At 48.1% G+C, this 129322-nt stretch overlaps 1 protein-coding gene and 1 pseudogene across 4 annotated transcripts; both read left to right on the top strand.

Moving 5' to 3' along the window:
* The first annotated feature begins 35815 nt into the window (after positions 1-35815).
* Positions 35816-104376, top strand: MALL (mal, T cell differentiation protein like). Of its 3 annotated transcripts, XM_081155917.1 has the most exons (8): positions 35816-35898; positions 66107-66236; positions 69818-70062; positions 76636-76749; positions 97073-97248; positions 98408-98575; positions 100878-101000; positions 103695-104376. In XM_081155917.1, the coding sequence occupies exons 3-8, from the start codon at positions 69882-69884 to the stop codon at positions 103755-103757; spliced, it is 825 nt and encodes a 274-aa protein (XP_081012043.1). In that variant the 5' UTR covers positions 35816-35898; positions 66107-66236; positions 69818-69881; the 3' UTR covers positions 103758-104376. The 3 variants fall into 3 exon arrangements, with proteins under 3 accessions (XP_081012043.1, XP_081012045.1, XP_081012044.1); XM_081155919.1 differs by lacking the exons at positions 35816-35898; positions 66107-66236; positions 76636-76749; positions 97073-97248 and having other exon boundaries at positions 69996-70062; XM_081155918.1 differs by lacking the exons at positions 35816-35898; positions 66107-66236; positions 69818-70062; positions 76636-76749; positions 97073-97248 and adding an exon at positions 77605-78228.
* On the top strand, positions 88669-96508 carry LOC308565990 (myb/SANT-like DNA-binding domain-containing protein 3; annotated as a pseudogene). Its single transcript has 4 exons — positions 88669-88866; positions 93725-93803; positions 94059-94748; positions 96498-96508. The product of its transcript is annotated as a myb/SANT-like DNA-binding domain-containing protein 3 (transcript).
* Positions 104377-129322: the final 24946 nt, after the last annotated feature.

Genomic DNA, 129322 nt, shown 5'->3' with positions numbered 1-129322 from the left:
TGTCACCTCTCGCGATTGTGAAAGTGGTGCACAACTCTCTCTTTGGGCCCCTGCTTTCAGTGCTTTTGGGTACATGCCCAGAAGTGGGATTATTGGATCATACGGTAATTGTTTAATTTTTAAGGAGCAGCTACACGTTTTCCACAGCAGCTGCGCTATTTTCCATTCCCACCCCTAAAACTCCTGTTTCTTCTTGACCACCCCTGGGCTGGCTCAGCCTCCACCAGTGTTTAGGAGGGAGAAGGTGACGAGAGGACGTCTTTGCTTCATTCCCAGTCTCAGAGGGGTGCCTCCCATGTCGCCCCATAGACTTCGTTTGCTTTATATTTTTGTAGGTCTTCACCAAGTTAAGGATATTTCTATTCTTTTAAAAATATGCTAAGAAAATTTTAATGTCGTATGTGGATGTTGAATTTCAGATTCTTTATGTCTTGAGATAATGTAACTTTTCCTTTTTAATTAATGTAGTAAGTTTTACCAATGAAATTCTAGTATTAATCAGCTGAATGCCTGGAATGCACTAACTGGACCATGACTTTTCAGTCGTTGTTGGGTCTGGTTGGGTTGTGTTGGTCCAGGTTCTTTGCATCCATGGTTGTGAGTGTTTTCTTTTCCCTTCCCTGGGTAAGAGTGGAATTGTCTGTTTTCCAGACGTTCAGCACCATTCAGACAGCACCACCTGAGTGAGGTGCTTTCTTCACTGAAATGTCTTACTATTGCTCACATTTCTTTTACAGTTAAAGGATTATTTTAATTTTTCTTTCTCCTTGATCTGTTTCACAAAGTTCTGTCTATGTCACCATCCATTATGTCAATGTTTTGAAGTGTGTTGAGAATTGCCCTTAATATCCTCTTACCTGTTTTTCTCTGTAGCATCTGTGGTAATGTTCTTTTTTTTTTCATTCCATTTATTTGTGCCTTTAAAAAAATGAGTCTTATCTTTTCCAACATGTAGTTTTTGTTTGTTGGTCTCTTCTTTATGTGCTTCTCTATCTCATGAATTTCTGTTCTTTTAATTTCCTTGCCTCTGCACCTATGGGTCTTTAATATTAGGTCTCAGTTCCATTTTGAGCCTTATTTTTTTTAAAGACCAGTACTTTAAGTTGCCTTCCAAGTATTGTATCCCATAAGTTGGATGTGAAAAGTTGCATGATGAAATATTCTGATTTCGATTCTAATTTCTCCTTTGACCCATGAGCTGATTATAAGTATTAGATTTTCAAGTGAACGCATTTTTAAATTACCTTATTGGCTTTGTTTCCCAGCTTAACTGCATCGTAGGGAAGGAAATGGGATGGGTCGGACCCCGGCCCTTGGCGTATACTGAGGCCCCAGCTTTACGTCCAGGTATGTCAGCCTCGGCCAGTGCTCCAGGTGAGCTTGAAGGGAGCGTGTCACCAGGTGTGTCAGCCTTGGCCAGTGCTCCAGGTGAGCTTGAAGGGAGCGTGTCACCAGGTGCGTGAGCCTTGGCCAGCGCTCCAGGTGAGCTTGAAGGGAGCGTGTCTTTCTTTCTCAGACATCAGAGGCAGTCAAGTGCATTAGCTCGAGTTCCAGAGTTACACGGCCCACATTGTCTATTTTTTCCTTTGGGGGATCCATTTGCTGTACTAATTAGTGGGTGATCTACTGTAAGTGTGTAAGAGCTGATGGATTGGACAAGTTTTTCCTTTAATCCTGTCTGCCTGGTTTTGTAAGAGGGTAGAGGCAAATTCAGGAGGTACACAGAAATTTAGAATCATACGTCTTCCCAGTGAACGGAGTCATTCATCATCCTGCAGCAAATTCCCTCATTTCTATAATACTTTTGGCCTGAAATCTCCTGACACGCCTTCTTTTGGTTACTACTTGCCTGGTCACCTTTTCCATAATCTGGCCTTTATCTTTCTGTGTTCTTTTTTTTTTTTTTTTTTTACTTTTACTTTTTAATTTTTATTTTTCAGCTACAGCTGACAAACATTATTATACCAGCTTCAGATGTCCCACCCAGTGATTAGACATTACAGAACTTACTAAGTGATCCTCCCCATCCATCATTATTAGAATATTACTGACTATTCCCTGTGCCGACCTTACATCCCCGGGCCTGTTCTGCAGCAGCCTATTTGTGCTTCTTAATCCCGTCACCTTTCCACCCATCCGCCCACCCTACAGCTTCTGCAGAACAGTTTTCCTTGGGTTTCTCAACAGAGCGCACACGGTTTCTTCTCTCCATAATTTTGTCTTCGGAAGGCAAACCTGGTCCCCGTGCAGAACTGCTGACTGAGCTGCTGTTTCCTAGAGGAAGCGTCTCCCGGGAAGCAGCAGCCTCCTCTGCGGACAGCTTGTCTGCCCCTTCATCCCACAGCATCTGCTTTCTTAATCCAGGGACACAGTCCAGACACCCAACATCACTCTGTCCCCAAACCTGTCACCGAGAATCTCAGAGGGAACCAGGACAGCCGCCATCCCAGCAGGGTAGCTGGACAGGGGGCCAGCTAATGGGGAGCTTCAGGAGGGGCCACCCCACACTGTCTGCTCCCCTCGCAGGCCTGCGGCCAGGAGCAGACAGTGTCTGAGCTGCCCCCACCTCCAGTGGCCCCAATTCCTGGTCCCTAAGTAAGACATGAAGCAGAACTCGAGGAGCCAAGGTCGCCAGGGCCCTCGGAGCTCTGGGACGGGAGGCCCCGGGCCCCACCAGAAGCAACACCAGGCGGGGGAACCGAGATGAGGTGTCAGGGCCACCGCAGATCAACTGGCCACCAGGGGCCAAAGGGCTGGTGTGTGGGGGACGGGGGACAGGAAGTGCATCCCAGTCAGGACCCTTTCCCTCATGAGGCAGCTCCCAGAGCAGCCACTGCATTTCTGAACCAAAACTGGAGACACAGGTTTTGACCAAAATCAGATTTTTAAAAAATTTATGAATTTACGTGAGATGTCCTAAAGAGGTTTAAGAAATCATATGTATGTATTTATATGTTAATGAATCCGGTTTATTACAAAAATAAAATTGCGTGAACTCAGAAAAGAGCCCTCCACTCCAGAACTCATTCAACACGTGAGCGCCGTCCCCTCCTCCGTGGCGCTCCCTGGACCTGGGTCTCGGGGCGGGGCCTTCACAGGTGACCTTTCAGGGCTCAGAGGGGCCGGGAGACAGGCAGGTGGACAAGGCAACACTTTATTTCACAAGATACTAAGAGCCAAGGAGCGAACAGACTCAGGTGATGTGACCACGGCTCGACAGGGACTGGATGGCCCTAACAGGTGACCTCAAATGGAGTGGCCCACGCCACAAAGCGTGTGATGGCAGGCGCTATGGGTCAGAACCCCGAGGGGGGCTCATCAGGCTGTGCTGCTCCCCGGAGGCTCCGTGAGACCCCGTTCCCTGCTCATGGGGTGCTGGCAGAATCCGTCCTTATGGGACAGTTCCCTTCTGAGTCCCTGCAAAAGCCCCTCCCAGCTTCCAGGGACCTCCCGAAAACCTTGGCCTCAGTCCCTTCCTCCAGCCTCAAAGCCAGCAACTAGGGTCGAGTTCCTCCCAGGGCACCTCTGGGCCACCCTCCTATCGCTCCCCACTTTCGAGAACACCTGGTACTGAGGGCCGGGCCCTCGGGTGGGGCCGCACCTTCTGTGTGTTCAGTAGAGGGTGAGGGGTTTGTTGGTGCTCAATAAATGTTCATTCACTGATTTTAAAAAACAAAAAAGAACCCAAGGAATACCTGATTACTTGGCCCACCTGGCTGATCTGAAATGGTTGCCAGTTACCTCTATGACCTGTCTTACCATTGTGACCTGTCTTAGTTCTGTGACCTGTTGCCACATGATACCCCACAGGGCTGGTTTGGGGCTTCTGCAGGGTGACTCCCTAGCAGGCTCACAGGAGGGCTCCCCAAGTTCTTATCATATTTAAACTCAGACCTGGCTGTTGAGACAGAGCTGGGGAACTGGGGAAGCCACCACCAAAGGGACAGCAAGTGCCTCCAGGGCAGGAGATCCGGGCTGGCTGGGGTGCAGGAAAGGCAGGCAGGTGAATATAGGGCCCTCGGATGAGTGGAAAACGCTATCGCAACCATGAAGGCTTTTAGGCATGAGAATGACATGAACTGATGTCTATTTTTTAAAGATCACTCTGTGATTTGACATTTGAAATGATATTTGAGGTATGTCTTGAGAGCAAGGGGTGATTTAGACAGATGAAGAGGGTGAGATGTGCTTCAGCTACAGACAGTGGCCACAGCCTGGAGGCAGGACAGATGAACACTGGAGACCTGAGCACACCCCTGAGAGGCCTGTGAGTGATGGGACAGGGCAGGGGAACAGAGGACCCTCCATGGAGGGGCCAGGGCAGTGGGGAAAGGGGACCCTCCATGGAGGGGGATGGGAAGGGGTCAGGGAACTTTCCATGGAGGGACCAGGGCAGGGAGGACAGGGGACCCTCCATGGAGGTGAGAAGGCAGGTGTACAGGGGACCCCATGGATGGTGAATCAATGGGGAGACAGGAAATCCCCCCTTTGAGGGTGCAGGAAAAGGGGGACAGGGCCCCTTCCATGGATGGAACAGGAAAGGGAGGAGAGGGGATCTTCCATGGAGGGTAATGGGCAGGGGAACAAGGAACTCCCTTTTGAGGGGGCAGGGCAGAATGAACAGGGGACCCTCCATGGAGGGGGCAGGACATGGGGAACAGGGGAATGGGCAGGGAACAGGGGATCCTCCATGAAGGTTAGAGGGTACAGGGACAGGGGACCTTTAATGGATGGAGCAGGGAAGGGAGGACAGGGGATCCTCCATGAGGGGGCAGAGGGGACCCTCCATGGAGAGGGCAGGGGGACAAGGGACCCTCTACGGAGGTGAGAGGGCAGGAGAAAGGAGACCTTCCATGGAGGGCAATGGGCAAGGGGAGAGGGAAACCCCCGTGGAGGGGCAGGGGCATGGAACCCCCTTTTGAGGGGACAGGAAAAGGTGGACAAGGGACCCTCCATGGAGGTGAGAGGGCAGGGGGACAGGGTGCATTCCATGGAGGGAGGAGGAAAGGAAGGACAGGGGACCCTCCATGGAGGGGAATCCACAGGGTGACAGGAAACCCCGCTTTGAGGGTTCAAGGAAAGGAAGACAGGGCACCTTCCATGTTGGGAGCAAGACAGAGAGGACAGGGGCTGCTCCATGAGAGGGCCGGGGCGGTGGGGACAGGGGAACCTCCATGGATTGGAATGGGCTGGGGTACAACAAACCCCCCATTGAGGGCACAGGACAGGAGGGGTAGGGGACCCCCCATAGAGGGGAATGGGCAGGAGGACAAGGGACATTCCATGGAGGTGAGAGGGCAGGGGACAGGAGACCTTCCAAGGAGGGAGCAGGGAAGGGATGACGGGGACCCTCCATGAGGGGAGATAGGGGACCCTCCATAGAGAGAGCAGGGCAGGGGGGACAGGTGACCTTCCATGGAGGGGAATGTGCACGGGGACAGGGACAACACCTTTGAGGGGCAGGGTAGGGGATCAGGGGACCCTTCATGGAAGGAAATGGGCAGGGGACAGGGAACCCCTCTTGAGGGGGCTGGTAGGGGTGACAGGGGACCCTCCATGGAGAGGAATGGGAAGGGGGACAGGAAATCAGCTTTGAGGGGCAGGACGGGGATGGGGACACTCCACAGAGGGGAATGGGCTGGGGGACAGGGGACCCCCCTTTGAGGGGCAGGGCAGAAGGTATAGGAGACCCTCCATGGAGGAGGTAGGACCTGGGGAACAGAGGAATGGGCAGGGGACAGGAAACCCCTTTTGAGGTGGCAGAGCAGGGGAACGGGACCCTCCGAGGAGTTGAGAGGGCAGGAGGCCTTCCATGGAGGGAGCAGAGAAGGGAGGAGAGGGGACCCTCCATGGAGGGAGCAGGGCAGTGGGACAAGGAACCCCCTTTGAGGGGCAGGGAAGGGGACACAGGGGACCCTCCATGAGGGGGGACGGGCCTATCCATGGAGGGAGCAGGGCAGGGGCACATGGAACCCCACTTATGAGTGGGCAGGACAGGGGGGACTGGGGACCCTCCATGTATGTGACAGGGAAGGGAGGATAGTGGAACATCCGTGGGGGGGGCACGATGATAGGGGACATTCCATGGACGGGAAGGGCCGGGAGGACCGGGAACCCCCTTGGAGGAGGTAGGGCAGCAGGTATAAGGGACCCTCTGTGGAGGGGGGAGGCAGGTTGGACAGGGGACACACCATGGAGGAAACAGGGCAGGGCAGTGGGGACAGGGGAACCTCCACGGAGGGGAAATGGAGCCCCACTTTGAGGGGGCAGGAAAGAGGGGACAGGTGGTCCTAAATGGATGGGACAGAGCAGGGGGGAAAGGGCACCCTCCATGGAGGCAGCAGGGCAGGGAAGACAAGGGAACCTATATGGTGGGGGGTGGGTAGAGGAGTTAGGGGACCCTCCATGGAGGGGACAGAGCAGGAGGGACAGGGGCGGAGGGGCAGGGTACAAGGGACACAGCCCACTCCATGGAGGGTCCCCTCTCCCCCCATGGAGTGTGCCCTGTTCCCCCATCCCTGCCCCTTCCCAGGGTCTCCTGTCCCCCCTGCCCTGCCTCTCCCATGGTGTCTTGTTCCCCCTGCTGGGCAGGGAAGGGGGGACAGGTGGTCCTCATGGATGGGACAGAGCAGGGGGGAAAGGGCACCCTCCATGGAGGCAGCAGGGCAGGGAAGACAAGGGAACGTATATGGTGGGGGCAGGGTAGGGGAGATAGGGGACCCTCCATGGAGGGGACAGGGGAGGAGGGGCAGGGGAGGAGGGACAGGGTACAAGGGACACGGCCCACTCCATGGAGGGTCCCCTCTCCCCCCATGGAGTGTGCTCTGTTCCCCCAGCCCTGCCCCTTCCCAGGGTCTCCTGTCCCTCTTGCCCTGCCCCCCCACGGTCTCTTGTCCCCCCCTGCCTTCCTACGGAGGGCCCCCTGTCTCCCCTGCTCCGACCATTCTTGGTTCCCTTCTCCCTCTGCCCTGTCCCCTCCATGGAGGGTCTTCTGTTGCCCTGCCCTGTCCCCTCACTCATAGGGACCTGAGAGGCGTGTGCTCCGGTCTCTCCAGTCTTCATCTCTCCCGCCTCCAGGCCATGTGCCCACTCTCTGTACCTGAAGCACATTTCTCACCCTCTTCATCTGTCTAAATCCTGTGCTCTCAAGACACATCTCAAATGTCATTTCAAATGTCTAATCACAGGTTGCCTCCAGTGGGAAAGGGGGTGGGGGGAGAGAAGAGGGTATGGGGGGGATAAGTGGTGATGGAAGGAGACTTGACTTGGGGTGGTGAACACACAGTAACATATACAGATGGTGCGTTATAGAATCGTGCACCTGAAACCTATACAATTTTATTAACCAGTGCCTCTCCATTAAATTCTATAAAAAATAAATGAAAGGTGGGGGCCCCTTTGAGGGTGATGAGATCATGAGGGTGGAGAGAGCCCTCGGGAATACGATTAATACCAGTTAAAAAGAGACCCCATTCCAGACTTAGTGGGGGATCACTTTGTAAGTTACATAGATGTCTAAACACTGTGCTGTGCACCTGAAACTAATATATTGAATGTCCACTCTAATTGAAAAAAATTTTTAATTATTAAAAATTTAAATAAAATAAAAAATCAGAGTGATCTCTAAAAAATATAAATCAGATCATGTCACTGTAGTGCCTAAAAGCCCTAATGGCTCCAGCAGTGGTCAGCTGTCCAGACAGAATCGCCTGTGATGGTGGGCCACTGCTGAGATAGGAATGTCCTGTCTTCTTCCTCCAGTTGCCTCCGTCACTGTTTTGGTGGCATCGGGCACTGGTGCAAGGCAGAACTGTGCTTCCTTGAGGGCGAGCTAAGCATCACTTTGGCTGCTTAGCTCTAGTGTGGGAGCAGGCACACAAAAAAATTGTTTTTAAAGCCTTAATGATTCTAATAGCATTTTCAAACCACCCAAGGGGGCCCAGACTCCTTAAGTCCTATTTGACTTTTTAATTCTACTCTTACAAAGAAAGCCAGGTCTTGGTCTTTTGTGCACTGCCCAAACATGTGTAAGAGGAACCCAGCAGGTAGTAGCTAGACCTGGTATACCTTGGGACATTTACTGAGTGGCTTTGGACCCAGCCACTGACACTGAATTTGAACCTGTATCAAGCTGGTGTAGACCACTTGCCCCTGGGGACTCACTGAGAACCCACCTCATGCAACTTGAGTACCTCCAGAGGCTCTTTCAGTGACTGAGCCTAACAGGCAGCCAGCAGGTGAAGGCAGGCCGAGACAGATCTAGGGGTGCCTTGATCTTTCCTCAGGCCTGGTGCTGGTAAAAGCCAGACTTGATGTGCTGTTTAAACCTTCTTGCGCTCATGCAGGCCCACCAGAGGCAGCACAAACTATGAATTGTTTTGTAGCTTCAAATAGATTGCCCTGGGCCAGTCACAGGAAGCATCTGACACTGGCTGGCACCAGAGTCCCTCCTAGGAGGCCTCAAGACTAACTCACCAAGTGGCCAGCTTCAGATGACATCAGAGCAGGACCCAATTAGCTTCACAAGAGGCATATCCAAAGGGAGATCTCGGCAGGCACCAGATCCTGCTGAGGTGGATTCCGCTCCATGTGGTCACACCTGCATAGCAAATTGAACACTGTGGTCAAGGTTGATCCTCACAGTCAGCCAGCCTGAGTGTTGACTCCATACACAAATGGGCCAATAGCAATCAAGATTCAACTACAACAGGAGGGCTCACCTAACGGAGGGTCATCCCGGGAGCACTCAGCTCAGGTGAAAAAGAAGACTTAGCCACTGGATCCCATAAGGCCACACTACTAAGAATGAGAGTCTAATACATAGAAACAAACACACAGAAGCAGCCAAAATGGGGAGACAAAGAAACATGCCCCAAATTAAAGAATAGGAGATACCTCCAGAAAATAAAAGCTAAATGAAGTGGAGGCAAGCAATCTACCAGATATAGTGTTTAAAAAAATGGTTTTAAGGATGTTAAAGCAACTAGGGAAAGAATGGATGAAATCAGTGAGAACTTAAAGAAACAGATAGTGAGCATGAAAAAGAACATGTAAGCTTTAAAAGAGAACCAGTCCGAAATTAAGAACAGAGTATCTGAAATAGAAGAAATAGCTGGATGAAGAAATAGTAGGATGAAGCACAGGATCGAATCAGTGATTTGAAAGACAAGGTTGCAGAGGGCAATCAGAGCAGCAAAAAGAAAAAAGAACTTTTAAAAATGAGGACAGTTTAAGGAACCTATGTGACGACATGAAGCACAGCATCATCCTCATCGTAGGAGCAGAAGGAGGAGGAAAGAAAGGGCAGGGGATCAAGAACCTATTAAAAGAAACAAGGACTGAAAACTTCCCTTACCTGGTGAAGGAAAAAGACACACAAGTCCAGGAGAATCCCAAATAAGAACAACCCAAAAAGGCCCCCACCAAGACACATCCTAATTAAAATGGCAAAGTTTAAAGACAGAGAATATCAAAAGCAACAAAAGAAAGGCAGTCTGTTACTGACAAGGGAGCTCCCATAAAACTGTCATCTGATTTCTCAACAGAAACATTTTAGGCCAGAAGAGATTAGTATGAAATATTCAAAGTGATGGAAAGAAAGGACGTACAACCACAACCACTCTCTCTACTCAGCAAGGATATCATTTAAATTTGACAGAGAAATAAAGAGCTTCCCAGAGAAGAAAAAGCTAAAGGAGTTTGCTATCACCAAACCAGTATTATAAGAACTGTTAAAGGTCAAGAAGAAGAAGAAAAAAAGAGGAACATAGGGAAAGGAATAGAATGGCAATATGTACGTACCTATCAATAATCACTTTAAATATAAATGGCTTAAATGCTCCAATCAAAAACTTGGTAGCTGAACAGATAAGAAAATAAGACCCATATATAAGCTGTCAATAAAAGACCTACCTCAGAATGAAAGACATACAGACTAAAAGTAAAGGGATGGAAAAAGATATTTCATGCAAATGAGAATGAAAACAAAAAAAGCTGGGGTAGCACTACCTATATCTGACAAAATAAACTTTAAAACAAAGGCTATATTAAAAGACAAAAAAGGACACTACATAATGAAAAGGGAGCAATCCAACAAGAGGATATAACCCTTGTAGACATTTCTTTACCCAACACAGGATCACCTAAATGTATAAGACAAATCTTGATGTTCATAAATGGAGAGATCAACAATAATACAGGCATAGTAGGGGATTTTTAACACCCCATTTACGTCAATGAATAGAACTTCAAGACAGAAAATCAAAAACGAAACAGTGGCCTTAAATGACACACTAGATCAGATTGATTTAATTGGTATCTTCAGAGTATTTCACCCTGAAGCAGCAGAATATACATTCTTTTCAAGTGCATATGGAACATTTTCTAGGATAGACTACTACATGTTCAGATACAAAACAAGTCTCAATAAATTTAAGAAGATTGAAATCATATCAAGAATGTTCTCTGACCAAAATGGTATAAAAATCAATCACAAGAAAAAAATGATATACAGTTGATAAAATATAGAATTCTACACACCTGAAACCTATATAATTTTATTAACCAATGTCACCTCAATACGTTCAATAAAAAAGAAAAACTGAGAAGCAAAAAAATAGTTCTGATATGGATGGTGAATATAGTTGCACAATGTCAATGTATTTACTGCTACTGAATTGTTACTTAAATGTAGGTAAAATGGTAAATCTTATATACATTTTGCCACAATAAAAATTATTAATTATAGGATTAAAAAAAAAAAACAGAAGAAAAAAAATGTAATACACAGAAAGACATAGAGACTAAATAACATGTTACTAAACAATGAATGGATTAACAATGAGATTAAGAGAGGGGAATCAAAGGATATCTTAAAACAAATGAACAAGACAACACAACTCAAAATCTATTGGGACACAGCAAAAGCAGTCCTAAGAGGGAAATTCCTAACATTACAGCCTACCTCAAAAAACAAGAAAAATCTCAAATAAATAATCTAACTTTATATTTAGAAGAACTAGAAAAATAAAAAGCTCAAAGGGAGTAGAAGAAAGGAAATAATGAAGATCAGGGCAGAAATAAATGAAATAGAATCTAAAAAAAAGAAAATACTAGAGATCAATGAAGCCCTGGTTGGTGTGGGTCAGTGGTTAGACCACTGGCCCACAGAGGGAATCTCACATCGATGTTTCTCTCTCCCCCCTCCCCTCTCTCCTTCTCTTCTCCTTCCTCCCGACCTTCCATTCTCTCTAAAAAATCAACAGAAAAAACAGCTCTAGCTTCAAGACAAGGGAAGACTCCCATGCGCATTTTATGAGGCCGGCATTATCCTAATTCAAAAACTAGATGAAGATACTACAAGAAAAAAAATTACAGGCCAAGATCCCTGATGAATATAGATGCTAAAATCCTCAACAAAATATTAGCAAACTGGATCCAGCAATACATTTAAAAGATCATACACCACGATCAAGTGGGATTTATTTGGGGGACGTGAGGTTGGTACAATATCTGCAAATCAATAAATGTAATAAAGCATATGAACAAAAGAAAGAATAAAAATTACAAGATCAAATCAATAGATGCAGAAAAAGCATTTGACAAAATCCAGCACCCATTTATGATAAAAACTCTCAGCAAAGTGGGAAACGGAAGGAACATACTTCAACCTAATAAAGGTCATATAAGACAAACCTACAGCCCATATCATACTCAAAGGACAAAAAGTAAAGTCATTTCCCTTAAGATCAGGAACAAACAAGGATGTCTGCTTTCACCACTCTTAATTCAACATAGTACTGGAAGGAACCACAAAAGTTAGAAAGAAAGAAGAAATAAAAAACACTCTAATTGGAAAGGAAGAAATAAAACTGTCATCATGTGCAGATGACATGATTCTGTACATAGAGAACCTCAAAGATTCCACCAAAAAGCTACTAGAACTGATAAATGAATTCATTACAGTAGCTGATAGAAAATAAGTATCCAGCAATCCATTGCATTTTTATACACTGATAATGAACTATCAAAAGGGAAACTAAGAAAACAATTTCATTTACAACTGCATCAAGAAAAAAAACAACAACCTAAAAATAAATTTAACCAAGGGTTTAAAAGACCTGTACTTGGAAAATTATAAGGCATTGAAGAAAAAAATTGAAGCTCTGACTGGTGTGGCTCAGTGGTTAGAGTATCAGCCCACACACGGAAGGGTCACAGGTTCCATTCCTGGTCAAGGGCAGGTACCTGAGTTGCAGCTTCTGTCCCTGGCTCTGGTCCAGGTATATGTGGGAGACAACCAATGGATATGTCTCTCTTACACTGGTGTTTCTCTCTCTCCTCCTCCTCTTCCCTCCCTCCCTTCCACTCTGTCTAAAAAAGAAATGGAAAAAATATCCTTGGATGAAGATTAACAAAAAAAGAGGAAGGAAGGAAGGAAGCGAGGGAGGGAGGGAGGGAGGGAGGGAGGGAGGGAGGAAGGAAGGAAGGAAGGAAGGAAGGAAGGAAGGAAGGAAGGAAGGAAAATTAATTGAAGATACGAATAAGTGGAAGCACATACCATGTTCATGGACAGGAGGAATTAACATCATTAAAATGTCCATATTACCCAAAACAATCTATAGATTCAATGAAATTGTTATCAAGATATCAATGGCTTATTTCACAGAACTACAAATATTCCAAAAATTTATATGGAACCACAAAAAAAACCCAAATAGCCACAGCAATCTTGAAAAAGAAGAATAAAGTTGGAGGAATCACGCTACCTGATATCAAGCTACACTACAAGGCCATAGTAATAAAAATAGCATGGTACTGGCATAAAAAAAGACATACAGATCATTGGAACAGAGTAAAAAGTCCAGAAATAAACCCACACATTTATGGTCAATATTTGACAAAGGACACAAGAACATACAACAGGTTAAAGATAGTCTATTCAACAAACGGTGTTGGGAAAATTGGACAGATACTGGCAAAAAAATGAAAGTAGACCACCTTCTTACACCATACACAAGAATAAACTCAAAATGGATTAAAGACTTAAATGTCAGATTCAAAACCATAAAAAATCCTTGAAGAAAACATAAGCAGTAGAATCTTGGACATTTCTTGTAGCAATATTTTTTTTCTGATATATTTCCCAGGGCAAGGGAAACAACAACAAAAAATAAACAAATGGGAGTACATCAAACTAAAACTTTTTGCACAGCAAAGGAAACCATCAACAAAATGAAAAGACACCCCACTGAATGAGAGGTCATGTTCACCAATGACACATCTGATAAGGGCTTAATATCCAAAATTTATAAAGAACTTATAAAACTCAACACAAAACAAATGAACAATCCAATTTAAAAATGAGCAAAGGAACTGAAAAGACACTTCTCCAAAGAGGACATACAGATGGCTAATTGACATAAAAAGATGCTCAGCATCACTAATCATTACAGAAATGGAAATTAAAACCACAATGAGATATCACCTCACACCCCTATCAATAGATCAACAAACAAGAAATGTTGGCGAGGGTGTGAAGAAAAGGGAACCCTCGTGCACTGCTGGGGTGGGGGGCGTGCAGACTGGTGCAGCCACCCTGGAGAACAGTATGGAGTTACCACACAAAATGAAAAATGGAGCTGCCTAGTGACCCAGCAATTCCACTTCTGAGAATGTATCTGAAGAAACCTGAAACACTCATTCGAAAGGATATATGCTCCTCTAGGTTCACTGCAGCGTTATTTACAATGGCCAAGGTTTGGGAGCAGCCCAAGTGCCCATCGGGCTGAGCGGATCAGGGGCTGTGCTGCATTTACACCATGGACTACTACGCAGCTGGGAAAAAGAAGGAAACCTCACCATCTGCCACAGCGTGGAGGGACCTGGGGGGTATTATGGTAAGTGAAATAGGGCAGGCAGAGAAACACTAATACCACAGGATTTCACTTATACGTGGAATCTAATGAACACAATAAACTAACAAACAAAGTAGGAACAGACTCATAGATAGAGAACCGACTGACAGCAGTCAGAGGGAATTGGGGTTGGGGGACTGGGTGAAAAAGGTAAAAGGATTAAGCAAAGAAAAAACCCTCAGAAACAGACAACGGTATGGAGATTAGCTCAGGGAAAGGGGGTGGGGTGTGCAGAAGAGGGCATAGAAAGGGTAAATGGTGGTGGAAGGAGACTGGACTTGGGGTAGTGAACATACTACACAACACACGGATGACATATCATTGACTTGTATACCTGAAAGCTATGCAACTTTATTAAACAATCTCACCCCAATACATTCAATTTAGAAAAAAGGAAGGGCTTTGTGACACATGCTACAACCTGGATGGACCCTGAAGACATTCTGCTCACCTGTCACAAAAACATAAATATGGTGTGATTCCACTCATAAGAGATCCCTCAGCCGTCGGAGTCATAGAGACAGAAGGTAAGGTGGAGGGCACCAGGGATGGGGGGGAGGGGTGGGGAGTTGCTGTTTAGTGGGGGCAGTTTCATTTGGAGAAGATGGAAGATGGGAACAGTGATGGAGATGATGGTGCTGAGGAAGCACAATATGCTTGTACTTAACACCACCAAGCTGTGAGTCAAAAAACAGTTAAAATGCTTAATTTCATTTTGTATATCTTATTGTGATAAATATATTCAAAACACAAACAAAACAAAAAACTAGAAGGCACTGTCCTGGGTGCCGGGGAATCGGGTGGAGCTGCTCTCTATCTGGGCTGCACGGCGAATGCACGTGATGAAAGTGCACAGAACTAGATGCCCACACGCGAAAGTGGGCACCAGGAGAATCAGGAAACCTGCCCTCCATCGGTGGTTTGTGTCAATGTCGATATCCTGGTTGTGAGGTTTTTATAAGGCATTATTGAGGGAAACTGGGTCAGATTATGCGGGTCATCTGTGCATTATTTCTTACAAATAATGTGAACTTTATAGAAAAAAAGGTTTAAAAATAAAAAGGGGGACCCAGATTTCCTTTCCTTGCCCCAGAGACTCTGGCTGGGCATAAGGAACTGTCCCAGGGGCCCAGAGCCCTGACCTCCGCAGCTTCCTCTCCAACTCCCACCACAGAGGTTCCATGGGCTTTAATAAAGCTGCTGTGTCTCAGCCACTTCTAATGTCATCACTCAGGTGAATGGCTCCTGGACTTTACCACCTGGTGTCTTAAAGGAGCTTCCAAACGTTTTAACCATTTCACAAGTCACACCTGGGCAGTACAGTCCCCCAATAGTGACCCTCAGCTTCATTAGACCACCTTTAATAAATGACAGGGACAGGCCTGGTGCACTGTTCTGCTGTTCCTGGAACTCTGTGCCAGGGTCCTGTGGGCAGAGCAGGTTCACTTTTAAGTGCCTGGGCTGGGTCCTGGTGGCTGTCCCAGGCACAGTGCCCGTGAGTGACACTACCCAAGGACAAGCATGAAGGAAGGCAGTATCATCTTGGAAGCATGTGCCTTTTAATTATCTGCAGATCGCAACCACAGAAAGGATACTTATACTCTGTCGAAGTTAAGGGACAGTTAATACTTTTTCCTCTCTGTACTCGGCAGAGTATTGCTCAAAATTATGGTAAAAGTAATGCCTTGTCTTCGCTCTCTTCTTCCAGAGATGGCTCCGATTTACCTTTCAGCTGGACTGTGAGAAGGAAAACGTAATGCTGGTGGGTGAGTAATGTGTCTGACTTCTGATGAGTCACTTTCCCTCTCTCATCTTCGTTTAACCCCCTAAAAATGGGGTGTGTTGATTTCACCCTCATTGGTCAAGCCAGGGAGATTCTAATTGCCCATCAAAGACTGTGTCGTTAGGGTAATAAGGTTGAGCTGTCAGAACGGACTTTTCAGTGTCTGAACCCAGTGAAATCTACTTGCTCCTTGTGTCCCATGATGGGGACCAGGGAGCCACCGCTGCTCTTCCTCTCCACACAGTGACTCAGGGACCCAGGGCTTCTCAAAGATGTGGCTCCACAGTGCCCTGGAGGCCTGCTGACCTCTGCATTCAGCTGGCAGTGAGCACAGACCAACAGTGTGCAGGAAAAATGGACAGGTGGTGTCAGGAAGGCCCAGGAAGCCACACGGTAAGAGGGGCTCAGAAATGCAGAACAGCATGAACACTGTGTGTCTAAGAACTCGGGACAGCAGCCCACCCTCTGCTCCCGTATCAGTGCAGCCGACTCCGTCACCTTCTTCAGAAAGAGCATCCAGAGAGAATACAATAGAAGCAGCTCATGCCCAGCAACACAGCCTTCAAAGGACCATGAGGACAGAAAACACTGTCTGCTTATTTCTAAAGAAAGTCTACCCGTAGCCCAGACCCACTCTCTTCCTTCCCTTTCTCCTTCTCAAAACAACAGGAGACACCATTCTGGAGCCACCAAGATGGAGCAGCTCCACGGCCAGCCATCCCCCCACTGATGACAACCACGAACTCGGGACAGAATAGAAAATGCCAGTAACTGTGGATTCTGGAAAGAAAGCAGCAGCGGGCAGATTGGGGACAGAAGTCAGAACCTGTAGAATGACCAGCAGGGCGGTGAGCTGCCTGGTTGTCCCTCCTTGATCTCAGCTTTGTCTTGAAGGCGGTGAGTCTCAGGACTCTCCATGGGCAGGACGGGGATCACTGAGAGGACTGGACAAGTGGCCTGTCGGAGCCTGAGGGGGGACTTCCCAGGACCTTCCCTCTTCTCTTCTGGCCTTGCTCCTAATGTAAAGCTTCGGCCACGTCCTGGGCATAAGCCCCTGGAATGCAAAGGAAAAACCCGTCTTTGGTGAAGATCTGGGAAAATGGGTCCCTGTACTCCAAAGAATTTGGGGCAATCCTGCTTCATTTTATTTTTGGTTTTCTCTTGCCAGTTTGCCCTGAAAACCATCCTGTTATGTGAAGCTTCGACAGCACATGGGGAGAGGAGTCTAAGAATCTGAGAGAAGCCAGAGCTTCTAGCAGAAGGGCCGGGAAGGTGGCTGGGGCTCCAGGAGAGGACACACTGGGGGTGAGCTGGGGTCTCCGCATCCCGGAGACCAGTGCGGGCTCTGCGCCACACTGGTGCTGAGGTCACCCCCAGAGCCCTGAGACAGAACTGAGGTGTGAACTCAATGTTCTCACAGACTCACCCGTGGTCTCCCCCTCCGCCGGTCAGTGGGAGGGCAGCCTGCGGAGCCGGGCCCAGCAGGGGCAGCACCTCGCCAGCTTCATGCGAAGTTCAGAGGGAGAAAGAACTGAATTTGAACAGGCGCAGGGGCCAAGTGGAAGAAGCCAGAGCTCCAGAGCCCCCGCCTGCAGGCCCACCACACCCTGCATTTTAGTTCCAAGTGCAAGTGCAAATGAATCTATTTTTCTTTTGTGTTTCCAGTTTCTTTCCTAAGTTTCCTATGCTAAAGACTAGATTTCCTGTCTGAAAGGTAAACACAAGCAAGCAAAGAGCCGCTCTTAGCCCTCAGGGGCTGGTGGGAGGGACCTACTGACTCACATCCAGTTCCAGGGAGTGCACAGGCCCAGGCGGACCTCAGTGCCCCCGGGGCACCAGACTCAGATTTGTGCCATTACATGGTTGTGCCAAGTGGGGTTGGCTTGTGCCTGCCGATGACCACCAATCCTCCCGATGACCACCAATCCTCCCGGTTCAGACGGTAAATGTGGAGATACTGTGACCAAATCCATGGCCCTGAGACACAGTGCAGGCTGGCACCCTGCTTTAAAGTCACCTGGCTTTACGTCACTTGTCCAACAGGCTGACTACTAAAGGGAGAGATTCTGTTCCAGGTGTCATTGGGGGAGGGGGTGGGGATGGGTAACAGGCCTCCACAGGGAACTGCCCCAGGAGTCCCCCCAAATGCCTCGCCTTCTTGACATATGGGGCTTTCGTGACATGTGGGATGGTTTGTTGCAGAATCACACTCGGCAAAGACGTGGGAACAATCGCCTGAGCATCCCTATGGTCCCTCTTCTGCCCTGTTCCCAGTGACCATACTGCGTGTTGTGACTTGTTCTACAGGCCACCTCACATGCCTGCAGGTGGGCAGGAGTAAGAGAGAGCAGTGGGGAGGTCTCTGCCTTTCCAGGAGCTCAGAATAACTGAGAATCTGTGGGGGAGAGGCCAGACTGTACCCCAGATTCCACTGTCCGTGGCATTTACACAGTGTGGCTCGTCTCACCAGCTCACGGAAGCCGTTCACACACACACTGGTTGGCTCGCCTCTGCCCCCCCTCTGCCAGATCCCTACTCTGTGCACTGGGTCACACTGTGTGTAAAACCACTACTGGGCCCTGGGGACAGGACCTGCCAGACAAAATGACCTCAGATTAAAAGAAACACAATCGCCACCCTCACAGATGTGTCTTGCAAGTCAGTCCACCTCTGACTACACACAGGTCTCATCAAGAACATTTTAATGTTATTAGAAATGTCACTATAGATACCCGAAGTCTACAATTATTCCCCCAGCAATGTAATTTTCAAAAAATACAGACTTCTTAGAGATGATTTTTAAATGAACCCTAAAACACTAGACTTTCTAAAAAAATAAAAATTTCCTTTCAGAAAATAGTCATTCTAGTGTATAAAACAGGGCAAACTATGAAATCGGATCTTAACACAAGATCCAATATGTAATTTAAGAAACTGTAAACTTATAAAAAACACAACAGAATGTAAGAGCTGTGGTTTTGACTTTGAAGAAAACATTTTGGACATATTGTCTCGATCTAGAAGACGGTAAAATCACCTTTAGGTACTAACCTTTTCCCACACACACAACATATTTTACGAGAATCACAGATTAGGTTAGAGTGGGAGGTTTAAAAAGAAAAAGTATGATATTTACTGAGGTCTCCTTTTTCCTTCAGCATCTTAGCCAATACAGTCAAAAAGTCCAGATTTTTTTCCTTCATGGAACCTATGCCCGTCATTATAATTTAAAAAGAATTGTCTAATGTTAAAATAATAGTGGAACCACTGGTTCACTTTGAGTTCAACAGCTTTCCCGAAGTTTTGCTGTTGCTAAAAGTAATCGTATTTTAAATAAAGTATTTGGGGGGATGTGTTTACTTGCCTCAATCCATAAACCCACTGCTGCAGCCCACAGTTGGATACATGCAGGGACTGAAACAAGGAAATGACCCCGCTAATTCCCTCCTCAGTGTTTTGAAGACAATGTTTGTTTCTGCTTTAGAGGAGTGAGCCCACCACAAAGGACACCAGAGTTACCATTGCCCCGCCCGCCCACGCCTCCTGTTTGTCCAGGTGGTTAACCTGCAGACTGCAGACCCCTCTTGTCCCCAGGAGCCCTGGGGAAGCGGAGACCCCACTGCCTGGCTGAATAAACGGGGCGCAGCTGGGCTCCGGCTGGAAGCCTGTCCTCAGCTCCACCTGTCAGCGCTGCAGCCACCAACTCATCTCGCCTGGGGAGCAGGTGCGACCCGCCCCTGAATGACGGGGGACAGGCTGCGCCCAGAATTCAGCGGGAGCCGCGCTGGGGCTCTTGACGAGCCTCTCAATTCTCCCGCTTCTCACAGGACCCACGGACTCGCCACGTCCCACCCTTTGTTACAGTGACAAGCTGGAGCTGACCCGTGGGGTGACCCCAAAGAGCAAGCCCCAGGGGAACCCCAATCCCCCAACCGGTTTAAAGTATTTGTCAAGTGTGACAAACCCAAGTTCACTTCTGTAATGAACCCTCAGCTGCCCACCGCAGTCACCAACACGCGGGGCACTCCACCCCCGGCCCTGGGGAGGGACTGGCACCCTGGCCCTGCAGGTCCCTCCGCCTGGTCCCGGGGCTTCCTGGGCCGGCCCTGGGGAGGGGGCGGGGCGGGCGGGTGAGCTCAGGGCACTCACCCCATGACGCTGATGAGTGGGTCTCGCTCCAAACTGCAGCCCCACGACCTCAGCTCCTTTCCTTGCAGAAGAGCAGCGGCACCAGGGCAGCAGGAGGCCGAGCGCCCGCTGGAGCCTGGCTGGGACCGCGATGCGCGGGCGGGAGGCGGCGGCTCCACGCCAGCTGGCCTGGCCCCCAACACTGGTGGACCCCGGTGGGCTCAGCCGCCATGGGACTCGCCCTCCCCCAACGCTTGGCGCCCTGCCCCGGGTGGGCGCTCAGGGCGACGCTGGCGAGCTGGGCTGGCCAGGTGCTTTTCCCGCCGCAGCGCCACCTGGCGGGGCCTCCGCGCAGCACCGCCGCCTGGGCGGCCCTGGGCCCCTTTCCACCGGCCCTGCCTGCTCCTCAGAGCTGCTTCATTCGTTCTTCCCATCAGATTTATGGACAGTTTACCCCCTGCAGGAAAACTCCAGACAGGAGCGTCTGCATTTTGGCCAAGTCAGTGACAGAGCCAGAGTTTGTATTAGGTCACTGGTTTGCCCATCCTCATATAGAACATCCAGGCTTTTGGCATTATTAAATATTTTACATTAAAGAAGTATTTTATTTTTATGTAAACTATATTATTAATTTGTCCTTTTATAGTCTGTAGATTTTCAGTTATTTGCCTTCTGTACATTACTTACATGAATGAATGCTGAATCCAAGTTCTGATTCTGACCATATCACCTTACTAGTCACAATGTGCAAGGGCTGGCATGTCACAGGAACCCACTGACCATGTGTGTTAACATGTTAAGGTTTCTAATTTTCATTCCTAAATTCTACAGCCAGAGATGTGGGTAGTAGGGGAAGCATGTTCACTAATTATATACAAACCCACCCATGAGGCTTCATTAAGTATCACAATTCTGAACCTGGATGGTTCTGTTCACATTCCAGGGGTGGAGCTGTCACTGTCCTCTGCACCGAAGGGGGGTCTTTGTCCGGGTGCAGGGACCTCACTCAAATGAGATCCTTTGTTCTGGGTCCCATTTTTATTCCTGTCCTATACAGCAGCAGAGAGAGACCTAAAGCACGCACATTGGGACAGTGAAGTCGGGAGACATGGATATTGCTGAGCTTTTTTGCTCTTGGAAGCTGATGACAATACTGAGACTAATCATGTGTCATAAGACAGGAGAATGTGGGGACATATTGGGGAAGAATGAGCGGATGTTGGGAGAGGGGACAAAGAAACTAACAGAAGGCAGGGGGATCCTGGGAAACCAGGATACGATGGACTTAAGTGGAGGGGGAAAAGGGGTAAAATCTGGGGGAACCCATAGGTGTTATAAAGGAGGCCATGCCATTGCCCTATCTACCAGGTGTCGGCAAACTATAGTCAGTGGGCGAAAACTGGTCCATGAGATAAGAATAACTTTTATTCATTTTGAAAAGTTAGAAAACTATCAAACGAATATTTTGTGATATGAAATTAAAATTTCAGTGTCCACAATGAATGTTTGAGTAGAACGCAGACATGTCCATTCACTTACACATTGTCTTTGGCTAGTTCATGCTGCGATGGCAGAGCTGAGGAGCTATGACCACCATGGTATCGTCTACAGAACCCAAACTATTTACTGTAAAGCCCTTTTCAGAAGAAGTTTGCTGACCCTTGTCCTACACAGAGAAGATGAAACCCATGCTTGTCACTATTAGCACTGCTTTGGGATTTAGAGATTTATTTATTTATTTTCTTTATATCTTTATTGATTTCAGAGAGAGGAAAGGAGAGAGAGAGAGATAGAAACATCAATGATGAGAGAGTCATTGATCGGCTGCCTCCTGCATACCCCCCACTGGGGATCGAGCCCACAACCCGGGCTTGTGCCCTGACCGGGAATTGAACCCCCATCGCCTGGATCCTAGGTCGACGCTCAGCTGCTGAGCCACACCCGGCTGGGCGGGATTTAGAGATTTTAAATGTGACATATTACACATCTTAAAATCAACAAAATATGCTACATTCTCACCAGTAAAGGAATAGATACAGAGTTCTGAAATACTTGCATGAATATAAGTATTATTACATTATATTTACACTGCACTTAAAATCAATCAAGGAGATTTACCTCAAAGTAGACAGATTTTTTAAACCTAAGATAAAATGAACAAAAAAATTCCAGAATGCGTATATGTCTATATGATTTACATAAATATTATTGCTCTATTGCGCTATTTCTAGTTTATGGTATTGATGGAGCATTATTATTGACCGGGAGGTGTAAGTTAAACTACAAGTTTCTATGTGGAAGTTGAGAGCATACAAAAAGTTGCAATAATAGTATGAGCAACACCCTTGTATCTTCCACTCGGATTCAGTGACTGTGATCATTTTATAATATTTGCTTTGCCTCTGCCCTCGCTCATTTCTCTCTCCCTGTCTCTCTCTGCCTCTCTCTTTCCCTCTCTTTTTACACACACACACACACACACACAGACTTTTTAAAAGATAATTTCAAAGCAAGTTGCAGACATCATGACACTTTATTTCTAAATAGTTCACCATAAATATTAAAAGTATAAGGAAATTCTTCATTTCACTATAATACCATTATCACAAGGAAGAAAATTTAGGAGTCTGGCATTATAAAATATCTGTCTATAATCCCAATCATCCCTAAAATGACTTACTTTATTAATAAAGACCCAATGACAATTTACTCACCTCACTAGATTAGGTTTTTATATCTCTTTCAGTTCTTTTAACCTAATTGTTTTTGGTGTTTTTCTCCACGAGGCTGAATTTCTCAGGACTTCAAGCCCACACTCCCTCCTGTATTTGTGATGGTACTAATGATGTCTTTTCAAGTAATTACTTTAATGCAGCAAGGTTACCTCTCAGATGATCTAAAGTTTCATATTTGCATAATATGTTATTTTAAACTTTAAGTTCCACTGAACTCTCTTTTAGTTGTCTTTGCACTTACATGTTTGTATATGTTTTGTAAATTATATTTTCTTTTTTACAAAGGGATCTGTTTTCTATATGACTTATAAGATTATTTGTGGGCTCTATGACTTTTGGATCCTGAAGCCAGGAATCAGTTTGAGCTTAAGGGCTCCATTAGGAATCCCTTCAGTAGACACCTGCAGACAGGCTGGCCTGGAAAAACAGTAGGGGAGCCGGGGCTGGAGAAAGTCCCAGCCTCACTTTCTCCCACACTGACCCAACTGAACCTGAACTGCACAGTACATTTCTCATAGCTGCCAAAATTGCCAACTCAGAAGTCAATCTCACTAAGAAACTCTTCTCAGTATCCCTGCGTGAACCTGGCAACCCTTCCAGAAAAATGTAGTAAAAATGACGCTGATCTGCAGCCAAATGACAGTCTTGTAGGGAAGTGTTAGCAGCGCAGGGCAGTGAGCATCTTGCCGCAGTAGAGGCCTAACTTACGACTGTACACGCAGGGGACGATCCCGTCTCCACCTCCATCCAGCTCCTGCCCTGACCCCTCTTCAGCCCTCTGCAGTCTTCCTTTGGCTCTGCACCACTTCACTGGTGTCATCCTGAGGTTTGAAATTCCTTCAGTGCCTCCTATTCTGTCACTCCCGTCACTGTCCATAAGGGAAGCCCCATCTCTCAGACTCCCAGCAAGGCAAGTTTATTCATATAACTTTCTTTAGGTCTTGGCTCATCTATTGATTTCTCAGGTGATTTTGAATAAATGATGGTTTTCTTTAAAACTCGCTACCATGTTTAAGAGACAGCTCAGGACCATCACCGGTGCTCTTAGAGACAGTTCTTTTATGGCCTCACCAATCTTGGGCACTTGTAAATCTCATACTCACCTCCCCTTGTAGTCCATCACTGATTGAATTTTACTCTGCAAGGTAGAGAGAAATACATATGAATGCTTATAGAAGTGAGTCCTTGAGCTATCAACCAAAAGAACTACTCCAGTAGATGTCCGCCTTAAGATTTTAATACCACACTGTGCCACAGGCCAGTCACAAGAAAGAGCAGGAGAAATGGCAGCTTCATCTGTTTCTGGGCAAAGTGCTGGCCTGCGAAGAGGAAAGAAACCTCAGCTGGGGCGGTTCCCAGCCATTGCCCAGCAGACCACCCTTATGGCACAAACCTCCTTGATCCAATGCCAAGCCCTTCCCGCTATCCCTGTCCTGGATCCAAACTCCTGTTATTTATGTCAGGACCCAACCCTCCTCCTATAAAAGCCTAGTCTTTTCTGACTTGACCAACCACCCAGATACCTGCCAAACAGGTAAGTGGCAGGTGAGAGAAGGCGAGGGCCATGGCGGGGGGTTACCTCATGCATTTGGGGAAAGGCTATAGGAGGGTTCTAGTCTTCAAAGAACAGTGGTCTCAGGGGTAGGAGTGTGGACAGATTCTCGAATTGTTTCCAGTATCACAGAAGGGGATAGATGCCATCAAGATCAATGTATTCCTAGGGGACTGGCCAAAGGAAAAGACGAGAGGGAGAACAGAGGGCTCTCTGCACGCCCCTCTCTGACCACACGTCTCTAATGATCTTTGGTGGCTTCTTCAAGTCACAGACACGATGCTGACTCCCATGCCCTGCCCTGCGTGCCCTGGGGGCTGCTGTCCTGCCTGATGCTCCTGTCTCGGGTGCAAGGTGAGATTTCTCTGCCTCTAGCACTGGGGCCCCTGTGAATGCTCAGGGCCAAGAAGTGGAGGAAGGTCCTGTGTGGTGCAGGTGGCAGCGGTGACGTGAATCCTCACACAGTGCACCCGCCTGCAATCCCTCTGTCATCGCTCCTTCCTTAGGGTACTCATGGTGCTCTTCCACAGTGTCCAGTAAGAATGGAGTGAGATGACTTCCATGCTGCCAGTGGGCTCTAATTTATGTAGGCAGGGTGAAGAGAGAAAGCATGAAGGGGCATTAGTGAGATAATATTCTTGCCACACTTCAAACCCGACCCCTCATTCTGACCTTCCCTCCTCCCTGCCCTCATTTAGGCTCTGCTCGGAATTACATACCCTGAGTTTTCTAAGAGCAGTAATAAAAATTTCATGTGCGATGGTGTCCCGTGTGCTTTGTTCTCATGGACAGGCACCGAAGAGAAGGAACTGGTGGGAAGGAGACTCTGTAGGTCTTATCTCTGCTCATTTCAGCCAGTCCATGTCAAATGACTAAATACACACCCTACATTTGTGATAAAGTGTGTGGGCCCTGCTCGTGCAGGATTTAGGTTGCATATGAAGAAACTGTCCCCCCCCAACTCTACTGGTCCACATTCCCGAGGCCAGGAAAATGACCCAGCCAGCCTAGTATTTCCTGCATTATTAGGGGAAGCACCTGGTTTATTTTTTTAAAGTTCTTTTTCAATTAAAAATGTCTAATCTCCCATGAAAGTACAAGAAAAATGAATAAATATAAAAATTGGATAAAACACAATTAAAATACATACCTATTTTTTGTTATTTATTTTCTCAGATATAAAAATAATCTGCCAAATGATGGTAAAATTTTGCAATATCTTTGAATTTCTATACTCACTCTGCCATGGTTGGCTGGTGAACTGTCTGAGTGGGAGGACTGGCCCATTGAACTCTGGGTTGCTGTGTCCCTAGAGGTCTCCTGTGAGAAAGGACCCCACCAGGTCCTCCGTCTTTGGGCTTTGAAACATTCTGGCTTTAATTAAGTTGGAATTGCGATGACCTCAATGTCTGGCAGGATTTCTATTCATAATTTTTGAATAAAAAAAAATAATATTGAATATAAACTGTAATAAACCATAATTTTTAAAAAAAAGTTAAAAAATAAGTTTTTGAAGAAAATTCTCTTACCCGAATGATGGCAAGCCACAGACCTTTTATGTATTTGTGTATTTTAAGACCAGTATTGTACTTTCCACCTTAACACTGCCCCTCCCTGCCCAGATGTTTCTATTGTGGACAAAAATATACCCCTGGAAAGTTGCCTACTATGGAACCTGAGCAAATCCCAATGGGCAGGGGAGTGTCGCCTGCTGGTGCTCAAAGCCTGAATTAGCATAGTGTCCTCCAGATGCATGCATTTGGTCCTGGAGTGTATCCTAATTCCCCTCCTTTTAGGGCTTAGTGATACTGTGGGGGCAGGTAGTTTTAAGGTGGGGAGGGTAAAGGGGCTGGCAGCTCCCTCCCCAGTGCCCCCTGTTTTGGCTCCTGCCTTGGAGGCTGAGGTTTGCTCCTGCAGGCAGCAGATTCCCAGCCCACAGATAACCATCCTGGTCTGGGACCAGGAATAGAGCTCCAGCTGCGCCTGGGAGAGGGGTCCTCATCCTGGCCCCCCAGACAGCCCTGCAGCTTCCACTCAGCTGGTGTAAGTATTAGGCACATGTATAATTTTAAACAGAAGTTGAATTTCTAGCATCAAATGGAGTCATTCAAATATCTCCACCCAGGGCCTTCCACGCGGCAGGAGCAGCCGGTAATATGGACCCCAAGAGTCTCCTGCTGGCCTCTGCCTGTTCCATCAGAGCCTCCTGGGCAGTGTCTGCTCCCTTCTTGGCTTCCAGGCCCAGGGCTGGGGCGGGTTCTGTCCTCAGAGCAGTGCTCCTGCCTTCCCCGCGAGAAGGCTTGGCTGACCCTGATGACCACCTTCACCCCCACCCAGGGGGTCTCATCTTTCCCCAGAAGTCCCCAGGACCCAACCCTGAGAGTTCTGGCCTCAAACCCTGAACAGACACGCACAGATCTGTGGTCTGACCCAGCTCTTCACATGGACAATGGGAGGCCAGGGCAGGAGAAGATATCTGCAAGGCCTTCCAAAGTGTCACCCGTTCATGTATTCATTGGATGTTGAGGAGTGCTTCCTGCCTTGGGCCAGGCACTCGACCCCACCCTCAGGCACTTAAAGACCCTGGAAGAATGTTGAAACTGATTTTAACATGTAGACACAGCCCTTGTGATATGCCAGGTGTTCCCACCGTTAATTTTTAACACTATAACCTCACAGAAGGTAGGGCTTTTTTTATTGCTGAGTGTCAGGTGGGGAAACTGAGGCACAAATGACACTGCTCTCAAACCTTCCATGTGTAAAGTACAAATATTAACACCTCACAAGTGCTGTGGACCAGGCTTCTGGGCACGGTTTGGCTGGGTGCCTCCGCCTCAAGGTCTCCGTGAGGCAGGAGATGGGTCTCATCTGCAGCTCGACAGGGGAGAGATCTCGTCCCAAGGTCACTAGCCTGGTGTTCATCAGGGTGCAGTTTGGACTGAGAGCCCAGGTTCCTTCCTGTTGGCCTGACCCTCCCTCGGTTCTCTCCTAAGGGGTCTGTCCAGAGGGCAGCTCCAACCATGGGCATGTTCTCTCTGTGTTCCAGAGACATGACAGAGACAGAGAGACAGAGAGACAGAGAGACACATACAGAAAGGAAGTGAAATAGAGGCCAAGAGAAAGGAAGGGAACTCAAGGACCAGAGGACGAGAGAAGTGAGAGGACCTGACATCCCGTCCCCTGGGCTGTGCTCTACTTGGTTCAGAAGCCGGTTCCCGAGCCCTCGGCAGATACACGAGGATTGTGCCCCCTGGGGGCTGACTCACTAGAAGCTGCTGTGCCGGCTCCACCACGTGGACCCGCATGAGGCCCTCGGGCTGATTCTGAGCCTCACAAGAGGCCACGGAAGGCTTCAGGCCAGTGAAGGACAGTATCTGAATTTCCTGCCATTTCAAACCCTTCAACGTGCAGACTTGAAAATGAGGCCAAGGTGGGCAGTGACTCCCCGAGACCACACGCTGGACACAGGCCTGTTTTACGCGGGGTTCATCTCGTGTCCCCCTCATTCTTGTCCCTCTTCCACCTCTACCCTTGTGCAGCAGGTTCATGGGAGGCCAGCCCACAGGTGTGAGGGACCTTGTGTCATCCACGCCTGATGGTGTCCTTGGGAAATGGTGTTTAGTGTCATCCTCATTGTGCGGGTTGGGAGACTGGGGAGGCCCTGAGAGGCACAGAGGCGTCCCCAGGACACGGAACTGGGGGGCAAGGGGCTGCGAGCTCGGCTTTCCCCTCCAGCCGGGCCCTGCCCATCCCCAGGGAGCTGCGGGAGGGCTGGGTAGGTGCTGGGGTGCGGGTGTGGACAGGACCTGAGCGAGGAGGGCGAGCGGGCAGACCCCAGGGGGGCTTTGGGTGGCTCTGATTGGAGGTAGGGGCCCAGGTCACGGAACCTTGAGGGGTGACCTCACTTCCTTGGTGACAGGTCCCCAATAGCATTTAGACATCTGGTAACCAGGGACCCACATTCTAGAGACAACTGCCTTTCCAGCTCACTTGACTGGAGACAGTCGGGAGACTAGGATGTCTCTCTGTTGCTTCCCGTGCTTCCGAGGCTCTGGGCACAAAAAAGCCCAGAGTGAGAGATGCTGCTGTTGCTGGAGAAACTGGTGCAGACGCCACCGCGGACACCCCTTGCCCTCTGGCCCGGGGCACCATCTGGTAACTGAGGGCAGCCCAGGGCAGGCCCATCCAGGCCAGGCCCCAAATGGGGTCCCCCCTGGGAAGCCCCACACCTCTTCCCCCTCATCCTGGGTCTGCGTGTGTGTTGGGGGTAGCGACGGAAATCGTGGGGTGAGGGGCGCTCATCCTGGGCAGGAGCAGTTGTTAGGTGTCTGAAGCCCGGAGGGTCTGTCGTGTTCATGGACCAGGTCATGGCTGACAGGAAGGGAAGCTGAGGGCTGGGGACCAAGCTCCTCTCCCCACTTGTTACTCAGGAGTCCTCCAGGGGTCATTGTGTTCCCTCTCTGCCTGGAGGTCTTTGCAGATGGCCCTGTGTGACTGATGAGGGGAGCAGCATTTGTGGTGGCATCTCCCCCAGTGGCAGTGCTCAGGCAGGCCTCTGACGCCCCTGCCCCGGGCCCGGGTCCTGTCCCTGCAGACCTCCAACGAGGACGTCACACAGGAGCTGACCGATGGGTTCACTTACGCCAGGAACCTGTACAAAGGATCAGAGCGCCAGGCCAGGAAAACCATCCACTGCGGGTCTGAGATGAGAGCTCAGGTGACTGGGGTGGGACCAGAACCCAGGTGACTGGGGTAGGAGCAGAACCCAGACTCAAATCTGGGGCCTCAAAATTTTACAGGCCCCCTCCCAAAGAAATCTATACCCCAACCCTCCAACCAGTTCCCGGTAGGCTAGAAATCCAGTCTTCACGTATTGGGTGGGATCACAGAGGAAACATCTTTGCTGTCTTTGCGTTTTGCTCATTTCATTGTTTAACTCCCTGCCCCATGTATCCTGTGGACCAGTCCCAGCTCCACTGTCCTTGCAGACCTTCTCCGAGCCTCACACACCATCACACTGACAGATGCTGTGTATTTAAACAAATGGGAAAGGATTAAGGTACTGGATACATTTCTCTGCCACTTGTCATCTCAGAGAGCACGGCCAACCACTGTGGTCCGGCCGGGTCAGAAGCTGTGGCCTCACTCACCACCCTCACAGCCCATAAAGGAGGGAGTTTCCCTAAGTGCCCCAGCCTCTCACTGCTCTTAGATCTTGACGTGCTTCAGTTCTTGCTAGTTCAGCAGGGCTGCAGAGAGCATCCTCACTGTGTCGTCAGGGACTGTGTTAGTTTGCCAGGGCGGCCGTTACACAGGACCACACATGGGGTTAGAGGATCCTGATGCCTCCTGGTTCAGTGCCCGCTCTGTCTTTGAAGAGCTCCCAGGAGAACATCATCAAGGTGCTGGACCAAGGGCCCCACTCCACCCCCTACCAGGTCAGAGTACAGGTGCAGCAGGCCGACAACCCCGCCCAGTGCTGGTCTGAGGTGAGAGCTGGCCCAGGTCGCTCTCCACACCGAGGACCCCAAGATGACCAAGGAGGGCCATGAACCCAGACTAACAACTGGGGTCTTCCCCAGGGCCCTCCTAGAGCTTTCCCACAACAGTGTCCACAGTCCCATGACAAAGGATCCTGGACCTCCAGTCTTCCCTCCAGCTACACGGGACACAAAAATATCACTCCTCACATATTTGTAGGAATATTAGGGAAAATAATATGTTTCACTTCACAGTAGAGCACGAGCACATTGGCATGTTGCTGTTTTCTTCTTTTCTTAAAAAAGACACATATCTTTATTGATTTCAGAGAGAGGAAGGGAGAGGAGAGAGACAAACATCCATGATGGGAGAGTCATTGATCGGCTGCCTCCTGCACACCCTCACCTCGGGACTGAGCCCACAACCTGAGCATGTGGCATGACTGGGAGTCGAATCATGATCTCCTGTATCCTAGGTCGATGCTCAACCACTGAGCCACGCTGGCCAGGCTGTTTTTCTTCTTTTAACTACCCACCCCAGGTATCCTGTGGAGCAGCCAGCTCCACTGTCCTTGCAGACCTGGCCCAGTAACGGAGGTCGCTCGCCACAGCGATGTGGCCTTTCAGTGCTGTGGGCATCGCCCTGATTCAGTCCAGCTGCCAGGTCGGCAGTGCTGCCGGGAACACTTCAGTGTGTCCCAGGGGACTGTGTGAGGTGCTGGTGCTGCCCTAACACAGGACACACTGGGTGGTGTGAACAGTAGATATTCATTTGCTCACAACTCCAGAGGCTAGAAGTTAATGCAAAGGGCATCAGCAGGGCTGTTTCCCTGAAGGGTCTCTCCTCGGCTTGTAGACGGCCGTCTCCTCTCTCTGTCACATGGACTCCCCTGTGTGCTTCCATGTGTCCTCCCCTCCTCTTGGAAGGACACTGGTCATAGTAGATTAAGACCCACAACACTGAACCACTGAACCTTCATTACTTGTTTAAAGACTAAAACTCAAACACAAGCACATTCTGAAAGCAATTGGACCTGATTTTACTTTTCAAAAATAAAGCTGATTTTTTAATTATAAAAATAACTCAGGGTCCTAGGTAGAAAAGGGAAAGGTTTAAAATAAGTGATTATGCACACACTAAATTGGAAATAATTATACAGATCTTTATATATCCTTTCAGATGTGCTAGTCATGTAGGTGAATATACACTTATTCATATTTGTAAATCATTTTATGTTATATTTCTTTGTGATAATACATTCTACTTCTAATATTAAAAATATTTCTGAAAAAGAATATCTGTTAGTGTCTTTTCTCCTGCTGTGTCATGAATTACGTTGTTTGGCTCTAGTTAATGGACTTAACATTATTTTGTTTTCTGCTTTATGAATAATTCTCTGATGATGATCATTGGATAGGTACCTCTGAACATTTATTCAATTATTTTTTAATAATTTCCTGCAAATAAAATTTGTTTCAAAAAACACACACATTCTAAATTTTACTGTGTATGAATTTTGAATCATTTGATCAAGTTCCCTTGGAATTCTGATTGGGATCTCCTTAAATTTGTAGGTTGGGTTGAGAGGACTTCATGCACTCCCTCCCCTAACAGGCATGTGCAGAGTGCCTCCTATGGGCCCGGCACTAGGAGCTCAGTGGTCAACCCAAAGAGCTTGTGAGGATGGCGACTCTGCAGGAAAGTCACAGCAGCAGCACATACCTAACATGAAGTCAGGACGTGCCCGGTGCCCTGAACAAAAGGTACAGAGAGAGAGACAAGTGGGACAAGGCCACGTTGGCTATAAGACGATGTGAAGGTTTGTGGGGTCGAGGTGATCGTTGGGGCCGCTTTGGGGATTCGCACAGACGACCAGCAAGATATAAACATTCCCAGCTGAGCCCTTTGGGGCCCTGGTTCCGAAGTGTTCTAGGCGAGTCCTGGTCTGAAAGGGAAAGTGTCTCCAGCATCATCCTTACAGGAGGACAAGGACCCAGCCCCGGGCCTCTCTGGAGCCCTTACCATGAAATAACCTCTCACTGCGCTGCATATCCCGTCCTTACTGCTGGCGCTACTGTGTCCCCTTCCTGTAACTAACTGGCAGCATGTGTCCCTGTATAACTGGCCTTAGTTATTCAAGTGCAGCGCACCGTGCTCATCCCACGCTCCAAAGGGGCCACCTTCCTGCAACAGAGCCATGCCCCTGCCCGCCCAGGATCGGGGCTGCACTGCGAAGGGGGGCTCTCCAGGCACCGCCTACGTTGCCCAGGAAACTACAATTGTGTGTCCCTTGAGATCGGGGGCATTCGAGTGGACTCTCCCGTAGGCGCCATCCCAGTCCCCCAGCTGGGCAGGAGCTGGGCACTTACGCTTCCGTCATGCTGCCCACACTGAGGGGAGGCGACGAGGCCCAGGGGCGTAGAATCTGCGGTGCTGGAGGGTCAGGATAGTCACTGAACCAGGGGTTATGACGAAGATGGGGTGAAGGCGGTGCCAGCGATGTGAGTACTGAAATCATCAAAGATGAGAGAGACACCTAGGTCTGTGGATGCCCGCAGCAGGCAGGGCTGGTACAGTCTGAGAACGTAAGATTCAAAGCTGGAAACACTGGGGAGGAGGGATGGGGAATGGTCTTAGGCAGCAAGGAGAACCCCACCTCCAGGACCTGGGGCAGGAGGACATGTGCACGTGGGGGTCATGGTTCAGCAGACAGACACCAGGGTGCTTGACTAGAGCTGTGCAGTGGCTCCTGGGTGGCTGAGAGCCAAAGTGGTCCGGGCCTTGACTGGCACTAGGGTCCCTGATGGAGGCGTCATGCATTGGCTCGGTGATACGTCTTATCCGTGGGGCTGGTCTTATCCGTGGACCCAAGCACATGCTCAGGCACTCTCTGTGGAATGGTAAATGAACACACGGCCCTCTGGCCCTGAAACTGGGATGAGGCCATTTCTCGGCACACTGTCCTTCACAGAGTATCCTGGGGCCAAGCCAGGTGTCTGAGTACTGGGCAGTCTGCATGAAGTCCAAGTGGATGGGAGGAGGCCAACTCTGAAGTGGGGGTCCATGTCGTAGACTGGAGGCAGGAGGGGGAAGCAAATTATAAGCCACCGCTGGGGACAAGGCTGAAAGGGGCAAAAAAGGGTGGGGTGGTAGGACAAAGAGAGACGGATGTGGGTTTAAAATGGGGTCACTGAGGACAGTCTTTACACATTTCACGTGTGCTCATGGGGCCTGCAATGGGAAGTCTTAAATCCTGTCACTGGTATGTTCGACAGGATGGATTGTGAAAACAATGCCACTTGATTTGGGGCACAAGCCCTTCTGCACTTGAATCAGTGGGTGTGGTGTTCCTGAGCTGCTACAGGCCCTGGACAGTCCCTCTTTTTGTTAAGAGTGAACAGTATCACACAGTGTCTTAGCAGATCCTGGAGAGGAGGTGTGGTGGGCATCCCAGCATGGGCCCTAGGTCGGCATTGCCCTACTGAAGTTGAATAAATGTAGCCTTTTGGGGTGGAGGCCTTACAAGCATGGAAAGAGTTGTAGAACAAGGGATCTGATGTGGGTTTTTTTACTCATATTTTTCTTCCCATATTTTGATCACATGAATAATTAGGATATTAAATTTCAATGTTGCCCAGCCGATGTGGTTCAGTGGTTGAGCGTCAACCTATGAACCAGGAGGTCACCGTTCAACTCCCAGTCGAGGGAACATGCCCAGGTTGCAGGCTTGATCCCCAGCAGGGGGCATGTGGGAGGCAGCCGATCAATGACTCTCATTCTTGATGTTTCTCTCTCTCCCTCTCCCTTTGTCTCTCTGAAATCAATAAAAAATATTTTTAAAATAATTACGATGTCATTTTGATGCATGTTGAATATGAAATTAATACAGTGGAGCTGATATCCTACATTTTAGCTAAGTTTTGTTGTTCGTGGAAGTTATAAAACATAGCTACAAATTCTTTGACACATCCATCATCAAGAGGTGGGGGCTCTGGCTCCTCTCTGTGAGGAGGGTGAGTTGGTGATTGCTTCCACCATGAGGGTAAGGTGAAGTGGAGCTAAGGGATCTGAAGGTAGGTCACAAAAGGCCCTACAGCTTCCACTATGTTCACTGGAATGAATGCTTGCTCTTGACACCAGAAGCCACCACGAAAGACTTCCAGGTGCACGAGGTCACCGTGGAGAAGCCTCTCTTAGGTGCTCTGCTCTGCCACCCAATCCTCACCTCATCCCAGCAGAAATGCCAGTGACCTACCGGAAGAAGCCTTTGGATCAGGGTTGGCCAACATTTCCTGTAGCGGCCAGATCTTGTGGCTTTGCAGACATATGAGCTCTGTCACAACTACTCAACTCTGCTGTTATTGCATAAAGCAGCATTGATAATATGCGCAGGAACACCTACGTGCCAATCACAATTATTTGCACAGACAGGTGATAGGCCCGCAGGCTGTGGTTAGCTCAGCCCTGTTTTAGATTATTCTAGTCCCTGGTCATTTGAGCCTGGGATGGCAGCAGCAATGGAAGAGCAAAGACAAACCATCGCCCGTGCACCCTGTCCAAATCTCTGACCCACAGAAGCCATCAACCTAATACAATGGTGGTGTTTAGCCCGTTATGTTTGGGGTGGTATGTCCCACAGCAATAGATGACCAGTCCCGTTTTACACCAGGCAGGGTTCATCAAGAAAGTGAGATTTGAGCAAAGACTTGAAGGAGAAGAGTTAACCAAGAGGGTGCAAGACTGGGGGAAGAGCATTCTAGGTAGAGGGAACAGTCGGTGCAGAACCCTGAGGTGGGAGTGTGCCTGGGGTACATTAGAGTGTGCCTGGGGTACATTAGCAACAGTGAGGAACTTGTAGGAAGGGCTCTGCTGAGACGCCTGGGGAGGCTGCACCTCTCCACACAGGCATGAAGGCCGGGCTTGGCTGCAGTCTTCCCCACCTCTGCGCAGACTGCCCACGATTCCTCTGGAGCAGGGGAGGTATGCCTGGCGAGCAGCTGTTGGGAAGGGCCTTGGTGTCCCTGTCTTGTGGGACATGCTGCAGGGCTGTTTTCTTCTTCCTCAGTGTTTCAGTTGAGCACAGGCCTGTCCATCTCCTTCCCTCCACGCCTCCCCCTCAGCCCCAAGGACACAGCTGCAGGCTCAGTGCCTGTCTATAAAACTGCTTGGCTGTAGTTTGGAATACGCTGCTCAGCAGCAGCCGACCCATTGCTCATGTCTGCTCATCTAGCCCCTGTTGTCTGGTGTCTTCCTGTGGGTTAGGGACAAAGGAGCTGACCCCATTCTGATTTTGCTTTTGCTGTCAGTGTAAATATTAACTAAGTGCATTCGGGCTGGGTGTCTCCTTACAGTCAACTCTACCTGAAGAGGCCAGACAGCCTAGGGTCAAAGAGGCTTGATAAGAAAGCAGCATAAATAGAAGTGGAGGAAGGAGGTGGGGCCAGAGAGGACAGGCCAGGTCACGCAGGACCTCCTGGGCCACAGGCAGGATGGTGGCTCTAATGCAGGGAGAAGGCGGGGTTCTGAGGGTTGTGAGCAGAGGAATGACATGATCTGGCTCATGTTGTCAAAAACGATCACATTAAAATGCATTCACTCAAAAATGTGTCCTGTAAGAAAATACACATAGGAGTGCCCATGATTAATGTGATTATAGTAAATGTGGCTTAGATTTTTAATTTTTTTTTAAATTCTCACCAGAGAATATGGTTTTATTGACTTTAGAGAGGAAGAGACAGGGAGAGAGAGAGAGAGAAACATGGATCCCTTGCCTCCTGTGCGCTGCACCTGGACCCTACGCCCGGGAATCGAACCCACGACCCTTCGGTGCACAGGACCACGCTCCAACCAACTGAACCACATCGGCCAGGGCGTGGCTTACATTTCTGTGGGTAACTTTCCTGATGCCCCCTTGGCCCCTGTGCCCCGATCGCCTCTGCGCTCCTGCTCTGTGCGCCCTTGGCCGGCGTCCCCATCTATGTCTCTGGGCCGCCCCGCACCTTCGGCTCAGCGGGATGCCTGGGTGCGGAGGGACCCGCCCCTTCCTCCCTGGTCCTCCGCCCCGGCGCCTGGCCTCGGCTCCCGCTCCCCGGGGTCTCCCTCCCTTCCTGTCCCCGCCCCGGCGCCCCTCCCAGGGCTCAGCGCTTCGGGGTTGCGCTCTGGCGCCTCCTGCTGGGCGAGGGACTGTGCGGCTCCCGGTCCGCGCCGCGCGCCGGTGGGAGGAATTTCCAGACCCACAGTCGGGGTCGGTGCGGCCCCGCTGCTGCTGCCACAGGGGCTCCTCGCCCCGCGCTCTAGAGAGGGGTGAGTGGCCCGGCCGGGGGTTTGGGGAAGGGGGGCAGGAGAACTGGGGACTGCGGGTCGTGCCCGGAGTCGGGGCGATCCCTCCGGGGCTTTGTGCGTCGGGGCTGGGAAGCAGGGAGGCGGGGCTGGGGGAGGGGACGCTGAGCGCGGGTAGGAGGCGCGGGGAGGCGCCCCGAGCTGCTGGGCAGTTTTGCAAACACCTGACCCCTCCGGGAGGTACCGGGAGGGGAACTCGGGGCCCGCACCACTCCAGGGCGCTGGGGGCTCGTTGGATGGAGCGGGCCTGGGTCCAGCGGAGGTCACCGCAGGCCCCCTTTTCCCGCGGGGAGGAGTTCGCGCTCGCTAGGCGCTCTTTGAGTCCGCAAGTTTTCCTCCTTGAAGCCTGTGGTCGCAGGTCTGGGGGTGGGGGGAATGTGTGGAAAACTACGCTGGACACTTCTGTGCGGCTGCGCCCGCTGTGCCGGGAGCTCTGGGGACCGCTCCCGCAGATGCTCAGGCCGCGGAGTTGGGGCGGCTCTTTGGGCGCGATGAGCCAAGGCCGGACCACGGAGGGGCGCCCTCCCTCCCGCTGCTCCCACTGGCCCTCAAGGGCAGTGCTAGCTAGAGCCCATCTGCAAGACAGGCTGCGGGGGTGCGGGGCCAGGAGAAAGGGGAAGCATTCTGTACCCCTGTTATTGTAGGACACGGGCCCCAGTGCCTGGACGGCCTCTAGGTTTATCCCCGTTCTGCTCAATCCCCAGTCAGGGGCGTGCAGGATCAATGAATCTCTCACCATTGATGTTTCTATCTCCCTCTCTCCCTCTGCTTTTCTCTCTCTGAAATCAATATACATTTAAAAAAAAAAAAGTACCAAATTATAGTTAAGCAGTTTACTTAAAACTTTTCCTTTTGAGGTTTTGGTTGTTGTAGTGGTGGTTTTTTGTTTTTTTTGAAAGCTCAGTTGGTCAAATGAAAAATTCTTAAGCTGTGCCTCTTTTTGCACATTAAATTACATATAAGCAATTTATAATTTTGGGGCAACGCAGCAATTTGAAACAAACATCAAAGAGCTAAAGCAAACCTGTTCTCCATCCCCCAAACACTCAAATTCCTTAGCATTTCTACCAGCCCCATTTTTCATATTCCACCAATCTGTTACATTTTTCTGCTAGTGAGGGCTGGTAGAAATAGTCTTGGAGGTAGGGAATGTGGGGAAAAGTATGGGAAAAGGAATGGGAACAATCGTTTTGGTGTAAGATATTAAAAAATAAAGTGTTTTTCTTTTTCTACATTTCAAAAAAGCTTTAATAAAAGATATTTGTAGCTGACAGTCAGCTTTAGTGAGATAATCATGAAATGTCTGTTACAATCCTCCCACCAGGAAAAGTGAAAAATTTCTCCAATTTTTATTCTGCTTTTCTTTCTTTCTTTTCTTTTCTTTTTTTAAATTTACTTGGGAGATGTCTGATAGTGTTGGAGCTTTCCTTGTGAAAAGCTTAAAGAGTGGGATTCTCACTGGCAGAATTAGGGCAGAAGTAAGAGTGCTGTGCAAAGGGATTAAAAATGAGAATTAGAGTCTCAGTGTAGTTTTAAGATTTTCATTTTGGGCATTGTGGGTCCAAGTGGTTTGCTTACCGAGGCAGGAGAGAGACCAGTGGACTGTGTGTAGATTCCACACTGTAGAAGAATGGATAATTAACATTTACCCCTCACTTTAACCCAGGAATCCTCCAACCCCCATACACACAAAAACCATCCCTCAAAGCCACCTACAGGCAGAAGTGAATCTGCTGACCCAGGCGCATTTCAGTCCTTCCTGTCTGATGAGGGTGCTAGTGAGCAGCAAGCCCTGGCAAAGGGGGCTCTTAGGCACTGGGAGAGGGGAGAGGAGAAATAAAAGTGGGTAACGGTGAGGGCATTTCCAGGACCTGGCCCATGACGAGGCTGAGTGCATAGCTAAACTCAACCTTTAGAACAAATTGGGCTTTTAAAACACTTAAATGTTGGTGTATTCCTCCCAAAGTAATGCTGTAACATGCGTTACAATATACCATCAATATTTTCCCAGGGAGAACTTCAGTTTGTCCCGTTGCTTTCATGCTTTATAACAATAGCTTCAAATGCTTTTTGAAAGTAAGCAGGGTGTATGTCACAAATAAATAATTTTTAGAAAGTTATTCTCTTTTTTTCTCTAACCATTTTTTATTTTCAATTACAGTTGACCTACAATAGTATGTTATCTTCAGGCATACACCCCAGTGATTAGATATTACATAACTTACTAAGGGATTATCCCAACAAATCTGGTGCCCATCTGACACCATACATAGTTAGTAGAATATAATTACTATATTCCCTGTGCTATACTTTATATCCCCATGATTATTCTGTAACAACCAATTTGCACTTCTTAATCCCTTCACCTTTTTACACCTATCCCCCCAACATCCCCTCCCATCTGGCAACTGTTAGAACGTTCTCTGTATCTATGAGTCTGTTTCTGTTCTGTTTGTTTGTTTATTTTGATTTTTAGATTCAATTGTTGATATATACGGATTTATTGCTATTTTATTGTTCATATTTTCTATGTTTTTTCTCTTCTTAAAGAAGACACTTCAACATTTTATATAGGACTGGTTTGGTGGTGATGAATTCCTTTAGCTTTTGTTGTCTGGGAAGCTCTTTATCTGTCTTTTGATTCTAAATGATAGCTTTGGTGGGTAGAGTAATCTTGGTTGTAGGTGCTTGATTTTCATCACTTTGAATATTTCTTGTAAATCTCTTCTGACCTGGAAGGTTTCTGTTGAGAAATCACCTGACAGTCTTATGGGAACTCACTTGTAGTTAACTAACTGCTATCCTCTTGCTGCTTTTAGGATTCTCTCTGTGTCTTTAACCTTTTGCATTTTAATTATGATGTGTCTTGGTGTGGGCCTCTTTGGGTTCATCTTGTTTGGAACTCTCTGCACTTCTTGGACTTCTAAGTCTATTTCCTTCACCAGATTAGGGACGTTTTCTGTCACTATTTTTTCAAATAGGTTTTCAATTTCTTGCTCTCTCTCTTCTTCTTCCAGTACCCCCATGATGCAAATGTTGATACACTCGAAGTTGTCCCAGAGGCTCCTTACACTATCTTCATTTTTTGGATTCTTTTTTTCTTTTTGTTGTTCTGATTGAGTGTTTTTGCATCCTTATATTCCAAATTGCTGATTTGATTCTTGCCTTCGTCTACTCTATTGTTGACTCCTTGTAAATTATTCTTCATTTCAGTTAGTGTATCCTTCACTTTTGACTGGTTCTTTTTCATGGTTTCCATGTCCCTTTTTATGCTGTTGAAGTTCTCACTAAGTTCATTGAGCAGCCTTATAATTAGTGTTTTGAACTCTGCATCTGGTAGATTGCTGGTCTCCATTTTGTTTAGTTATTTTCCTGGAGTTTTGTCCAGGTCTTTCATTTGGGACCTGTTTCTTTGTCTCCTCATTTTGGCAGCCTCCCTGTGTTTGTTTCTATGGATTAGGTAGAGCTGCTAAGTCTCCCAGGCTTCGTAGAGTAGCTTAATGTAGTAGGTGTCTTGTAGGGTGCAGTGCCACAGCCTTCTGGATCACCCAGGCTGGGCACTCAAGGTGTGCCCTCCCTTGTAAGCTGTGTATACCTTCCTGTTGTAGTTGAGCCTTGATTGCTGTTGGCATGGAAATGGGAGAGATTTACCCCCAGGCCGATCAGCTGCAAGGACTGGCTGCAACCATAAAACACTGACCTCCTACCACCTTGGGGGATCACCTGTGCAGGGCGCACCCGACAGAGCAGGACTTACTTCAGCAGGGCCCTGGTGCACTCTGAGTCTGCTCCTTGAGTGTGTCACTTGCAGAGGTGCTTGGGTGGTGGTGGTGCTTCAATGTGGTCTGAAGCTGTCCACTGGATGCACTAGATCTGGGGCCTCCCAGGAGGTGCAGATCAGGTCCCACTACCAGTGTTCTGCCTGGGGCCACCTGGCATTAGCTACAAAGCGATCTGCAGGTGTCTGCTACTTGTGCCGAGCTTGGAAGTGCCCAGCAAGGCCAAGCTGTGAACCAAGGCTGACTGCTGCTAGTGCCGGACCTGGGGCCACTTAGTGAGAGGTTTGGGGCATGCTGAGGCCAAATGCTGCTGCTTTGAGAGATTTTAGGAAAATCTGAAGCATGAGCCAAGACAGGCCATTCATATGGAAAAGCCTGTGGGAACTGCTTAGGTGGGCCTGCAAGTTGGGTGGGGTGGGACCTCGGAATCACCAGGGTGGGGCAAACAGTGTTTGCTGGGTTGATGGACTCTCAGATATGGCACCGCCTGCTGGCTCTGTGGATGAAGGGCTCAGAAAAGGAATGGTCTCTGCCAGCACTTCTGTCTGGGCAAAAGCTTCCTCTCCATCTCTCACCCCAATGCCAGACAATCCCGTTTCTCCCCTGTATCCCTGGTGCCTTTCAGGCTGCTGCCCCAGCCTTGGAGCCTAGAGCGGGTGAGTCAGAGGAAGTCTGTGCACGGGCCCTTTAAGAGGAATTGCCTGGACTGGAGCAGCCTCTGTCTCCCTCAGCCTCAATCCCCACTGGTTTTTACAGCCAGAACTTATGGGGACTTCTCCTGACACTGAAACCCTGGGATGGGGGACCCAGTGTGGGGCTGGAACCCCTCTCTCCTCAGGGGGGACCTCTGCAGCTGAGATACCCCTCCTGATTTCTGTCGGTCACATGTGGGTGTGGGGCCAGCCTGCTCTGCACCTCTGACCCTCCTACCAGTCTTGATGTGGCTTCTTTTTAATTCCCTAATTGTAGGTCTTCCATTTGGCTCAATTTCAGGTGATTCTGAATGATGGCTGTTCTGTAGTTTAGGTGTAATTCTGATGTGGTTGTGGGAGGAGGCGAGTACCACGTTTATTTACGCTGCCATCTTGACTGGAAATCTAGAAAGTCATTCTGATAAACTTGCTTAAAGTGCTGAATAGAAGACAATTTTTTTATATTAACAATAATGAGTTTTTTCCATCATATTTTTAGAAATAATTTCCAGGTAATCCTAGGAGCAGGGCCAGTGAGTTAGCAGCCGGAGTTGGTTCTGAACAGGTTGACTCTTTTGATGCCTGTGAATTGGGAACATGCTACCAGGTGGACAAGCTGAGCCCGGGCCTTGGTTTAATCGGGTCCCTCCTCACCTGCGGTGAACACATGAGTGACGGCTGCTTCCCACGTAATAGCCGGAATGGGATTTGAAGATGAGCCTGACTGTGTTGTCCCTTCTTTAGTGGCTTCCCATTCCTTCCCATTGCAGGGACTCCCAGGGCCTCCACTCCTGTTGGATTGTTTCCAAAAGGCAGCAGCGGCCTAGTGTGGGGCCACAGTGGACCCACCCAGCAGAGCAAGGAGTCTCCCACCCACTCTGCAGATTATAAAACACAACACAACATCAAGCGCAGAGCCCAAGGCCAGAAGCACAGGGACCTGTGTCCCCAAGCCAGGGCCAGCACAGAGTCAGTTGGACAGGATGTGCAGGGAGATGCTGGGAGCCCTGTCGGCCATCATCTGATTTTATAGGGGCTCTCACTAGCTCTCCAGGTTACCTTGGCAGTTCCAGGTGAGACCTTGGCAGTTCTTAGAGGTTTGGGGCTGTTCTGGGATTTGGGAAGGGGAAAGGAGCAATGAGATTGCCCACCGAAGTTGGTTTAAAAATTCTATGTGGCTGGAGGTGTCGCTCAGCCCTTGCCTGGGGAAGCCTGAGGGGTAAACCATAAAGGAGGCCTCAGGAACACTCCACCTGGCTCCTTCCCATCTTCCGAGTCTCTGTGGGAACAAGCCCTCTTCACAGAGGCCTCCCCAACCCCACTCCAAACAGGTCTCTCCCTGCCTTTGTATTTTCATTATTGGCCTCTGCAGGGCTGGTGACATTTATAATGATTCATTGTGATAGGCTCCAGGTTATTGTCTGTCTTCCCCACTACAGGGGCAGGGACCAGCACCCTGTGGGAGCTCAGTGGGATGAATGGAGCTGGAGCAGGCTGGTGGTGGTGTGAGCAGGACCGGGCTGGGCAGCCTCTGGGCAGATCTTGGCTGCCCATCAGGTCACCTGGGATTTTCTGGAAATCCTGATGCCTGCTTCACCCAGAGATTCTGACTCAGTTGCTCTGGGTTGGGGCTTAGGCATCAATATATGTATTTTGGTTGTTGTTAACCCTCACCCAAGTATATTTTTTCCATTGATTTTTTAGAGAGAATGGAAGGGAGGGAGAGGGAAGGAAGAGAGAGAAACATCATTTGATATACATTGATTGGCTGCCTCCCACACGTGCCCCCATGGGGCCAGGGATCAACCCCGCAACCCAGATACATGCCCTTGAGTGGGAATCGGGCCCTTGACCCTTCGGTGCTCAGGCTGATGCTCTAACCACTGAGCCACACCAGCCAGGGCTAAGCATCAGTATTTTTTAAAATTGTCCCTACTGATTTTAATCAAGCAGGTTCCTGAAACCCAGGGGAACTCAAGCTTTCAGCATTAAAAGCTGTGGACCTAGGAAGGGGCCAAGGGCAGAAAAATTTGAACAAAAGATTAGACTCATGAGGACCTGAGGTGGCTTGTGTACCTGGAGTTCACCTGATCTGAACACAGGATGAGCCACGGGCCAGACCTGTTGGCTGGTGGAGACTCAGCAAGTGTTTGGAAAATGACTTGTACCTGTGGGACCATCTCCTGCCGTGGTACAGGACAGGCTATTTCAGTTGCACCCAGAAACACTGGGGGTTTTCTCTAGAGTGCAGGACGGTCTGAAAGGACCATTGATTTTACTTTGCCTTCACAGCTCAGGGTTAGTTACTCTAAGAATAAGGACTCCAGGTGCAGAGCCCACGCCGTGGCCAAGCTCACGGCACTCACTGGGGTTTGCCCACACTTCCTGCCAGGCCCAGGCCCCCCCCCCACCTCCCCAGAGCCAACGCGGGAGAGCCGGCCTGGGCAAAATCCAGATGTCAGTTTTCAGTAGTCACATAAATCTTGGCTCACGTGGGGACATACACACGTGTACGTGTGCCGCACACTAAAGCAACCAGCACCAGTGCAAAGGTTCCTGGGAGGGTCTGTGTGTGCTGGGGGTGGGGTGACAGTGGGGGACTCAGAGGGTCCGAGAACAAACTGGGGGTCTTCTCTGAGCTCCTTATCCTGGTTCCCAGGGGTGAACACGGGCTCCGATTGCATGCGCATTAGGGGAGATGACCGGAGATAACCCGATACCATTAGAGGCACAGCAGGTCTGCAGGTGCATGTGCCACCTGGACAGAGTTAGCTGGGCAGCCAGCAGCTGAAAGAAGCAGGTGGGTTTGGGGTGAGGGAGTAGGAGTGCCCTGGGCTCACACCCTTTCCTTCCTGCCCCTCACTCAGCCTGTCTGTGGGTTCCTGGAGTGGGCGTCTGGAGTGTGGGCGGATTTCACAGTTGTCTGCAGCCTGTTTGCTGCCCCCAGGCATGCAGAGGGACCAGGGGCGAGGTCGCCGTCAATGGAGCAAGGGGGTGGTGTGAAGGGAGAGAATCAGGAGGGGGCAGAGGGGGGTTCATGGGGTCCCCAAAGACCCCTCAAAGTGGGCCCAGCCATCCTCATTCAGGGTCTGGAGAAGGTGCCCTGGGGTTTAAGTCTTGGGTGTGTCACCATGACTTCTTGGCTTCCTGCCTGTGAAGTGAGCACAACAATGGGGCCACATTCCATGGCTGACGTGAGCATCTCATGAGTGAGAAGTGTGGCCACAGTGCCAGCTCTTGGCTCCCACTGCTGTCACTGCTCCTGTGGCCATTTAAAAAAGCAGACACGGAGGGGGTTGGAGTGGAAATACACAATTATGGGCAGCCAGGATGGTAAAAACCCAAAACGCCCTGAACACCCCAGGCCCAGACCCTAGAGGGAGGCTCTGGCAGAAGGAGACAGTTAATTTTATGTGCCCACTTGGCTGGGCCATGGCACCCAGCTTATTGGTCAAACACCAGTCTAGGAGTTGCTGGGAAGGTAATTTTTTAGACGTGATTAGCATTAGGTTGTAAAGCAGGTTGCCCTCAGTAATGTGCCTGGGTCTCCGGCCAAAAGACCACCATCCAGAGGAGGCAGGAATCTCCTCCAGGCCATAATCGCGGGAACCTGTTCCTTATGCGAACCTCTCTGCCCCTCGCAGTCTCCCTCAGAATTGCTGTAGCTCCTGTGCACTTTTTTGGGGGGAGGGGGAGTTGGTGGAAAACCCCCTTTCATTTCACTGTATGCCAAAGTTATTTAATTACTAGAAAAGTTAGGACATTGAGAGAAGGTGGATTTTTGGACTCGATTATCAGCAATATAGCAACATTAGCCTGTATTATATTCTCTCAACTGTTCCAGCTGGAAAAAAATTCTCCTCTCCAACTTTTTAGCAGAACAGCACCACATTGGAGCACATCACCCCCTTCCTGTTCCCTGCCACTTTTTCTCTCTGTCTCCCAGACAGCCTCCAGAAGGCGATAAAAGACCCCACTGTGGGCAGGTTTTGTGGGGAGGGGTGGCACAGAATTTCAGTGCCCTTTTTTCTGTCAACCTTAGTATTGCCTGGAGCCTTCTTTGTATTAAGTGTATTTTATTGCAGTCAACAAAGATGTCGTATTTGGTCTGTTTAGTGTTCTAGTACTGAAATAAATGGCATTTAATTTCATGAACTAAATATTCATTCAGCTCTCATTTCTTAAATTGAAAAGCTATTACATGTCTGAGTAGACTTTTGGGGGCTCTGGCACAGTGGTGGCGAATGGACAGCAAGTGTCGCCTTCATGAAAACAAAACTGGAGCCAGCCTGCCTGGAGTAGCCCTGGCTCCAGCTGCCCTTTCATCTGAACTGGGGCAGATGAGCTTGTTCCAGGGACCCTCCCTCACGTCCACTCTGCACAGTTCCTGCCGCTGCCATGAGGGAGCCACTAGGTGTCGTCAGTGACCAAGAAAAGATCAGTTGCCTCCTTTCCCTTGGGTCTGGTTTTATACTTTTCCCTCTACCTCTCCCTGTTCTTATATATGAGAACATGAAACAAAGATTGGAATTTTATCCTGAATAATAGAAGTTATTTTACATAAAGATAGAATATTTGAAAGCAATTTATGTCAGCTTTCCAAATAGAGAAGCTATAGAACAAATACCGATGCTATTGACTTAAGTACATTAATAAATCCAAGCCTTGTTACAAAAAGAAAGCATTTTTGTAAAATTGATTAACAAGACACTGCTTGCTTCCAATAATGGCTGAGTAAGCTCCTCTTGGAGCAACTTGCCCAGTGGTGACAATGGTAAATTCTGGGTGACACGCAAAAAGCAACTGTCTGAAGGCACCAAAAAGCATCTAAAAGCAGGTAGTTACTGGAGAGGAGTCTGAAATCGTTAGTCTGCTGGGGTCTTCTCTTTATTTCCTCTAATTCATCTGTTTTCTGGCCTTGGTGTTGCTTGGACGTATGCACTCGCACGGTCCCTTCTGAACCCTCTGTCGCGCTGTTGAGGGGACCTCTGCGCAGCGTTTTAGTGGTTGCTCCGGGTGTTAGTTGTTCACGCAGACTCACCAGCCTGCTAGTGTCACCACGCCAGTTTGAATCACAAACAGAAACCTCACCTCCGTTTAATTGTCGTTCCCCTCCCTCCTTCTAAATAGAATCACCTCAAATAGTTGCCTTCCATACGTACACCTGGAGCCTCATCTCACAGGATTATAATTTTTGCTTCAATGATCAAGCATAATTTAGAAACCTCAAGAGAAAAGCTGTTGTACTCACCCTTAATTTTTTTTTTAAGGCTCACGCGAGGATATTTTTTCCATTGATTTTTAGAGAGCTGGAAGGGAGTTAGGAGAGGGAGAGAGAGAGAGAGAGAGAGAGAGAGAGAGAGAGATCGATTGGTTGCCCCCCGTATGTGCCTTGACCAGGCCTGGGATTTGAACCTTCAACTGAGGTACATGCTCTTGACCAGAACCCAAGACCCTCTCAGAGGGCTGGTGCTGTAACCACTGAGCAAGAACTCACCGTTATTTTGACCCTTTCCATGGCTCTTCCTTCCTGATGCTCAGAGATTCCTTTTTTTTTTTTTTTTTATCGAGTCCTTCCTGTTTAGAGAACTTTCTTTAACCCACCTTTTCGGGTAAGCTGCTGGCCACCAACTCTCTTAGTTTTTCTTTGTCTGAGAATGTCTCTGTTTCCTCTTCACATATTAAAGATGTTTTCCTTCTGGCCTCTGTGTTTTCTGATGAGAATCCACTGTCATTCGAATTGTTTCCCTGTTGGTTAATAGAACTGATGTTTCTCTCTCTGCTTTCGAGATTATTTGTGTTTAATTTTCAGAAGTTTGTGTTGTATCTCGGTGTGGATTTCTTAGGCTTATCTTGTTTGGGGTTTGTGCAGCTTCTTAAATCTGTAGCTTATGTCTTTTGCCAGATTTGGGTTTTTTCAGCTACTATTTTCTCTGATAATTTTCAACTCCAAACTCTCTTCTCCTCTGGGACCTTAAAATAAATAAAATGCAGTCTCACCTTAAACACCATGTAATACTCAGAAGGAGTTTATGCTAAGAGTATATATTCTTTTAGGGAGAGTTTAAATAAATTCATGTATATTAGGTGTTGAAAGAAATAGGACTGTCTTATGTGCAGAACCACTGGGGTGCTCATAAGATACTGCTAACTGCCTACCATAGGGACTTGGAGGGCAGGGAATTGAATTTGCCTTAAAATGACATGTTTGGGGTAATTTCTAATTACTTTTAAAACTTAGTTTTAGAAGTGCTATACTAAAATATTTTTATTGAAAATAAAAATCGTTACCTATTCCTTTGGAAAGATGTCGATTTTGGCCATAACTTTACAGAATTTGAACTGGTCTTTACAGTTTTGGCTCCTTTTGTGTTTCATTGTTTTATGTATATTGCAGGACTAACTTCTGCAGTAGCATTTTGTAAGAGATAAACTGCAGGAAGAATATAGTTTATGGGCCTTGAGATCTTGAGGAAGATGGAACCGTGTATCCGAGCTGTTAGCCTTGTTGGGGCAGGGTGATGGACTACACATGAAATGCTCTTACAGGTCACATTTCTTAAAAGGTCGTTTGTAGCTGAAATGTCACTTACTTTTCTGGCAAACCTGGCTCAGATATTAAGTATTGCACTTGATATCATCTATTACTAGTACCAAGATCTGAGTCTGATTCATTTCATTAGTTCCCTTTCTGTTTTATAAATAAGTCCTGTGTCCTGGCTGGTGTGCTCAGTGGTTAGTCTGTCACCCAAGCACCAAGGGGTCTTGGTTAGTCTGTCACCCAAGCACCAAGGGGTCTTGGGTTCGATTGTCAGTCAAGGGCATGTACCTGGGGTGCAGGTTCATCCCCGAACCTGGCTGGGGGCGCATGCAGGAGGCAACCAATCAATGTCTCTCTCACATCAATATTTCTCTCTCTCTCTCTTCCCCTCCTCCCTTCCACTCTAAAAATCAATTGAAAAAATACCCTTGGGTGAGGATTAGCCAATAAATAAGTAAATAAGTCCTGTAACAGTTGTTTTTTGTTAACCATTTTAAAAGTTATGTATTACTTGATGTTCAAAGAAAAAATGACAGAACTGCACAAAGTAAGAAGTGAGCGATCCCTCCTCCCTCTGCTCCACACAGTATTGTCACTGTTAACCGTTTGGGGCGTGGAAGCTTCCTGATCTTTCAGGGAGCTTTCTACATGATTTCAAATGGGAAAATCTCATTTCGGGTCTGAGCAACCCTCGTGCAGTCAGAGCCCCAGGGCAACCTAAAAAGCCCCAAACATGGACCTTTCCTCCCGGGTGAGTCATCTGCTGAGGGAATGGAATGAAACAGGAACTTCTTTTACCCGTCAGGTGGGATGCAACTAATCTCTGAGGCGAGGCTGTCAAAGTGTATTTCCGAAATGATATAATTATGTTTAGCACAGAAAATATGGATTCCGATTTTAATCTTTGGATTATTTAATGTTCTTTGAGCACTTTGACTCATGTTTCTGACTCGACAAAGTTATAGTTCCTATGAATCATCTAATTCATTGGACTTCAGGGTTCAGTTGTAAAAAAAGCTCTCTGACGAAAACATAAAGATAACATTTAGGAAGTGTTTTTGAAAAATGAAAGCTCCGACTGTGTTAATGTGAGCTGTACTTTCTTCAGATGAAATCAAGGGTGACGCCTAGGGGACTGGGACATCCCGCCCAGGGACCGTCGAGACGGGAATGAAAGGGACCGCAGTGAGGCCGGGGGTTCCAGACCCTGCGTCAGTCCCACGGGGCAGTGACGGCGAAGATGTCTGTGTTCTTCTGATAAGATTACTTGTCTGAATGTGTTTCACTTAATGTCTCTTCCTCCAACTTTTCCTTGCCTTAGTATTTCTTCCCTGCCACACGAGTTCCCGTGTCACTGCCCCCTAAGAACTGGCATTAACCCTCTGTGGCATCAGAAGATCTGAAAGCAAGACAGAGGTTCAGTGAGAGGGCACCGGGTGTGGCAGAGGAGTGGCCCCCACGCTGTGTGCTCTGTGTGTCCCCATGTGTCTAGAACACAAGTCCTGAAGGCCCCGTGGTCCTCTGAGCACCTGCTGCTTGTATTTGCGCAAGCTTCCTAGTCCTGACCTGGCCGGTGTGTGTGTGTGTGAGGCGTTTAGGGTGCAGTTTTCTAAGGTCTCAGATGCAAAGACGAGCTGTTTGGAAGGATGAACAGGAGGTGTTTGTTCCTTTGTTGAATGAAGTTAAGCACCTGTGAGGTGCAAGGCACTCTTCCTAGGTACTGTGGGAGCTGACATGGGGCTAGAGGAGAAACCTGTGCACATGTAACAAGGCCTGTGTTTTTGCAGCTCTAAGCCGGGGCACCCCCTCCTGTAACCCTCAGAGCACCCTGCGGGGTGGGCGCTGCTGGAAACTGTCCCTGTGGCAGAAGGTAGCAGTTAGGGGACCCCAAGCGCTGTGGAGGCTCAGAGGGGGGAGAAACTCATTCCAGGCTCAGAGGCGGGAGAAATTCATTCCAGGCTCAGGGGAGGGAGAAATTCATTCCAGGCTCCGAGGGGGGAGAACTTGATTCCAGGCTCAGGAAGGTTTTGTAGCAGAGAATCTAGACCTTGGAGGATGGGTGGGATTTTATAGGCAGGAAAGAGGGAGGTGGCTGTCCCCGGAGAGGGAATGGAATGAGAAGAAGGGAAGGGGCATTCACAAGGCTCACCTCAGGAAAATTGACCAAGGTGTGTATAAGTCTTGAATTTTAGCTCTGTTTATAAATCACTATGATTAGTGTAAATATTTTATATATGCAACTGATGTTTCTCACACCTCTGGGGACCTAGGTATAGTACTTGTTTTACTTAGCCTCTCCAAGGAAAGGGTAAGTGAAGGGAAAGGTATTTCCCTTTAACACATAGTTAAAGTTTTAAATTTCATATCATTGGTTCAGATGAGTCCAGTCCATCTGCTTTTTGATTCCTTTAAAAGACCTTTACGCTGATGCGAGGGCGTAAACCATTTACAGGTGAATGGAGCTGACACCCCCCCCAGGTTTAATGTTTCCTGGTAACCTTAGTTTTCTCACTGTTTCAGGTTACTGGCACCTTGCTGTGCTTGCTTGGTGGTGATTGTCTTATCAGGTCCCATTCTTCGTCTCCAGATCTTGGAATATTATTTGAACTTGGAATTTCTTATATTCACAATGTATGTCAATTAAAGGAAAAGCTTTCTACTGTATCAGTTAAAAGGGAAGGTTTTTAATAACACCCTGTATTTACAAGTAAAATAATTGAGATTTTTGTGTGTAATAGAATTTTAATCTCTGAAGAATGGGAATCGGTGGTTTTAATTTTATATGTAGTGCGGCTTACTCAGTAGCATTTTAAATGAAAGTGCAGAGGATGCTCAACATCTGATCACCAGGAAAATGCAAATCAGAACCACAAACTATCACTTCCCACTGTTAGAATGGCTATTATCCTTTAGTAACTTTGTGGAAATTCAGTCTTTAGAATCTAAATACCTCAGGTTTGCAGACTGTATGCTCTGTTAGCATTTCAGTAACTTGTGGGGAGAGGGCTTTGAATGTTGATTTTATGGTCCTTTACGTGGTGTGTGAAAACAGCGTGTACAGTCTCATGCTAGGGCAGGGAGGTGACACATAGAAAAGGGATCTTAAGAGATGTTTGCACCACTGTCTGCTGAGAATGTTCTCAGTGGGATTAGCAATTTTCATGGCGCTGAAACTGGGGTTCCCAGTTCCTCTGTGACTCTGCCTTTCTTCTGTAGGTAGGACATTGACATTGTTGTGGCAGCCACTGTAAGCAGATTTAAAACCTAAGACAGAAAGATAAACTGGTAGCAAGTTTTTGCAATATGTACGTAAAAGAAGATTACCATCGTTGATATAAAAAGAGCCCTCAAAAATTAAGAACACAACCTAAATTCTAAAATGGGCACACACGGAGAAATCTAACTGTAAATGGGCACACACACAGACATCTAACTGTAAAATGGGCACACACACAGACATCTAAGTGTAGGATGTAAACAGGAAATTCACAGGGGTGGGCACGCGGGAAGAGGGTGATGAAGATCTAGATTTCCATAAAATTCAGGGCTCTAGTTCCTGTGTGTCTGTGTAACTCAGTCTCCAAGCCACAGGTTCCCCAATTTGAGAATGGGGGTTATCATAGTTTGTAACCACAAAGGTTTAATTCAGGTCATGCTCCCCCCTCCACCTCTGCTGACACCACAGGGTGGACGGACCCCTTACCACGGGACAGAGTTGAAAGTCCTGACTCTACTAGTCTTCTGATGTCACTGGGCAGAAGGGGGTGGGGCACTTCTTTACCCCCCTTCTCCCCCAGCTCCCCAGTAGATGTAGAAGCCCAGGCTTCTCATGATTTGGGGGTTTGGGGTTTTAATAATAATGTTCAGGGTTTTATTTGTACTTAGGAGGGAAAGGTGTGTCTACTCAATCTTTCCTGAAATGAAGTCACAGTTCCTTTTTGTTTTTTTTAATTGATTTTAGAGGGAGGGAGGAAGGGAGGGAAGGAAAGAGAGAGAGGAAGAGAGAAAAACATTGATGTGCGAGAGAAACATTGATCGGTCGCCTCCCGAATGCACCCTGACCAGGGATGGAACCTGCAGCCTTTTGGTGCTCAGGACATGGCTCCAACCAGGTGACCCACCCTGCGGGGGCAGTCACAGTTTTTTGTGTTTTTTTTTTAATGAGGTGGAGGCCTGTGTATTGATAGAGAAACATTTCCAGTGTGTATATTTTTACATGAGAAAGGCAGGTAGCAGGATGGTATGTATACTGTGACTCCACTTTGGTTCATGGGGACCAAGTTTGTGCACATCCGTGGGTGGGTTTATGTGAACTGTTCCTGGAGGCTGCCCCGAGGGGCAGGAGTGGGAGCTGGCGCAGTGGAATGAGAGAGGCCTTTTACCTTCTGCTTTCTACACCTTGGCAGTTTGCAACTTTAAAGGAAAGCATGCTCAGTTTGAGATTGACTGTTGACTGTATGTTTGCATTTGCCTAGAACAAGATAGGGCAAGGGACTGCCAAACTGGGGGGTGGGGGTGGCTGTCATTTCCCCCTTATTATTTCTATGCCATTCAAACTTTCTGCAGCAGTCTGCATTTTGTATTTTAAAAATAATATAAACTCATATTGGCTTTATTTCAAATGATGATATAAAACATTTTAATGACAGAAGACTAATGACATCAATAATCTTTCTCATGTTAATGTGGCAAATGTATTTCTATGGTTCATAGGTAAGAAAGGAAAAGACTTATTTACTGAGATGATGCCCCATAGAGGGATCAACTTTCATTCTCACTCTTCAATGAAACATAAATGTCTGCAGAAGTGTCTGCTAAAAAACAATTGGCGAGTCCAGTGCTTCAGAACATCCATCGCAGGCCTCGGTCACAGTGCACCCTTCTTTTGTAGGACTTAGGGGCTCTTCTTCAGTGGTGGCGCCCCCTATGAAAAAGGTGTGGAAGTGGACCCTTCAGTGTCCAGAAGAGGTACAGCTCTCACGGATCACCTCCCTTCCTTTCCTTAGAGATCAGCGAACGGGAGGCATCAGAGAAGATACATATATTCTAATACGTAAATAGTAAATTCACACTTACAAATGTCTTTCGATATTAAAACCTCGCTCATTTTATCTGAGTGCTTATTTTCTTGGTAGCACACGTGAGACTCTACGGTGGGAAACGAGGACGTGTGAGGAGCTGCGTTTGCTCCTCACTGGACACTTGGCTAAATTAATAAACAGGCTAATTGAGAGACGGTCTATGGCTAGTCAGAGGGTGCAGACCTTAGCAGCTGTGTTGTATATGCCACTTCCCCTCCAGAAATATCGAGCACCTTCTGCTATATTCACTGACCAGGCGCTGTGCTGGGCGGTGGGAATGCAGGCGGTGGGCCTCGCCCCGTGCAGCCCAGAGCCTGACAGCGTTGAAGCTCCCCCTCCGCTCCTTAGACCCGCCCTCCCTGTTTCACAGCTCAGGCCACTGCTGCTGCCCCGGGGGTGCCAGCCCCCTCTTCTTGGGACAGGAAGGAGCCAGACATGCTTTATAAACTCCCTCCATTTTTTTGGTAATCAGGGAACAACGGTGCAGCTGTTGGGGGTGGCACTGGTGACGAAAGACGTTGTTGTATGATAGCAGAATACCTTGTATTTGAATTGAAATGAAAATATTTTGTTGTTATACTCACTGTCCTGAGCACTTAAGGTTCTGACATTTATTAGTTTTTTTAAAACACATGGGAGTGTTTTCCATCAGATGATGACAGTGAGGAGGCAGCCGCAGCTTCTAGTAAAACAGGGCTTTGAACAGAAGACGAAGAGGCAGACGGAGGCTGGAACCACTGGGCCGGCCAGGGCCTCGGGGCACTCTGCGCGCGTGGACCATCTCTGCTCTCAGCTGCTCCTGCTCGGTCATCTTTTGCCGGATATTATTTCTTCATTAACTCGTCTGCCAAAGATCAGTAGGGAAATGGAACAGTAAGTTCCGATTAGCTTACACTTCTACTCACCAGTTAGCACAAAGACAGATTTGGTCAGAAATAGTGTAGAAAACTTCTGACTAAGTCGGCTTACCCACCGTGAGCCTGTCTTCAGAGACCTCTTTTTAATGTTAAGTTTGTTGAAGCGTAATTTGGTTTACTCCTTTTAGTTTACAGTTCTTTGAGTTCTGACAGATGTATGCAGGAGTGGAACTATCAGCACAGTCTAGACAGAGAATGTTTCCGTCACTCTAAACAGTTACCTCCCCGCTTTGTCTTTGTCGTCAACGCCCCAGCCCCAGCCCCAGGCAGTCACTCCTCTTTTCCTTCCCAACAGTTCTGCCTTTTCCAGAATGTCTTACACATAGGATGACGCAATATGTAGCCTTGTGAGTCAGGCTTTCACTCAGCCTAATGCTTCTGAGATTTATGGTTAGAAGTTTCTTTGTGTTCTAAGCAGTACAGGTACACCTTGGGTATACTGTGGGCTCGGCTCCAGACCACCATAGTAAAGAGTATGTCACAATAAAGTGAGTCACAGGAATTTTTTGGTTTCCTAGTGCATCTAAAAGTTATGTTTAGCCCAGCCGGTGTGGCTCAATGGTTGAGATTTCGACCCATGAACCAGGCGGTCACAGTTCGATTCCCGGTCACATCACATGCCCTGGTTTCCAGCTTTTTTATGTCTATAAAACAAATACAGATTTTACTTTAAAAAGGCTTGCCATTGCCCTGGTGTGGCTAAGTTGGTTAGGTGTCATCCTGTGCACCAAAAGGTTGCTGGTTCGATTCCCAGTCAAGGCTCACTGCCCGGGTTTTGGGCTCCATCCTTTAGGAGGTGTGCAGGAGGCAGGCAATCGACGTTCAGTTCTCATATCATTGTTTCTCTTTCTCCCTCTCCCTTCCTCTCTCTCTAAAAATCAAGAGAAATATTAATTAAAAAATGCTTACCATTATCTGAGCCTGTTGGAAAAATGGCCAATATACTTTCTCAGTGCAGGGTTCCCACAAACCTTCCATTTGTAAAAAATGCAGTATCTGCAAGGCGCAATAAAGCGAGGTGCATTCTGTTGGCTGGATATGCCATAGCGTGTTTATCTGTAAACTAGTTCATGGACATCTGGGTTGTTTCTAAGTTTGGGCAATTATGGATAAAACTGCTCTAAATATTTGCGTATGAGTTTTTTGTATGTAAGCGTACATTTGTATTTCTCATGGGTACAGATACCTGGGAGTGGGGTTGCTGGGGCACCTGGTGTTTGTTTTTATGAAGCTACCAAACTGTTTTCCAGAATAACCGCCCCACTTTACATTCTCACAGGCAGGGCCTGAGCGTTCCAGCTACTCCATATTCTGGCAACACTTGATATTATCAGGGTTTTTGGTTTTCGATTTGTATTTTCTGCAGGGAGCTTTTTAAAAAATTTATCTTTATTGTTGAAAGTACTACAGAAGTCTACTTTTTTCCATTCGCCCCCCCTCCGGTCCCCTCCCCAGGCCCACCCACTATGGTCTGTGTCCATGGGTTGTGCATAGATGTCTGTAAGTTCTTTGGTTGATCTCTTCCCTCCCCCTACTCCTTCCCTCTGCGATCCCTCAGTCTGTTCCATGCTTCAATGTCTCTGGATCTATTTTGTTCCTCAGTTTATTTTGTTCATTAGATTCCACATATAAGTGAGATCATGTGGTACTTGTCTTTCTCTGCCTGGCTTATTTTGCTTAGCATAATACTTTCCGGATCCATCGATGCTGTCACAAAGGGTAAGAGTTCCTTCTTCTTTATAGCTGCATAGTATTCCATGGTGTGAATGTCCCACAACTTCTTTATCCACTCATCTACTGATGGGCACTTGGGCTGTTTCCAGATCTTAGCTATTGTAAACTGTGCTGCTATGAACATAGGGGTGCATATATCCTTTCTGATTAATGTTTCAGGATTCTTAGGATATATTCCTAGAAGTAGGATCACTGGGTCATAAAACAGTTCCACTTTTAATTTTTTGAGGAAACTCCACACTGTTTTCCATAGTGGCTGTGCTATGTTTGCATTCCCACCAACAGCATACTAAGGTTCCCCTTTCTCCACACCCTCACCAGCACTTGTTGTTTGTTGATTTATTGATGGCAGCCATTCTGGAAGGAGTGAGGTGTGCAGGGAGCTTTTACATTAGTAGAATCCAGGTTTATCAGTTTATAACTCAAGAACCTTTTGGACAAGTCATAGAATCATCTTCTTGGGGTCTCATTGTCTACATCTTTGAAATGGGCACAGTAGAAATATCAACCCCACCAGTCGTAATGAGGTTTAGTGAAAAACAACAACAACAATATAGAAAACACTTAGTATTTATAGTGCATGACACACAGTAGAGCACAGTCAGTGTGAGCTCTAATAATTGACTACTCTTGTGATTATATGTATAGATAAATGCAAATATAATGCCAGGTGGCTGGTGCAGTACATCACAAAATTCGTCTCAGTGAAGATGTGCTATGTAGCTGGTAAGACCAGGGGCATTTGAAGTGGGCTTTGAAGGATTGGAGAGGTGCCCCGTGAAGATGGCAGGAAAGGGCCTGTCCACAGAGGCGCATGGTGCATGGGGTGCAGGGGGAGCAGGGCACCGGGACGAGACTGGGGCACCCCTGACTGTCCCAGCAGAACCTGCTCCTGTTGCAGATCACCAAGAAGCCGGGTGATGAGTGAGAACTTGTCCCACCTCTCTGAGCGGTTGCTTTTCTCATTCTGGATCCGCTCTGAGTTTGACCTTCCCTTGCTCTGATCTCCAACACTGAAATGTGTTTTATAATGACAGTATTAACAGTTAAATCTCCCAGCGACCCTTAATAATGTGTTCATGGGTATTAGTCATTCTCTTGGCTTTTCCCCTTGGATGTTTATAGAGCCTGTAAATTCCTTTTTGGCCAATCTTTCCTTGGAAAGTTATTTATCAAGATTAGAAAAAGAAGCACAGTAGCCGTCTTTGTAGCAGAAAAGCCAAGGTGCTGTTCGGCTTCCCTCCCCTTCCCTCGCCCTCCCTCCACCGCCCCCTCTCTGATGAGCCTCCCAGAGCCCAGAGCTCTCCTGAGCGCCTTTCAGCACAGCTCTCAGGAGTGTTTCTTTGGCCCTGTCCTGGCTGCAGACACTTCTTACAATCCAGAGATCCAGTTGACTGGGTGTGCAGAGGTCGGGTAGGCAGCCCCTTCTTCCAAAGCTGGGGACATTTTTCTGAGTCCTGGCTTGTAGAGAAGGCTCCTGAGTCCTTGCCCACAGGCCTCAGGAAGAGGCACTTGTGTGTTGACAGCACACAGTAGGCACTAGAAAATGTCTGCTAAAGAATTTCAAGGGAGAGCTCTTCCTGCTGGTGTAGCACCATCTCAGGAGCTGAGCTCTGCCTCCACTGTCCCTGCCCCCATCCCCACCCGCCTGCCTTGGGGTGCGCTCTCCTCTCCTCCTAGAACCCACAGGGAGACTTGATTGGTGCCTTGAAATCATCACTCCACTTGGTGTGGTCCAGAAACATACATTCCTGATAGTGTGAGTGTGGGTTGGGCACCCTGCTGGGGTTCCCCCAGGCGCAGGCTGGCTCGCCCAGAAACCAGGCCCTGGGCGCAGTGAAGCCAGAGGACCCGGGATGCTGTGAGGCGTGGCTGTGCTGTGGGTTCCAGGGGAAAGGCTGGGTGCCAGCGTGGGTGCTGTTGGACACCAGGGCTCCGAGCCTGTGTGCCCTGGAGGTGGAGACTAAGGCAGGACTGATCATCTGTCCCAGTCTCCTGTCCCCTGACTTCAGTGGATGCAGAAGAAGGCACATAAGGGTAAGATAACATCAACCCTCCTCTGCTTCAAAAGTGCCCACCTCCCTTGCTTATGAACTTCACCTTGGTTAGCCAAACTTCTCTGCTTAAAAGAGGAAGGACACAGACTCTTTCCATTATGCCAGGGTACACAACAGTGGCGTCAGGGCCACGGGTGGGCAGCTCAGTTCAGTCTGCATTAGTGCCTGTTTTCACCTGGCATCCTTGTAGCGGGTTTCCCACGGCCTCTCGCCAGCCAGCAGGAGTACGTGTGAGCGCCCTTGGATGTCGGGGGACCTGTGAAAGGCGGTGAGCCAGTGTAGACTGGCCTCCTTTACCAAACAAACAGCAGCAGAGTCCTGCCCACGGTCCTGTTTTGTGGAGACTGTGGTCATAGTGACCCTGGGAGCAGAGACGAAGGAGGGAGCAAACGGAGTCTTCAGTTTCACCAAGACTTGCCTCTAATTTTGGAGCTGTTTTCCAAAGGGATTTAAGTTGATAGGGTTTGTCCAACAGCCCCTGATGAGGGAAAGCCCGGAATCTAGGCTCAGACTGCCAGTGCCTGGGTTCTGACCAGCAGACTCTGCCAGTGCCTGGGTTCTGACCAGCAAACTCTGGTCTGTACAAGGAGGCACATGCACATGTATAGATTTGCTGTAAATCTATTTTCCTTTGCCTTTTTTATGCATTTCACCTTTTTTCTTTTTTACTTCCATTGTATTGTTGCTAAAAATAAATGAAGCAGCGGTGTTGCTTCCCTGAGGCCCATTTTTATGCTCCTTGTAATTCTGCCACCAGAGTTTGTGGGTCTATTTTTACTTCTTCAGCTCAGCCAATCTTTCATAGCTCAGAGCTTTTTAGTCACCTTGGGTTTGGGAAAATCAGAAGATGTCCCTAAAGAAAACGGGCAAACAGCATTGCTTCATGTTGTGGGGAGGAACCAGGAGAGGAATGCCCGCGCTGTGGGAGGAGTGAGGCCTCTAATGCGAGCTGGAGGGCGTGTCTGTGAGAGAAGGAAGGGGTACAATGGAAGGAAGGAAGGTTCCACCCCTTCCCCTAGCAACATCAATGGCAGTTCTTCAGCCGGAGACATGAGTTTGTGGGCCGACACTAAAACACCTCCCACATGGCCATGGACCAGAGGGCAGGGTGTAGAACAGCCCCTGGGAATCAGCGCGAACACTGGGAAGGCCTCTTAAACCTTTAAAAGATGGCATTTAAAAGACAGCACCATACAAACTCCATATATTTTCCAGGATCAACTGTACAAATAATGGTTTCTTTCCTTTTGCCTGTAAAAAAAAGCGTATATGCTTAGGTTTCTGAGTATTTAAACAGCCCCCTGCAGCCAATCTTTGAAATCTGGGTCAGACACACACAAGATCAGAATTTTAGGATTGGAAAGAGATGATTTCTAACTTTGTATACCAAATGCTATGTATGAATGAAATGTGGTAAGAGAACCTGTCTTGCATTTTTGGATGTTTCTAGAAATGCAGGGGTTAGAGAATGGTCGGGGATAATTATTTACCTTCCATTAAACTGATTACCAGTGGGATCCATTGCTCCTGCACCATCATAAGGGTCACTTTCATTCTGTTCTCTGTCAACAGGCTGGAAGCCTGTTACTTCTGTGATTCATTTTTTTCTTTTAAAATTCTCATTCTAGAAATGAAAGTATAGGATTAATTTACAAAAGTTAAAGTGTCTTTTTATATATTAAAAAATATATATTTTTTATTTTTTAGAGAGAGGAAGGGAGAGAGAGAAACAGCGAACAGTTGCCTCTCACAGGTGCCCCGACCAGGGATCGAACTGCAGCCCTGATATGTGACCTGACCCAGAACCCATCCCACAGTCCATTGGTGCACAGGACAATACTCCAGCCAAGTGAGCCACATCAGCCAGGCCAAGGTGTCTTTTTAAACTTTTGGTGACTTTTCTTAGCCCAAAGACATATTTCTTTTTGATGGAAGATGTTGTTTACAAGGTTTCTGAAATTTTTCTCTGTGGTGTTTCTTTATGCTTAGTGACAGAGTTCGTGTGTTTCTAAAAATAATATCTAGAAAACATTTAGAATGATTGAGACATTTTCTTGTGTATCTTCTAAGGTGGACTCTTGTGCTCAGTACATTCCCAGTAAGTATTGAGTGTTCGTCATGTGTCAGGATTTTAAAGCATTCACTTGTCATGTTTCCAGATTATTATTTTGAAATCTCAGTATTGAGAAATTTTGTTTCTATTTTTAAATTCCTAAGTATTTTCCTCTTTTAGATGTTATTGTAAATGGAATTGTTTAAATTTCCTTTTCAAATTATTTACTGTTGCCTGGCCTGGGGGGGCTCAGTGGTTGAGCATTAACCTACAATCCAGGAGATTGTGGTTCAATCCTGGTAAGGGCACATGCCAGGGTTAAAAATATATATATTCACTGTTAGTGTACAGAAACATGACTGCTTTTTGAATGCTGATTTTTATATCCTTAAACTTTGCTGAATTTATTAATTCTAACACATTTTTGTGGCATCTTTAGGGTTTTCTACATATGAGATCGTCTTGTCTATAAACAGAGTTGATTTTACTGCTTTCTAATTAGGGTGCCTTTATTTCTCATAGGTCTGATTGCTCTAGCTAGGACTTGCAGTGATATGTTGTATACAAGTGATGAAAGCAGGAATTATTTTCTTATTCCTGATCTTAGATGAAAAGCTTTCAGTCTTTCACCATTAAATAGGATGTTAGCTGTGAGATTTTCATATATGACCTTTATTATGTTGAGGTGGTTTTCTTCTGTTCCTAGTTTGTTGAGTGTTTTTATTATGAAAAGGTGTTGAATTTGTCATGCATTTTCAGCATCAATTGATAAGATCATGTGGATTTTTCCCTTCATTTTGTTAATGTAGTTTATTATACAGATTGAGTTTGTTACGTTGAACCATCCTTGCATTACAGGAATAAATCCCACTAGTCATGGTGTATAATTTTTTTAATATGCTGGTGAACTCTGTTTGCTAGTATTTTGTTGAAGATTTTTGCATTAACGTTCATAAAAGATATTGGTCTGTAGTTTTTTTTTCTTGTAGTGTCTTTGACTGGCTTTAGTATCAGGATAATGCTGGCCTCAGAGTAAGTTAGGAGGTGTTCCCTCCTCTTCCACTTTTTAGAAAAGTTCGAGGAGGATTGATTCTTCTTTAAATATTTTTTTAAATATATACTTATTGATTTCAGAGAGAGGAAGGGAGAGGGAGAGAGAGAGAGTCATTGATCAGCTGCCTCCTGCATGCCCCTAACTGGGGATTGAGCCCGAAACCCGGGCATGTGCCCTGATTGGGAATCAAACCTCGATCTCCTGCATCATAGGTTGATGCTCAACCACTGAGCCACGCTAGCCGGGCTCTTCTTTAAATATTTAGTAGAATTCTCCAGTGAAGCCATCAGGTACAGGACTATTTTGTTGATAGATGTTTGATTATTGATTATTTAGTCTCCTTCTTAAGTAACAGGTCTAGTCAGAATTTCTATTTATTTGTGATTTCATTTGTTGGTTTTGTGTTCCTAGGAATTTGTTTCATCTAGACTATCCATTTTTTTTACTTACAACTATTCATAGGACTCACTTATAATCCTTTTTATTTCTATAGAATCAGAAGTAATATCCTCATTTTCAGTTCAGACTTCAATAATTTTATTTTTCTCTTTTTCTTAACCCATTTAGCTAATGGTTTGTCAATTTGTTGTTCTTTTTGAAGAACCAACTTTTGGATTCATTGATTTTTCTTTATTGTTTTTTTAGTCTCTTTCACTTATTTCTTCTCTGATCTTTATTTCTTCTTTCTGCTAGCTGTAGGTTTACTTTTTCTTTTTTCTAGTTCCTTAAATTATAAAGTTAGGCTATTGATTTGAGATATTTCTTATTTTTAAAAATATGTAATTGTTTATACCTATAATTTCTCTCTTAACACTGCTTTCACTATGTCCCATAAATTTTAGCATGTTGTGTTTTATTTTTTATTTCTAAGTATTTTCTAATTTTCCTTTTGATTTCTTTTTGATTCATTAGTTGTTTAAGAGTGTATTGTTTAATCTCCACATCTGTGTAAATTTTTCTGTTTTCTTCTGCTCTCCATTGTGATTAGAAAAGATACTTTGTGTGATTCCAGTCTTTTAAATCTATTAAGACTTGTTTTGTGGTCTAGCATGTGGTCCATGTTATAGAATGTTTCAGGTACCCCTGAGAAAAGATGTGTATTCTGCTGTTATTGGGCAGAGTGTTCTGTATGTGTCTGTTAGCTACAATTTCTTTATAGTGTTGTTCAAGTCTTCTATATCCTTATTAATCTTCTGCCTGGTTGTCTCCTACTATTATTATAGATCTGTCTTATTTCTCTCTTCAATTTGTCAATGTTTGCTTCATATACTTAGGAGTTTTAATGTTTGATGTGTATAAATTTATAATTGTTATATCTTTTTGGTTAATTAATTTTTTTCTCATTTTATAATATCCTTCTTTGTCTCTTATAACAGTGTTTTGGCTTAAAGACTATTTTGTCTGATATTACTATCTATCCCTGCTCTTTTATTTACTATTTGCATGGAATATCTTTGTCCATCCTTGTATTTTCAATCTATGAGTGTCTTTAGAAAGACTCACTTGACTAGAGTGAGTCTCTTGAAGGTAATACATAGTTGGATACTGTTATTCATTCTTCCAATCTATGCCTTTTGATTGGGGAGTTTAATTCATTTACATTTAAAGTAATTACTGATAGGAAAGGACTTATTATTACCATTTTGTTATTGATTTTCTGTATGTCCCTTAGATATTTTTTGCTCCTCAGTTCCTCCCTACTGCCTTCCTTTGTGTTTAATTGATTTTTTTTTGTAGTGATACATTTATTCCCTTTTCATTTCCTTTTGTGTCATGCTATAGTGTTTTTTTTTCCTTTCTGGTTACTATGGGGATTACATATAACATCCTAAAGTTATAGCAATCTATTTTAAATTGATAATCACTTAACTTCAATGTTGAAATTTATTTATTTATTTAATTTATTTTATCTTTTTCCATTGCTTTTCAGAGAGAGTAGAAGGGGGGAGAGAGAGAGAAGAGAGACATCGATGTGAGAGAAACATGGATTGGTTGTCTTCCCACACATACCTCAATCGGGGTCAGGAATCAAGCTTCAACCAAGGTATGTGCCCTTGACCAGAATCAAACCTGAGATCCTTCAGTCACGGGCCGACACTCCAACCACTGAGCCAAACTGGCTAAAGTGATGTTGAAGTTTATTTTGTTTTTCAGCCCTTACTGTAGACCAGGCATTACATTAACACTCCACACTTAATTAACTTTCTGAAATGCAGGTATTACTCTCTGTATTCTAAAAATGAGGAAACACACAAAGAGAATGAGTCTTTAACCCAAAGTTACCTAGCTAGGAAGCAGCAAAGTCAGAATTGAGGCCAGGTCTGCCACACCCTCCCCTGTTCCACCTAGCACCCTCAACAGCCGGCTCATGTTTCCTCTGCATTCATCACACAGGTGGGGTGGCCACACGACTTTGTTAAAACTTGTAGTTGATTAGTCTCTTTATTTCCACAACAAGTAATTTATGACTCTTTTTTATTTGACTTTTAACATGGGTGTATAGCTAAAATGGAAGCATAGGAATGGCAGCACAGAGGGAGACTTGAAAGCGTACACATAAATATGTAAATTATTTGAAGCTTAACATGGGCCAATTTGGAGTGGGAATTTTCCTTACAGTTGTTACATTTTTTCCAACAATGAAACAAAACTTAGGACAGCTCATTAAAGTAATAAATCCACATTTAAAAAACATTGCAGCCTTGGCCGGTGTGGCTCAATTGGTTGGGTATCATCCTGTGCACTGAAAGATTGCCAGTTCCATTCCCAGTCAGGGCACATGCCCGGATTGCAGGCTTGATTCCCAGTGGTGGGTGCACAGGAGACAGCCGATTGATGTTTCATTCTCACATCAATGTTTCTCTCTCTCTCCCTCTCCCTCTAAAAATCAATAAAAAGTCTTTGAAAAAAATAAATAAATAAATAAAAAGCATTGCAGGTTGGAGTGTAGGAGATTGTTTAGTGAATACAGTTTTTCCTTTTTAAATAGTCTACTGCCAGAAACATTAGTTAGAAGCATGTGCTATGTTCATCTGTTGACATTTTATTGCCAGATTCTTGGAGATGTTCTCTTGAAAGACCGGGTGAGCATGCAAAGTGCTGGTAAGGGGTGTGCAGGTCCCTTTATACAGTAATACATCATATGTTGAGTAAATGTAACTATGTCAGCCTGTATCTTCTGCTTACAAAGCATTTGAAATAAAAAATTTTAAAGAACATCAAAGTCAGTAAACTACTGCGGATACAAAACATTGTGCTCAGTGTGTATCCTGTGTGAGCTCAGTTTTCCTTTACTGTCTCTGAATAATGTTTTTACCATTTATTTGATATTCATATCATCTTTCTGGGAAGAGACTGAAATCACCCAGAATACCTGGCTCTTAATGCACAAACTTTAAATACCAGTGGATTAGTTAAAACTGGTGATTAGTTACATCTAGGTAAGAAGTAATCAGTTCTGTGTACTACTTTTATTCTTGCAACTTTTTTTTAAACTTGACATTTCTTTCAAGTAAAATGCTAAAAAGTAATTTAAAGAAATTAATGAGTTGTCACACATGATTGAACTTGCAAAGAGGAACGCACGTGTTACGAGCATTGCCTCTAAAACAAAGTTGAACTTTATTGGACGTTCTGTGATTCAGCAAATCAGAAAGCAGGTGTGTATCGAGCGCCTGCTGTATGCCAGGCATGGTGAGGCAGGCTCGGTCATCCCTACCCTGCTGGGGCAGCAGACCTTAAACACAAAGTTACATGAGCAATCCTTTTCACCTTTTAAAATAAGGGCTCTGAAGGAAAATGCACCACGGGAGCATGCAGTAGGAAGACCTGAATTAATGTGTAGGGTGAGGGAGGCCTTCTCTGGGCAAGTCATATTAAGATAAGGCCTGAGAGAGGAGTTAGAGTTTGGAGGAGGTGGTGGGGAGACGATCCTTTCTGGATAGGAGAGCAGCATGTCTGAAGACCCAAGGCAAGAAGACGTGGGCGTGCTGGAGGGATTGGCACTGAAAGCAGGCCGGTGTGGCTAGAGCAGAGGGAGGGGGAGCGAGAGCCCTGTGATGCCTCAGCACTCTGGACAACTAGAGTTCATGGTTAGACAGGGATCCTGTGCCAGGGACGTGGAGATGGAACTCAGAGTCAGAGAAGCACAGACATTTCTCAAGGAGTAATTATAGTAAGAGAAGGACAGGTAAGCCTTGTAATCATCACTGGCCTATTTGGATGGCATCTCCTGATCCGTGTCCGTTTTCTAACTGACTTGGGCTCATCCTTCCTTTCTTAGCATGAGAGTTACTTTCCCGGGCTGCCCAGCACCCAATAAGCAGGTGGAGTATATGCTGTGTACACTGTTCCAATCTCTTATCTGTTGTTTGTTCCTTGACTTAATATGGCCAGTAATTGTGGCCTAAGAGCAAAAACCCAAAATGGTTTGTTAGATACATGGACTGAGTTCTCAGGGGAGAGGCAGGGCATGCATATCATTTTTTATTTAATTCAACATATCCTGTCTGCTGCATGAAATAGCAGCTGGTTGAACCGTATGAAATCTCTAATTTTCAGCCATTTTTTGACCTTCAAAATGTCAATTTTATAAAGTTCAACCTACTATATCAGGGTTCATGAATATTAGAAGACCTGTATTCCTACAAGGCATATGCTCAGGTACCATGGCAGGTGCCACAGGGGAAGCATGACCCAGGTCCTTGGAGACTTAGAGAAGGCAGCAAATGAGGACCGGGAACTGTTCCGTTAGAGAGGTCCTGGGTGAGGTGGACCTAGTGCAGGCTGGGGCAAGTCGGGTTTTGACATGCTGAGATGGGAGTGGAAGACATTGCAGGTGGAGGCATGAGCATGAGCAAACATTTTGAAGTTGGAAGGATTAGAGAGTGTTCTTGAGTAAAGCAGTGATCCAGTGTGGCATGCTGAGTGCCGCTGGTAGACGGGCACGGCGGAGTGAGTCTCATGTCCAGGTGAGGCGTGTAGGAAGTGGTGGGTGACCCATGAAGGTTTTGCTTCAGGAAAACTCCCACCAGCACAGGGAGGTAGAAGAGCACACTTGCAGGAGGCAGATGAGCTATTTTGGGAGGTGACTCTTGATGATGAGGGAGGTCTTATGGGCCTGACAGAGAAATGGAAGATTTTTATGAGACTTTGAAACTGATTCCACGTACTGGTTTGGCTGGGGGTTGTTGACAGTAACAATGAAGTTTTCAGCAAAAATACTTAAGAAAATGTTCGTGGCATATGATTACCCATAATTTCAGGCAAATTCATTTGGAACTGTAGCTAATAATAGACACACTGTATATAATGCCAAATTTCTCTTTCTTCCCTTATAAAGTCATTAGTATCATAATATTGATTTATTACACAGAACATACGTACACTGATTCATTCAACAAAAATTTCACGAGAGCCCACTGTGGCTGAGGTGCTATACTGGGCACTGGAATGTTCCTACAGATGTGTGACAGTCACAGAATCTGGGTGTCGGTGTTAGGGGGAAATTAGGGCTAATCCAGACGAAATTCTGCACATCTGATGAGCGGACAGCTCAGAGAGGCCCCCTGAGCTGCTGGCCATGAGCTCAGCCGGGGCCAGACCAGGCTCTCGCTGCGGGCCAGCTATGGGTGCGCCCAGATATGCTACAGGCTGGTCAAGTTGGTTAAGCTGTTCACATATATTATCAAGTGAAAAAAGGCCCATTTGTTGTATAATAAGTCTACCTAAGTGTATATTTTATGTTGATATAGCTGCCTGTGGATAGATCTAGATGAGCAGACTCTAGAAAAGGTAACAGTGACTACCTTTGGGGCATGTTATTTTATCTGTATTTTCTTGTGCCTTCTCTTGGTGGCCCTGTGTGACTTATTAGGAGAAGCCAGGCTGTGCAGGGTTGCTAGCTCAGGCTTTGCTCTCACTCATGGTGCCTCCAGCACGAGTCTGTGGAAGGCCCTGTTCCATTCACCCAAGGGTGCGGGCTACTAGCATCATCTGAACCGCTGGCTCCGTGTGTTGCCAGCTGCCCTTCAGGAAGAGAGAACAGGGCCTGGTCCTTGGACTTCCCTCTGCCTGTGCCCATCAGTGGCATGGGCAGCCCTGCTCACGTTTCATTGACCAGAACCAGTGACGTGGCCCCACTGAAATTGAAGGGAGCTGGGAGGTGGGCTCCTGTTTGCTCTGGAGGAGGCTGGGGAAGTGATCTCGACCGCTCCCCTGCCCCCCGCATGCTTTCTCTGTTTCATGACATTGTTTTTCTTGAAGGCTCACAGGTTCCAGAATGGTAAATGAGAAGAGGCTTCACTATAAAATCCCCACTGGCATCTCCATATGACAACATCAGCCTGCCCTTCATTGACTCATGTCCCGGCAATGACTTCTCCTCCTGTGTGAGGTAGGTCCTCTTTAGTGTTTTCTTCCACAGGAGGCCTGTCTCATCACAATTGAACACTTGTTGGGGAACAAATCCCTCAGCCTCTACGTATTCTTGAAATTCTGTTATGAAATTACCAGCGGCTACTTTGTTAGAACTGGCAGCCTCCCCCCGCCTCGCTACACTACGAATTCACATCTTTTCTTAAACTTAGGGAACCATCCCCTACTAGGCTTAAACGAATCTCTTTCAGGGGATCTTTCAGGAAGTCAGCATGTGGCATCTTCACTTTTCCACATTGCCTGCAAAATTCTGGAAGAATTGTTGTTGATTTGGGATAAACGAAAAGATGCTTTTCGTTTATCCCAAATCAACAATTTTTCTACATCTTCAATTGCCTGTGATCGTTGTTTCGTGAGCACTGTCACACCCGTAGCAACATCAGCACTCTTGATAGCCTCTTTATGTTTTAAAATTGTAGTAATCATTGATTTCTCCATGCCGTACTTGGTAGCCAGATCAGACACATGAACACATCTATCATACTTTGCAATTATTTCTTTTTTAAGCTCTCTCATTCCCATAACTTTCCTTTTCACTTTGCTGCTATCACGAACATTTTTAGGACCCATGGTGACTTTCTGTGTATATTTAATAATAATAAGCAGCAACAAAAGCAAAATGCACGAAAATATTCACAGCACAATTTCCTGCGATGTTAATGTGAGATTTAGCAGTAAACTGCCTCATACTCACGCATTGTCTCCCTTGTCGCCTGACAGGCAAGTGGCTGATTGTGCACGGCTCAGCATGAAAGGGTTGCCCAGTTGAGAGCCAAAGCTTTGTCTGACAACCAAGACATTTTTCATGAACAACTTGGTGGAGAACTGAATTGTTCGAGATAGGAAATGTTTGAGAACCAAGGTTTGATGTATTGGGTATGCAGAAGGAAAGAGAAAATTGGCCAACCTTATCATACATGAAAAACCGCACAGCACATGCTCCCATTGCCACAGAACTGTGGTCATCATGAGCCAGCAGCGCCTGCCCCTCAGTGAGCAGCGCCCTGACTGCTCCTCTCCAGGCTCAACAGACAGTGTCTAGAAAGGGCCACATAGTCGGTATTTTTGGCTACTGTCTGTCACAGTGATGCAGTTTTGCCATTGTAAAGCAAAAGCAGCTCTAGGCAGTGTGTAAACATCTGAGCAGGACTCTTCCTATAAAATTTGGTTTATTAAAAGGGCCAGTGCCCACATGGACCCATGGGCTGTGGTTTCTGGACTTCTAAAGTGTAAATTATCTACAAACAAACTAAAAACCCTAAAAGTTTAAAGAAATTTATACGTATTGTATCCTTATTTGAACTTCCCTTTGACCAGTACATCTACATTGGACCTTTGCTGGAATTGGTAGGTTTAATGCTATTCCGGTGCAGCCGTGGATAAGGTGCTGGGCCCGAGGCCTGTGGAAATGCCCCTGTGCACAGGGTGTGTTTGGAGGGCAGCATCTCTGTGCAGACTCTGCCGTGTGGGGATGCCTCCACCTTCAGACTGCCATGCCCTGTGATTCCCACTCAGCCTGTCCGTGTCGGGGCTGAGGGACAGTGTCTATGCTGCAGTCTTCTTGTTGTGCAGGGAGAGTCTGACAGCGAATCCTTACTCCTGGGTGTCCTTTCTCTGTATTTCACGCAGAGCACTTGCTGCCCTTCCCTTATAAAACCTTGACGATTCTCTGCTCTGCTGTAATTGAATTAAGGGGTTACAGTGACTTCACATTGTGCTTTACCTGTATTTACTTGGACCCACACCCTTGTCACCAGAATTAGACTTCAGCACCCCGTTCTCCTGGGTGGCATGTGTGGGACACCCTCAGTGGGCTTAGGAGAGCCCTGGTCTCAGGAGTCACCCCGAGACCCTCAGGGAACACTGCTCCTCTCTGCTCCACGGTGGCTCGATGACTCTTTCCCACAGAGAGGGGCTACTTCCTGACTGTGTCCCTGGTGCAGAGCTGATGACCTGTCAGGCCCTGTGGCACCTCCGCCCCACTCCTAATGGCTCTTAGTTAACAGAGTTTATCGAATTTCACACTTAAATATCCTTGGGCCTGTGGCTTTCCCCAGCTCCTGCTCCTGCTGGAGGGAGGTGGCATGAGTGTGCAAAGGGCTTTAACCCTCCACTTAGGCCCCGGCAGCCTTGTCTGAAGGAACGTGAAACCACATCACTCCTCCTCATGAAGTCATTTTTCTGTAGAATCTTTCATTTCTAAGTTCCATCTTTAAAAAAAAAAAAAAGCATTTAGCTTACTCTTAGCATTAAGCCAGGCTGGGCATTTTGAATGAAAGAAACTGAGGCTGGGGGATTCCTTCAGAGGCGAAGGGAGAGAGTATTCTTGGAATGAGTTTTCATGGACTGTCTTCCGGGTTCATTGGAAGGTGTCATGACGAGTGTGGGCAGCTTCGTAGTTTCTGACACATGAGAAAAACTGGGGACACAAGAGAAGCCAGTTTCAGTAATGCTTAGTCTAAATAAAGGGCACGGTTCCCAGGGTGGCTCTGCCATCGAGACTCACATTCTCTCCTCAGTCAGTGGAATCTTTCTTTCTAAACAAAGAAACATCTCTGGCGTTTCAATGCCACTTGTTAGCTTCCCAAACGGGAGGAGGTTGTCAAAGAGCCAAAAACATCCTGGACATGAGTCCTGGGGCCTGCGTCCAGGGGCGTGACTCAGCAACGCCAGCCATGCTGGGGGGCAGAAGCAGGGCGCCCACATACGCAGGGCCCGCCTCTGAGCCTGGGACTCCCCATATCAGACTGTGGCGGGGGCAGGGACTCTGAACTGTAAACAGCTCAGCCCGCTTCCCCCAACCTCCCCCCATCTTCTAACGGCTGGAGTGTCTTGCTCATCAGGTCTGAGTGTGAAAAACACTGCCATTCCCACGCCTGGGCGCTGGGATAGGGAGGGGACGGGCACATGCCAAAGAGCAGGTACAGTCTCTGTCCTCGGTAGTTTTATGGCCTAAGGTGTGAGGCAGGCCGAACAATTCACAAGGAACCAGCTGAGATGTATAATACACCACACACACGCAGAGCAGGACCTGGGGGACCATCCGTGTAAGGGAGGGAGCTGGAAGTCACCCCCCCTCCCGGACAGAGGGCTCTGTCTGCAGCGGCACAGGAGACCCTTTGCCGTGGGCTGGCTCAGCTTCCTCTGCGGTGAGCATCCAAGTGGGGTGGGAGGCGGTCAGAGCTGGCTGTCACCTAGAGGCTTTGTGTTGTTTCCTCAAAACAGAGTCCCAGGCAGAACTCCACTTCCTAAGGCACTGGGCACCTGAGCTTTATAGTTGTCCCCCATTCATTCTCCTATTCAATGTGTATTCGAGCACCTGCCATGCCCCTGACACAGCACTGGGCCTGGGGGACACAGTGGGAGCAGCCCTGCCGTGATCTCTGTCCTAACTCACAATGCCCGAGGTGGACATAATCCCACAAAGGAACCATGGAGGAAGGGTGCCTAAGGGAGCTGACTGCTAGAGGACCTGTTATTGTGCTTTTTTATTGCTGCTGTTACATTAAATTTTTTTAAATTTGTTTTTATTGATTTCAGAGAGAGGGAGAGAGAAATAGAAATGTTGATGATGCAAGAGAGTCATTGATTGGCTGCCTCTGGCATGTCCCCTACTGGACATCGAGCCCTCAACCCAGGCATGTGCGCTGACTGGGAATCGAACCATGACCTCCTGGTTCATGGTCAGTGCTCAACCACTGAGCCACACCAGCTGGGCACTGCTGTTCCATTTAAATCCAGCAATGCTGTGGCTTGGGACGTTCGGAGCACTGGGCCGGCACAAGGTAAGCAGTCACGTACAATATGTGGGCATTCCTTCCTGTCCACACTCTCCCTCCCTGCACCTCGCCACCTGACTTTGGGCACCTCATAATATAGGCCAGTTTAAGGGTGGGTCCCTTGCTGTCTGAACTCCCAGCACTTGCTGTCTGTGACTCGGACAGATTAGATAACCTGCTACCACTCAGCACCCAGACTTGCTGTCTGAACTCTCAATGGATTTGGAGAGGGAGGGAGGGCCAGGTGGAGCCGTAAGGGCCAATGTAGGGCTGCGCCTCCCTGTAGGAAAGTGGGGCCTGGGGCGCTGTGACTCCCTGATGACTGGCGCTGAGTGGAGGCTGCGGGCCTGCTGGCAGCAATATAAAATAGAAATCACTCATGGACTACAGCTCAGCCTCGGGCCATCGGTCGTGTGTCGCGTAGTCCGTTTTTCCGGCTCTGGAGGCAGGCTGGACCTTAACCTGCTCCTGTGTGTCTGGCTTCGCCCGCAAAGATAACTTGGCAGAACTTTGTCCTTTCGAAGAGGCCACCTGGGGGAAACAGAAAAGGCTCCCAGCTTTCTTAGCTCTCCGCCAGGTAGGCGTCTGGATGGCCGGACCCGGCAAGTCTTCCCTCTTTCTAGGCAGCCCTGTGTGGATGGGGGAGCACCGAGTGAGGTTAACGAGGCCAGCTGCAGTGACAAGGACAAGCAGAGCTGATGGGCACAGAGGATCGAGGTCCTTGGCAGCGTTGTTGGAGTCATTGGATCAAACCTCACCAGAAGCCCACATTCCGCTGAACCTCTCCCTTCCCCGAGGTAGTAAATCCCCTCCAAGGTTAAAGCTGGAATAGATCCTTCTGACCTTTCAATGGGAAGACTCCTCATGGACACACCTGTCCGTTCCCTCCCCAGGCACCTCAGGATTTCCCCTGGCCTGCCCCTCATTTGTCAGGCGACTAATAAATCTTTTCTAAGAAATGTGTAAAGCAGTTTATGGTGGGGAGAGAGTTTGAGGAGTCAAAAAAGATAAAAAACAGTTGTCCTCAAAGACTCTATGACTGAGAGGGTAGATTCAGTCATTCGAAACATGTATTGAATGCCTACTGTGTGCCGGGCAGTATTGACTGGGGACCTAGTTACTGCTCTCCCAAAGCCAGCACCCTGTGAGGGGCAGGGGACACATGCAGATGAGTCATTATGGGTCTTGACGATGGTACTGGGTGGCGACAATGCTACGCAGAGAACCGCAGCAGGCTGGTGGCAGCTCAGTTCTGGTCATATGAGGGTGGGTCTGCCACCCTCTCCTCCCACTGAGGGCAGCCAGGGGCATGGAGCAGCTATCTGAGGACTCGAAGCAATAAATGGAAGCAGGGAGACTAGGGAAGGAAACCAAAACTCAAAATACTACCAGGCTGGTGGTGTTCCCCACTTTCCTTCCTCTGGGCTCAGAGAAAGAGTGGAACCGGAAACTGCGCAGGAGACAGACAAACACTTCTGCAGAGGAAGCTCTGATCGCTGGTCTGAGGAATGGGAAAGAGCCCGACAGGCCGAATGAGCATAGAAAACCCTTGTTTATTTGTCTATTTTCCATCTTTCTTGCCTAGCCCCCAGGCAGTCTAGTGACAGTAGTAATAGCAATGGCAGGGGCAGCCAGACAGGTGACCAGAATGCTGAGGGAGGGGGACCCTTCACTCTGACCAAAGGAACTGCAGAGCTAAGAACACGGGGCGGGGGGATCCCTGTTGCTTTTTTCTGTCCCTTCCTCTCGCTATGTATCTATCATGTTGTTTTTTTGGCACAGAGCTAAAGCCCTGACTTTTTAGGCAGAAGACCAAGGGGAAGTGGAGGGGATCTCATGGAGGGGGAAAGCTAAAGAATGTGACCCTGTAAAGTAGTATCTGAATGTCTGAGCTCACCCCAAAACTGACCCTGTGCAGCACAGCAAACGATTTTAGAACTGAGCTTCCAGGCCCAAGAGGAGCACACAGAGCAAACAGGTTAGAAGAGCCCTGTGGAGCCTTAGCGTCTGAACTGGCGCCCTGGCTGGCTGGGGCCGTTGGTTGCGGGTCGTCCCATACACCAGAAAAGGCTGCGGGTTCGATTCCCAGTCAGGACACATACAAAAGGCAATTGATGGATGTTTCTCTCTCCCTCCCCCCCTTCCTCTCTCTCTAAAAAAAAAAAATAATAAGACATATCCTTGAGTGAGGATTACCAAAAAAATCTGAACTGACATTGTTTAGTGGTTATAGCCTAGAACTTGCATCCTGAACCTAACCAAACTAATTGCCTGATTTTTTTTTTTTTAAATCAACATTTTTCATAGGATTTCAGCAAGACCCATAGCCCCAAAATAATACTAAAAATGCCCGGGATCCAATCCAAAATTATTTGATATTTGAAGACCCAGGAAAATCTCAATGTCTGTCAAGGAAAAAGACAAAAAGGCAATCAAGGGACTCAGATGACACAGCTGGAATTGAGACATTGGAGCAGCTGTTGTAATCATGATGCAGGAAATAAAGGTGAAAGTCCTTGGAATGAGTAGAAGGATAGTCTCATCAGACAAATAGATGATACAGAAAGAACCAGAATTGAAGTTTTAGAAGTAAAGAATAGAAAATGAAAATGAAAACAGTCAATGGATGGACTCAATAACAGAATGCAGATGACAGAGAGTCAGTGAACTTTAAGATAATTAAATAGATCCATATAGGCAGATCAATATAAATCGATCTATGGATCAATAGAAATTATTGTGCTGAACAATAGAAAGGAAACAGATTGAAAAATGAATGCTCAGGACTCTGTGGGACCATACCAAAAAGTCTAACTTTCTTGTCATTAGAGTTTTAGTAGGGGGGAGAAAGACGATAGTATACAGAAATTTTTTTTTTAAAGAACTAATGGTTAAAAACTTATTAAATTTGGTGAAAGATATAAAGTTACTGATTCAAGCAGCTCAGTGAGCACCAAACAAAATAAGTTCACAAAAATCCATGCCCACCCATATCATAAATTACTAAATGTAAAGACAAAAAAAAAAAAAAAAGGATTCTGGAAAGCCAGAGAAAGGCAATGCTTTAAATATAAGGGAGCAACAATTTGGATGACTGTGAGTTTCTCTTCAGACACCAGAGGCCAGAGGGCAGTGGAACATTTGTATTTATTTTTATTTAAATATGTTTTTTATTGATTTTAGAGAGAGAGGAAAGGAGAGGGCATTGATGTGAGAGCATAACATCAATCGGCTGCCTCCTGCACTCACCCTGACTGGGGATCGAACCCGCAGCCTGGGTATGTGCCAAGACCTGGAATTGAACCAGTCACCTTTCAGTGCATGTACTGAGAAGGGAAAAAACACCTGTCAACCCAGAACTCTATATTATGTAAAAATGTCCTTGAAGAATAAAGGTGAAATAAAGACAGAATCAGATTGTGCACACCTAGGCAACACATATGCTAAAATTACAATGATGCTTCAAAGGGTAGTCTCGCCCCTGCACAAAGGTGACACACAAATTCGTGAAGCATTCCATATTTTATAATGTCCAGCCTGGTGACTATAGTTAATAATATTGTATTGCATATTTGGAAGTTGCTAAAAGAGTGATCTTAAAAGTCCTCGTCACCCAAAAAAATTCTCTGTGTGGTGACCATTTCACAATATATACAAATTTGAATAATTATGTTGTATACATGAAACTAATGTTGTAAGTCAATTATACCTCAATAAAAATACTGTAAAAGACATTCTCTGGTGAAAAACCAAGAATTCATTTTCAACAGGCTCACTCTTAAAGAAGCTCTTCAGACAGAAGGAAAGTGATACCAGAGGGAAGGCTAGAGCATTAGCAATGAAGGAACAGTGACGGAAATGGTAAATATCTGGGTAAATGTCATAGATTATTTTTCTCTTAAGTTATTTAAAATAGATACGATTATCGAAAGCAAAAATTATTACATCGTTTGGTGGGGTTTTCAATTTATGTGTATATATAATACATGACAACTATACCTGGAATGCAGGAAGGTAGAGGGACCCATAGGGTCATAAGGTTTCTACATTCCATTTGAATGGGAAAATATTAATTCTGAGTAGACTGAAAAGTTAACTATGTATATTGTAACTCTTAGAGCAGCTTCTAAACAATGCTAAGAGACACAGTCAGAAACTCAATAGGTGAATTATAATGGAACATTAAAAATATTCAAAAAATCCAAAGGAATGGAGGAAAGAGGAAACAAAGAAATGAAATAGCAAACAAATGAAAACAAAACAAAATAAAATGATAGACCTGAATGCAAACATATCAATAATTACATTAAATGTAAATGGTCGAAACACACAAATTAAAGGCAGCAAATTTCAGGAGGATTGGGGGAGTGGGAGAAGACCCAACTATAGCATAACCACACACACAAAATCCACCAAAATTATAGTTACATGGGTAAGTTAAAAGGCTGGAAAAATACATACAATGCAAACACCAAGTGTGATATTATACATGCAAACATCAATTATAAGCAATGGGACTTGCCTACTTTGTTGCTGGGACTATAAATGGTTTAACCACTTTATAAAGTTGCTTGATATTACCTATGAAAAATACATACCATGTCACCCACAGTTCCACTCCTAAGATATTACCAATAGAAATGTACACACAGATGCACCAAAGGACTTGTATAATATTCATGGCTGTGTTACACCACCAAATTGGAAAAAACTCGTGTCCATAAACAATCATATGGCCAAAGTGTAGTATATACGTAGAATGGAGTATTATCCAGCAGTAACTGGAGCAACCCCCAATGGCATGGATGAGTGTCGCAGCCATCATATTGAGGGAGAGAAGCCACACACAAAGGAATCCACTCAGAAACAGACAAAGCCAGCCTATGGGTCAGACATCAGGAGAACAGGTGTTTGGAAGAGGGTGGGAGAAATGATCCAGAGGAGCCTGGCAATGCCCCTCCCCTCCCCTCCCCTCCCCTCCCCTCCCCTCCCCTCCCCTCCCCTCCCCTCCCCTCCCCTCCCCTCCCCTCCCCTCCCCTCCCCTCCCCTCCCCTCCCCTCCCCTCCCCTCCCCTCCCCTCCCCTCCATTCCCAAAGGATATTTTTTCCATTGCTTTTCAGAGAGTGGAAGGGGGAGAGGGAGAAATAAAGAGAAACATCAATGTGAGAGAGACACATTGATTGGTTGCCTCCTACATTTGCCCTGACCCAGGCCGGGGATTGAGCATGCCCTTGGCCAGAATCCAACCTGGGACCCTTCAGTCCACTGGCAGATGCTCTAACCACTGAACCAAACTGGCTAGACCTCTTTTTCCTTTTTTTAATCCTTACCTGAGGATATGTTTTTACTCATTTTTAGAGAAAGTGGAAGGGAGAGAGAGAAAGAAACATCAATGTGAGAGAGAGATGTTGACCCGTTGCCTCCTGTGCACACCCTGGCTGCGGATCGAACCTGCAGCCTAGGTATGTGCCCTAACTGGAATCGAACCTGCAACCTTCTGGTGTATGGGATGACACTCCAAACAACTGAGTCACCCGCCTAGAGCAGTGTTCTATTTCTTGCTCTGGGTGGTAGTTTTCATGGCTTGTATGTTTTGTACACTTTTCTGTAAGTATAATATAAATAAATAAAAATTTTGCAAAAAAATTTAGAAATTTAGAAATTAGCATGGAAGTATTAAAAGAGGAGGTGCTGATCTTGCTGTGGGAAGAAAAATAGCCAGAAGAGAAGTGATTTGAGTATTAGAATTAGGTAAACAAATATTTATGAAGCATTCGCCATATGCCAGAAACATCCTACAGGTCTTCATGCGTGTCATCTCATTAAACCTGCCTCAATTAATAAACGAGAAAATGGAGACCGTGATCATGATCAAGCACTGTTTGAGTAACATTCAGGATTCACTCTAATTCTCAGCGCCACGAGGTGGGAACCAGGGGGCTCTGTACAGAGGCCCTGCCTCTTCTCAGCAGACCTTGTGTCCAGGAGCATTCCTACCCCAGCCCCTGAGACACACTGATTGTTCTGGAAGGTGAAGATGTTCTTATAGCTCTAACTTCCAACCCTTCTGGAATCTTGCTGCCTGCAGTGCATTGTGAATTATATCGTTTTCTTATAAATAGGCTAAGGAGAGTGTGCTATACTTTGTTGATTATAATAAAACCATCATTTGCCCGGCTGGGCGTGGCTCAGTGGTTAAGCATTGACCTAGGATCCAGGCGGTCGGGGTTCGATTCCCGGTCAGGGCACATGCCCGGGTTGCGGGCTCGATCAATGACTCTCTCATCATTGATGTTTATGTCTCTCCCTCTCCTTTCCTCTCTCTGAAATCAATAAAGATATACTTAAAAAATAAAAAATAAAACAAAACCATCATTTGGTTAGATGTAAATGTTTAAAATATGTCAAATTTTGTATAACCTTGTTTGGTGACATCTTCATTTCTTAATACATTTTAGGCCTCAGGATGTGGAAGGGCTCAGGCCCTGCCAGCCTCTCAGGGACTCCATTCCTATTATTCCCTCTGCTTCATAGATGAGATGAGCCCGAGAAAGGCTTTCGTTTTTGCTTTCCTTTCAGGTATCACTATTGTGCCACACTGTCTGCGGTCAAATCAACAGACCCTGCAGCCCATAGGCGTGACACAGGGTTTATTACAACAACCAAGAGAGGAGGCAAGAGTGGGACTCCTGGGTAAGGCTTGTTTTGTGATCACCGTGCGAGCAAGGTGAGTCCCATGGCAGGTGGGCTGCCTCGTGTCCTCCCTGGATCCCCGCAGGCCTGGGAAAAGGGTGGGACCAGGCTGCTTCGAGGTTCACTCAGTGGGCGCATTGCCTTGCAAGGCCTTTGCTTTGGGTTTTGTTTTTTTCCAAACACCCAGCCCCCACTCCCTGGCTCTCCCCAGTCCAATCAAAAGGCCCACCCATCTGTGCTGGGGAGGGCACTGGTCTCCTGTGGAGTACATCTGATTACCCCAGCACATACGGCAGTTCTCCCCACATCTCTCCACACCAAGGGCTGAGGCTGAGGCCATGAAGTCATGGAGAATGGACCCAACCCAAGCATCCCAGCAAACTCTGGGAGCCAGGGATTTCAGCAGGAGATCAATTCTAAGGTAGAGAGGAAAGGGCTCACCTCCAGGACAGATCTGTAGTGAAAGGAGTTGCCTGGCCCCTGGATGACAGTCCCTGTGCTGGGCCAGCAGGCTGGAGGGAGGCTGGAAGGAACTGCTTGGCCCAAAGTCTGGCTCCTGGCAGCATTGGCTGGGGAGCCAGGGCGGGGAGGGAGGAGAGCTGGGGCTTGGGGCAGCACCCAGCCAGCTGGGCCCTTCGCCGGTGCCTGCTGGGGCAGAATTCTCCCAGAGAGGGTGGTCTCCTCCATCTACCGTGTTAGGAAAAGAGGAGAGGAAGATCAGGAAGCGGGTGCAGAGAAAGAAGGCAGCACCAAGTTCCTGGGGACCCGAGCTGGAAGTGGGGCTGCCCCTCTCCCTCTGGTTGGAGGCTGAGGGTGGCCTCCGGGGTGGAGAGGGAGGGAGCTAAGCAACTGGGCAGACAGATGTGAGGCCCAGCACGTCAGTGAGCAGCACCGTGTGACTTTACCTAACAGATTCCTGGTCTCCACACTTGGAAAGGGGGCTCACCAGCCACGTGCAGGGCCATGGGGGGCGTCAGAGTGCCCTGCAGACTGCTGGTCTCATAGTAGCTCCTAAATAAACGGCCTTAGCCTACACTCTGGGCACAGGGTTGGGGGGCGGTGAGTGAGACTGGCATCCCTGGGGTAACAGGCTCCAGGATTCAAAAATTCCTAGGAAGGAAGCGGCTCGGGAGACGAGGTGGCCCGCCCGGCGGCTCTGGCCCCGCAGGCGAGTCCCCTCTGATGCGCGCGGCCGCCTTTCGCGGAGAGTTTCTGGCTGGAGCAAGTGGAAGGACCTGCTCGGCCGGGACGTTTTTGTCCCTCCCAGGCGACGTCCGATGGGTGTGTCAGGCAGGAGGTGATATTTGACGGGCTGCGGGCCCGCGGCCTCGGCTTCGGAGCGGGGAGCCTGGAGCCAGGTAGGGTGCGAGCATGGCCGCCCCGGGCCCACCGCCCCCCACCAGCCACGCGCCGCCCGACGTGCCCGCGGGGCTCGCGCTGTTCCTCACCACCCCCTTCGCCTTCTTCCTGCCCGAGCTGGTGAGTGCGCCCCCGCGGCGGGAAGCGGGTCCCCTCCGGGGCAGGAAGGGGGACCGGGCGAGGCTGCGCCAGCCCCGCGCCCTGCGCCCTGCGCCCTGCGCCCCGCGCCAGCCCCTGCGCGCTCCACTCCCGCGCGCTCCCGGACCCTGCTGCGCAGTGGGGTTCCCCCTTCCCCCCGCTCCGTGGGTGGTGATGGGGGAGTGGGGGCTGCTGGAATATTCTGGACCTTCAGGACGGTTTTGGAAACGGACTTTTATTTTATGGCTGCTTTTCTCCAACTACTTGTTTGTGCTTCTCCAAACCCCCCGTCTTTCCTCCCGAGAGGTCTTCCAGTATCTTCTTGTCAAGTCAGCTAGCTGCCTCTGAACTTTGATTTACGTGGACTCCCCACAGAAGGCAGCTTATGACAGCCTTGGCCATAAAACAGTCGGGGAGCCACCCTGGCTGCCACGAGAGCCTGTCACCACAGTGGTCCCTCTCTGGGGCGCCCATGGCTGAATTGTGGTCCAATTCCTGCCAGGGGCTGGAGTGTTCTGCACACAGTGTTCACTGGGCCGGGTCCCCTCTAAGACGCTGTATCATCCCCTTTCCACTGATGGGGACACTCAAGTCCCATGAACAAATCAGGGCAAAGGAGTTTGTTTTTCCAACTCCTTCTGAAATACCTAGCTTGTGGGTGGTATTTCCTCAGCGGCTCTGAAAGAGGCAGTCTGTCCCGGGCAGGGAGGGGTAGACGGAAAGTGGTTCCAGCTTTCAGTTGGACCTGGCCTAGCCCTCTCACTCTTGTCATCTGCTCGGAAGGCTGGGCCCAATTGAGTGACCTTTTGGCAAACTGGTTAAAGGGCGCCCATTAATGGCAACCAGAAAGGGAGCGAGGCAGGGCCCGCCCAGCTCCTGGGTGGCTCCAGCAGAAACCTCACCAAGAGGCAGGTTTCTGCCAGGCCCTGCTCCCCCCAGGGACACAAGCATGGGCATCCTGCCAGGCTGGTGACACCTTAGTGCTCTTGCAAGTTCTCTGTTCCGGGACTCAGTTATGCCCTCACCTCAGAACAACCACGTGAACTGCCAGGATCGTGGTTGACTCAACGTGGTTTGTGTCCGTCAGACAAGCCACTGGTCACACTACCTTCCCAGGGTCTCTGACTGCTGGAGAGAGACTGGTGAGCGCTTCCTTCCCAACAGTCATACTGGGTTCAAGGAGGTGACTGGACAAGGCTGTGGTACCAGCAAGGAAAGGCCATCTGACCTCATCAAGTTGGGGAGGAGTCCAGGCTGTCCTGGAGAAGAATACCTTGAATTTGCACCTCAGAGGAAAGGCTAGATTTCTAGTGGGGGGGGGGGGGGGGGTGGTGGTGCATGAGGCAGGAGAGGGAAAGGCCCACAGTCCAAGACAAACTGACAGGCAGGAGGCTGGAGGGATGGGGCTTCTACAATCAAGAAAGCACCCGAGTGAACCTTGGCCGGGTGGCTCAGTTGGTTGGAATGCCATCCCGTACACCAAAAGGGTTGTGGATTCGATTCCCGGTCAGGGCACATACCTGGTTTTCAGGTTCCATTCCCAGTTGGGGGGTGTGCAGGACAGGGTGGGGGGCAGCTGATCAATGTTCCTCTCTCTCTCTCCCCCCCATTCCTCTCTTTCTAAAATCAATAATCATATTGGGACCATCTCTTGTACCCATCCCCACGATGCTGGCTCCTGCAAGTAGAATTTCTAGAGGAGTAAAGTGCGTGGCTCTGCTGGGCTCTGGGACATCAGTATCTTAGGGGATCGGATAGTGTCAGTGGTTCAATTTTGTTCATTTATTTTTATTTTGAAATTTTAGATTTATAGCAAAGCTGCAGTAACAGTACAGAGATTCCCACATGCTCTTTACTCAGCCCCCCCTAAGGCCCACATCTTATATAGTACAACTATCAAAATTAGTAAGTTAACATCGCTACTACGTATCAACTGCCCTATAAGCCTATTGAAATTGTGCTGATTTTCCCCAATGTTATTTTTCTGGGTGGGATCCAGTCCAGGGCTCCACATTGCATTTAGTTGTCTTGGGGTAATTCCTCAGTCTTTGTCTTAACACCTTTGAAGACTATGGCTCAGTTATTTTGTACAGTGTCCCTCTATTTGGCCTCTAATGTTTCCTCATTACAACTTTATTTTTACTTCACAAGCAATGTTTATTCGTTGTTGAAAACTTAGAAAACACAGAAAGAAATAGAATTCATATATATATCTGTATATATATGTGTACATGTATTCATGCATATACACAGTAGTCCCTCCTTATCACAGTTTTGCTTTCTGTGGTCTCAGTTACCGGTGGTCAACCGTGATCTGAAAATATTAAATGGAAAATTCCAGAAATAAACAGTTCACAAGTTTTAAATTGTGCACCACTCTTGAGTAGCATAATGAAATCCCTTGCTGTCCCGTTCTGTCCAGTCCAGGACGTGACACTTCCCGCCTGCTATAGCCATTTGGCTATCAGACCAGTGGTCACGGTATCACTGTGCTCAGGTCACCCTTATTGTACATAAAAATGACCCCAAAACGCAGGGTGGTGATGCTGGCAATTCAGATATGCCAAAGAGAAGCCATAAAATGCTTCCTTTAAGTGAAAAGGTCAAAGTTCTCAATTTAATAAGCAAGGAAAAAAAAACGAGTGCTGAGGTTGCTAAGATCTATAGTAAGAATGACTCTTCTTTCCGTGAAATTATGAAGAAGGAAAAAGAATTTCATGCTAGTTGCTGAGAGAGAGTCTACTTTTATTACAGTATATTGTTATAATTGTTCTGTTTTATAACTAGTTATTATTGGTAATCTGTTACTGTTTATAAGTTAAACTTTATCATAGGTATGTACGTGTGTGTGTGTGTGTGTAGTGTGTGTGTGGCGGGGGCAGAGGATCGGTACTGTCCTATTTGAGGTCTCAGGCATTCACTGGGGGTCTTGGACTGTGGTCCCCGTGGATAAGAGGGGCCGCTGTACGAACGGGCATATTTAGTTGGGTATTCTGCACATGCTGCTCTGTACTGACTTTTGCCTTAAATAAGCCTTCCTGGCACAGAGTATAGAATCGTGTGTGCCTCACATCGGGAAGCAGGGCAGGATGGGGAGGCCATCAGGAGGGGAGGGGAGAACACCGAGGTGAGTGGCTGATTCTTGATTCCAGGGAGTGGAAGACATGCTGGGCTGGAGAGGAAAGTGCAGTCAGCTAGTAGAAGCCGCTGTCTGACCCTGCTCTCCTGGCTACCCCCCCACTGCTGGCCCTGGGCCCCTGGGCTGACCATAGAACACCAGGCCTTGGGGTCCCGGTAGATTCTCTGTCTTGGGGCCCAAGGCATCTAAGGACATTAATCTAGAAAAATGGGAGCTTAGGCCAGCAAAACGAAGCAGAGGAAGAGAAATCTGTAACCTGGATTCAGATGTCACCCATGGGGTGACCCTGGGCAGACCCAGGCCCATGTCCCTCCAGCCACTGTTTCCTAAGTCCCGGCTGTGGAGTCTGGAAAGCAGGGATGGTGCCCAAGGCATTCCCGTGGGAGCGAGGAGAGCAGAATTAAACAAGGGGTCCCCTGAGGCCTCAACTCTGCTCCTCAGCACCCCCTCCACCCCATGGCAACCCTGCTCCCTAGACAGTGGCAGCTTTTTTGTATTTCTGGACGATGGCAGAATTAGTGCTAGTTCTGCAGTAGCCAATCGAGACAGGGGTACCCCAGCAGCAAGAGTGGCCCCTCTGAGCTCCTTCCCAGGAACCACCCTCGGCATCTCAGCATCCAGCCCAGAGCTCTGAGCTGTGTTTCGGAGCATCTGGGCCTTATCTCCATTGATTTTGTGTGCCTGTTAGCAAGATGGGCCCTAAGGTATCAGAAAAGCCTAAGAGAGCCCTGGCTGGTGACCTCGGTGGTTAGAGCATCGGCCCCCACACTGAAGGGTCTCAGGCTCCATTCCTGGTCAAGGGCACGTACCTGGGTTTGATCCCGGCCCCCCAGTAGGGGAGTGTGTGGGAGGCAACCAATTGATGTGTCTCTCTCTCATCAATGTTGCTCTCTTTCTCTCCCCCTTTCTCGCTCTCGCTTCTACTCTCTCTAAAAAAAAATCAATGGCCCAGCAGGGCGTGGCTCAGCGGTTGAGCGTCAACCTAAGATCCAGACGATCGGGGTTCGATTCCTGGTCAGGGCACATGCCCGAGTTGTGGGCTCGATCAATGACTCTCTCATCATTGATGTTTCTGTCTCTCTCTCGCCCTCTCCTTTCCTCTCTCTGAAATCAATGAAGATATATTTTAAAAAATAAATAAAATAAAATCAATGGGAAAAGTATCTTTGGGTAAAGATTAACAAAAAACAAACAAACAAAAAAGCCTAAGAGAGCTCGTGAGGGTGTTACACTTAGCATAAAACTGGACATAATTAAGCGTATTTGTACAACTTGGTAGGTTATTTTTTGGGGTCTGGGAAGGCTCAAAAACTGTTCCATATAAATTAACAGTAATTGCTTCTTAGCTTTATGCCATTCTGGCTTCGAAAGTTTTCATAGGAACCTCTACTTTCATGTAACGGGGGAACCTGTACTTCTATGTAATTTTCTCACGTGCAGAGATTCATGTAGCTGACACCATGATCTAGATACAGAACTATTCCTTCCCCACAAAGGCCTCCCCCTGCTTCCCTTTTATGGTCTCCTCCACCTCACTCCAACCCTGTCCCCCGTGTTCCCCTCCTGAACCCTAGAAACCACTGATTCTATCTCTATAATTTTGTGTGTGTGGGGGGGGTGTGTGTTGAGAAAGTGAGATAAATAAATGGAACCACACAGCATGTGGCTTTTTGCGACTGGCTCCTTCCCCTCAGCGTAGTTCCCTAGGTGCACCCAAGTTACCGTGCATGTATCAACAGTCCCTTCCTTTTCACGGCTTATAGTGTTCCCTGGCGTGATTTACTGTAGTCTGTTTAACCAGTGACCCATTGAGAAATACCGGTTGTTGACAGTCTTTAGCTTTTCTAAATAAAGCTGCTATGAACGTTCATGTCCAGGCTTTTGTGTGACCCAGTTTCCTCTGCTCTGGGAAAATGCCTACTGTGATTGCTGGATTGTGTAATAAGTGCATGCTTGTTTTTTTAATTAAGAAACTGACAAACCATTTTCCAGAGGTACTGTACCATTTTACATTCCCACCAGCAACAGAAAAAGATTTTTTGATATTTTTAACATTCAGATTTGTGTTTTATTTGGTTTACAGTGGAATTCAGATTTGTTATAAAAACAATATTAATTTCAGAATATAATCTCCTTAATTCAGTGAGTGTCGTGCCTGCTGGTGCCAGCCTGGGGCGGGGCCCGGGGACCAGGCAGCTCACACCCGGCCTCTCTCTTCAGAGATGACAGTGCTGGGTGGGGGGTGACCCTGTGACTGCCTGATTCCCTGCGTGCTTGACTCGACTGCTCCTTGCTTTTTTATGAGCTGAGAGGTGACTCAGGTGACTAGGACTGAGGGAGTATTTTATGAAGAAGAGTCCAAGGAAGCCTTGTAAATTTCAACATTTCACTACTTAACTTACAAATTAGATTTTTGACTAATTAAAAATAAATAGCTAGCCCGGCTGGGCGTGGCTCAGCAGTTGAGCATCGACCTAGGATCCAGGAGATCGGGGTTCGATTCCCGGTCAGGGCACACGCCCGGGTTGTGGGCTAGGCAGCCAATCAATGACTCTCTCATCATTGGTGTTTCTATCTCTCTCTCCCCCTCCTTTCCTCTCTCTGAAATCAATAAAGATATGTTTAAAAAAATAAAAATAAAAAAATAAATAGCTAAGAAGATTTCTAGGGAGTGAGCAGGTTACAAGGCGAGATGATTCCCCGGTGTTGGATGCTTTCCCTTGAGCTGCTTGCCTGGCTGCACAGTGGTCAGAGGAAACGCTGTCCTCCCAGCAGGGGGAAGCGACCGTGGATCCTTGCCCCTCACATCTCACCCAAATCCCCAGCCTCCTCTAATGCCAGCCTGCTGCTGCTGCTTTTAACCCTGTTTTCATGTGAAAGCCCTTTTGAAAACTTCCTGAGACCCCAATCTAGGGTCAACAGTGAGGGGCTGAGAGCAAGATTAGGGCTCATTTGAGGCCAGGGTAGGGCAGGCTCCTTCCCCTTTGTTACAGCATTGCCTTCGAAGTTGAGCTTTCCCAGAAGGAAAATCCTTTCCTTTGTTCTCTGCTCCCTTTCAGTTCTCCATGCTTCTGGGAGGTAGCAAAGGTTAACTTCTTGTTTCCTCCTTCAGTGCCGCCTCACTATCACGCAGCCACGTCTGGCTCCTGCAGGACTGTGTGCTAGAGGTACCACTGGGTCTGTCATTCCCCCCCCTCCTGGGGCCCTGGAAGGCCTGCGACAGGAAGGGAGAACAGGGAGGGGAAGTTAAATGACACAGAGAGTGAGGCTGGGGAGGGGCAAGGTGTGGAGAGGATGGGCTGTCGGCTCCCCAGGCTGCCTGCACCAGGCCCAGCCCTTACTCGGAAGGCCCCCAGTGCATTCAGGTGCAGTGTCATAAAGCCCGTCGGACCCTGACCGGGTTGCTCAGTAGGTTGGAGCATTGTCCCCCGTGCACCAAAAAGGTTGTGGGTTCCATCCCCAGTCAGGGCATGTGCCTAGGTTTCGGGTTCCATCCGAAAACCTGTATGGGAGGCAACTGATCAGTGTTTCTCTCTGTCTCTCTCTAAGATCAATAAACATATCCTCAGATAAGGATTAAAAAAAAAAAAAAAAAGAAGTCCATCGATCGGTCCTGCTCCTTAATCGCTGTGAGACCCCAGGCAGGTCCTGAACCACTCTGAGCCTCAGCACTGGGGAGAGGAGCAATGAAGGTCTCCTAAGAACGCCCTGTGGTTTCTCTAAGGGTTGTCACAGGAAGCCTCAGAGCCAGAGACTGCTCTCGAAGTGTCAGCTCATGCTGTCCCATTGTTGTTGGTCCTCGGGACCTCTTCGTAGAAAAGGTGGGTCTCTTATGAGCAGATTCCAAATGCAACTCCCCAAGATTTATGGAGATGCCAGTACTGCCTTTGCCCCAGGCTTTGCTCTTGGGGGGAAACAAGAACACGCGGTGGTAATCAGGGGATAATGCCCGATGGTGGGGCCTCCATGACAAGGAGGTGTCTTCAGACCCGAGAATGAAGCAGGCAACTCCAGAGCATATGACAGGACTTATTATGGGTCGTTTAGTTGCTGGGATGTAGGGTCGGAGCAGACAGACGGCCCAGCACCCGCACGTGAGTCTAACAGGCCCCTTACGGTGCCTTTTTACACTGTAACTCAGGCCCTGGTGATTGACAGGACAAAGGGAGAAGGAATGCAGCAGCTCCAGGGCCCGGTTTGATAATTATCTGAGCTGTCACACCATTCGGCCATTGCTAACAAAAATATTTATGGCTCATCTTAAGGAACACCGATAATCATCAGCTAGAGGTTCTGATGTGCCTGCTAAGGACAGCAGCAGATCCGGGCACAGAGATGGAGTTAGTTTCCCAGGAGGTTTCTTAGTTTCATTTACTTCGAATCTTTACAGATAAGGTAGGACACGACCCCTGTCTTGCAAGAGTGATGCAGGAACGTGTGGAGAGCACCCCGAGGCGGGAAATGGGGGTGCTCAGCCACAACTGCCAAAGGTCCCAGGACCTCATGAGGACGAGCTTACTCGAGGGCCTGGCATTCCTGAATGCCAGGCGTTCGCTGGTTCAGACTAGGACTAGGGGGTAACACATATAGAAAGTCAGGCTGTGGGAGAGAGGGAGGCGGCCCCATGTGACTCTCCTGAGTTCACTCAGCAGATATTTAGGGGGCACATACTCTGGGCCAAGCACCCGGATGTAAAGTTAAGAAGACATGACCTCTGGAGTGAGCCCTGCCCAGCTGGTGCTGGGCCTTTGAGGAGGGGGTGCTGTGGGATGGGGGTCACCTTGGAGGAGGAGAACAAGGACCTTGGGGTTGGAGCCATCTGCCACTGCTGCTGGAGTGACAGTGACAGGACCTGGGAGCCAGGAACTGTGGTTGCAGAGGTCCAGCTGCAACACAGGGCGGCCATATCCACACCCACCCCATGTCTAGACTTCTAGTCCTATTCTTTCCCTGACTGTCTGGCCAAACCCCGAGCAATCTTCCCTGAACCAGTGGGCCCTATCAGGGCAGAAAAGACGGGCAAGGCAGCCTGCTGCAGGGAGGCCGCCCAGTGGGCCTCACTATTGCACAAGTGCTCGGGAGGTAACAACTGAACCGGTGCTCCGGCTGGGAGGTAGGAAGGGGCCCAGCACTTGCTGACCTGCTGGACCCGGGGCCCCAGACAAGAAGCCTTGCAGATAAGAAGTGCCCCACCTGCCGCCAGCACCCTTCCAGTAGCTTTTCAGTGGAGAACTCTCCCCCCACCCAACCCTGGGGAACAGAGGAGGTGGATCCTCGGGAGGCAGGAGAGCTTTCTAGAGTGCTGTCCAGACTGACAAGCAGAAGGAAGGGGCTGGAGGAGGGAGGAGTGGAGGACCCCTTATCCCTCTTATCTCAAAGCACCCTTGTCTGTTCTCCCAGGAAAGCAGCTTCCATAGGGTCTGGGAGGTGATGGCGCAGGAGATGTTTGCGGTTGAAACCAATGGGTGTTTGTCGTCATTGGTACAGGCTCCTAGAAGAAATGCCCGTCTATGGCTGGGCCACAGTGGCAGGCCCAGAGGTGCCACGGGGTCCCATCTGCATGGGAATCAGGCCCAGGAGGGTGAGATTGAGCAGGAGCAAGTCCAGCAACTATCTCCTGCCTCCTTTCTCCAGTTGCTCAGCAGCTGGTACCAAGCACCTGCTGTGTGCCAGGCTCTGTGCCTGCACTGGGGATGCAAAGGCCACAGGACACAGTCCTGCATCCAGGAGCTCAGGGTCTGGGGTGGAGGCAGTGAAGAGAGACAATGCCATGAGGGAGGTCACCAAGGGGTGTGCTGGGGACTTGGTAGTTAGGAGGGGCTTCCTGGAGGAGATGAAATATTTCTGGTCCTTGCCCTCTAGGGTCTGGTCCTAGACATGGTGGGGGAGGGAGAATTGAGCAGGCTGTTAACCAGGACTGGAGTGAATGATGACATCCTGGGTCCTCAGTGCCTGACGAAGGGAACATGGTCACTGGTCACAAAATGTCTGTGGATTCCTGGGGGAAGGAGAAGGTGGGGGACCTGCCCGAACCCAACTCTAGGACTCATCTGGTGACTTCCTTAAGACATGTGAAGGGACATAAAATTAGTAAACATAGGAGCAAAAGAGGGGAGACCAGGGTGGGGGGAGGCCGGTGAGCGGGGAGACTGCCCACTGGCCTCTATGGGGACGGGATGCACTTGTCCTGCTTCTTTGTATGTTTTCAGTTCTTCCTAACTTTTCTAAGGTGCATAAGTAAAAAAAATTAAAAAGTAAAAATAATTTTGCCCCCCTCAATGCTTAGTTTTGGGGAGTTTTTTTCAGAGACAAGAAGGAAAAGCCCTTTAGACTTTGGACAGGAATGTTTCTGTTAGTGTATCTTACGTTATACCGTGAACCTGCACTGTTTAGTCAGCCAGAAGTTGGGTTAGTGGAGACCAGGGTCTGAATGGGTGGGTGTGGTCCTGGGGAGGAAACAAGCGGCTGGGAGAGGGGAAGGCAGAGGAGACCTGGCGCTGACTCACCACCCCTCCCGCTGGGGCATCCTGCCCCGCCCGGCCTGAGCACACCCAGGGTGGGCCCTGATTTCCCTGGCCCGCAGCCCAGCCCGGTCCTGAGAGCTCCTGTGGGCACCAAGGTCTCCTTATATGACCCGGTCGGACAGGAGGAGCCTAGATGGAGCTCTGGCCAGCACTATTGTTCCTCGAGTGGACCGGATGACACCAGGGCCGTCACTGGGGACCAAAGGACCAGGCTGGCAATTTCCTGCCAGCTTTAAAGCCATAGAAATTCTCACTTCATGAGTCAGGACAAGCGAGTGAGTGTTTGGAGGTGAGCTAGGTTGAATTGTGGAGCTCTTCCAAATAAATGCTAGTTGTTCGGGAGCCTGAGTTCCGGTCCAGGCCTGCCACATCCCAGTGGGTAACAGAAAGAAGTCACTTGGCCTCTCAGAACCGGTTTAGGAGGTGACGATGCCCAGAAAGAGTCCCCAGGCTTCCAGTCTCTAGACACAAGGGTGGGAGCTGCCTGTGGGCTGTAAGCAGCACCCCATGGGCATTGGGTCTCTGAGCTGCCGCAGAGAGGCCTGTAGCAGGAGAGGCTGGCTCCCTGGGCTGGATTTGGGCTGGATTTCCTTCCAGCTGGAGGTTTCTGAGGCTTCCTTGTGGTGGCACAGCCTGTGCTCACCTGAGTGTGAGGGAGGGGAAGGAGAGGAAAGCTGTCATGAAAATTAAGACAAGTGGTAAGAAAAGAATGCAGTACTGGAGGTGGGTGAGACCCGCCACGCTGAAATCCGGCCAGCTATGCGGAAAAACCTGCCACTGGGTATCGCCTGCGAGCGCCTCCCTGGTTCTCAGCTCCTGGCCGACCCACCCCGGCCCACAGCCCGGCCCATGCTAGAGGCCCAGGCTCTGCACACCCGAGATTGCACATCTAGGGGCTCCTCCTTTGTGCTTCATGTGGGTCATTGCTCGGGCAACGTCTGGTGTCAGAACCTGGTGGTGGGTGAAGTTCACTCTGCTGCAGCAGCTCAGCCCCTGCCCCTCACCTGCCCCTGCCCCTCACCTGCCCCTCACTTGCTCCAGCCCCTCACCTGCTACAGCCCCTCACCTGTCCCAGCCCCTCACCTGTCCCAGGCCCTCGCCTGCCCCTGCCCCTCACCTGCCCCTGCCCCTGCCCCTCACCTGCCCCTGCCCCTGCCCCTGCCCCGCCCATCAGAGGCCTCTCAGTCCTCAGTTGCTCTATCCAAGTGGACAGGTCCTCCCAAAGCAAAGGCAGTCCTGTCTTTTCTTTCCTGTTCAAAAGTTTTCCGTGCGTCTTTGTCACTCAACTCAGTGTCTTTCTTCTTTTTTTCTTTTCTTGTTTAAAATTTTTTTATTGATGTTAGAGAGGGTAAGGGGGTGCGGGTAGAGAAGAGAGAGAGAGGGAGAGAAGAAGAGGGACTGATTTGCTGTTCCACTTATTTATGCACTCATTGGTTGAGTCTTATATGTGCCCTGACCGGATGATCAAACTCAAAACCTTGGCATATCCAGACGACGCTCTAACCAACTGAGTTACCCAGCCAGAGCTCTTCTTTCTTTTTAAACTTACACATGGTTGTTTGGGGTGAGTTTAAAACCCTGTGGCTGAGCCAAGCGGTTCCTCCCGGAGGCCAGGACACTGACTAATCGACTGGATCTCATTTCAGAAGTGTTCTGTCCATCTACAAACAAGTGCGTACACAGGCACACGTGGGTACCTTTTCTTTCCCTGTACAAGTCATAGCACGTGGGCTCACTGGGCTGTGCCTGCTACGATTCTTAGGCTTGGTTTCATTTTGGTACAGAAAGAGTTTTGCATTCTTCTGAAGGCTGCTGAGTGTCCCACTGTGCAGACCTCATTGCCTCCACTGGTCCCCACTGGGTGCGCACTGAGTCTCCTATCTTTTCTGTGACCAGAAGGCTACAGTAAACAATCCTGTGCTTTTGTCATTTGGCTCATGTGCATTATTTGCAGGACAAAGTCCCAAAAGTGAAATTTCTGGGTCTAACAGTATGTGCATTTAATGTTTTGATCGATATTGTCAATATGGTAAAGCAGTTGGTGGAACCATTATTTAACCTGGAGAAGGCAATGGACCTCAACTTAGGGCTCTAGTGGGCTTGAGTGTCTGGGAGCCTCCAGATTTGTGGAACAAAATTTTGCATATACATAGGTACATTTTTCTAGGTGACCAAAGCTTTCATCAATCAAGTCTGCAAGAGGGGCCCTGGCCAGTGTAGCTCAGTGGTTAGAACTTCGACCGAAGGGTCTGGGGTTCAATTCCAATCAAGGGCACGTACTTCAGTTTAGGGTTCACTCCCTGTCCCCAGGCATGGGAGGCATCCAGTTGATGTGTCTCTCTCATATCGATGTTTCTCTCTCTGTCTCTTTCTCTCCCCCTCCTTCCCTCCTTTCTACTCTCTGAAAAGACATGGAAAAAATATCCTCAGGTGAAGATTAACAACAGCAACAATATATAATATGTGTGTGTGTGTTATATATATAAAAGTCTGCAGAAGGGCGTGTCCTACTCCCCCCGATGGTTGGTCTCCAAGTTCCTCCAGAGTGAACTTCCCATCCTTCAGAAAGACCAGCCCTGGACAGTCTCCTTCTCTGAGTCTTTCTCAGGGAACGTCCCCTCCAGTCTTCTCCTCCATCCAGGTGATATGGCTAGCATGGCCAACAGGGTTACCCAATGCTCACCAGGTAAGGGTCAGTGCGGTCCCCACCGCCTCTATTAGATGGACATGGAGGCACAAATGAGTTAAACGACCTGCCCAACAGTCAGCACTGGGATTTGAACCCAGGAAGAATGGGAGTGACTAAGAGTGGGAGTGACTAAGAGTGGAAGCCAGGAGATGGGCTCTGGGGCCCTCGTCCTGGCCGCATCATTGGGGGAACATCTAACAAGGCACCTTCTCCCACCGATTCAGTCAGAATCTCTGGGCACGACCCAAACCTGGGGGCTTTCTCAAAGTCCCCAATGATCCCAGGACTTTGAGAAAGGAGAGCAGGACTCAGGTGCTGCCCCAAGAGACAGACTCGGGTCCATGAATTTCAGAAACCCCTTACTCTTATGCCAAATTTCTGGCTTGATTCTTTCCCTTTATTAACCCCCCCAAAATAGTAAGGATTGATGGTAGAGTGGTGAGCACAGCTGCCTTCCAAAAAAGCCCCCCCCCCCCATAAGTGAACAAAGAAGGACTTTCTTAAAAAAATATCATTTTCAACTCATAGATTTTGACTTAGGTGTTATATTACAATTCGTTTGTGGCTCTACTTATTTGAAGCTCAACTTGCTTTTGGTCATCAGGAGCCTTCCGAATCTTTTGACCTAACTCAGGAGTCATTGAAAAAGATTTTTAACTACCTGATGTGATGAGCTGTCCAGGCCCAGTGTCCCCACCCAGACCTGGAATCAGCCATTTGTGCCCAGACTCCGGCTGGAGGCTGTCACTCCAGTACTGGTACACGGGCTCTTCAGGCAACTTCCTAAACGTGAGGGAGTGTTCTCCAGGTTCTAGAGGAAAACAAGTGACCAGGCTTATTGTCAAGCTCCATCCTAATCCCCCCGGAAAAGATTTTTTCCAGTTTCAGCCCATCCTTTGGGAAACGCAGAGCTGAGCGTTCCGGGTCTGCTCATGGGAAACAGGCTCTGCCTGAGTTGTACTTGAAACGCACTTGATGGCCACATCCAGCGATGGCCCTGCATTCCCCTACGTTGAGACCCAGCCCAAACACCTAAAAATGCCTCTTGCTCTTGGCAAATACAAAATGAGAATTAAAAGGAGAGAGCTATTGAGGCTGCCAAGAAAATTTGGAAAACTAAATATGAGGTTTTTTTAAAAGGGGGAAAGACAAACATTCCACGTTGCCTTAACTGTAAAGAACCAACTCCAACTGCTTGACACAGAAACAAGGGAACACTCACGGGCTCCACTTCCCCGGGGTTCGTCCTTGGCCTTGGTCCCTTCTGCTGCTCAGAGGTGGAGGGCATGGAAATCAAAGGAAATAACATTCCTCAGCCACTCGCTGACTGCAGCACCTCGGCCCTTTCAGAAGATTCCCCAGCAATCCCGGTAGATTCCCAAATGCCCAGAGACCAGCTGTGAAATCTGACCGTGTACAGAGACCTTTGGGGCCCTGCTCGCCTGGCACAGGTGAGCGGCAGATACCAGGTGGCAGCTCTCTGGTCTTAGAAAGCTTCCAAGGGAGTTAGAATTGTCACACAGGCGACATGAGGCCGCCTGAGTGAACGTGTCTCACAGACTGGAAAGCGCCTGGTGAACGTGAGGTGCTGGTGGTATGATCGTGGTTCACTCAGCACAATGTTCTCCGACCCCCCTCCCCACCTACTTTGCTCCAGGGCCTGTGCCGGGCACAAGGCGTACAGCACTGAAGAGCACAGGCCATTCTCTGCCCTCAGAGGTCTAATGGGAGCCTAAAATATCACAGGTCCTGGTGTAGTCGCTAAATCCCGACTGCCTTCTCCGCTAAGAGCCAGTGTTGTTTGGGTGTTGGCATGTGACAGCATTTGTTTGCACTTCCCATCGTGGGGCAGGCAGGACACTTGCCAGGTGCCCTAAAGCTGAGCCCCGGTGCCTCCCTGCAGCATCAGCTGCGCCTGTCACCGGGACTGACATGCAAGGGCCCAGTTCAGGGGAACAGAAGCTCCAGTCCTTCCAGACGTCCTCCTCGGGACAAGGCAGCCCCATAGGCAGCCCCAGGCCCTGCCTCGGACCTCCAGAATCCATGTGGAGACTGACTTTAAGGTCTCCCAGAGGAGGTGCCTCAAGAGACCCCAGGCTTCTGGAGGTGTTGCCCACCCTGTAAGAGCCTTAGCCTGTGGCCAACCTCCTGTCCCCTTTCCCTCCTTAAGAGCTTCTGAATTCTTCATAAAGTCAACAGCACTTTTCCTCTCCAGGACAGCAGCAGCGGCACCCTCGTCAGGGAGGGGTGACAGTCTATGTTAATGTGTCCTGAGTTTCATTAAAAGATGAGGACTGGGAGTCCCAGAAAGCCGGGGATATGTTGTGAAAAGCAGACCCTGAAAGTGTGTATCTTTCAGCCCAGCTGGACAGAAGTAGTATCTTTAGTCCAGAGGGTCTCTGGTAGCATCATTCAGAACTGAGCCACCTCCACAGTCGCTTGCTCACAACCAAAGACCGCTGAACATAGGATGAAAGAGGTAAACTGGGCTGAACGTTAACAAAACCTGCAGGAGCAGGCTACCGAGACTGAGCTGATAGAAATGATCAGATACCGAATATAAAATGAATAGAAGCACAGTTAACGGGGAGACACCCACAGCTCCACACTTTGTATCATCACTGCACAAACTGCAGAACACCAAAGACAGAATCCACTGGAAAAGCAGCGGACACCAAAGGCAGAGCCCCGCCGAGGGGAAGCAGCTCAGCTGACAGCAGCAGCAGTGCAGGCGGGACACACTGGGAGGATGTGGAGAGACGCAGAACACAGTGGGGAACATCTTAGACATGCTGAGAGCAAATAATTGTAGTGGGGTGGGGGGTGGGGTGGGCATAAGGACATTTTCTGATAAATCAAACTGACAACTGCCAGCTACCTTCTAAAGAAACAACAGCCCACCCTGAGCCTCCCAGAGGTAGTGACTGCACCCAGCCGCTCCAGAGGTGCCCACAGACCCACAGCAGTGGGCAACCCTCGAGGGCCAGTGGCTCCCAGGCTTTGTGTCCACCGCCTGGCACTCTGGAGCCTGCGGCCTCCCAGCCTTCAAGAGGTGCCAAGGCCGCCTGCACCTTGCCTCTGCTGCAGGATAGCTAAAGGCCGGGAGAAATAGAGTGGAAAATACAGAACAAAGAAATTACAAAACCTGCCAAATACTTCTCAGAATTGGGAAAGACGTCCTGCTTGCTTTAGTAAAAAAGTACAAGTATGCAGGTGTGGCTCAGTCGGTTGAGTGTCATCCTGTGCACTGAAAGGCTGCCGGTTCAATTCCTGGTCAGGGTATGTGCCCGGGTGGGTTGCAGGCTCCATCTCCACTCATGTTTCATACGGGAGGCCATCAATCGATGCTTCTCTCTCACATCTATGTGTGTCTCTTTCTTTCTTCCTCTCCCTTCTTCTTTCTCTAAAATTTTTTTAAAAAGCATATTAAAAAAAAAAAAAGAAATAAAAGAAAGTACAGGTATGTGCTGGAATGCAAGAAAAGTGATGCGCACACTGTTGTACTCAAGCAATGTGCCTGGCAGGCGCTCACTCAAAAACATACCCCTCATCCAAACGTGTCACTGAGGGGTTCCAAACAAGTAAAGAAGTCCTGGGAGAACATCAAGGCTCTGACCAAAAAAATTGTGGCCCATGAAAGGAGAGAGTGAAATGGCGCTTCTGAGTCCCCACATCCTGGGAAAGGAGAAGATCACCAACAGGCTGCCAGGGCAGCTCTGCCTCCTGCAGAGCTCCCCAGAAGAAGAGCCTGATGACCACCCAGATGCTGCAGCCCAAGGGTCATTTGCTGTTTCAAACTGAGAACTGCGTGATGAGAAAGTTCATACATTTTCCAGTATGTGAGGGGACTTCTCATCCTGAACCCCCATGGTCAGCTGTCAGAATAACGACCAATAAAAATGACAGGAGTAAAACCTCTCAGGAAGGTGCTTTTAAAAAGATGCACTAAGAAGAACACCATCAACAAATGTTCATCTTACAACTGCAATTGAGGTGCCTGTGGCCAAAGTCCAGTAGATAGAGCCAGAGTGTGAAATGGCAGAGGAGGAACACAGGATGAAAATGGAAGTTCTCAATAAAAAGATGTATTGGGCCCTGGCCAATGTGGTTCAGTGGTTAGAGCATCAGCCTGGGCACCAAAGGGTCATGGGTTTGATTCCCAGTCAAGGGCATGTACGTGGGTTTGCAGGTTCGATTCCCAGCCCCGGTTGGGGCACATTTGGGAGGCAACCAATTGATGTGACACATTGATGTTTCTCTCTCTCTCCCCACCTCCCCCTCCCTCCCTCCCTCCCTCCCCCTCCCTCCCTCCCTCCCTCCCTCCCTCCCTCCCTCCCTCCCTCCCTCCTTTCTTTTCACTCTTTCTAAAAATCAATGGAAAAAATATCCTTGGGTGAGGATTAACAACAACAAAAAAAGATGTATTGGGAAAGAAAACTACAAACTTTTCCCAATTCACCCTAAGACTGTGAACGTGTGGCTCCCTTGTAATTAATCTGTGTTGGCAAAGAAAGTCTGGAACATGAACTTGTGGTCAGTAACCTGTAACAGGGTTACAACTAGGAAAATTACAGTGGTAGTGGTAGTAGTCACTTATTTAAGAATACATTCAGGTAGCCCTGGCTGGGTAGCTCAGTTGGTTAGAGCGTCATCCCAGTACACCAAGGTTTTGGGTTCAATCTCCTGTCCGAGCATATACAAGAGGCAACCAATGAATGCATAAATAAGTGGAACAACAAACTGATGTATCTCTCTCTCTCAAAATCAATCAATAAAAAGGAAATTTTTAAAAAAAGAATACATTCAGATAAATAGCTGTGTCCTCTGTATCCCTTAACTGGCAAAGAAGCTCTTATAGTCTTCTCAAAATTACCACTCTGAGTACTATAATTCTGAATATAATGTTTCTTAATTAAAATTCATCTAAAAACCAAAAAGAAAATGAAAGAGAAATTACTAACAGTTGTACTTCAGAGAGAAAAAAAAATACTCCCAAAGAAATATCTGAGATGCAAGAATATTCTCATAACTCAAGGTAGGGAGGGACTTCTTAAACTTGACCTAAAAAGCACAGTGTATGGAAAAGGTTAACATATTAGATTACATTAAAATTAAAAACTCATTTCATCAAAAGATACCATAAAACATGTAAGGCATGATGGTAGAATACACTTGTGATATTTAAAATAGTCGTTGAGATCCACACTATTAGAAAGAATTCCTGTGAATCAATAAGAAAAGACAAAGTTCTAAGAAATTTGGAAAAAATAAAAAATTTCACAGAAAAAGGAAATATATGAAAATAAGCTCATTTTCATTAGTAATCATAAAAATTAAAGTCTAATGAGTTACACAGAAAATCTCAAGGAATATACTAAACTGCCACCATGAAAAACAAAACAAAACAAAAACCCTCCTTGAACTAATAAATGAATTCAGCAAGTTGCAGGATACACTGTCAACACACAAAATCAATCCTGTTTCTATCCACTAGCAATGAACAATTGGGAAATTTAAAAAAACAATTTTAAGCAATGCTATTTACAGTAGCTCCCCCAAAATAAAATACTAAGGCATAAACATAAGAAAATATACACAGGATCTATAATGCCCCAATCTACAAAACACTGATTTAAAAAAATTCAAAGAGCATCTTAATAATTGGATAGGCATACCATGTTCATGGACTGGAAGACTTAACATAGAAAAAATGTCACTTCTCTCCAAATTGATTCTCTAAATATAACACAATCAAAATCCCAGCAGATGGAGATTCAGATATTGACAAGCTGATTCTAAACTTTATGTGGAAAGGCAACGGAACTAGGGAAGGGGTGAGTTATATCCTGACATGGGCAGAAATGTGTCTCACCTGCACTGACAACTTTTTTGATTACAGTGACTCTGTAGAAAGTTTAAAATCTAGTAGTGTGATTTCTTCAAACTATAAGCCCAGGAGACATCCTTGCCTCCACCCAGTCACTCCAGATCTCTAGTGGTCATAATTCAGCAGGCTCTTCTTTTTCAAAATTAATTTATTACTTTATAAAAGATGAATTCCTGTGTGCTCACTGTGCAGTGCAAGCAATGGAGCATTATCATTATCTTTGGAGGCCTCTGTACACCCATTCCCAACCCCTTAGCTCTTTCTTCCTCAGAAGAGTCACTTTCAGCAGGTGCTGGGGAGGATAGGTTCTAAAGGAATTTGGGAGTGGCAATGAGTCAGATTTTGTACATATTGGATTTGAGGAGCTTGAGAAATAGGGGTGAGGCAAGTGAGATGCCTGGGTGAAAAATGTAATGAGGAACTCACTTTCAATGTTATGCAAGTGCAGGGTTGGCCTCTGCAGAGAGTAGAGACATTCATTAGACGAGTGAGTGGATGTGTGGGGCTGAAGGCCACCGAGAGAAATGGGCTGACAGTGAGCTTCTGGGATCCAGCCTATGTGATCCTTCAAAGCACTGATTTAACAGGAGTGAAGAGAGGGAGAAAGAAGAGGTTCCCAAGGACATCCAAGGAGCCCCAGGAAGGAAAGTTAATCAGAGAGTCAGAGACACACCAACAACAAAACCACGTGGAGGTCCTGGCCAGGTTGCTCAGTTGGATAGAGCATCGTCCCAATACAGCAAGATTGCAGGTTCGATCCCTGGTGAGAGCACATAGAAGAGGCAACCAATAAATGCATAAATAAGTGGAACAACAAATTGAAGTCCCACCCCCCCTTTTCTCTCAATTCAATTAAAAACACACACACACACACACACTTTACCCAGCCTGTTTGGCTAGTGGTTAGAGCATCAGCCTGTGGACTGAAGGGTCTCAGGTTTGATTCCCGGTGACAGGCACCGTACCTCATCGAGTGTATGGGAGCAACCGATCGGTGTCTCTCTCACATCAATGTTTCTCTCTCTGTCTCTCCGTCTCACTTTCTCAAATAAATATTAAAAACCCAAAACACTTGGAGCTCATGTCGACCCTTTCCTTCAGGCCTCTGACTAGATATGCATCTAGTAGACATGTAGTTCTCCCCTGGGCTCACCAACAGGGGTGCAAGCCCAGCCCACAAGCCAACAAAGGCAGAGCCCAGAGAAGACAGGTTTGCTTTCTCCACCAAGGGGGTAATTAATGACTGGATACAGTTGAGAGGAACCGTACTGAAGCTGTATTGTCCACCAGAGAATCAGATACTATAACTTAGCCGGGGTGGGCACCAAACCAAGTACCCACAGGGCCAGGCAGGCGCTGTCAGTGGGTGAAAGGAGCCAGGAAAATGAGAGTATATTCCACAGTGAAAGTGGTCGACAGAATATGCCACACAGTGGCATGGGGTTGCAGGGGAGGGGCATGTGACCCACTGAGGACTTCAGGTCCCTTTTAAAGAGATAGTCACATCTCATTTTAGCCTACTCTTGCCTGGGAAATGGGTTCACTGTAGCCAGAACTATGGATTTCTCAAGAAATGTCTGAAATCTGGATTTCTCATGTGAAATGTCTTATTTTAAATGTTGGCCACTCATTCAAACACATTTTAAAACCTGTATATGCCAACACTGTTTGGGTCAAGGAGACACATCCACAGGTCAAACTTAGCCAAGTCCTTCTGTGGGCAACCTCTGTGTTAACTTCTTGGATTTTTTAACAAAATGTACTATGGCTCAGGGCCAGCCCTCTTCCCCATTTCCCTCGATTCCCACCTGATGTCACCTGAAGAGCTTTAACCAGAGTCAGACGAGAAGAGAGACCCTGCAAAGGGAAATGCGTTCCACACAAATAAGCGAAGCTTCTCCTTCCATGATTTTCTCTTACAGGTATTTGGGTGCTGGGTCTGGATCCTGGTGGCTGCCACCCATGTGGCAAACCCGCTGCTGCAAGGATGGGTGATATATGTCTCGCTGACATCGTTCCTCATCTCCCTCATGTTCCTGTTGTCTTACTTGTTTGGATTTTACAAGAGATACGAGTCCTGGAGAGTCCTGGTAAGAACCAGCAAGGGGGACTCAGGCCCTCGGGCTCCCCCAAGACTGGTGTCCTGAGTGTTGTGGGGACAAAGGGCCTTCTGAGTGTGGAGGGAGAACCAGAGACCTTTCCTGGCCTAGGGCCCTGTGACCAAGACTTTTTATGTGAATATGTTTACCATGAACCGGCACGAAAGCACTGCTCTGCCAGCTTAAATCTCACTGTATTCACTCCCCCCTCCCCCCCCCGTGCCTTCCTTGTCAGGGGAACACACATTCCATATACAGTTCACCCTGAAACAGCACGGGGTTAGGGGCCCTGACCTCCTTCACAGTTGAAAATCTACTTATAACTTTTGACTCCCCCAAAATGTAATTACTAATAGCCTATTGTTGAGCGGAGGCCTTACCGATGACAGTCGATTAACACATATTTTATATGCTAATGTATTTTTGTACTGTATTCTTGCAATAAAGTAAGCTGGAGAAAAGAAAATGTTATTAAGAAAATCATAAGAGAAATACATTTACAGTGTTTATTGAAAAACCCCACGTTTGAGTGGACCCGCGCAGTTCAGAGCCGTGCTGGTCAGGGGTTGACTGTACTCCTATATCGAACACATCTGTACACGTTTCCCCCTAAGTCTCATTTGGGTAAAATCAGTGGAGCAACATCAAAGGAAATGCCAGCAGGAGAAAAGTACCCCAATCTCGAGGTCCTGTCGCAATCCCTGGGTTCATTCTTCTGTCTTCCTCACAAATTTTGTGCAAAATGTGTATATATTTCGATCACACTAAACCAATAATTTTGGATGTCGATTCTTTTATTTAATAGTCCATCATTAATTTTTTCATATTGTCCCATTAATGGTTGATAACCATTAAACTACTTCTGTATCGAATAACTTAAAATACACACAGAGGTGTAGAGGCTTATAGTGCAGACCCTCATGGAGCCATAACCCAGATTCCAGCGTCAGCAAGACTGACCACACTTGCCCACCTGGCCTGTGTTTTTCCCTGAAGAATTTTAACGCAAAACCCCAAATATCATGTCATTCCATTCCATGCACTTCAGTATACCTCCAAAAATATTCAGCTTTCTTATATTTCCACACGTGTACAAAGTTAACAGTAACTCCTTGGTGTCAGCTAAGACCCAGGTCACACTCAGATTTTCTGGTCGTCTCTGGAACATCTTTGTTCAGTTGGCTCTTTGACTCCAGATCTTCACCAGGGCCGTGAGCCACATTCGGCAGCTATGGTTCCTGGGTACATTAGGCTAGGATGGCTCTCCCTGCCAGGGACTTTGAAGAAACGGGTCAGCTGTCTTGCAGGAGGTCCCCCATTTTGGATTCTTCCTGATGTGACTCGACTCATCCCTTTGGTCCCTAAGCTTTCTGTAAGCTGGAAGTTAGCATTAAAGGCTTATTGAAAAGGGGCGTAACCTTGTTGGCAAGAACGCTTCATAAGTGGCTTTAGGTCACATCACACACAGTGACCGGTGGCCCCTCTCTTGGGGAGTGTGACAGTCTCACCCCATCAACTTTTTCTCTAATGCCTTTTTTTTCCTACTGATGAGTTTTCCTGAACCGAATATTCCATTCAGAATTGCAAAATGCCAATCAGCCTATGATGACATTCCTTCCAGAACTGATAACCATTTTTAATGGCTGGGTGACATTCTTGTTGAACTAAAGAGCACCCACTCAGAGTTTAGTGCAGAGGTTCCAAAATGGAAACCTGAAGTCAGATTAGCTGACTCTACCAACTCTACCCTGTGTGAGCTCAGCCTGTTTCCCCCTCTGTAGACAGAGACAATAACAGAGCAGCCTCATGAAATTGGCTGTGAAATGAAATGAGACGACGTGTGTATATTGTAGGACAGTGCCCCACATATAGTAGGTCTTCATAACACTAATTAATAATTAAGAGCATAGGTTTGGGTTCAAATCCTGGCTCAGCCATTTATTCATTGACCTGAACCTTGCTTTCATTTCCTCAAAATGGCCCTATTGATAAGCAGGAGCTACCTCATCGCTGACGGGGTTAAATGAGATAAATGTGAAAAGGGCTTGGCCTAGAGCTTGGCACAGAATAAACTCTCAGGCAGTGTTGGCTAGTGTTGATAGTATTACTGCTGCTTGTTAATCCACTATTGTTCAATAGATATTTCATTAGAAACACTGCCAAAAAAAAAAAAAAAGCAGCAGCTGGGGAGCAGGCCTGTCTCTTTCCCTCGCTCTTCCCAGCTGTGCAGTGGGAGGACAGTGCTCGCTGGTGTAAGTGCCCGAGTGACGAGGCCTCTGCTCTTCCCTCCCAGGACAGCCTGTACCACGGCACCACCGGCATCCTGTACATGAGCGCGGCTGTCCTGCAGGCCCACGCCACCATCGTCTCTGAGAGCCAGGACCTGAGCAACTACATGACAAACGCTGCAGCCACGGTGGGTGGCGGGCCTGACGGCCTTGGGGAGAGTCCCAAGGGGCTTGGTTCTGCCTCCTGCAGAACAGACCAGCTGAGCCCTCAGGCCGATGGAGTGCTGGAGAATGGGAGGAGGGGTGTGTGTGTGTGTGTGTGTGTGTGTGTGTGTGTGTGTGAGAACACATGTGCCCAAGCTCACAGTGTCCGAGGCCCAAGTTCAGGTGTCTCCTCTCATCTTGTTTTTCCCACCTCAGCCCTCTTACATCCACTTCACTGCCCTCAGGATATTTTTGTTTCCAAAACACAAATCAGAGCACGCATCTCTCCTAGTGGAGGCTCTTCAGTGGCTCCCATTGCTGTGGAGTGGAGCCCAGATTCCTCAGCATGGCTGCACTGTCCAGGCGTCCTTTTATTTCAGTGATGGGACCTAAGGCGAGGTGACCCAGCCAAGTGGTGGGACAAGCAGGACCCAAGGGACCAGACTTTCGGCCCCTTTGCCTCCCTTCCTAGTCTCTGCACAGTGGCCTCCTTTCTCCCTGTGGGGAATGGCGCCCTCATGGGGCAGGAAGCTCACAGCAGGCAGATTCCTTAACCCCACCTTGGAAACTTCCAAAGCAGGACTCCAGTGCCCAGGCTGGGTCCGAGTCAGCGTGGCGTCACTGTGGCCAGAAAAATTGAGTCTGTATCACTGGGGCCTTCCACAGGGATCAAGTGGCAAAGGGGTGCAGCGTGGGATGCTGTTCCAGCATAAGAATGGAGTGCCAGGCAAGCACCATGGCCCACTAGGGTGGCACAAGTATTCAGCTGCCTTTCCAGCCTGTCCGCCTCTTTGTCCTTCTCACTGAGCTCTTCACCTTCCTTCAAAGTGCCACCCCGGCAACGGGCCCCGGCCCCTCGCCGCCTGGCCCAGCACCGCCGCTGCTCGCCCTCGGTCAGCTGCTGCAGCCACACAGGCCTCCCCCCCGCCCCTTGAACGCACACGACATGCTCTGGCCTCAGGGCCTTGGCAAGGACACTCTTGCTCCAGGAGGAAAGGAGTTTTTTTATTTTTATATATATTTTAACCCTCACCCAAGGATATTTTTCCCATTGATTTTTAGAAAGAGTGGAAGGGCCCTAGCTGGTTTGGCTCAGTGGTTAGAGCTGGTTCGGCTTGTGTACTGAAGGGTCCAGGTTCGATTCCGGCCAAGGACACGTATCTCAGTTGCAGGTTCAACCGTCAGCTCGCACACGGGAAGCAACCACTCCACGTGTGTCTCTCTCATGTCGATGTTTCTCTCTCTCTCTGAAAAGGCAAAGGGGAAAATATATCCTTAGATGAGGATTTGAAAAAAAAAAAGAAAGAAAGAGTGGAAGGGAGGGAGGGGGGGGAGAGAGCGGGGGGGGGGGGAGAGAGAGAGAGAGAAACATCGGTGTGAGAGAGACACATTGATTGGTTGCTCCCGCTCGGGCCCCGACCAGGGATGGGGATTGAACCTGCAACCCAGGTACATGCCCTTGATGGGGAATCAAACCTGCGATCCTTCAGTCCTCGGGCCAATGCTCTAACCACTGAGCAAACCTGCCAGGGCAGGACAGGAGTTTTTGAATGTTCGCTCTTATGGCCACTGTTGTGTTTGAAGTACAGCAGGTGCCTAAAAGATATTTGTTGAGCCTTGGCTAGGTCGGTCGGTTAGAGCATCGCCCAGATATGTCAAGGTTGTGAGCTCGACCCCCAATGAGGGCACATTACAAGAATCAACCAATGAATGCATAAATAAGTGAAACAATAAATCAGTGTTTCTCCCCCCACCCTTTCCTCTTTCTCTTAAAAAATATTTGTTAAAAAAATGATATTTGTTGAGTGACTGAGTGAGTGAGAACCGAGCGTGAGTGGACAGCAGGACAAAGGCTTGCTCAGTCGGCCAGGCCTGGAAGGCGTGTTGAGGGCAAGGACCTCTGTCCTGAGAAGTGGGGGTCAGCCTACGGTTTTCATCGCATGCTGGTGAAACAAGGTCACGCTTTCTTCTCGGGCAGCGTGGGCAGAAACGGACACGTGGAGGCCATGAGAAGTCCTGGTGGGGGCTGACAGCATGAGGCAGGAAAGGGGACCGGGCAGTGCAGGCAGATGACTTTTGACTTTGGCCACGGTGGGGAGGGGAGGGAGGAGTCGCGGGGGGCGGAGGTGGTGGTCACAGGTTTCTGGCTTGTGGAGCTGGACAGGAGGCGGGTCCTGAAGCTGACTGAGCTTGTCCAGCTTGTGGGGAAACCTCAGGAGCTCAGTCTGGACCAGTGACAGCTGAAGGGGCCTCTGAGACGTGCGTGAGGAGCTGACCCGTAGGCGCTCAAGAGTGGAGTCTGGGCTGGCGAGGGAAACTGGGCGAGTCGTCAGAGCACAGATGATAGATGACAGGGGGAAACAGGGTGACAAGACAGCACGAGAGGGCGGGCCCAGGTCAGGGAGGGAGATGAGCTGCTTGATGGCAGGTAGGGAAGCCCAAGTCTGCAAATGAGGCATGAGCAGGACACTGGGAGTGTGGCCTCAGGATATTTTTGTGGACAGCTCCAGGGAGCATGGAGCAGTTGGTCAGTGGCTGCTGTCCTCAGGTGGACTGGGGGCGCAGCAGGGCAGAGCATGTGGCCACCCGGGCATCAGGGCCAGAGGGCCCCTTGGAGGAGGGATGGGCGGTGGCCAGCACTGTCCGTCTATAACGCAGCCACTCTTGTCGCCTTCCAGTTTTTCGCCTTCATCACCACCCTGCTGTACATCCTCCACGCCTTCAGCATCTACTACCACTGAGGGACCTGGAGCCCTGCCCTGCACAAAGTGCTCTTTAAACCCTGGGTCGTCGGCTCCCCAGGGTCTTCTTGGCATTCGCCATCTGCCTGATAAACGGATCAAGCGTTCCTGGAACAGCCCATCTTCTCAGACAGCTATGAACTCACTCTCCACCTGTCCTCTTGGACATTTTAATTCATTCTGATGAATATGAAAAGGCTGTTAATTGTCTTTTGCCTGGGGGAGTAACGGGCCCTTGGGATTATCTGACAGCGAACCTAGCTCTTCCAGAAAACTAGTCTCCAAAGCCCTCACCGTTGAGAATCCTGAACCTCCAGCATCACTGCTGGCTGGGGACACTGTCTCAGCAATTAGGGGACCCAGAGCAGCTGTGTGGGAACATTCAGTCTTAGTTTCTTAAAGCCTAAACGATGCTATCTATGCCCCCACGTCTCTACTTAGACACAGACCCTCTCCCATTTGTGGTTCTGCTCTGATTTGCAGCAAAGACCGGCCTGCTCACTGCCACCCCCATTACATGTCCCCTTCCCTTTCCTCTCCAGCTTTCGGATCCAATTTAGAGGGTAGATTTGCAGGAAAATAAGTGATTGACCCCATAAAATTGTTATACAGTAAGACCTGGGTATACAGGTCTTATTGTTATACAGTAAGACCAGGGAGTGGGCCTGTCAAGAAACTGCATGGCTGTGGGACACCTGTGTCAGGTGTCCAGGACCCACCCTGCAAGGATGAGAAGCCACCTTGTCCCTCACAAAAGACCTTCAAGGAAGGAGGCAGGATGTTACCTGTCAGGATTCTCCTCTGGGCTCCTGTCATACTGTGCGGCACATTTCAGGAGGCTGGGAAAGGACCCCGGTCCCAGGACATGCTCTTCCATGGGCACCCGCTCCCCTCGTGATCCCTGTGTGGTGCCCGTGGAGCGGAGCCTGTGCCATTCGCTGCCGCCTGCAGTGAGGGGCTCACACAGGCTGGGGACACAACGGCATTTGACTTCTGGACCATTCTCAACGAAAAGGCTGGCGTGCACACAGAAACATAAAACAAGGTGCTTGGTTTCAGAGTAAATGTTTTTCCTGAGAAAGCTGTGCATCTGGGGTCTCTCCACTCTGTCCCCAGCTCCCAAAGGCTCTCCTGGCCTCGTGGGTCCGGCATAGCCTGTCCCTGCACGCACCTGCTGTCACTTTGAAATGAAATGAAATAAGTTATGATGTGGAGGGACTTGTCTTAGCTAATTCAGGGGCTCACAGTTGCTATCTTCTGTCTGCTCGGGGAGGGTGGGAGTGTTGGGGGGGGGGACAGAGAGTCACGGAAAATAAAATTGGCTTCACTCTGCTTGACTGCTCACTTCCTAATTGCCCCGAGATCTTGAAAAACCACCGTTTAGCTCTCTTTCTTGCCTGGCAGCTGTCTGGGATGAGCACTGTCCAATATTTACTGAGTAGCCACATCCAAATAAAAGGTGTTTTACAGTAAAACTACCAAGTGGGTCACTTTGGTGATGTTAGAAGCTGGAACTGGCCCCCGTTTTGTAGGTCCTGACAGCAGTTTCCACACAAGCCCCTTGGAGGTTTTTAAGGCCCAGCCCACTGGCCAGCCACGTGGGGAGGCCACATCTTAGGCTTGTGGCAACATTTCCACCTCAGTACAGACAGCTCAGATACAAGTCCAAAAACCACTCACACAGCTGAGTCAAAGTTGGGGGCACACTGGCTGAGCCTAGGGGGTTAAAGGTGCTTCAGTGGGGAAAGCAGGCCCTTGACCAGCCCTCTGCCTCATGTTCCTGCTCTTCTTCGTGGGATGCTGACCTCTCCCCCACCACCCTGCAGGCCCCTCATTCACTGTGCGGACACTGTGGACCCAGCCCTGAGCCATGCCCACCCGTTCACCTGCAGCTGACCCAGTTCCAAGCTCACCGCCACCTTCCTACCCTGGGGGTGGTCTCCTCTTTGTGTAGGGCCCTCTCCAGGCGCCCAGCAGGAGTGCACCCCATGGGCCAGGGCACAAGCTTTAGCTCATCCGCGCCCCAATTTCCCAAGGGGCTCCCGGTATCCTGCACCCAAGTCCTTGGCTCAGGGTGTTGGGTGACCTCAGACCAAGACATCCCACACCATGTCCTGAGCACCAAGCATGTGGTCGCAAAGGTGCACCAGTCACCCCTGCTAGACAAGCTGGTGGCAGGTAAGACTTGCGGCTTTGACCCAGACGGCCAGCAATTCCACTTTGGCCAATAACTGGGCTACAGTCTTTCAAAGAAAAGAAACAATAATAAAACATTAACATTTTTAAAAAAACAACAGCCCTGGCTGGGTGGCTCAGTTGGAGCATCCTCCCGTGCACCGAAAAGGTTGTGGGTTCAATTCCGTATCAGGGCTTATATAGGACGCAACAGATCGATGTTTCTCTCTCACATCGACATTCCTCTCTCCCCCCTTTCCTTTCTCTAAAATCAATAAACATATCCTTGACTGTGATGATAAAAAAAAGAAAAAAGAAAAATGAACAACATACCTCTGGGGTTGGCCCCAGCAGGACTGGAAAAGTCCTAAGTGACGGAGTTGGTCACCCCCCACCCTGCCCCTGATCTGTCACTGGCCTTCGTGTTTGGAATCTGAAGTGGAGCCCGTCTCAGGGAAAGCTGGACCCTGGCCTTGGAGAACCACATGCAGGCTCTTGGGTCAACACGGTGGAAGGTATGGAGGCAGCACCGATCGGCCGATTTCCCCCCAAACCTGCAGAGCTAGATTCTCCCTTGGTTGGAACTGGTCCTTCCTGGGACACCAGAGGAATACCTGTCCCCGTGCTCCCACACACCTGTCCCTCCATCACCGTCCCCCAAGCTGTGTGTCTCGGCCAAGACCGGACAGTACACAGCAGCAGTTCATAGCCGGGGAAGGGAGTGGCTTATCCAGGGTGACGCTGGACCACCCGGGCGGGCTTAGCTCCCAGGAACTCTTACTGACCTACTAGACCTTGTAGTTTGAACCAGGCTGTCAGCCCATCTCTGTCCCACGTGTGTATTTTATCACTGGACTTAGTGATAAGGCACCTGGGCTGACTCAAAGCTCACCTAGAGGCCTCTTTATTGTAACATACCCACTAGGGCCGTCCAGGAAGCACGCTGGTTTCTGCCAGCCTTCCAGTGTCCCACCGACCTCCCATCCCTGCTCCAGAGCCTGTGGCTGATCCCCAGGGGGTGTGAGCAGCAGGCAGCCCCTGCCCATCTGCTGCGGAGCAGCTCTGCCCCACGCCCCATCTCCCCACCTCCCCGCCAGGCCCTGCTCCCCCGTCAGCTGCTCAGTGACAGCACATCCTCGCCTCCCAGAGGAAGCCATCCCAGTTTCACATCCAGACACCACGTGCTCAGGCCGTAGGTCAAGGCCCTAAACCTCACCCCCAGTGTTGCCCCACGTTTTCTTCCTTGCTTTGACCTTTAACCTGAGCAGTAGTTTTCAAAGCACGGGAAACAGAAAGTATGACCCAGTTTAGCAAAACGTGCAGAATGCCATGCTAGGAAGGTCAGCCAGGCCTGGCCACGCGCTCTTCCCCTTTCTGCCTTAGCTCCAGGTTGCTAAGTTAAGGTGGGTGACAGGCAGACCTTAACCCGTTGCTCCTGTGATCCTGCTATCAGTGAGGGGGGGCCTGATTCTGGGGTTTGCCATGTGGAATCTACAACATGTAGATTGGGAAGATGGGAAGATGTCCAGATCTGCTGCACAGAACAGGGAGTGTATGTGGGGTGAGCCCATTCAGCCCCACATGTGTGCTCCCATGTTAACACGGAGACGTCAGGGGAGGCACCCAGCGCAGGAGAGGCGGGGCCCCTACAGCACAAGAGGTTTATTTGACAGGATAGGACGTGACGGTGCTGAGGAAAGCAGAGCACAGCGCACCTGGGGGTTTTCAGGAGAGCCTCCCTGCCTGGCCAAAGCCTCCCTCCGTGTGCCCTAAAGCCAAGCTTCCTGGGTGTCACGGACCCACAGGGGCGAGGGCATCCGCACTCTGATGTCACGGGCTCCGCTCACTCACGTAGAGACGGCTGTGCCCTGAGCAGGAGCCCCGGTGTCTGCTCTGTAACACTGTCCCCCTCACAGCTGTGCACTCCCCTTAGCACTCTCCTTGTCCACCGATGGTCAAGTTGAGAACCAGGCTTCTGGAAGCCTAGGAAGTTGCTCTTGGCCTCCACACTGCTGTGTTCGGCTCCCACGGGGGGGGCAGTGTCTCAAAGGAGGGTCCACAATCTGTGCCCTGAGGCCCCTGCAAGCTGGACGGCCTGGGGGGGGGGGACTCACAGGGAGAGCAGGGTTGGTGGGGGTGGAGAGGAAGGGGCTTCCTAGACCAGGAATTGGGGGAGGCCCCAGTGGGAGCGTTCAGGCGGTGGACTACGCAGAGCGGCAGAGATAGGAAGGTGTCTGGGCCACAGCCTGGGCCTGAGTTCATCCCTCGTCAGCTGTTCCTACAGAATGGGCTCGAGATGGGAAAGACCTGTTAATCCCTCAGCAACCCCAAGGGGAGGCGCCGCTGTGTGCCTACAGCACCGTGAAGAGACCTAGGCTTCGGGGAGTTAAATACCTTGCCGCAGCTTCCAGGAGACAGAAAGGGACTGGGACTCCTGCTATGTGACCTGGGGCCGGTTCCCCGGGCCCCCTTTGTCCCTGCCCACAACAGCCACACCGTCCACTCCAGGAAGCCAGGAGCGAGGACTGGCCTGCCAGTGGGCATGTCCTCCAAGGCCTTGGAGCCTGAAGAGCTGCAGGGAGGCCCCAGCTCCCCCCAGTCAGTCAGTCCCGCCTTGGGCTCCACCATGGTCCCCAGGGATCAGAGCTCGGCCCACCTAGGTCGGTGCTGGCCGGGCGTGTTCTGCTGAGGAGTGATGGAACCCAGGTTACATTTCGGGGTCTTTGGCCAGGCTACGAAGCCTGAGCCCCCTGGCAGCCCCACAGTGAGTGTACACAGCGCTGTGCACACCCAGCTCCGGCACATCAGGGGCCTGAGGGCGAGAGACCTTCCTCACCCTGCGGTTTGCAGTGGGGGAGACGAGATGATGGGGTCCTCTGTGATTTTCTTGAAGCCTTGGGCTTGACGCCACAATGCCATCATTAGCCCTGCCTCTCTTTTTCGTCTAATTGATGGAGGTGAATTTTTTGTTGTTGTTAAGCCTCACCTGACGATAATCTTTCCATTGGTTTTTAGAGAGTGGAAGGGGGGAGGGAAAGAGAGAGACAGAGAGAGAGAGAAACAACTCCCTGTCAGGGCTGGGGATTGAACTTGCAACCCAGGCATATGCCCTTAACCAGGAATCTAGCCCATGACCCTTTGGTGTGCAGGCTGACGCTCTAACCACTGAGCAACACTGGCCAGGGCTGGAGATGAATTTTAAAGGAGGCAGTCCGTGGGAGGCAGGCCATGCAGTAGTCAGGGCTGCTCTGGGCAGGCACCAGATGTCTCAACTCTTATGAACAGCACTAGCCCCGCTTTACAGATGAGGAGACAGGCTCAGGGACCAGGTGAGGGCCCAGCCTGCCCTCGTCACCATGCTGGCCACTGCAGCAACTGCCCATGGCTTTGGTTACCCAGGCTAGTGGCCAGGGGAAGAGCAGGCTCTAAATGGTGGGTCAGACATGGGTTACATCAGGCTCCACTGCTTCCCTGGTGTGTGGGCTTACAGCAGCCACTAGGCCCGCTGAGCATCAGTTTCTTTGTTTATAAGGATGGTTGTGAAGATCAGCGACTATGGGCAAACAGCCCTCAGCACTTCCACCTCTGTTCCCAGAAGGGCGGTGGGAGGTGGTTCCAGCCACCAACAGGAAACCTGGCAAACAGCTTCCTGCACCAATGGCCTTGGCCAGAAAACGTGGGCTGCAAGGGAGACCCCCAAATGCCAGCCAGCCCACAGGCGAGCTGTCTCTGGCCCTGGGACAGGCTGCAGGGCCTTACCCTTACAGATGCTCCCCCACTTCCTGGGTGCAGGGCCCTGTGGCTTAGGGGTCAGGTCCCTGGTGCCAACACCTTGGCCTCATGGTGGTCAGAGCTTAGACCTCCTTGGGTCGTAGGTCATTGGTACGACAGTAGAGGGGACAATCCCCTCTTCTATAGCTTCCTCTTGTCGGGTTAAATGAGGGTCCCCGACTTTGACTTCCCCAGCTGCCAGGACGGCCCAGGACTCAGCTTAGCCCTGCTGCTGTTTGAGGCCTGTCAGAGGACAGCCCTCGGGCTGTTAGGGGTTGGCGCCCCCCAGTGGACGTCCCTAAGTACTCTCCAGGAAGACTTGAGGCTGGCTGGGTTTTTTGCGTAGGGGCCACATCAGACATCGGTGGTGGTGCAGAGCCAGGGACCCTGAAATACACAGAACCAGGGAGTATGCACACCGAATCAGAGGGCAGGGAACACAGGCTCACCCCAAAGCAGCTTATCCTCTAAGGAATTCAGTGCCATCTCTCACGTAATGAAAGGACCCAGGCGTGACACCTCAAGGTTGATTAATTTCATAACTCAACCCCAGCCAGGTCCTTGGACAGCCTCTGTGTTATTTCCATGGCTTTGCCCTCATCATCTTAGGGAGGCTGCCACAGCACCACCAGATCTTCACACAATGAGGCTCAGGAACATAAAAGAGCCACATCCTGGGGCCACACCTCTGGTATAAGGCCCGAAACTGAGGCTTAATGTCATGTGCTGCCTTGATATCTGGTGAAAGCAGGAGGGGCTTGAATGTTCTGACTGCATATTCCCCTCCCCGCTCTGACCCCATGGGTAAGGTCCCTGAGGCAAACACCTCTCCTGTCAAGGGGACCAGACACAGTCCTGAAGATACCTGAGTACTGGGGTTTCAGTTCCAAGGGGATGAGTGGGAGGTGATTAAAACATTGTCCCCCACATTGGAAACCTGTCTCACCAGGGTGAAAGCTCTATGAAGAAGGGACTTTGTTCTGTCCAGTGGGAACTTTTCAGTGCCCATGTAGTGCCTACATAAGAGTGGGTGCTAAATATGTACTAGTGGAACTAATGTAGGAATGAAGACTGAACACAGGAATTTCATAATCGGCTGGGTTGTGGTTTGTGTCCAGGCCTGAACTAGTAACTGGGAATAACATTACCTGACTAGCTCAGAGCAGCTTCCCATCTACTATGTGGGAGTACACAGGACCCAGGGGTGCTGGGCTCTTCCCCCTCAGCTCTGGGAGAGGCCCCAGCCACCTGCACAGCTGTAAAATAGTTTTTTGTTTTGTTTAAATATGTTTTTATTGATTTTTAGAGAGAGAGGAAGGGAGGGGGGGAGAGAGAAACATCAATAAAAGAGAAACATCGCTTCCTGCCTCCTGCACGTCTGCTAACTGGGGATCAAGCCAGAAACCTGGGCATGTGCCCTGACCCAGAATTGAACTGGTGACCTCTTGGTGCACGGGTTGATGCTCAGCCAACTGAGCCACACTGGCAGGGGAAGATCGTGTTTTTTTAAATGCTGTCTTGACCCAGTTTTGAGGCCCTGGCTAGAGGCTGGTCAGTGTCCTTCTTAAGCAGCTGATTAAGCCCACACCCCAACCACTTCCCTTATGTGGCTCTGACCCTAATCACCAGGGGAGGGAGCTAGACAGCTAGGGACAGCCCCCAAGCTGTCCTTCACAGTGCCCAGCAATTATTCAGCTTCACCAATCCACAGAGAGATGAGGACCCTAGTGAAGCCCAGCCCACTTGTCACATAGCTGCCCCTCCAGCTCCAGCTGCCTGCTACCCTGTCCCGGGTGTAAGCCCCTGTGTGGCTGGCCTGACAGCCTGCTCGGGTTTGGAGCTGCAAGTGACAGTCAGCCTTTCATCTATCTGAGCGTCTTTGTGCTGGGTCCACCATCAAAGGAACCTTTACATCGCTCAGAACAATTGGTGCTGTGAGCAGGGCAGCGTGGCATGGCCGTGGCAGCGTGGCGTGGCCGTGACCGCGTGGTGGGGAGACCACTCTCCGTTTCTCAGTTGGTCCCAGACCACAGCGAGCGGGCTTGCGAGTTAGCTGTTGGCCTTGTGCCTGCTCCGTGTCTGCGCGTGGTTGCCACTGGCTTCTTCCCCAGGTTTCCTGAGTGTGGGAATATTCCAGCAAAGGGTGCTAATTGGACAAGCTCTGGGGGCTGCACACTAGCCCAGGAGGAGAGACTTTAGGGCCATAGGATGATGGGTCACTTGACAGCACTTTTTCAGGTTGGGTGTTCCAATGTGGTGGCAGAGCAGCCAGTGTTTAGCCGAGGCCCATTCCAGGGGCTGGTCACGTCCTCAGTGTCATTTTCTTTATTGTTATTGGTGGAAAACCCTGGTTTGTCTGTTTCAGGTGAACCCCGTCTTGGCTGGATTCCCCTGTGGTAGAAAATAGGTCCCAGTCTCAGTATCCATGTAGCTCAGGTGGGGGGCAGCAGCCTAGCTGTCTGCTCTGCTGCTGCACACCTGGCTTCGGACGCCTGCGCAGGTCCTGCTCCCTAAACCCTCAGGGGCATCATCCCCCCCAACACCTGCACAAAAGCTCCCCAATTGCTTCAGTAATGCAAAACCCCAGGCCAGTATGCTTGGGCCCCACCCCACCCCACTCGTTAATGTGCAAAGGGTCTAAGACCTCAGATGGGGCTGACTGCCTGTCCCAGGAGAGGCTGCTACAGTTCTCCTGAGTGTGAGCACCGAACTCTGGGACGGGGCAGCCTTGGAAGGGGAGGGATGGCTGCAGATGAGGCAGGGCCCCTGCGCCTCCCCCCTTTTCCTGTAACCTTCTAGAAGAACTCCACTGTGAGTTATCAGAGACAAAAACTAAAACCGTGGCTTCAGGATTCTAGAAACACAACCCCCACTCCCCCCAAAGCAAAGAAAATCTGGATATGATAGGGGCGCTTGTAATTTCCAAAGATTGAGCACCTGAATGAATCTGAAATATAATTATATTACTTATAAATTATAGAACATATATACTCACTTGAACAGGGCTTTAGGTTTCTTTTTCCTTAAGTTTCTTTCTCCTAGGCCTTTGCACCCCTACACTCCCCTTAATCCCGGACGAAGCAATTAAGGAGGTGACGCAGCTGTGGACAACGTATCACTGAACAGGCAGGGTCAGGCCAACCCAACCAGGAGTTAAGATATCATCTTATTGAGACAGCACCAGGTGACCAAGAACAATACCTGACGCCTGCGGGCCTCCGGGGCTGCACAATAGCTGCATTCCGTTCCCAGCCTCAGTTTACCCCATTTCCCTATATAACCCTCTCCCTCAGGCGACTCCTGAAGACAGGTTTTGGATGCTGATATGCCCCCGTCTTCTTGGTTGGCCGGCCTTCTCAATAAACGCCTTATATGACTCAACCCTGCTTCTGTTGAATGGACACAGTGACAGGCAGCCCCAAGCCCCACCAGGGTTTCCCGGTAACATATTTTGGCAACTCCGCTGGGACCCTCCTCTGAGCCCTAAGGTAAGCCCCTCCGGGGATTGCCAAACGACTCTGGGTGGCTGCCTGGACCTGGGAGACGTCCTGCAAAACTCCGTCGCAGCTGCGGAGTTGGTTTCACCCGGGGACTTGCCTTGAGCTCTCACGAACTTTCCCAGTCGCCTCGCTGTGGGTCGAATGGGTTCTGTGTGCGCGCCTGTTCCCATCTGATCTGTAAGTTCCAGGCTCTGTAAGCCAGGCTGGCATATTTAAGGTACCTCTGTTTCTGTTTCTGTTGTCTGTGGGTGTTGTATAACTCGAAAAGCACGGGAAATGCACTGGCAACCCCACCCGGCAGCCCGCTGGGCCCCATTCTGGTCAACTTACGCTTCTGCAACCCTGCAAGGAGGGGCATTGTCGCCTGCAGCCTGTTGTCTGTTGTCCCCCACCTGGGTGAGCTTGGCCAGCTCCTGGTTGCAAGTGGCCTCTCACGGTCCCTGCCTGGTCTCTGCACCCAGCCTGATCAGCCTGGGGTCCATACGTGGCCCTGTGTGGTGCAGGGCATTCGGCCTGGTGTTCTGTCTGGCTGTGCACGGTAAGCCGCAAGCGGTTGTCTGTCTGTCGTATGTGGTCTGTCTGTTGTGCGCATTTGTAAATATCGTATATTAGGGTAGTCTTGCCTTGTGTAACCTTGCCTGTAATCTTGCTTTAAAATGTGTTTAAAGATGGGAGCATGTCCCACTTTGCTGGAGTCCCCAGCTGCTCGAGGTGGGCTGAGCCCGGGGAGGGGGAGGGGATCGCAGGAACCTCCCTGCCCCCTTCTCAAGGCATCAGCGGCCTGAAATGTTTAACCAGTGAGAGTTTTGTCTGTGTGTCTGCAGTGTGACTTTGGTTGTAGATGTTCTTCGCTTGCTTTTGTCTTTTTGGGGACTCAGTCTGCTGCTCCCCGTTTGTGGACACTGGGAATCCTGTCTGCCGTCTGGGCTTTGCGCCCCTTAGACGGAAGGCCTTTTGCTGCGCTGGGTTCGAGTGAGAGAAAGATGCTAAGGCTGCTGTCCCAGCCCCTCCTTTGGAGAGCACTCGCTCGTTTACTTTAGGAGTTGTTTTGTTTCTATTTTAAAATAGGATAAGATCTCTTCTTATGTACAAGATTTCATATTATTATATTCTACTCAGAAAGGAAAATATGGGAAATAAATCTTTTTAAAACCACCAAGTTTTTCTCCCAGGAGGGCCAGAGCTGCCGAAATGCCCTCAGGCAGGGGGAGGGGCCACACCCACTCCGTAAAGAAGTTAAAAAAAGGTATTTTCACTTTAAGGTCACCTGAAGCCCGGGAGTTACAAAATTTGCCAAGAAAATGCCTTGGGAAATAATATTTGGCTTTAAAACCTCAAGGTTGTTGGGACATAATAAATTAGATATAATGAAATGAAGAGTTTTTATAAGGCTTTTGTAATAATTATATATATATATATATCTCTAAACAGTTTTTCAAAGTCTTTGGTAACTTAAGACTGAAGTTTTGCTGGGTTAAATAATAAAAATTATTAAATATCTAGGTATTTTGAAATAACAGGATACCGAAATGTTAATCTGAGTTGCCTACTTTTGGCTTCTTATTACAGAGAATCTAGAGGATGGATTTGAATCTGTTAATAAACATGTCTTGCATTTTATTTGAAATATATCTTTAAAAAATGTGAATGTATTGCTAACCTGAGGAATGTTAATTAATTACATATCACCTAAAAATTAAGGTTTCTAAGAGTTAAGAATCCTAATTAATTGGAAAGAAATTGTGTAGTTTGTAAAAGAAGGCATGAGGTATAGAGATACATTTTAAAGGAAAAAAGAAAATAAGTTACTCTATCTCTGAATGGGTAAGAAGGTTTGTGAAAGTTGTAGAAGGGTTGTGAAGGGAACTCTTAAAAGGAAATTATAGGTGATCTGAATAATAAATTTAATTAGATAAATGAATCTAAAGTCAACTAAAACAGGATTTGTTTATTCCTTTCTAGCCTGTTAAAAGGGAAAAAAATCTTTCCTGTATTTGCCTAGGATGCAAAAGTTTTATAAATTATTAAAATGGTTATATATTATGTTATATTAATCAGGTACTTGATTACTTAAAAAAAAAAAGCCATCTTCTCAATCATGGGAACTGAAGTTTTACCAGTCTATGTTTGTGTTTAATATATCTCGTCACTTTGAATGAATAAATACTCTAATATTGTTTCATCATCATCATCATAATATATGATCTTTTGGTCAAATACGTTTGACAACCTTCCCAGGGTTTGAATTTTAAGAAACGTTTTTTAAGCCAGAATTGGCTTTAGGTCACACCAGTAGGCCCTGGAATGCCTCAAGGACTTTGTTTTCTCTCCTTAGGAAGCAGAAGCTTATACTTAAGGTACATAGGAAGCTTTGTCAAGTAAAGAAATAATAACTATATTCTTTTTCATATATACGTGTTATCCAAATAAATGTAAAAATCTCCAGGAGCCTATAAATTCTGACGTTCTTTCATTTGTAACTCTAATCGCCATTCTGGAATATTGTGTTTTGCAGAAAGGACAGGATTCCATGTCAATTGCGTTATAATCAAACCCATAACTGTGTCATTTTAAATTTGTTCTTGTTATATAGATACAGTCACTGTTTTGTTGTAATGCATTTGAAGAAATGTTGCATCTTCTGAGGGATCCATGGAAAGAACTCTGACTTATTTTAAATTACATATCCTGAGACTACATTCTCAGATCATCTCCATCAAACTGGATGAGAATTATCAGAACTCTATAGAGTATCTGGATTTATAGAAGTGCTGGCAAGAAAAATCAGGAGAAACAAAAATTGATTATGAGACTGAATGAACTGAAAATAATTATAGTTTTAGTAACTTGTTAAAAGTATGTCTGATTTCTAATCTTTCTGTTTTTCAAACATAAGGAAACTTAAAGCAATTAGGTAAATTATATTTTTCTCCCTACCCGATCCCTCCAGAATTTGGCAATTCTTAATGAGTGAATTGTGGCAATACATTTCTTTGCATGAATTCAATAAGACCAGTTTTCAATTGTGGTTTTATTAACCAAGACTTGGACTGGAATGTCATGTCTGAGGGAGACATGCCTGGACGCTGGATGTCACCAGGAGGCCTCGAGGAAACGAAGGCTGACTCTGAAGCCAATAAGAGCACCTTGGAGAAAGCCTGGTACCTTGCTTGGTCATATGTTTCATGGCAGTCTTTCCAGGTAAGGGACAAAGATTGCTTTCCTGGGAGATGACAAGCAAAGAGCCTTAAGACATTTTGGGGACCTCAAAAACTTGAGGAATTCACCCAAGTCTATAGGTATCACAGGCAAACCTGATGGCAACTAGGTAGCTCGGCTTCTTTGCCTTGAGGGGCTGATTAAAGCTCAATCGTGAGATTCCAGCAAAGCAGATTTTAAAGAGCCTATATGGTCAAGTGCTATGCTTATTGGGTTCATACAATCAGGCCAAGTTGAAACTGAATAATACAGTCAAGAGATTGGTCTTAATTTGGCTCTTCAATAAAATGAGGGTGATTTTAGGGGGGTAAATTGTTCCAATAGGAAAATATTAGAACTGAAATGTTTTGTTTTGTTTTTCATCCCACCAGACCATTTGTCATCATTCTTGTTGTTCTAGCTTTGCCCCAATAATACTAAAATTTATAACACAGTTTGTCTCTACCAGGTTACAAGCCCTACCCATACTCAGGGAAAACCACCTCTAGATACCACCGCCACCTCCTTTTGTGCCCGGGCCTCACTGTCCCTCTGGCAGAAAGCAAGGATCTCTTGGCTGTGAAGAAAAACGTCACCCCCTTTCAGCAGGAAGTAGCTATAAGAAGAAACCCTGTGCCCCTTTTCTCTGAAATACTTCAGAGCCAAGATCCTTGAGGGGGATGTAGTAGGCAGTCAGACAGACATGAGCCGGGCAAGGGCAAGGGGCCAGGTACAGAAGGTCATCAGGATGGAAAGCCCCGGGTGCCTAACAAGGGACAATTGTAGGTAGGGTGGGACCACCCCACCAGGATGGCCTGTCTTAGCATATCACTGGTCATGCTGTTTGGACCCCCTGACCTTTCCACCATAAAAATAATATCTAGGCCTCAGGAAAGGTTTGGAGCCAAAACTGTCGGGAGACTTACCTGCATTGGGGCCAGATGCTCCCTGTGGTTGTTGAAAGGGATCGTACTATGTTTTCTATTAAAGTAGCAGGGGTTCCACAGGAGAGGGTGTATACCTTACAGGATGTCCAGGAAACTGTTTGTCTTTGAAAACTCAGCACCAATTGAACTGTACAAAAGAAAATTCCTCTGTATCTTATGGAAATGGGCATGTTCGCCTTCCCCCTGGTTGGTCCCTGCTCTGTGGTTTAACAGCATATCTTCTGTACCTGTGAACAGTGCTGGGGCCCTTGCACCATTGCACGCCCGGCTGTAATATTGCCACAGAAGCCCCGTCCTCAGCGAGTGTGCCGTGAGCTCATACGAGATGACAACTGCGACGGTGAAGCACATGTGTTCAGCCAGGCTGAATATTTCTCTATGGCTGTATTTGTCACTCCAGTGATGGTAGGATGATTGAATGCTGAAGTAACTAACTTGGCTTGTGCTATAGTAAAAGCTCTGAGTTCTACGTCCCAGCCTATAGCAGCGATGGGTCAAGACCTAGGGCAAGCAAGAGAAGCCATCCTAGAAAATCTAGCCACCATTGACTACCTATTACTCAGACACGATCGGAGATATGGAGATTTTAAGGGTATGTGCTGTTTCAATCTAACTGATAATTGAACTCATAGAGCATAAGTTACAGAAAGTCAAAGACACTCTTTCCCATGTCACACAAAGGGAAGGCTTCTTTACTAAGGAGTTCGCTGTCTTGACCTCTTGGTTACCCAGCTGGACTGGGATAAAGGAAACCTTCCTGGTCTTTTTATTTTCTATACTCATTTGTCTTATTTCATGTTGTTGTCTACAATGTGAGCCTCTCTTCTCCAGCCTCTGCCAGTTTGTCCACCCCAAGTCAGACAGGTGTTGCGAGACAGAAACAAAGATTTTAGCACTACAGCAATATGATAGACTTAAGAATACGATTTAGTATAGTATAAGGTTGATAGATACCAACTAATTTACCTAATCAGAGGGGAAAGTGATAGGGGCACTTATAATGTCCAAAGATTGAGCATCTGAATTAATCTGAAATATAATTATATTACTTATAAATTATAGAACACATATACTCACGTGAGCAGGGGTTTAAGTTTCCTTCTCCTAGGCCTTTGCGCCCCTACACTCCCCTTGATCCCGGATGAAGCAATCAGGAGGTGACGCAGCTGTGGACAATGTATCATTGAACAGGCAGGGTCAGGCCAACCCAACCAGGAGTCAAGATACGGTCTTATGGAGACAGCACCAGGTGACCAAGAACAATAGCTGACGCCTGCGGGCCTCCGGTGCTGCACAATAGCTGCATTCCGTTCCCAGCCTCAGTTTGCCCCATTTCCCTGTATAACCCTCTCCCTCAGGCCACTCCTGAAGACAGGTTTTGGATGCTCCGGTGCTCCCTGTCTTCTTGGTTGGCCGGCCTTCTCAATAAACGCCTTATATGATTCAGTCCTATCTCCATTGAATTGAACAGGAACAGGCAACCCGAACGCTACTGGGGTATCCCAGTAACAGATACATAGGGAAATTAAAAATAATAATTTATCAAAATATATAGGATGGAACAAAAGTCAGTTTACAGTTATGAGTATGCAAAACACAGTTTATTCTGGAATTATTATTTATTAATTATTGTATTATTTTCCATATGAACATTTATAGGGGTGGAGGGTAGGGGCTTAGATTTTCTTGGGCTCATTCTTTATTGGTAGGTTTAAAACATAAGAGCAAGGTGTCTCGAAGGGGTGGCAGTCACCAAACAACTGTCAGCCACACTACAGGACATTGGAGAAAACATGAGGATATTGCTAAAGTAATCCATCTTTCAGGATGACATTGAAGAGTAGTCTTCTGTTGATCTAAGATGATTATTTTATAAAAGACCTTCTAGTGTACAAGACCCAACTGTGTCCAACTTGTATATAGCCACCAATTCGTTTTCTTTGTTTTCACTTTGTCTTTTGCTATCTCTATTATGATTGAATGTAGATTTGTGTGTATACAAATTTTGTTTGTATGATTTCATGTTAAGCCTCAAATAAATGCTTCCTTATGTGAAAAAATAAAATAAAACATAAGAGCAGGAATTTAAAATGTGGGAAGAAAAAGTAAACAGGTGGCCTAAACAGTCAGTTATTTAAATCCACTGAGATCTCTAACACAAAGGAGCCCCAATGGCTTGGCTCTCCTCTAGTGCGTGGCCAGCAGTGGTTTGTCCAGATAGCCATCTTTGAAGTGGATGCCTCAGCAATCAAAGCCTAAGCCAGGCACTTGCATTACAAAAAGAAAAGAAATATCAGGCTTTACACTACACAGCCACCAGACTGGTTCTTGCTTTCCGGCAGGAAGAATTTAGACTGCAAAGACCACAACAAAATGGAAATGATGCAGCCACATGGAAACAAAGCAATCAACCAAAGAAAGCAGTGACTTACTCGCGGCTGTATGAATTCATATGAATGGAGTCGCAATTAAAAGCCACTGGAAACACAGGACAACACTGTGCTATGGTGACCTTTCTCAAAATTGTAAAAATCATAACCACCCACGTGGGTGTAAGCAGGCCCAGCAGCAGGTGCCTTAGCTGTAAACAGTCCTCAGCAGACAGATTTCTGAGGGAAATGCTGAGCTCTGGTACCAAACGTCATTGTAGCAGTGCTTAGAGACTGCTTAGAAACTTAGAAACACCAAATGGAGCAGTGCTTAGAAACTCCCTGAGGGTTGCAGTTATTCAGAAAGTTCGGGGAGCCAGCTGTCCGTGCCTGTTAAGAACAACCACCACCAAGAAGGATCAGGGGAGGGGTTGTTAAGTCAGTTCTTGGCCTGTTAGGAATAGCCTGACAGTTCCCCGGGGAGCCCGATACTCGAGCCAATCTCTCCATCAGCCATGTAAATGTACTCCTTACTCAGAGAGCCAGTCCCCAAGCCAGGCGATTTCAGGTTGTAAGTGTGGTGAGAAAAGTATCCCCTTTTTAACTTTTCAATAAACTGTCCTTTTTATTGTATTAATTAGTTCCCTACCCTGGGGGAGGGAGAATCAATTCACCCCACTCCACGGGAAGCTGCACCCCGGGGGCCACACTTTCTCAGGCTCCGGCGGAGACCCTGACTTCACCACAGAATCTTCTGGAATGTGATCAATGATGCCATTTTCCATTTGCAATGGTGACAAGTTTCCACTTTATTTTTTAAAAATATATCTTTATTGATTTCAGAGAGAGGACAGGAGAGGGGGAGAGAGAGAGAGAGAAACATCCATGATGAGAGAGCCATTGATCGGCTGCCTCCTGCACGCCCTCGACTGGGGATCGAGCCCGAAACCCGGGCATGTGCCCTGACGGGGAATCGAACCCCGATTGCCTGGATCCTAGGTCAATGCTCAACCACTGAGCCACACCCTGCCGGGCAAGTTTCCACTTTTAAAAGTACAGCTGTTGGTTGGAGGATTCTGGAAAGACGGTGGAGCAGGAAGCACCAGGAACCTGTCTCCCTGCGTGGACGACAATTACACTGGTAGAATCCAATGGAACTATTTTGGAACCCTGGAGTCTACTGAAGGCTGGCAACTTCCAGGGGAGATGACAACACTCCACTCACAATAATGGGTAGAACAACCACACGTAAGATAAGTAAAGAAATAGAGGACTAAAGGATTCGATAAACCAACTAGACCTAAAACACACATACAGAACACCTGACCCAACAACAGCATACACATTCTGCTCCAGTGCACAAGGGACATTTCCCAGGACAGATCATATGTTAGGGCACAAATTAAGTCTCAATAAATTTAAAGAGCTTGATATTATACAAAGTACCTTCTCTCACTACAATGGAATAAAGTTAGAAATCAATAACAAACAGAAAACTGAAATTCACAAAGTTCTGGAAATTAAACAACACGCTTTTAAACAATCAAAAGACCACCCAGCCGGGCGTGGCTCAGGGGTTGAGCGTCAACCTAGGATCCAGGCGATCAGGGTTCGATTCCCTGTCAGGGCACATGCCCGGGTTGCGGGCTGCAGCCGATCAATGACTCTCTCATCATTGATATTTCTCTCTCTCTCCCTCTCCCTTCCTCTCTCTAAAATCAATAAAGTTATATTTAAAAAACAATAATAAATAAATAAACAATCAAAAAACCAAAGGAGAAATCATAAAGGAAATTAGAAAATACTTGTGGATGAATGAAAACTAAAACACAACATACCAAAAATTGTGGGGTGCAGTGAAAGCAGTGCTAAGTGGGGAGCTTATGGCTATAAACACATTATAAAACCAAAAAAAAAGATCTCAAATCAACTTTACAACGTAAAGAACTAGAAAAAGAAGAACAAACTAAATCCAAAGCTAGAGAAGGAAAGAAATAAAGGTTAAAGATAAATAAAATAGAGAGAATAGAAAAACAATGGAGAAAATCAAGGAAACCAAAAGTTGGTTCTTCAAAAAGATCAACAAAATTGGCAAGCCTTTAGCTAGATGAACTAAGAAAAAAGAGAAAACTCAAGTTACTAAATTAGAAATGAAAGTAGAGGCATTACTGTCAACTTTATAGAAATAAAAAGGATTATGAGGATGTTATGAACAAATATATCAATAAATTGGATAGCCTAGATGAAATGGACAGATTCCTAGAAACTCAAAACCTAACAAGACTCAATCACAAAGAAATAGACCACCTGAATAGATCTATAACTAATAAGGAGATTGAATCAGTAATCAAAAATATCCTAACAGAGAAAAGCCCTGAACCTGATGACTTCACTTGTAAATTCTTCCAAACATTTAAAGAAGAACAAATTCCAATCCCTGTCAAATTTTCCAAAAAATTGAAGAAAAGTAAACACTTTCAAATCCATTTGATGAGACCAGCATTACTTTGATACCAAAGCCAGACAAAGACACTACAAAAAAACTATAGACAAACATCCTTTATGAACACTGATCAATTCCCAACAGAACACTAGCGAACAGAATTCAGCAGCATATTAAAAGGATTATGCACCATGAAAGTAGGATTTTTTTCTGTAATGCAAGGATGGTTCGACGTGTGAAAAATCAGTCAATGTAATTAATAATACATTAACAAATGAAGGGGAGGGAACACACCATGATGATCTCAATTATGTCGAAAAGGCAACTGACAAAATTCAACACCATTTCATGACAAAAAAAAAGTATTCAACAAACTAGGGAAGCAAACTACATCAATATGATAAAAGCCATATATGAAAAATCACAGTGAACATCACACTCAATAGTGAAACACTGAAAGCTTCTCCATTCAGATCAGGAACGAGACAAGGATGCCCACTTTCAATATAGCACTGGAAGTTCTGGCCAGAGCAATTAGGCAAGAAATAGAAATAAAAGGCATCCAAATTGGAAAGGAAAAAATAAAGTTATCCCTGTTTGCAGATGATATGATCTTATATGTAGAAAACCCAAAAGAGTTAACCCAAAAAACTGTTAGAACAAATAAATTCAGCCAAGTAGCAGGATACAAAGTTCAGTTGCATTTCTATACATGAACAATGAATGGTGTGAAAAGGAAATTTGAAAAACAATTTCATTTACAGAGCATCGAAAGAATAAAATACCTAGGAATTAACTTCACCAAGGAGGTGAAAGTGCTCTCCCTCCTCTTCTCCCAGGGCTGGACTCAGAGACAAGCTGGTGCAGTTGCTGGGTGGGTTAGAGGACCCAGCCCCTCTGAGCCAGCAGTGCAGGCGCAGGAGGTGAGAGGTTATCACAGAGGCAAGGTGGAGCCTTCTGGGCTGAAGGTAGCCATTCAGGACCCCAGTGAACCTGCCTGACCCAAGGCAGAGCCCTAGGGGCTGTCAGTGGCAGTTCTGCTTCTGTCTCCTACCTCAGAGCTGGGCACGCCCCCATCTACCTGGACAGACCCAAGAGGCCACCGGAGGGTGAAACCCCCAGAACAGGTTGGTGGAGTGACTAAGGCCTGGCTAGGAGGGGAGCATATGTCCAGCTGCTGCCCCAGGTGTGTCACCTGGTCTATATCATAACGTGGTGCCAGCTGATGGCATAGTGAGAGCAATGGGCTTGAAGCAAGGAGAAAGCCGGCCTACCAATGGCTGGGTTTCCTACCGGGGCTAAGAGGTTTTACTTGCTGATGAAAACTCTGGGACCTTTCTGAATTTATTTTCCTGTCCTAGCATTACAAGGCTGTGAGGACCCTTTAAAAAATTCAAAGTCAGGCAGTGGTGACTTTGAATGGATGGGGTGTCATCCGCTGCTTTAGTTGTCAGCTGCCAACTGTGGGATTGGCTCTCAGGGCCTTCGATCTGCTGAGTTAGAGAAATTCATGGTTGGTGGCTCCTGCAGTGACAGAACAGAAACTTCCACTGGCTGAAACAGGAAGGGATAGAAACAGCCTCAGGCCCAGGAGGTGGTGGCCAGGAAACGAGGCGGAGATGCAGGTGTGTGAGGGAGAGCCAGAATGTTCCCTAGCAGACTCTGCTTCCATCCAGGGGAGAACACCTTCCTTCTGAGGTGAGGAATGTGGGAGATCACACGCAGGCGTGATGGTGGTAACCTGGGGGAGTTTTGTGAGCATCTGTTAATCTTGCAGTTTACCTCACAGCAGGCGCTCAACCCGCAGTGTCTCATTTAATCCACAAAAGCCCTGGGAAAGAGGGATCATGATGGCTGTTTATAGGCAGGGCACCAAGGCACAGAAATCAAGTAATTTGTCTGAAGTTGCACAGCAAATAAATAGCAGAAGCAAGATTTTTAAAAATCCTCACCTGAGGATATGTTTTACTAATTTTAGAGAAGGGGGAAGGGGGAGAGAGAGAAACATCAATGTATGAGAGAAACATCCATCGGTTGCCTCCCATATGCACCCAGGCCAGGGATTGAACCTGCATCCTAAGTTTGTGCCCCGACTGGGTATCTAACCCAGAACCTTTTGGTGTATGGGGCAATGCTCCAAGCAACTGAGCCACCCAGCCAGGGCCAGAAGGGAGATTTTTAATTCTCTTTCCGTAATCTGAGGGCTCTCCAAGGTCTCGCATTAGATGTCTGTTGTGCGTTTAGCATAGGACCAGAAAAAGGGGGACGATTGGGGTAAAATCGGAGGTGGAGCCCTGACTCGGTATGACTCGGCTGTCTCTGGGGAAGGCAATAGAGAGAAGGGAAAGCCAGAGGCCAAAGTTCAGAAGGGCCAGCGCCTGAATGCTTAATTCCTTCTTGAGGGAAGGACACCCAAAGCAAGAGGGCTGTGACAAGCAGATGACTGAAGGAGCCCAGCCAAGCAGGAGTATCGTCAGCCGGGCCAGGCCCAGAAGGCCTGCCGCCTTGTCCCTGGCCTCAGAAGGGTAACTGTCTCTGTCCGGCCACACTCTAGCCTTTCTCTTGGAGGTTGGAGCCGTTTGGGGTAGGGTGGGGGGGGAATGACTTTTCCAGAAGTGGGGAGCTCTGAGATCCTGGGCCTCCTGTCCCCTGCTGTCTGACTCTGCAGCACACTGGTGTTCGCAGCGCCGCAGAATGAAGGGGACACCTCAGGTTAGCAAGCTGGAGCGACAATGTGCCTTCCTTTAATGGGTTTTCCAATGACAATTTCTATATTCTATGTCCACTATTTAAAAAACAAGTGGAAAAAAGAAAAAAAAAAAAAAGAAGCCCGGCCGGGCATGGCTCAGCGGTTAAGCGTCGACCTAGGATCCAGGCGATCAGGGTTCGATTCCCGGTCAGGGCACATGCCCAGGTTGTGGGCTGCAGCCGATCAATGACTCTCTCATCATTGATGTTTCTATCTCTCTCTCTCCCTCTCCTTTCCTCTCTCTGAAATCAATAAAGATGTATTTTTAAAAAATTTAAAAAATAAATAAATAATAAATAAATAAATAAATAAATAAATAAATAAATAAAAACAAGTGACATTTCTCTCTCCTACTCTGGGCCCCACCTTTGCCTAACCCACGATCCCACCCCCAGAGAGAACCACTGTGAAAAGTGTGACTTCTCTCTCCTTCCAGGTACTTCATCTACACATTTACAAACTAATCGTTTCTTTAAAGAAAAACAAGAATTCTGCTTTATGTATTGATCTGCAACTTCCTCTTCACCTGCAAAAGATGCTCTCCTGGCCAACCTCTTGTGTCAGCACATGAACACCTGCTGTCCTTTCTCTTGCTGGCATGGGATCCCACTGTGTGACAGCCTCGTGTGTCTGGGTGTCTTGTCCTATGCCACATGGATGTGGTCACCAGGCCTTTTTGAGAAGTGGTTGTCCTTTCTCACAGCGCTGCTCCCTCTGAGCAATGATCAGAGGTGGGGGGCGGTGGGGAGAGGATGTCTTGTCTCAGAGAACCTGGTGATGCTAAAAGTCTGGTCTCTCTGACGGTTAAGGGGTTTAGAGGAGATGATGGATCTGAGAGGTGACTTTCTGGGAGGCGATGGTTTGGGGAAATGGTGGAGTCTGAGAGGTCCTGGGTCTGTGAGGAGATGGGTACGGGAGGTGATGGGTCTGGAAGGTAATGGATGTAGGAGACAATGGGGTCTGGGAGGTGAGTTTCTGGGAGGTGATGCCGAGGCGATGTTCTGAATCATCTTCCACGATGCAGTGGCCAGCTCTGCGCAGTCCGGGCTGCTCCCCAAACCAGCTAGGCTGGTCGGCGAGGGTCCAGCCCTCCTCCCCACAGGCTGTGGTTGTCATCCACCCTCTTTGGCTGGGCTGTTTCCTGCACACCTCTGTGCATACCTCTCAGAGCTCCCTCCTTTGTCAACCAGGTGAGGTGGCAGTTTTCCTCCCTTCCTGCGAAGGGTTTAGTTGCTCTGAGTCATAGGAAGGACCTGCAGCCACCAAGAGCATTTCCTCCCTCTTCTTTTAGGCCCCATGGTTGGAAAAACAGGTCTGTTTGACATGATATGAACCAGTTCACCCAAGGGACACACTCGGTGTCACTGTTCGCAATTTTAGGAAACCAATGGAGTTTGAGGGTCCCTTGCTTTCCAGAAGCCTCCTTCATCCCTTCTCTCCCTTTCCCCATCTTCTTTCCCTTCACTCCTTGCCCGTCCCATGTACCAGGCCCTTGCTAAGCACTGGGCACCCACAGGTGAGCGAGCAAGGCCCTCCCCCTCTCCATGAGAACATCCCCTTCTCACCAAGTCGCTCATTCTGCTTATTTGAGGTTTTATGGTTTCACTATGTTTTCTGCACTTCATGCTGATCTGCATCTCCAGGGACCCTGGGCCAACTCAGAGACCTCTAGGCTGGTCTCTGGCCCCTGTGTCTTTTGGCTCTTTCTCAAGAGCCTGACACTCACTAAGCATCGCATGGACTGAAGAGACACAGCACCTGCTGGACTCCCCTCCTTTCCCCCAGAAGAGAACTCGCACTGGCCTTGGCAAGGGCCTTGGTGGCCGCCACCCTGGATACCTGCAGGTACACTGGCCTCGCCTCTGCCACGAGGCTCCCCCACACAGCTCCCTTTCCAGCCGGGCCACCTGCACTCAGACAGCTTGGGCATGGCTCCTGGAGGGTGCACTTAAAGCTGAATGAATGAATGGACAAGTCACTCTGTGGAAACAGAAGCTCAGAGAGGCTAACTGCCTGCCTCGTCATGAGTTCTAGAAGATAACTGCAGAGATGAAAAGGGTTGTCTTGACTTGGAAGAATCAGGGACCATTAACACAATTTTTCTCTTAGATTTTTCTAAGTTTAAGTATGTTTTTTCCAATAGAAAGCAGGAATGCTAAGAAGACTAGATAGCCTGAGCAGGACCATGGGCATGGCAGGTGGGATGTTGACAGTTGCCCTTACTTTCTCAATGGCTGGAGGCAAGTGGCTTTTCTACAAGGTGGGTTGCTGGTCATTCATGAGGGGTCATTCCAGTGGGGAAGCCTTCAGAGGAAGCCCCAGGTAGAAGTATGAGTTTGAGAGTAAAGGCTTGGAGCCAAGGCTATCCCAGGATGCATCTGCTAAAATCTGGCATTTTCTGGGCAATTGCTTCCAGGTCCAGGAAGCATGCTGTGTGGCAAAGGCTATCTGAGGGTGAATGAAACCTCCGAGGAAGGTGCTTCACACCTGAGCAAGCCATTCCAGCCCCAAACCTGCCGGGACCACATTCCGAGGACCCACAGGCCCATCCCTGCTCTGTGCCTCTGATGTTTCCTGATGTTTCTGGCAACTTGGGCCAAATTCTCGGTGTGACTCTCTGGGCAGGGCCTAAGCTCTGGGATACAGATGCAGGTTCCGGCCCTCTCTGTGGCAGACAGAAGGAGCTGGATTACTCTCAGGGCTGAACAGGGAGATGACTAAGCTTGAAGCAGGCTTTACACCCTGTAAATTAGCCTCTTTTCTTCTGAACCAGCCTGTCCTTTGCCTTTCCAGCTCTGTCCCAGGAACCACCCTGCTCCCCAGAGATCAAAAGCTTTGGGGCCTCCAGGACTCATCTGTCTGCTCCCTCTGCCTGTCACACCCCTACTGCCTTCTCCAGTGCCCCTGTGAGCATCTCTCCTGTCTTCTGCCAGAACTCACTGCCAGTGTCTACTCCCTTCTACCTTGGATGCCCCCCACCTCACCCAAGGGCCTCTGATTCTGCACATGGATTTCCTTCCTTGTACTTGCAGCCATCCCAGGGTGGAGCAGTGCCTAATGCTCCTCTGCAGACAGCCTGGGGCCTGGCGCAGGCTGGTCCTCTGCAGGGAAGGCTCTCTCCTCCCCAGTCAACCACTGCTCGCTCACTCAAGCGTCACTTCCTCCCACAAGCTCCCCCGACCCAAACCAAGCCAGGCTGTGCTAGTGGATGCTCTCGGGACTCCCTGCTCTCTCCTTCTAGCACCAAACCTCATTGCACATTTATTATGTGGACATCTGGTAGATTCCTGACTCCTGCAACCCATGATAAGCTTCAAAAAGGCAGGGACCATGCCCAGCCCACTCCCATGCTATCCCTGTTGCCTGGTGCTTACTGAGCTGGTACTGATGGGGGACTGAAGGTAGGGGCCTCTACCAGAGTTGCATCTTCAGTGCTCCCAACAGGTGCTCAGAAATGGGGGCCTGTCTCCACCCCAACCTTGATGTAGAGTGACTGACTCAGGCCTCACTGCTCAGCATTTGCAGAGATGGGGAAAGTGCCAGTGCAAGCCCAGCCCTGTGTCTACTGACGCTGCATGTGATGTCCCTTTCATTTTATTTTTATTTTTATTTATTGATTTTAGAGAAAGAGAAAGAAAGGACAGGAGGAATGGAGAGAGAGAGAGAAACATAGATTTGTTGTTCCATTTATTTATGCATTCACTGGTTGCTTCTTGTATGTGCCCTGACCGGGGACGGAACCCTTAACCTTGGCTTATTAGGGTGATGCTCATACCAACCACCTACCAGGCCAGGGCCTTTGATATCCCTTTTAGATGGGATTCACCTCAGGGAGCCTGGACTTGCAGACCTTCCGTCCTCAGTCCTTGTGCCTGAGACACCCAGACGCTGCCAGCTCCTGGCATGTCAGAGTCGCAGAGCTTGCGATGACTCTCTCAGGTGGTGGGGGCGTGCCGAGCCTCCCTGGCACTAGGAAACACGAACCTAGAAGAGGTTGGGAACAAGAGAAAAAGATCGCATGTGGTGGCTCATTGTCACTGGAGGCAGCACGGTACAGGTGCCCCACTGGTCCATCAAGGGACTGCTCTCTGGGGAGCAAACACCACCTCCAGCTTCAAGGGTGTAGATTTTATGCAGTAGGCACGGAAGCAGGGGGAGCGGTCTGCCTTCTGGAGTCCAGAGGTCCCATTGCCCTCCTTGTGGTCTGGGCACATCCCTTCCCCACTCTGAGCCTGCCTGGTGGGGTGGCACCTATTAGATAGGCTCGGTGGGATTAAATGAGGTCATGTGGACAAAGTGCCTATGGTGGTGCTGGGCACTTAGTGGGCTACAGCCGAGGCCGCTGTGACTGCCTTTAACCCATCCGTCCAGCAGGCGCCCTCATTGCCTAATGCCTTGGATGGAGATTCAGGG

This window comes from Miniopterus schreibersii (genome assembly GCF_964146895.1).
Source record: "Miniopterus schreibersii genome assembly, chromosome: 13".
Lineage (NCBI taxonomy): Eukaryota > Metazoa > Chordata > Mammalia > Chiroptera > Miniopteridae > Miniopterus > Miniopterus schreibersii.
Note: the sequence above shows the minus strand (reverse complement) of the source record. Positions and strands in the feature narration are given on the sequence as shown.

What these genes read in the sequence shown, in the direction of transcription:
- MALL (XM_081155917.1), top strand. Translation starts at nt 69,882, where the DNA reads ATGTCCCCTACTGGACATCGAGCCCTCAACCCAGGCATGTGCGCTGAC. An exon ending in GAGCACTGGGCCGGCACAAG is followed by an intron (nt 70,063 to 76,635) that starts GTAAGCAGTCAC and finishes CTTTCCTTTCAG; the next exon opens with GTATCACTATTGTGCCACAC. An exon ending in GGCAAGAGTGGGACTCCTGG is followed by an intron (nt 76,750 to 97,072) that starts GTAAGGCTTGTT and finishes CTGATTTAACAG; the next exon opens with GAGTGAAGAGAGGGAGAAAG.